This window comes from Lemur catta, chromosome 19 (genome assembly GCF_020740605.2).
Source record: "Lemur catta isolate mLemCat1 chromosome 19, mLemCat1.pri, whole genome shotgun sequence".
NCBI classification, from domain to species: Eukaryota; Metazoa; Chordata; class Mammalia; order Primates; family Lemuridae; genus Lemur; species Lemur catta.
In genome coordinates, this window is record NC_059146.1 from 33,101,509 (window position 1) to 33,223,404 (window position 121,896).

The 121,896-nt window shown below is 56.0% G+C and overlaps 1 protein-coding gene across 1 annotated transcript; it reads right to left on the minus strand.

Moving 5' to 3' along the window:
• Positions 1–17,779: 17,779 nt before the first annotated feature.
• Positions 17,780–121,392, minus strand: CHST8 (carbohydrate sulfotransferase 8). Its single transcript, XM_045531761.1, is given in 5 exon segments — positions 17,780–18,965; positions 18,967–19,338; positions 19,864–19,901; positions 76,000–76,215; positions 121,322–121,392. Coding segments are annotated over 4 exon segments (1,245 nt in total). The 5' UTR covers positions 76,130–76,215; positions 121,322–121,392; the 3' UTR covers positions 17,780–18,260.
• Between the last annotated feature and the right edge of the window lie 504 nt (positions 121,393–121,896).

Genomic DNA, 121,896 nt, shown 5'->3' on the forward strand with positions numbered 1-121,896 from the left:
GCCCCAAGCAGATTGCCCCCTGCTTGTCCTTGAAAAGAACCAGACAAAACCAGATAACAGTCACTGAGCTCTGCCCAGTCCGTGGCACCATACCTAGTGGGTGCTTACGATTTCCGGTGGGCAGGAAGGCAGGGGCTGCCTCCAGCTGTGCAGGCCACCCCTCCTTCCTACCTGCTGCCTGTCGCCCAGGCGTGCCACTCAGAACTAAGCCTGCTGTTGGGGTGACAACAATGACACAAGACCATGTCCTCCTGACTAGGAGTCTTAACATGGTGGTGGCCTGTGCTGGGCCTCTGGGGAGCCAGGAGCCCCCACATTGCTTAAAACTCTGCATTTCAGCCTTTTCCCCAGGGAAGTTTCAGTGTTTTCACCAAATTCTCAAAGGGTCTGTGTGAATTTGGGTGCAAGTGGCAAAGGCCACCTCAGAATAGCTTAAAGAGGAGGAAAATTGATTCAGTGGCTTGGCAGAGTATCCGAGGACCCAGGTCTCTCCACTTTCCTCTGCCATCCTTGGCACAGTGGGCTGTTCTCATGCTCCTCTTCTCTGGTCTCAAGACAAAGGAGCTCAAATCTTCATACCTTCCTGGACACTCATAGAGAACAAGGAGATTATCCTAGTGGCCCCCACAGCCCTCCCTGTCACATCCTGTTGGCCCAAACTGGGTCACGTGCCAACTTGCTAGCCAGTCACTGGCAAAGGGATCTGCATAGACCAATCAAGTTTACCCCTGGGCTAGATAGGGTTGGGGTTGGAAGGAGAGCGGATACTGGGCACAGCAGGCCCTCCTGGGGGAATGATGGGTTCTGCCTTTAGGGTTGTGCTCCCAGGATTCAGGAACTGTCACCAGAACCCTGAGCTGGCCTCACGCTGGGGAGAGGCCAGCTCCAGGGCCCGTAGCAAGGACTATGCAGCAACGCGCAAAAGCTTGCTGGAAAGATGAGGCTGTTGCAGTTGAGGGGGCCGGGGAGGCCGTCTCTGGGGTCCTCCGGTTTTCCCAGTCAATCTCACTTGAGCCCAGACTGGATCCCATGGCTTTAAAAACGAGTCCTGTTCTTGGCTGAGCCAAACCCAGGCAGGAGAGAGAGGGGTAGGGAAGGGGAGGGAAAAAGTCAAAAGGAACACTGAGTCCTGCCCCTAAGTGACTTTGTGTGGCTGCCACTCTGGCTTCAAGTGACCACCTGGGGGCCACAGGACAGGGCTCTGCAGGTGCAGTTGCAAGGATCCAAGGGAGTTTTTCCCATGAACAGAGTTTAGACAATGAGGAAAGTTGCCTTTGGTCAGTCAGAACCCCTGTCCTGGGACTCCTTCCCAGGATGAAAGCCGGCACGCTGAGCCTCTTCCTTGTCACAGGCAATTCCTGCTCCTTGGGCCTGTACTGTGGGAGACAGTCTGTGCAGCGCGGGAACTTGGGAGTCTGAGTCTGACGGGGTGACTTTCGGCTTCTCTGAGTCCTAGTGTCCTTGTGTGTATCGTGGGCTGCTGGGAGAATTAGCCGTGAGAACGTGGCAGAGAACTGGGCCCGGAGGGAGCGCCCTGCCAGTGTGAGCCGCGGGGAACGTGGTGATGGCCGGCTTCGCTGCCCCTGACCTTGCACAGAGCGCCAGCCAAGCCGTGGTCAGACCCCACCCCTACTCGGGCGCTTTGGTCTCAGAGCCCACCCACGGGAGGCAGACAGGAGCATGAGAAGGTACGATGGAGTCCCCTCGCGTCCCCTCGTGTCCCCTCACATGGGCCCTTGACTCCAAGGGTTGGACTTCAAACATTACCTCATGACTGTATTATTACTATTATTATTAATTATTATTATTATTTTTAGACAATCTCATTCTGTCACCTGGGCTAGAGAGCAGTGGTGTCATCATAGCTCACAGCAACCTCGAACTCCTGGGCTCAAGAGATCCTCCCGCCTCAGCGTCCCAGAGTGCTAGGATTGCAGGGCAAGCCACCACGCCCAGCTCATGATTTTATTATTAAGATAACTTGTACATATTAAAGGGAAGAATGTAAAATTTGCCTAACATTTAAAGATTTCAGAGAAATTTTGGCCCAATGCTTGCTTTGGGCCGAATCTCTGGGGTGGGCCCCGGAAGTGTCCGCAGGGCCCCTGGGGGTGGGCAGGGTGGAAGATCTGGCCCAGGAGACGAAGGGCCCCGAGGGAGGAGCCCTGGAGGGCACAGGGGTCTGCTGGGAAATTCTGGTTATTTTTCAAGCTGTGAAACTCTTTATTGTCTTTTTTAACGTATTTTAAAATATTAATAAAGCATACGTGATCATTGTAAATATAATAACAGCTCCCAGAAAAGGTACAAAAGGGAGACAAAAGGCCTCCATCTTCCCTTCCCAGGGGGAACTATGTCAATGATTTGGTGTGTGTCCATCCAGTTGTTTTCCTGTTTATGTCCACAGAGATGTGCAGGTGCACACAGACACACAATTGCACAGACTCACACAAATATGCACACTCAGAGACACACGGAAACACAACCACAGACATATCACACAGGCACACGGACACAGATACACATGCTAACAAACAGGCAGAGACAGACACAGACATAGCTGCACAGAGACGCACACATACCGTCAGTTACACAGGCATTCACACGCAAGCGACAGGCACATAGGGTACAGACACAGATACGGACAGGCACATGGAACCACAGGCACAAAGACACGTGCACACACACGTGCACACACAGCCATACACACATGCACACATACATGTGCTTTAAAAATGTGGCATAAAGCTATTTATACTAATCCACAGCCTGTCTTTGCCCCACCGTGTGTTTCAAAATACAGAAAATAATATAACACTCATTGACCCACAACCCAGGTGTAGCAAAGATTACCATTTTGAATATTTGCTTCAAATCCCTCTATAACAACAAAGTGAAATGATACAGCCCGTCAACCCCTCCCTTCCTCCCCAGCTTTCACTGCTCCCCAGAAGTTGTATCACTGCTGTGCACATTTTTATACTTTTTGCAACATAGGAATGTATTCATGAGCAAGGATAACATTTGCGTATGTTTTAAACTTGGCATAAATGGTATCTCACCCTTCCCCATCCGCCTCTTCTCTCCTCCCTCCTCCTCTTCCCCCTCCTCCCTCTCTTCCTCTGTTTCCTCCCTCTCCCCCTTCCCTCTGCCCCTCCTCCCTACTCCTCCTCCTCTCCCTAGCTCCATCCCCTCCACCTCTGGGCAATGCAAGCCTCTGGCTGAAAAGCTGGCAGGTCCCCCAAGGAAGTGCAAAAACCAAAAAGCATCTTGATATATTTCACAATATGCTCTTCCTCTGAATTTTTACAATTCTCTTTTTACGTCTAGGTCCCTCGTCCTTTTAGAATTAACTTCTGCTGATGGTTTGAGGTCTGGATCTAAAAAATAATTTATTTTTCCAAGTGGCAAGCCAGGCTTCCAGTAGATCCACTAGTAGAATTTTATATTGGGATTTTAACTGGAATTGGGGAGAATTGAAGGCTCCTTATTTTTGCTCTATTACAGAAAGAATATGAGAATACAGATACATTGTAAAAAATTAAAACATCTATTCATTTAGTAATTAGAACTAATTACAAATTAATCCCCCCACACCCTGGCAATCTCATTTTCCTCGTCCTAGGGAACCTCAATTCGGTATGTGTGATAGGTTAAATTATTGATTCCAGCTTTTCCCTGGCCCGTAGTACCTGGAGACATCTGCACCCTCTCCACGGCTTCATGGTTGGCAGAGACCCTCTCCACACCCGATACTGGACTTGACAGGAGTGAGGTTAGCAGACGGCTCCCGCGGAGGCTTGCGGTGGGCTGCTGCGCTGAGCTGGCCTTGGGAGCTGCTGCTGCGGCCACAGACCCTCCAGGCTGGGCCCCACAATGACACAGCTGCGTTGGGGCTGCACGAGCCACCGCTGATGCAGGAAAAATACATGCTTATGGCTGTTTGCCATTGACATTTTGTGCTTCTTTGTCACACGGCAATAGCTGACTAATGTGTAAACTATAACCTGTGTGTGTGTGTGTGTGTGTGTGTGTGTGTGTGTATACACACATGTACACAAATTAGACTGGGATAACATACATGTTATTCTGTAATTTATAATTTGATATAGATACTATAGACATTCTATAAAATCGTGTGTGTGTGTGTGTGTGTGTGTGTGTGTGTATTACATATCTGGGCTCATCCCCAGCGTTTTCAAAGCTCAGCACAAGGATACACGGAGGTGCACAGAGCAGCCGTCAGCCCCTGCCCACCAGTGCGTGCATGCTCTGACCTTAGGCCGCGTCCTTTCCCACCAGAGCGTGGCCAGAGTTTAAAGCTCCACCCACTGGCAGGCTTTGGCTTTACCACCATCCTTCAAGGCCACCCTGAGGGGAACTTGGTGCAGACACCATCTGCTTTTTTTTTTTTTTGAGACAGAGTCTCGCTCTGTTGCCCGGGCTAGAGTGAGTGCCGTGGCGTCAGCCTAGCTCACAGCAACCTCAAACTCCTGGGCTCAAGCAATCCTCCTGCCTCAGCCTCCCGAGTAGCTGGGACTACAGGCATGCGCCACCATGCCCGGCTAATTTTTTCTGTATATATTTTTAGTTGGCCAGATAATTTATTTCTATTTTTAGTAGAGACGGGGTCTCACTCAGGCTGGTCCCGAATTCCTGACCTCGAGTGATCCACCCGCCTCGGCCTCCCAGAGGGCTAGGATTACAGGCGTGAGCCACCGCGCCCGGCCGCCACCTGCTTTTTACCTGCTTCCCACACCCAGCCAGCACACCTGCAAACCGAGCTCTGGCTTTTTCTTCTGCCATTAGCCTGTCACCCCCACTGCGTGGCCACACAGGTGAGTCGAAGGAGAGACCTCGGTGCAGCAGTGGTGGGTAACAAGGGAGGCCAGGCTCCCTGCAGGGACATCCCACCTGTGGCCTCCCACACTGCTCCTGCTGGGTCCTCGGTGTGCCACTTCAGCCTTGGGATGGCTGCTGCTGGGACCACCTGACCTCCTCACTTGCTAGGTCTGACACGACCCAGCTCATGGTGGGCAGTTATGGCTGCATTTTTCTGGTGTCCCAGGGTCAGGCGCTCTGTCTGTGCACAGGCCCAGCGTGTGCAAGAAGCCGCTTTTCAAAAGGTTTATGATTTTCTGCATGGAAGGGCCTTGTGACAGAACTTTAAGGGTCTGCATTGTAATCCTCCCTTCGGGGCTTGCCCCAAACTCTACGCGGTGTCTTTTCCCAATATTGATGCCGCTAATACCATGGGGTCCTCTGAGTCTTACGGCCCAGGAATCAGCACCTCTTGCACGACAGTCCTGCTCCGGTTGACTCAGAGCTGGCAGCTGTTCCCGCGTCCTGGTCTGTGGTTTGGAGTGTTTCTGTGTGTGGGCAGTGCCTTTGGGGCTCCAAGAGCCAACACGTGCTGTGTTTCCTTATTTGAGGTGGGAGGTGCACTGTGCCGTTGTTTGCCCTGCAGTTTGGATGTCCTGGGATCTGCAGACCGCTGCAGCTCCTGCATTTGTAACTGATGTGACAGGCCCCTGAGACTTCACCAGGCTTGTGCCCCACCCTCTGGGGTGCACGGGTCTTACAACACCTGCAATGTACCAGCTACTCCCGGCTTGTCCATTCTGATTAGCGTGGGGTCATGGAGGTGGCAGATCGACAGGGTGTTCTACGGCACGTCCGGCCAACCAGGTTTTTTTTTTATTATAATTGGACAGAGGGCTGGAGAGTTAAAATAATTCTGGGCCAAGTGGATACTGTTATTCATTCCAACTGGGTGCAAACTGGTCTCGGACAGGCATGGAAAGTAATGCATCTGCCAGGTAGGGGGCCAAAGGTCCTGTACTGAGGTCATGAAAACCTGCACGAGCAAGGAGGCCACAGCACAGCAGCTGCACTTTTGGTGACTTAGCTGAGTTTGCAGCGCTGCACTGCCATTGCCCAGTTCTGCCTGGATTTTGCAGTGGAGCTATGACAAGGACCCTACGCTTATATACTTTAGGTCTCAAAAGGTAGCACCAATATCTGTCACCACCAACCCCAGACAGGAGGCAATACAGTTTTTTTTGTTTGTTTGTTTGTTTGTTTTGAGACAGAGTCTCGCTTTGTTGCCCGGGCTAGAGTGAGTGCCATGGCGTCAGTCTAGCTCACAGCAACCTCAAACTCCTGGGCTCAAGCAATCCTCCTGCCTCAGCCTCCCGAGTAGCTGGGACCACAGGCATGTGCCACCATGCCTGGCTAATTTTTTCTTTTATTTAGCCAGATAATTTCTTTCTATTTTTAGTAGAGATGGGGGTCTTGCTCTTGCTCAGGTTGGTCTTGAATTCCTGACCTCGAGTGATCCACCTGCCTCAGCCTCCCAGAGTGCTGGGATTACAGGTGTGAGCCGCTGCGCCTGGCCAATACTGGTTTTCATTTGCCATCTTGGAAGGGTCAGAGGGCAGTGTCAGAAGCTTCCTATTTGCCTGCTGGGGTACAGATCTCTTACCCGCCAGGCCAGGGAGTGGACGTGGCAGTCATGACAGCCACTAATATGTCCGTTCCGTTTATACTTCGGGACTGGGGAGATCTGTGGATCTGGAAGGCAGACCTGGGCCAGCACGTGCCCCTGCTCTACTGGAGGCCACCAGGACACATCAGACCTCACGGCCCTGCCCATCAGGACATCTCGGCTCCTTCCTCCATCACTCTGACCTCTGCTCCGGGTCGGACGTGTCAGCTCAGACCGGTCCAACAGTCCGGGATGCGCCTGGGTATTACCTTTTGGAGAAGGACGGGGGTTGATGACTACATACACTTGCTTCGGTGCGCAGAGGTCGTCCCAGGGGCCCGACCTCTCCTTCAGGCACTGGGTTCCTGGTCTGCAAACTGGCTGGAATCCAGAAAGTGGATCACGAGTGTTTTATGGAGGTGACTGCTATGTCTGATTTCTTCTGACTGCACACGTTGAGTCGCACGGTGTTGACCCCCCATCTGCTGCCTGGGTGGACTTTGTCCTGTGAACCGTCTCCACACCTCTCTGCAGGTCAGGACAGCCTGGCTGCCTCTCTGACCTTGCCGCTCACGGCAGTAATTGTATCTACCGCCGGACCTCTGCCGTTTTGCGGTTCTCCTGCCCTCCTTGCTATCTGTGATCCAAGTCCCGCGAAGGCCTCTCCGGCCGGCAGCCCTGGCCCACAGAGCTGAGCCTGCACTCAGCCCCTTGGTGATGCCTGTGTCCCTCTCACAAGCACGTTCCCCGTTGTGTGGTATGTACCGTGTCCTTGGGAGGTGACACATCCCCTGGGGAACACAGTCCCCTGCTGTTTCCTTCCTGGCCTGTGTCCTGTGCTTACTCTGGCGTGCCCACGTCTTTGAGCCCCTTAATCTCCTTTCTACCACGTGACAGTGCAACTCTGGCACTTCCACCCTGCTCAGTGTGGGCGACTACTCCTTCCATGCTTCTAGGGACCAGCCTAGTGGCATTTTTGCACCATACCCTGTGGTCCTCCCCAGATATTGGATCCTGTCCTCCCAGGGGACTGGTCCCCTATTGATAAACTCTCCAAGCTATTCCAGCCCTACGTGGCCCTCCCATGGACCAGGCACCTTCAGAATCCTGTCCCCACGTGCTCTCCTGGCTTAAGTCCTGGTGCTCCTCCGGGCATAGCTCCTTCCTCCCTTACCAAGCCCACCACTGTCCCCCTAATTATTGGCCTAGTGTCCAGAACAGGAGTTGGGGACAGACCCTGAAATGGGCACGTATTGTCTTGCAGGGCAGAGACCTCTGCATTTCCTCCAGGAAAGAGGGAACATTAGCCCTTAAGTGGGAAGAATAGGCCACTTCTGCAGGCTGAGAGGGGTCTAAGATTTGGGGGCACGTCAATGCAGATGCCCCGTCCTGGACACCTGGGTGCCCCTCCTTCCCAGCCGGAGCACGGCCTTCCACAGCAGACCTGCTTAGCCTGAGAGATTAGGCCTCCTTCTGCCTACCAAGGAGGCCCTCGGGCCTTCACACTCAGCTCTTAATTGCTCTCAGCACCTTGTTATCTTTTTACAAAGCACTGGTCAAATTTAGCAATAGCCGCCCAATTCCACTGATTTTGTTTTTCCTTGATGTTTTTCAAATGCCTGATACGTGCATTTCCTTCCAAGGGCAACATCCCAACCCCCCAGTGCGGAAAGGCTGAACAATGGCGCTGTTATCCTACAGCAGGGCTGTCCTCGCTAGGTGGTGACCAAGCTCCAAAATCCCACCCCAGCTTCTGCTTTCTCAGACTGTGGCAGGTTGGGGTCCCTGGGGGCAGGATGGGCTCCTGGGAGCAGAAGCTGATAGATAGTAGCATGCAGGGGGGTACTAAGGGGGCTCCCGGGTCACCGTCTGGGGGACCGAGAGGGGAAGGAAGCAGGATTAGGCCGAGGAAGAAGCTGGGCCCTGACTCGGTGTTATCGGAGTTTCCTGTTGCTGCTATAACAAATTAGCACAGATGTAGTGGCTGAAAACAGCACAGATTTATTATCTCACATTTCTGGAATTCAGAAGTCTGAGACGGGTCAGCAGAGCCCTGTTCCGTCTGTAGCCTCCAGGGGAGGCTGTTCCCTTCCCCGTTCCGGTTAGAGGCTTCCTGCGTTCCTTGGTTGGTGGCCCTTCCCTCCACCACTCTGACCCCTGCTCTGTGGTCCCATCTCTGGCTGTACCCTCTGCCCCCTTCTTACAGGACCCTCGTGACTACACGGCACTCACCTGGACACTGCAGAAAAGTCCCCTTCCCAAAGCCTCAATCACCTGAAAAGTCCCTCTTGCTATGTAAGGCAAGACGGTCACAGGTTCAGGGCATCAGGGTGTGGACATCTTTGGGGGCCACTGTTCGGTCTACGAAGACACAATCTCAACAAAGCCTTCCGCTGAATGCACACGGGGCCCTGAAGCTGGGGCGACTGTTCAGAATTGTTGGGGTGAGAACGCTGGGCCCTAATACCTCCCTGTCAGTTGGTCATGGGGTGTGGGTGTCACCGTGGGAGAGCAGCTGCCTTTAGCCTGGCAATCCCCTAAGAGGCCTGCCAGCACCACTCCTGTGCCTGGTGGGAGAAGTCCTTCCTTCCTGAGGGGATATGGGTGGCACATCGATGGCATCCACACAGCCCCTCTGCTCCGGCCCCACAACTGTCTCAGTCCCTCTCCTGGCCAAGCAGGCTTGCACCCCAGGGCATTTGCACGAGCTCCCCCCTGTCTCTCCCGCCCATCCTTCTTATCCAGCTCTATCACCACCTCCTCTGGGAAGCCTTCCCTGACTTCTCTGACAAGGTTGTCTCCATCATAGCCCCCGTGCCTGTCACGCTGCCACGCTTGCAGGTGTCACTCTCTCTGATTGTTAGAATCAGACTTCCCCTGTAGACTGAGTTCTGCAAGGCACAGGTGGGGTTTGTGTTTCCTTGGTATCCTGCGCCCTTCACCGCGGCCTCGCCTGATGGATTCTCAGAAAGTATTTGTTGAGCAAAGGAGTGAAAGAGGCTGCTGTCTTTTCAACTGGCTGCGTCGTATTTGGTGGCGTGGTACTTCGCCCTTCTCCCTGTCGATGGATATTTAGGCTGTTCCCAATGCTTTGACAGTTCCCAGAATGTCGCGACAAACATTTTCTGCACTGATTTCTGTCCCTCTGCCTAGAGTTTCTGTCGGACAGATTTCTGGAGCTGGAACTGCTGGGCTCGCTGGGACGGGGACTAGGGATGGCCGCGGGCCCCAGGGCGTGTCCCCGGCAGCGTTGCTGCCACGGCACAGGAAGGGCAGAGGAAGTGGACACACAATGGGCTGGAACAGCACGAAGCTGCCCACAGAGGTGGCACTGAAGGTCCCAGGCCTGGTTCCTGCTGTCCAGCGGGGGACGTCCCATCTTACTGGGCCCCTCAGTAAGGTCCTCCTTCGCCTGGGGTTGATGCCAACAGGTTTCTTATATTTCCTACCAAAGGGCACCAGCTGTAACAAGTTCCAGTTCTTGCCATTGTTGTCTGAAGATGTGGCCTTTATGTTCCCTTCTTGGGAATTCACTGAGGGGTGTGTGTATGTAAAATCTGTAATAAGCTTTTATATATATTCCAGGGGCCCCCGAGAAGGTGATGGATTCTCCGTGGGATGCTGAGCTGTATTTGTGCTAAGTATGCACGTGTCGGCTGGGCCCCACTGTGGTCCCGGCTGTGGGGCCGGCTGGGTCTCCGTGCCCGGCTTGGGGTCAGTTCGCGGCAGGGGCGGGCCGGGGGGTCCGCACATACTGCAGAGGTGAAGTGGGTGAGTCCCTCCAGTGGCTCAGTCCTGGGGGGGACCCTGTGAGGGTGGTGGACACTGCAGACGGGGACAGAGCCCGGCAGGGGTGGGACGAGACATGGCTGCACAGAGGCCCTGAGGTGAGGGGGGGCTTCAGAGCCTTGAAGCTTCGAGGGCTGTGGCAGAGGCCGGCAGGGACAGCGGGAAGCTCTAGTGACCGGGTGGCAGACGGCCTAGTGGGCAATGCCCGCGGCTCACTTTGGTCCCAGACGCTGGGACAGGGAGCACACGGGTGCACATGGGTGTCAGCAGAGCCGGGCACAGCACCTGCCACGTGTGGCCCCTCTAACCGTCAAAGGGGTATGTGCCTCTGTTGTGGACGGAATGCTCCTGTCCCCCTAAACATTGTGACGTGCGTTGACATCCTGGCCCACAAGATGCTGTTAGGGGGTGATTAGGTCATGAGGGTGGAGCCCTCATGAATGGGATTAATGTCCTTACAGAAAAGGCCCCCGGGCGCTCTCTTGCCCCTGCCACCGTGTGAGGACGCAGTGAGAAGACGACCCGCTAGGAACCCGGAAGGTGGTCCTCACCGGGCACCGGGGCTGCGGGGACCTCGCGCTCCGGAGCCAGGAGGAGTAGCTGCTCGCTGCTGAGCCTCGTGGGTGAGCAGCCGAGTGGACCCAGACAGGCGCCGGGCCTCGTTTTGGGTCCTTTTGGACATAGAAACTTGATCAAGGTACTCTCCTCCTCAAAGCCCGTCCGTGGCTCCCCATTTTTCAGCCCAAACCCAATCTCCTTTCTGTAGACCGCAGGCCCCGGCGCCTGCCCGCCCCCACGGGTGCTGCAGGCCTCTGTGCAGGGCCACGCGGGCTCGGCCGCGCCTCCTCGGGGCCAGTCCGAGTCCGGGGTGGGGGCCAGCGCTGTGCCTGCCCTGTCAGCCTTGGGGCATCCCTGCCCAGGCCAGGGCCCTTAGCCCCACCCTGCCCCCGCTCCTTGTCACCATCAAGCACCTCGGTTCACTCCTCGCCGACTGCATTAGCCCAGCAACCCCGGCTGCAGGTCCGTGGGGAGCCCAGCCCTGAAAAATGACGGCGAGCCCTCGTCCCTGTGCCATTAATTCTCCTGTGACCGAGGCCTTCCCCCAGGGTGGGCGCGGGGCCAGGGTGACTGATGGCACCTGCTCGGCCTCTCGAGGACTTTGGCCGGTGGGAGGCGTTGACAGCATTTCCCCAGTGAAATGCCGCGTGGAGATTAATGGTCCCCGAGCTGCGGGCTCTGGGTGCCAGGCCTCTGCCCCGGCCCCCTGCCCGGCCCCTGAGAGGGCAGAGCTGTGGGGTCCCTGCCCGTGCCCGGTGCCCGGGATCTCCCCGCAACGGGGCCTCAGCTCCACGCCTGAAACCTCCAACACAAATAATTTTCAATTTGCCTGCGAGTTTCAGTCGCACAATCCGATGTTAAATAATAGATTAGGTGCCTCAGGGAGAGAAACAGGATTTAAGAAGAAGAAATAACTAAAAGGAAAAGTAAAATTCAGCACAATGGTCTGGAGAGCGAGAAGGCAGCTTTCCCTCCCAGCCCAGACCCACCTGGCCCTGCTGGGCTCTGGTCTCACCTGAGGGGCTGGCCTCGTCCCGCACCCGGGGGCAGGCTCCAGGCTCCCGCACCCCTGCGCCCAGGCCCTGCACCCCAGGGCAGGCCTGACTTGTACCCGGGCAACCGCCACCCACCCAGGCAGGCAGGAGGGCCCAGGCACTCGACAGGCACAGACTCAGGTAGTCTCAGGCAGGCAGACACAGGCCGGCGGAGGTGACAGCAGGCAGGTGTGACCTGAGGGGGCTGGATGCAGACACCGGTGTGGGACAGGGGTGGGGAGATCTGGCTTGTCCACAGGCCGTGGAACAGAGGTCCTCTCCGTCTGCTGACCTTTCCCTCTGCCCATCCTGACCACCCCTCCCCTGGCCGCAGTCTGCCTGTCACACTCTCTCCAAGGTCACGGATCTCCCCAACTCCCCCGCCACGTGCTCCTCAGACCCCACCACCTTCTGTCTGCTCATCAGCCCTGCCGTCCTCATGGCCTTCCTTGTCCAGCCTGGCCCCCTTGGGCTCCCCTCTCCTCCCCTCCCTCCTCCTGTCACCATGCCTAGGAGGAGCACAGCTCTGACCTGCCCCAGGCTGGATACGAGCAGGACGGCTGCACGTTCATCGTAAAGAGCCACAAATGGGCAACCAGCAATGTCTGGAAATCTCCCCCGTTTTCCCGGACACTGTGCCTTCCCCTTGCCCCATGACAATTTAATTCCTTATCTGCGGCCGGGCGCGGTGGCTCACGCCTGTAATCCCAGCATTCTGGGAGGCCGAGGTGGGTGGATCGCTCGAGGTCAGGAGTTCGAGACCAGCCTGAGCGAGACCCCGTCTCTACTAAAAATAGAAAGAAATTATCTGGCCAACTAAAATATATACAGACAACATTAGCCGGGCCTGGTGGCGCATGCCTGTAGTCCCAGCTACTCGGGAGGCTGAGGCAGTAGGATCGCTTCAGCCCAGGAGTTTGAGGTTGCTGTGAGCTAGGCTGACGCCACAGCACTCACTCTAGCCCAGGCAACAGAGTGAGACTCTGTCTCAAAAAAAAAAAAAAAAGAAAAGAAAAAATTCAAAATTCCTTATCTGCTATCACAAAACCTCCCACCCCATTGGAGCACCAGAGAGACCGTAAGCACTGCATACTGACAGGTAAGACCATGGACACTGGGCCAGACTGCCAGGCTTTGAAAGCTGGCACATCCCTTTCAGAGCTGTGTGACCTTGGGCAAATTACTTACCCTCTCTGTGTCTCAATCCATCATCGGTAAAAAAATGGGGAGAATGATCACTGCGTCTGTCTTACAGGAGATTGAATAAACTAGCATGCTTGCAGCAGTACCTGGTCAATACCATAGGAAGCAAAGCAGGAGATGACTGTGGCTTGGCTTATGATGACAACACGGGGGCCAGAGAAAGTGCAGGGATTCAGGAGGCAGGAAGGCAGGGCTGGGCTGGGGAGCCTGGGGAGGGGAGGAGGTGTCGACAGGTGTGGGTGGGGCGCTGGCCACAGGTCTTCAGATCTGGGGGTCTGGCATCTGGGTGGGACCGAGCTCACGCGGGGAGTGTAGGTGGAGGAGCGTCTGTTGAATTCTGAATGTGCCGGGAAGAGGACAGACCGGCAGGTGCTGGAGGGGCCACGGGGCTGGGGCATCCCCAGTGTGTAAGGTGGGGCCGCTGCAGCCTGTTTTCTGCAGGTGGGGAAGCCCGACGAGCCCGAAGAGAGGACCCAGTGGGTGCGGGAGGTGTTTGATAAGTTCAGAGACTGGAATCCAGTGTGTGCGTGTGTGTGTGTGTGTGTGTGTGTGTGTGTGCGCTGTGGTTGAGGTCAGAGGCCTGACATCACCTTCATGGAGTGTGGGGGACAAACCCCCGAGGGTTGTTGATGGCGTCAGGTCCATTGAGGGATGAGAGGTGCTGGGGGTCTGGGGGCTTGGTACTAGGACAGGCGGGTCCCCTGGAACCGGTGGTTTGAGACCAACCTCCGGGGTCTCCCTGGAGACGACGGGAGAGGCAGGACCCCTGTGACCCCACGGCTGGGAGGGAGGGAGGACAGAGGAGCAGCCAGCAGGGGTGGGGGAAGGGGTGTCGTCTCCTGCGGGTCTGCGGAACGCGACGCCCACCTGGAGCCGCGCAGCCGGGGCGCTGCTGCCACCTCGTGGCCCAGCCAGGAATAACCAGGCCGCTGCTCAGGAGCGAGGACGTGGCCCCACCTGGTGGCGAGGCCAGTCTCTGCGCCTGTGGACTCCACCTCCTCCCTTCCTTCTCCTCCCCTTTCGCCTCCCCTCCCCTCCCCTCCCCCTCCCCCCTCCCCCTCCCCCCCTCCCCGGACCGCAGAGATGCCAGGGGGGCCAGGCAGCGGTGGGCACCAAGGTGAGGGGCCCAGCCAGACTGCTTGGGTGGAATCCCGGCTCCACCTCCACAGGTGTGCAGCTCTGGCCATGCTCACCTGGGCCTCAGTCTCCTCACCTGTCACATAGGGTGAGGCACACAGGACAGGGCTGCTGGGAGAGGCATGTGGTCCACCTGACGCAGGCTGGCACGCCCTGGCTAAGAATGACTCTCCTCTGCCCCCTGCCCCCTGCCCTAGCTTCAGGAGCTCCTGAGACCTCCAGCCCACTCTCTTCACTCCTCCTCCTGACGCTGTCTGGGGGTGGGGAGGGCAGGAGTGTTTGTTCCCTAGTGGCCCCAGTCCAGCCCAGCCCCTGGCCACCCGCTGCGGCCACCTCACAGCTGAGGCCCTTGTGCGCAGTGTCCCTCTGGGCAGTGTGAAGAGTCGGGGGCAGCACAGCCTCATGGGGGCCAGGACGGGGGAAGAACCGGTGCCCAGGGCTCGCCCACGCCCTCCCCGAGCCTGGGCCAGCGGGCCAGGAGCTGGCTCCCTCCAGCAGAGCAGCCAGGACCAACACTGTCGCCTCCCCACACCCAGGGCCCCAGGGCACCTGCTTATTCCTCACCCGGGAGTCATTGTGCCCATCAGCACAGGGCCCTGGAGATGGTGTCATTTGAGCCCAGACTACCCCCCCACCAGCGTCCACCCTTGCCCATTCCTGGGCCCCGCGGGTTGACACTTTGTGCCCTGTGCCCAGCTCTGGGTCACCTGCACTTGGGGAGGGGGGGAGGGGTGAGGGATGTCAGGAGGACATTGCCCTGATTGGCCATGGGTGCTCCTTGGAGAGGAGAGGGACGAGAGGAGAAGGGGACCGTGAGGCAAAGCCACCTCCGGGCCTCCATGGGCCCCATCCCCCACCGAGGGGCTCACCCAGAGGATCAGATTGGCAAATGGGCCCCGCCTGAGGGTGGGGAGAAGTGCTAGAGGACAGTCCCTCCGTCCACCGCCTGCCTGGCTCTGTCCTGGGCCCCTTGGACAGGCCCCTAAGGACCAGCGGGGAGGAGAGTTCAGCTGTGTCTCAGAGGCCAGAGCCCCCTGAGTCTCACACCTGGCCACCCGTCCACACCTGAATCCCTTCTCCCCAGGAGACACCCCAGGCTGCGGGACATCTGGCCTTTTCACCCCTCGGAGAGCAGGGCTGTCATCTGGGGAAGTGTCAGCCACTCAAAGGCAAAGGTCTGGCAGGGGCTTCCCCAGGGGCGGCACCAGAGGGGGACCAGGCTGCGGGAGGGCACTGGGGCTTAGGGGGCTATGCACCCGACTTGATGTGCCTACTGGACCCCTGGGAGCTGCCTGTGGCCCCTTCCTGCATCCCTGATCAGACGGTCCCCTCCAACTATACCCAGGGAGAGGTGAGCAGATGGCCAGGGTGGGGGACGGGAGGCAGGGGAGGGGGCAGCACAGGATGGTCCCAGAGAGTGGGGAGGATGCAGACTGTCCACTGTCCCACCCTCAACACGGACACAGGCTCGTGCACACGTGTGCACACCCCTCACCCTCCTCGCACACTCGTGCTCATGCCCACCCGCACCACAGCCACCCGCACCACAGCCGCACGCACGCGCACTTGCCCTCGCCGCCGGTCCCCTCTCCCTCGGCCCTGTGAGGCCTGGCTGGGGCTGGGGGCCGGAGCTGGGGGCAGCAGCAGCTTAGTGAATTCAGGGTGGGGTCCCGGGGGAGGGTCCTCTGGCCTTCAGTTGGAGGTCAGTCATGCTGCAGGCCATGTGGTGATCCTTGTCACCACCTGCGCCCTGTGTGTCCTGTCATCACCACCAGGAAAGAAAGCCTCCCCTTTGATGGCTGTATTGTGAGCGCACATCTGCCCAGCCCAGGCCTGGGTGTGTCTGAGCGATGACACAGTGAAGATGTCCTCTCTTCCCCCCAACACACACACACACACACACACACACACACGTGCTCACACTTGGGGCGGGGGCAGAGCAATCCTGATGGTCTCTAGGCAGCAGCAGCAGGGGTAAAGCCACCCTGCAGGCTGCCCAGCTGTATGTCCAGGTGTCCCCTTGCCGAGCAGATGACATGGTGACACTCTGCCTGAGTGTTACCATGCTTCCCCAAATGCATCCATGATCAGGGATACTTTTTTGCATTGGGCATTCAGTCTCACCTTCCGAGCACCAGAGCCCGGGGGCAACTATATCTGGGTCCTGATTAGCCCGACCCCTCCCTGCCTGCTCTCGCACCAACCCTAGCCCTGGCCCTGGCCAAAGCACAGGTCGGCCTCTCTGGCTTCCCCAGCCACTTGGCGTCCATCTTCCTGCCTTTTCTGAGTCCTAAGCGTCCCTCAGACCCTGACGGAAGCCTCCTCCCTGCCCTTCTGTCAAATGGTCCAGGCCACTTCCAATTGGAGCCCAAGGGGAGGCCTCACCTTGCGCAGGGGTCCCTGATGCCTATGGCCCCATGGAGGCGGGAGGCAGCCTCGGTGCCTTGCAGAGCCCAGGGTGGAGGCAGAAAGGGAGGAGGGGCAGCCCAGCAGCGCCTCCCCCGCAGATGGGAACAGACTGGAGCAATCTCTCGGGAGGGACTGTGGACAGATACCACAGGGCACGTGACACAGGCTGACGCAGGCTGACAGAGAGAGGGCAGAGACCCCAGAAACAGGCAGCTCTTCTCATCACAAACCAAACCCAAACACAGCCACACCCACACTCAAAGCTCCACAAACACTTCCTCCAAAACCTTTCCAGAATCACCCTGGTTTTTGACAATTCCAGAAGCATTTGCGGTGTGGAAAGGTGTGTTTTTGGAGGAGGTTTCCTCTATAGCTTCTCCTCCCCTTCCTCCAGAGCTGTTCCGTCCAGAGCCAGCAATCTTGGCAGCCCTGAGTGGCTCTGTCAGGGGAATGGGGCCAGTGATCAGGGTGACGGTCCAGCCAAAGCTCTGCTTAGCCCTGAGGTGCGGAAAGCCGGGGATGAAGGAAATGCAACAGGAAGAAGCAACAGCTGCTCCAGATGGGAAAGAGTCAGCGAAAGAACCCCGGAACTATGAAGAACCAAAGGCAAAGGACACCCCCAGATGGGAACACCAGCTCCCCAGCCATGGACACCAACCAAAATCAGAATGTCGAAATGACAGATGAAGGATTTCGAACATGGATCGTAAGGAAGCTCAACGGATCCCAGGATCAAATGGTGCAAAAGCAATTCATGAACCAAAGCGTTTGTACCCCTGTAATACTCTGAAATAAAAAAGAAAAAAGAAAGGAAAGAATAAAAAAAGAAAGGCAGGGATGGCACCACCGAGAGTCATACCCACTGAGACTCGTGCATGGTGCCAATACTCTGAGTATTCAGAGCTCTGCCCTGGCTCCGACCAGAAGGGACCTCAGTGGGCCTCCATGGGGACAGACTATCCTCTTGTTTCGGGAGGAAGTGCAGGTTCTGAGACAGGAGGCTCTGGCAGAGCGGGCCTTGGCCTCAGACACCTGAGGAGCCACTGCCGGCCCAAGTAGGGGCCCTGGGCCCTCTGCCCCCTCCCACATGGGTGCTCCTGCCCTGGGCTTCCCTGCAGCGCCGGATGCTGGTGCCTGGGTCAGGTTGTCCCAGGGAGGCAGGAAAAGTTCCAGAAAGGGTGGGGAGGGGTCCATGTGTCCCCCCCACCAGAGTAGACACTGCTGCTCTGGAAACCATGTGCTTTATTTGGAACCTCAGTCCAAGGGAACATCCCCCTGGGTCATACAAAAGCTGCAAACCACGTGGTTTGGTGCAAGGCAATGGCTAAGGGACCACAGGAAGTCCCTGGCCGCTGGGGCCTCGTCTTCAGGCCTCGGGCTTCCCTGGTCATCCTAACTCCGGGCTGAGCTCCTGGGGTGCCCCGCAGCATCTCCCTCAGCCAAGGACGGAGGAAATGGGTGCAAGGCAAGGGCCAGGGTCCCCATCCAAGGGCGGAGCCTCTGTCCCCACCTAGGGCCTGCTGCATCCCAAAGCCAAGGCTCCTCGCGTGCTCAGAGCCCTGTGGCTCCGGGAACATCTCAGCTCCCGGGCGAGGCACCCCGGAAGGCGGACGCCCCTGCGCACGGGAGGGCGGCCCCGCCCTTCAGTACAGGTCCGCAAAGGGCTTGGAGTAGTTGAACATCAGGTAGTCCATGTAGTAGAAGTCGTAGGTGCGCTGCCGCTGCAGGGCGGAGAGCTGGGCGAAGTACTGGCGGGTGATCCTCGCCGTGGTCCGCGCCTCCTGGGAGTGCCGGTCCTTGAAGCTGGGGAAGGTCAGGTTCCGCGGCGCGCGGATCAGGCTCAGGAAGAAGTTGGCATCGTCCTCCATGCTCTCGAACTTGCCCACGAAGTCGTAGTCGATGAGGCAGGGGCTGCAGAGGCGGCTGACGTGGTCCCAGTGGATGTCCATGCCCACCGGCCGGTGCACGTCCAGCAGGTACTGCACGAACTCGGGAAAGCGCACGCCGGCGCCCGTGCGCAGCGCCTCCCGCGAGGCGTTGGCTCGGTACCGGGCCAGGATGGCCTTGCCGAACACAGGGTGGTAGTAGCTGTTGGGGTGCTCGAACTTGTCGCGGAAGGCGGAGACCAGCCTCTCGAAGGGCTCGCGCACGAAGAGCATCTTGGTGTAGGTGCCGAGGCGGTGCAGGATGCCCTGGCGGTCGAAGGTGTCCAGGCGCCTGAGCGCGCCGCCGTAGTGCACCGTGTTGTGCTGGATGTCGGCGGCGGACGAGGCCAGCCCCGCCAGCACCATGAGCACCCGCTTCCAGTTGGAGCAGCCCGCCTTGGGCACCTCGCAGTACAGCACGCGGGTGGCGGTCCTCCACGAAGATGCGGGACACGTGGCGGGGCGTGACGGCCCGCCGGCTGCTGCTCGCCCGGTACTTGGCGCACGCCTCCTGCATGAGCCGCTTGCGCTCCCGCTGGCTCTGCTGCAGCCCGGCCCGACGGCCGTCCAGGGTCCCCGGCCCCGGCCCCACCGCGGTCCCGCCCGAGCCGTTGGCCGCGGCCGCCGCACCTGTCATCCTCTTGATGAGCAGCCGGCGGCGGCGCTGCCGGAGTCGCACACGGGCCCCCCTATTCGGCAGGTGGAGGCCCCCTGGGGCCCGGCTGGACAAGTCTTGGGTGCCCTTCTCTGTGGGTACCGTCGAGTCACCATCCTGAGAACTGCCTTGTGGGAGGGCCTGGGGCAAGAAGAGAAAGGGTTACCGGGGTGGACAGGGCACCAGGGCACTGAGGGTCACACGCCAGGCCGACTCTGCGGCTGGGGTTCCTGCCCCCTTTGTGGCCTGGGTCTTTTCCCGGGTCGGGGGGACAGGCTGGCCCTGCAGGTGTGACCCCTCTGAACCCTGGCCCAGCACCCAAAGGCCTCCCTGTGCTCCGCCAGCCACGTCCAGCCATGAGTGCAGGGCCTGAGTGCAAGTGTCACTTCGGCCACCAGATGGCGCGGTCCCCCCAGGAACCTGCACCTGGTGGCCTGAGGGCGGCGGCTGAGATTTACCGCGTCTATTAGCAGAGCCCAGAGCAGCCATCTAACGGGAGGGAAATTCATGGATCCAAAGCCCTGGCTTTGTCCCCAAGGCTCCCGGGAAAGTCCGGACACATTTTTCTTTCCAAGAATGGATTCAACGCGAGCTCCACATTTTCTTCCCTGCCCTCCCCAACTCCCCCAGGCTGCCCTCCGAGATTTATCTGACTCTCAGACTTACGTTGCCGGGCTGCTGAGGCCTGATGTTTAACTTTATTCCTGGAAAGCAAACAGACAAGAGGACAGTGTTAGCAGCAGAAAGACCACGTGGCTCCCAGGGACCTGCTTATGGGCTTTTGACTGGGGACGCCGAGGCTGCAGGGAGCCTGGTGTGGGCTCTGGGAACAGGTGGTTCTGGGGGCGGGGGGGGGCATGGCTTAGTGCCAGAGCTCCTCTGCCCCCCCCCACACAGGAAATGGGGGTGCAGCCCCGACACAGTCCCACTGGCTCCCAGCGGACACTCACTGCTCTCGTCACACCTCGCCATGTGACCTGGAAGGTCCGGAGAGGCACCCTGCCCAGGTGTGCCCACACCTGCCCAGAGGAGCAGCCAGGGGTCTCACAGGCCACCTCCCGCTTCCCCTCACTCAGTCACAGGGACAGGACCCTTCAGAAAGCTCTGTCCCTCTTCCGTCCACACCAGCCCAGCAGCCACGCCCTGACCTAGTCCATATTCTCTGCACTGGGACGGGACACATTCACACGCACAGCTCTGCGCACCCCAGGCCTGGGAGTGGAATACACTCGCTGCCCTCCCGCTCCCGGGCGCTCCCCACCTGGGCACTTGGTTTGTGGTTCTGACCTCCGCTGGCCCTGGGGCTCTGGGGTGAGCTGCCCACGACCGGCTCACCCTGGTGTCCAAAGGGCGGAGCAGAGCCCAGGGAGAGTGACTTACTGCCGACTCAGGGAAGATGGAGACCAGTGCGTCACTGGCCGTACTCCAGAATGCCCCCCTCTGCCCACCAAAGAGGCCCCTCGCCTGGGCTGAGCCGGGGTCCCCCAGGATAACAGGCTCAGCTGAGGTGAGCCTCTCTGGCCACAGGAAAGGATTCTGCTTTCCACTCTACGTGGTCTGTTTTGGGGGAAGGTCCCAGGAGGACAAGGACATTTCCCCCTGAGGGAATCTATTTAAAAGTGTGAGCCTCCTTCCCCACTGCCTGCCTGGCCATCGGGGTGTCAGGGGCCCTTTCTGTTCCTGTGCCAAGTGGGGGGACATTTTGCTCTGAGGCTTTGCCAAAAGCCAGTCGAGTCGTAACCAGAACCAGCCCCCTTTCACAAGCAGAACTAGACCTTCCAGCTGGCACACCAGGCACTGCGCCCGGCCCCGCCTGCCCAGACCCTGCTTCCTGGGGAAGGAGGGGAAGGAGTGGCCCAGCACTTCCCCTGTGCTGCCATCTCTGTGTACTCGGCAGAGGTCCTGTGGCTGGAAGCCTGGCTGACAAGGGGACATCCGGGTCTTCCCTCACCCAGAGACTGTGGATCTCTCCATGGGCTCCAGTTTTGCAGAGTCAGCCTGAGGCTGTGCCCACAAATCCCCTGCATTCATCAGTAAGCGGGGAGCGGGGGGCAAGGTCCCTCCTGGTCTGACAAGCCTCAACGCCCTGAATTTGCTGGAAACTTCCTCAAGTTTCAAGAGGGGCAGAAACGAAGGCAGAGCTTGGGCACACTTCCCCTTTCTTCTCCTCATTCCTTTGGGCTGGGAGCAAAGCTGTGCCCTTCCCTGGGCAAAGGGCAGCGTCCCCCCCTTCCTGGGCCTTCCCAAGCTATGTGTGCGTGCGTGCGTGTGCACACGTGAGGGGGCTCCGAAACAGGCCTTCCAGACTCATCCTCGGAGGCTGAGAGGAGGCTGCGTGTAGACTGTTGCAGCTCAGGGTACGGGGCGTGGGCGGTGGGCGCCTGGCTTGAGAGGCGCCTGTTAGAATCAAGCCCCTCACCAGGGTCCCCTCTCGCAGCCCAGAGCCTATTTCCCTCCTCGTCCTTGCCCGTCTACACCGCAGCCATCTCCTGCACGAGCCTCCCGCGCTCATTTCCCTCTGGGATGTGGGGGTTCTCTCCTGCAGCCAACGGTGACAGCTCCCCTCGCCAGAAGGGACCACCGTGCCACTCGGCTTCCCGCTCCATGGCCCGGTTTACTTAATTATTTTCTTCTGGTGACGGCAGCTGGCTCTGCTAAATCGCCTCTCCTCCTCAGAGTCTCAGATACGGGAATTTACTCTGCTTGTCACTCCTGTCAGCTCATCAAGGTGTGATGGCTCTTATTTATATTCCTTTGTGGAGCCGATGAGTCACGCCAGGTCTGGCCAGGAGTGGGGCTGAGGAGCCACTTCCAAAAGGCGTCCTGCCAGTGGCGGACGTCAGAAGAGCATGTGCTGCGGCCCCCAAGGCTGTGACCTCCCACCGGCACTGCCCCCACAGCCTGGGAGGGCGGTGGGCTGCGGGTCCTGTCCCGTTTCATCTGTGCTGACCGGACAAGAGGGGTCTGTCTCTCGGACCTCCAGACTTTGAGCCTTAAGGTAGTTCCCAAGGTTGGCCCCCTCTAAGGCCGGCCAGGCTAGAGCCCTTGGCGTGGCCTGGAGGCAAAGTTCCTGCTGGACAGAGCCCAGGGCCAGGTGAGTCTCCTGGCCTCTTGGCGACATGAGCCCAGAGAGGTGACGTGGCTGCAACTGCCCCCTTTGAAGGAAGAATTGTCTTACGGACAATGATGAATCCGATAACAGCAGTAACACATCTTACTTGGAGCCTGTGCGTTTGCCACAAGCAGTGTGTTCCTGACCCTTGGACTCGTGCAGCTAGTGGGCACAGATGAACCCTATCCCCACAAGGCCACTTCTGCATAAAGACAGAAAGGCAGTGAAGGAAACACAAAGGGGCCCGGTGTCCCCACTTTTTCCGTGGAGGCAGCTGCCCTTCCTTGCGCTGCTCAGATGAAGGCTGAAGCAAAGACCACCCCAGAGCTAAGCGAGGGAAAGCCAGGAGCCTTGGGAACCTGGGGCTGGGGTCTGCACATCCCCGGCCGGCTGTTCTTCAGGACCCTGGACAGCTGCTGGGAAGGGCAGCTAAGGGCCCAGGAGGATGAGGAAGTTTTGCCACCTGGAGTCCCTAGTACCTGTGCTGTGGGGGACTTACGGGGGTGGGGATTTGGCCTCAATATAACCACCACGAGCCCCTGCAAGGCCCCCAAATAAACAGATAATCTAGATAAAATCAGAGCAACACCAGCCTCAGCGCCCAGTCTCCTCTTCCATCCAAGGCTACCAAGGCTGCCAAGCACCCCCCAACCCCCACCTCCCCACCTCCATGACAGGGGACTCCAAGGCCAGCCACACACAGCTCGCTCTCAGAGCCTGCGTTCCCGTCCTCTCCTTATTGCTTAACATCTGCAAGACAGCTCCATCCCCCCACACGGTAAGAAATAAACAACCACTTTCTCTCTCTGGACAGATGACATTCGTAGAGAGGCTGAAACACATGCACTGCGATAAGAGCATGCATCGGTGAGAACAAACAAGCGTGAGTTATTGGGGCTGCCACATGTGTTCCGCGGTGTGGACTCCAAACGTGTGGATGGAAGGCTTCCTGGCTGCCAGCGAGGGCCGGGCATAGGCTGGCGAGAGACAGCGAGGCCAGCTTCTTAGTAACCAGGCCGTGCCGCCCGGGAGGAGCTGGGCTGGGGAGGGGGCTTTGCCAGGCTGTGGGCGGGTCACTCCCCTCCAGAGGCACAGGAGGGAGACCTGCTGGCTGCCACACTAAAGCCCCGACCCTGAGGCCCAGGACCCACTGGGGGTGGCAATTGGGGACCAGTCTTTTGGTCAGGCCCTGTAGACAGGCCATACCCACATGGGTGAGGACAGGACCCAAGTACCCAGGAAGGGCTGGGAGTGCCCCACAAGCCCCTGACCCCCTCAGGCCCATGTGGCCCACACCTAGGGAGGTGACAGCTGCCCTGGCTGCTCAAGTGCCAGCCCTGGCCATGATGGGCAGCGGTGAGAGGGTCTTGCCACTCTGAACACTGCAATGCCGGGGAGGCAGGGCTGTCCTTAAGGAGTCAAATGCAGAGGGACAGGCATGGCAGAGAACTAGAGGCTAGGAGAGGCCATGGGGGTGGGTGCCAGCCCCAAGTCCCTGCCTTGGGTGGAGTTTGACTCATGGTCCTTGGATGTTTCCTGATGGAGCTGTGGCCTTGGCCACTTTTGCACTTCCGGGCCTTCTAGTGGCTGAGGCTGCGTGGCAGGCCACCACCCGTCCATTTGCACTGTATGTTCACGTGTCCACTTATGTGGCCAAACTGGCTCGGGAGCTTCCGGGGCTTTGGCTGTTTCCCTTGGCTCAGCCCAGCGTGAGACAGGTGACACGAAGGGGAAGCCCGGACGGCATCTTTGTCCCCCACGTGTGCAGGACTCCAAGTCCGAGCTTTGGCCTCAGCCCAGACTCCCTACAGTGGCATCTGGTGGGACTGAGCCCTGCCGCCCTGGGCAGCACACGCTGTCGGCCCCTGTGCTTGGGGCAGGGCCAGTGTCTTGTCTGTCGGTGTCAGTCTGGCACCATGCCTGGCACACAGCAGGAGCCCAATAAATGCTTCACCCTATAGAATTCCAGCCCAGAACTCTGGCTGGAGCCTCCCAGCCTTGGACGGGCCTGCGTGTCTGGGAGGCAGGTACCAGCCACGTGGCCGGATGCAGACAGGGCAGCCCCAGCCCAGCCGGGCGGCCCTGAAGCCTGGCTCTGCTCCCACCCGCTGTGGCACCGGAGCTCCTCTGTCTCTCCCACCGGCTCAGGCTCTGCCCTTTGAGGCCTCTGCTGGCCCAGGTGAGGGACAAACTGCCCCCATGGCCTCCTCCGTCTGGGGTGGGTTGTGAATACGCAGATTAGCTGCAAAACGGACGTTTGGACACGCTGAGCGGTCAGAGGGCAGCCTGGACTCACGGCACAGGGTTCACAGGAAAGCCTCGAATTCTCACTTGTGTTCACAGGAGAATTCGCCTTACTGAATTCTCTTCTGGGTCTCCAGGGCGTAGCCTCAGTCACAGCCATGCCCACCCCTGCTGCCCTAGGGCCCAGGACGGGTAAATGGGGCTCCAGGTGGGGCTGCCCCAGACACAGCTGCCAACTGTCCCCGTGCCGTGAAGGTGGCTCTGTGGCCAAGCGTGGACCGAGGTGAGGCGCTGGGCAGACACTGTGCTGCGTACAGCCCCTGCGGTAACCTCCCCCCTCGCCCCTTGAGCTCCGCTGGGCTTCTCCCCATTTCCTCCTAGACAACCAGACTCAGTCACAGCCCCGCATGACCCCGACCTCTGGCTCAGAATGGGGCAGGGGCTTACGCTCCCTCACTGGGGGAGTCCACTGTGAGGCACAGCCTTCACTGAGGGTCAGTACGTCAGAAAAGAACAGGGGGTGTCCGCGTGCTGCTGCGTGGCCCCGGACAGATCCCCCGCCCTTGCGAGCTGCTTCACCTGTAAAATGAGCTACCTGTGCGCATCCCGCAAGTGCACAGACGCGCCCAGGAAACGAGCGGGGGCCGGGCGCGGCGAGGGCCGCTGCACGGGGGCTGTCAGTTCCTGGCGAGCCGGTCGCCGGTTTTCTCTGTGCCAGCTGAGGTCCCCGAAGCCCGGCCCCTGCCTCCAGTGCGGGACTCGGGCCGTCTGCGGGCGCCGGGAGTGGGAATCTTCCTGCCTTGGGCGGGTGAACACCTGACGGCTCCGACGGCTCCTTGCTCTGTTTAACGATCCCGTTCCCTCCCTCCGCGATTAGGATCCAGGATTCAGCCGGGTAGTTCCCTGTCAGCTCGGCCCGGCGGCGAATCCCCTTGGAGCTGCCAAGGAGTCGGCATCGGCGCCGCCTGTCAGTCAGCCAGTCAGCCGGTTAGCCCGGCTGCGAACCCAACAGCTGTCCCGCCCGCTCCGCGGCTGCCCCCGCGCCCATCACTCTGTGGGGGAGGGGAGTCCTGGGCTCCCTCCCATGTGCCCAGGGAGGGCTCCTCTGTCAGAGGCCGCAGTGACTCCCACGTGCTCAGTGGGTGCGTGTGGGCCCCGCCCCCACGTGCCAGCAACACCCCACACGGTGCATGTTGCACGGGCTGGACTTGACTGTCTGTGATCCGTCACACCATGCACACATCTGTGCCGCACAGGTGCATGCTTCCTGCCGTGTGTGGTGTGGCGTGCCCTGGGTGGGGAGTGTGTGTGTTCACGTCCCCGTGTGGTTTCTGGGAGTCCCTGGCACATGGCTTAGGGCAGGTCCTACCTTTTCTTTCCTTCATATGTTCTTCCAACCACATGGGCTGGAAAAACAAGCAGGAGCTGGTGGACGCTGCTGCAGATGAGCAAGAACAAACTCCGTGGCACCAGCCGGCAGCTCGTGCTGCCCCTGGGCACTCCCGCTCCTGCTTCCCAGGCAGGGTGCAGGCGGCACCGTCAACGAGCCGCCCCACCCGGCAGCCCACCACACGGGCACTCACGCCGCCCTGCACCAACGCTCACTGAGCTTCCGTATGGGCCAGGCAGTGTCTGAGGCACCGGTGACAGTGTCTTAGCCAGGAAGGGGACAGTCGTGGCCCCACCCTCATGGAGCTTCCAGTCTAGCCAGGAAACAAGGGCTGCACAGCAATTCCCCGTGCGATGGCAACAACGGCGGACGATGCAACGTGTGACCAGGCATCGGTGGCCCAGGGCCCAGGGCACCAGGTGACATCTCCCGAAGGTAGTGAGGACACTTCTGGCAGAGCTTGGTGGCCTCGCATCATGACAGCGAAGCTCATGGGATGACGGGATCGACCTGGAGACTGAGGGGTGTTGAGAAAAGGCAGGACCGTGGCGCTGGCAGGGCGGCAGGCAAGGGTCTCACTGCTCTGGAAAGACACCGGACCTTACGTCCTGAGCCCAGGGCGGCTTCCAAGGGCTGGACGCTGTGGAGTTACTTTAAATTTAAGGACCACTCAGGATGAACAGCCAAAGACAGAGCAGACAGGCTGGTCAGGGGATGTTGCCTTTGTCCAGGCAGGAGACATCTGAGGCCTGGCCCTGGGGCATGATGAGAGAAAGTGGCAGAAGATGTGAAGACTATTTCAGGAGTGACATGAGCACGGTGCTGTGCTGGGAACTGGCCAAGAACAGGCTCTCTGGGCAGTGGGGTGGGCGGGGCGGTGGGGGGAGCCTGATTTGCAGTGTTTGCCGATTTCCACGGTGTCATTGCTCTGCCACGGCACATTTCAAGCTCCTGATGTGACCGTGGAGGGGGGTCAGCTCGAGGCTGCATCAGCAGGACCCCTGGGGACTGGCTGGGTGTGGAGGGGGACTCTGGTTTCTGGCCCGAGCAGCAGGTGCACGCTGGGGTTATTTCCTGCAGAGGAGGGCGGGGCCTGTTCAGTCTGAGATGCCTGCAGGTCTCCCGGGTGCAGATGTCGGGAGGGGCCACTAGAGGAGGGGGACGAAGCGCGGCCGGTCACGGCAGTGGGGGATGCAGGAGCCTGTTCACCACCTGCGGCTCTCCTGGGCCGGTGAGGGTGTGGGACCAGCTCTTCCCAGAGGGAAAGCATGGCGGAGGTGCAGGGCCTGGGCCTGAGCCCTGCCCTCCTCCTGGGCCCCGGGGAGCCACGGCCTCACAGCACTGCTCCTGGGGGGTCCAACAGGATGGATGTCAACGACTCCCCTTGTATGGCTGACAGGGTGCCTGGTGACCATTCTCCAGTCAGCTCTGGAGGAAGGGGCCTAATTTGGTCTAAATGATAGTGAATTCTTGCTGGGGGGTTACAGGAAATAGTCAAGCTGGAGCCTGAGGCTGGGGCAGCTGCAGGGAGGGGCTGCCTGCGTGCAGAAGTGCCCGCGCCCCCCCCCCCGCCTGGCCCCGAGACAGACACCCCAGGGGCAGACACGGCAGCGCCTCTCGTCCCCTGGAACGGAGTCAGGCCATCGGCGGCAGCGAGTGGGGCGGCCTCATTACCAAGGTGGCCGGACTGCAAGATAATGAGCAGTACAGCTCCAGCCGGCACGCGCTGCTCCAGCTGCAGCGTCAATTACTGAGCCGGCCTGGGGCTGACGGACCCACACAGCTGCTGCCTGCCATACCCTGAAGAGCCACAAAAGTAAATCCATCCTCGCTGACGCCTCTTTGAAGTGCTCTGGCCACGGCTCTGGCCCGAGGGAGGCAGCCACACCCCCTGGGGAGAGCGGGGCTCCCGCAAACCAGGCCAAAAAGGGCTGTGCAGGGGCGCAGGGTGGGACGTGCGGGTCCCTGGAAGAGCCGCCCAGAGGGCCGTGCGCTGGTGGTCGGTGCCGTCCACTGATCCGGGTGATCTGATCAGATCAGAGGGGCCCCTGAATCTAGGTGGTGGCCCCGACTCGAGCACGGTGGGTGGGCAGCTGCAGCTCCAGACACCACCCACCCCCATCTCCAGGTCTTCTCCGGCATCAGGGAACACCAAGGCGCAGCTGCATTTGAGGGGTCATGCTGTGTGCCCCGGAACAGAACACAGCCTCCAGCAGCTCAAAGGCAAGGCCAGGGGCTGCCCGGAGAGCTCAGGGGGCCCTGGCAGCCGTCCAGCTGTTCTCTGCCGACGGTCTGGACGGCTGCAGTCCACACTGCAGAGCAGAGGTGAATCTCCCAGGGCCTCGAACTCAGACTCAGGTCCAGCCAAGGGCCAGGGCAAGAGCAGTGCAGGAGGCCTCTGGCCTGAGGATTAGGCCGGCTTTTCTGCAGGGTAAGACCCCTGAGAACAGACATCAATCCTGGGCTTGGCAGTGGCTGGCCGTGGGGACACCACCGTCCCTAGATACCTGGCCTGGAGCCCACTTCTGCTCTCCCTGAACGGCCAGCACTTGCTCTGCCCAGCCCAGCACCCCAAAGGTAGCAGGAGACCCCACAGAGCCATGTGGCTGACCAGGGTGGTCCCAGACCATCACGGCGGCACAGACAGCCTGTCCTCCTACTGCCCATCACAGCCATGCCACCTCACACACTCACATCTAGACCACAGGCCCTTTGCACCTCACTACCCACCCCAGCCTCTGCCCTGGGGCTCTGACTGCAGGGCCAAGGAAAGCGGCAGCGAGGGCTGCATGCTCAGAGGTCATTCTGGAGGCAGCCGGGGAACCTGGAGAAGACTGAGGCTCAAAGGAAGTGGGAAAATGCAGTAGGATTATCACATCGTGCTGCAGGTGAGGAGTGGTAAGGCCTGAACTTTGGCGGGGGCGTTGAGGCTGGGTGGTGGGAGGAGGGGAAGGTAGATTTTGCAGAGCAACCAAGCAGGAGGGCTGGAGGGTTTGGTGAGTCAGGGTGTCGGGGATGAGGAGGAGGAAAACATCTGGAGAGAGCCCCCACGAGACACCGCCAGGACCCTCACTGAGAGGGAGGTCGGGGGGACAGAGGAGCCAGTGGGGGGGAAGACATGACCCTGGATTGTCCTGAGTCAGAGACAGACTTGAGTACCACCTGCAGGGAGACGCTCTCAGCTGGAAACACAGTACGGAGCTTGGGTGAAATCAGCGGCCATTAGCCAGCTCTGGGCCACACACCTCGGTTCTGGAGGCAGCGTAGACACGGATCACACAACCCAGCCCTGCGACTTCCAGCAGCCTTGAAGTGTGCTCACATCACGGCACAATGCCACCCTCATTAGCTCTGAGCACTGGAAATACCAGGAATGTTCAAAATTGTCATGTGTACTCAGAATCTGCCAAAGTTTTCTAAGGCAAAGACACCTCCCCCGTTCTCCCCTCTCCAGCATTTTGGGGTGTCTCCTCACTCTGTGAGAGGCACCATTTGCGGGGACCGCGATGCCAGGGCTTGCCTGGGTGGGGGTGGAGGGCTGCCGAGTTCCCGGAAGACGCCATGCGGGGTCCAGGAATACTCCTTTCCCGTGGAGCAGGTCCCTGCAGCAAAGCCTGGAAATTAGGCACGGCGGGCTTTGCCAATGCAGCGTGCCCCCGTGTAACAGCTGTGTCGCTGGCTGGGGTCACCGTGAAGGGAGAGCTAACGAAGGTTCTCTAAGTGGTTTTTTGCTTCCTTTGAAGTCCGACCAGTGCGGCTGCTCTGAGGACGAAGAGCCCACTGCAGGCGCAGAGGGGCCCCCCGGCCGCCTGTGTTTCCAGTGGAATGAAGACTCCAGTCTGGATCACAGGGGGTGTGTTCTGGGCACCTCTTTGCAGGTGTGAAGTGTGCTATTCCGGGAAACAAAAGACAGCCCGGCTTGAGCCTTCAGCCTTTCGTGCCTGCGTGGGGTGAGGGTGAAGAGCTGCCCGCGCAGGTGTGCGCGGCGCCGTCTCCTCTGGAATGAATGATTTGCGAGCCGGGTGAGAGCCGCCTGGCCCAGCGCAGCATCTTCTTCGGGATTAAACGTCACTCCTTCTAATGACTTGATTTATGTCTGGAGGTTTACAGCTCCAAACAAAATATTGTGATGACGGCAATAAATCACGCCAGAGACGCTTACAACGGCGACTGGCGTGTTTTCTGTTTGTCTGGGAGCTGATTGCGAGCCAGGGCTGCTGTGTACCAGCGCGAGCGGGGCAGGGCGAGCCCGGCGCAGGTGGTGTCGGGCGCAGGGCAGCGGCCGCGGGGTGGCAGAAGCTTCGAATGCTTGAGGATTTTGTGAGAATCTGCAGTTGGAGCTGGCAGGGATTGCTGAAATCCAGAAATGCGCAGGAAGGCACCATCCTGAGCTCTGAGGGAGGCGTGTGGGTGGCTCATGTCCCTAGAATGTCATTTCTGGCTTTCAGCTTTCTGCCCTGCTGCGTCCACAAGAGGGTGGGCCAGGTAAGGATGGCTCTGTAGGGCTGAACTCCTCGGAAGAGTGATGATCAGGCCACAGACAGGTGTCCCCTGGGCTGGCATCTCTCACTCAGATGACCGGCAGAAAGTGATCACTCTCACCAAGACCATGGCCTGCAGAGCAAGATCTCAGAGGAATTGAATCAACCCCAAGGTTCGGTTCCATAGTCGATTCGCAGACCCCAGCCTGGGCTCAGGTAGAAACCAGCAGCCCTGCCTTCCCGGCTGTGTCCTTAGCTGGTCTTGTAAGAGACACTGTCATCCTTGTCCCAGACATCTGGGACCAGCTGTCCCCGTGAGCTAGGGCAGAGGTTGGAGTCAGCGTGCAGGGGGAGCAAACACTCGAGGGGCACACAGAGCTCCCTGCCCTGTTCCCACTAGCTCAGCTAAAGCTCCATTCTGGCTGCAAGACTGTGACCATAGGAGCCTGCTCAGTGGCAAAGTCGATCCTGTTCCTGGCACCAAAACACGGGAAAGGTGATGGGAGGAGGTGGGACTGGGGCTGAGTTTCAGGGTAAAGACTACCCATCCCAGCAGAACACAGCCACTCATGCTGCCTGGTGCGCTTCCTCTGGAGGCAGAGATGTGTCCTTGGAAGAGCCCCACAGCCTAGAATGCTGCAACAAAGACAGTCTACCCGTAAGAGGTCCTGCCCTAGGGTACTCGGGATGCTGGGTGATGGGGAAGCAAACCATTCCCAGGTACGAGGCCCCAGCTCTGGCTCCTGGCATATCTAACTGGGAGGTGTAGGCGGGGGACTGAGAGTGGGGAGCAGCTCATGTGCTGCACGAGGGCTGTCCTCCCAGTCAGATGTGATGAAGTACTGATGACGGGTAGATGCCTGTGGGTGGTATAGTGATGGCAGGTGGGTTGCTGGGCGGATGGTGCAGAGGATAGTGGGTGGGAGGATGGAAGGTTGGTGGGTGGATAATGGGTGGAAGGTGGGTGGGAGGGTGGAATGTTGGTGGGTGGAAGGTGGGTGAATAGTGGGTGGATGGTGGGTAGAAGGTGGGTGGATGGTGGGTAGAAGGTGGGTGGATAATGGGTGGATAGTGGGTAGAAGGTGGGTGGATAATGGGTGGATGGTGGGTGGAAGGTGGGTGGATAGTGGGTGAAAGGTGGGTGGATAATGGGTGGCAGGTGGGTGGATAGTGGGTGGAAGGTGGGTGCATGATGGGTGGAAAATGGGTGGAAGGTGGGTGGATGATGGGTGGGTAATGGGTGGAAGGTGAGTGGATAATGGGTGGATAATGGGTGGAAGGTGAGTGGGTAATGGGTGGAAGGTGAGTGGATAATGGGTGGATGGTGAGTGGATAATGGGTGGCAGGTGGGTGGATGGTGGGTGAATGGTGGGTGGATAGTGGGTGGAAGGTGAGTGGATAATGGGTGGAAGGTGAGTGGCTAAGGGGGTGGATGGTGGGTGGATAGTGGGTGGAAGGCGAGTGGAAGGTGAGTGGATAATGGGTGAAAGGTGGATGGGTAATGGGTGGAAGGTGAGTGGATAATGGGTGGCAGGTGGGTGGATAGTGGGTGGAAGGTGGGTGGATGATGGGTGGAAGGTGGGTGGATAATGGGTGGCAGGTGGGTGGATAGTGGGTGAATGGTGGGTGGAAGGTGGGTGGAAGGTGAGTGGATAATGGGTGGAAGGTGGGTGGATGATGGGTGGAAAAGGGGGGGCTGGAGGGTGGGTGGAAGATGGGTGGAAGGTGAGTGGGTGATTAGGGGTGGAAGGTGATGGAGAGCTAGGGGCGTCTGAGGTTCACAGGAACAGATTTGAGGCGAAGGCCTAGCAAAGGCTGGGGCTGGCCGTGTGGGTAGCTGGAGGGGAGACTGGCCAGGAGTGGAGCTGGAGAAGCTACACAGCCCCAGGCCGGCTCCAGTCCCGTCCAACTGGCTGAAGGTGCAGCCTCTGGTTGTGCCATCCCCATGGCAAGAGTGCTTCCCTGACACTCAGGTTGGCAGCACAGGTGACGGAGGTGGCAGCTCCAAATCAAAGGCAAGCAAGGCCCCACTGACCCCCTGGCCACTGGGAAGACGCTGCTTCTTCTGCCACCAAGCGCTGAAAGCAATCTCCAAGGTCAGGAGACAAAGCTCTTGTCCATCTTTGATTAACGGAAGGACAAAAAAAAAATGTTGTTTGTTTTATAAAGGCTGGCAAATTTTGATAATGAAACCTTTAGAACATAGAATTCTGAACCTTTTCTAATTCTAGGCAGATAAGGAATAGTAGTAACGTATTTCAACCTCAGAAGCAAAAATAACCTTTTATCACTTAATTTAACAATGTTACTGGGGAAATAGGAGAATGCAAAATGCTATTTAAATGATAAAATATGCTGTCTTGGATAGCAAGTTTAATTGCCACAATCATAGTCCAAACACTTCCATGCCAGCCCTGACAGACAACCCTAATGACAGGGTGTCCATAAGGAGCAGTGGTGGAAAGGGTCAGCCCCAGCTATGGAGTGTCCCCGGGGAACTGCCCAAAACCGACAGCTGTCTGGGCTCTGCCATGCTCATCAACAGCGCAGCCTCGTGCAGTAAGAATCGGTTCAGATATTAATATTAATCGGCCAACACATTAATATTAATCAGTTAATATATACTTCCCATGACAACAAGAGATAAAGGAATCTTATTATGTGGCGGATCAGGGAACACGGAATATCTAAGTGGATTTCCTCGGGACGCGTAAAGAGGCTAAGCCTCTTAGACATGTCATCTCAGCAGAGAATGCAGCCAGGGTCACGCGTGGGTAAAGCCACACGCAGGGAGAGCCCCGTGGGAGTGAGTTTCCCTGCATGGGCAGGGGCTGGCTTGGCGGCACCGTGGCTGGCGTGGGTGGCCCCACGTCCCTTCCTCTCAGGGCTCAGGTGGCCACTGCAGAACATCTCACCCCAAGTCCTGGGCAAGCAGGGTGCAGGCCCGGCGGGCACAGGACGGCCAGGCAGGGCCCCTCCCTACCCAGAAGGGGAGAACGTGACGACTCCGCCCCCAGAACCCCCCTGGCCCTGGTGCAGGGGACTCTGATTCTGCAATTGCTCACTGGGGACCCGGCTTTGCGCTGAGGGCACAGGGTGGATAAGGAAACGGTCCGCTGTCGTGGGGCTGCAGCTGGACAGGTTTCCCGCAGCGCAGACTCTCAGGGTGCTTAGGCGCCTCGCCTCCTCCACGCTGCCGCCCGGGTGCGTGGCAGGGCCAGCTGCAGGCCACCCCTGTCCGACTCTGGGCCCTCATTCTAACCGCTGGCTGACACTGCCTGTCAGGGCCTGGGGACGCTGGGCTGGGCAACCTGGGGGTGGGGGGGTCACAGCAGGTCTCACACAGTCAGGACGGGCACCGGGCTCTTGGCCTCGGGCTGCCCCCGCCGGGGCCCTGGGGAGGCGGCCCGCACGGGGCCGGCGTGGGTGGCGCGGGGACGGAGGATCAACTACGCGCATGCTCACTGCAGAGCGCCACAGGCAGAGGCGCATCTGAGCACAATTAACATTTTAAGCGCTAATTATTTTACTTGGGTGTCTAAGTCTGAGGATTCTTCAATTTCAGCTTAATTGGAGAAAAATGGTCATCAGTTACTGAGCAGCAGGAGGGCGGCTCTGGGCCTCCCCACGCCGAGCCTGGCTGTGAATCATCCCGACATATGGGTCCCCACGGCGGCAGCTGGGCAGCCAGGCCAGGCGGGGGTGCGGCGGGCAGGCCCTGGGCACCCTGCCCCGCCGTCCCTGACATCTGCTGGGAAGGCTTTTTGGCCAAGTTAATTACTTGCTTTTTTATCTTTCCCATTTTGTTCCGTTTTCTGCAACAGCATGTTGCAAGAAAACCGACTGCAAGAGGAAATGGGATTCATTATTAAAAGGGGAGCTTATACGGACCCCATCACACCCCCTTGTACTTGATGATAATCCGCGCTCATAATGAAATTCTCAGGCCCTCCCCGGCAGGCTGGAGCGTTGGGGGAGGGGGTGCACTAGAGTGCTGGGCGGGGCCACTGGTGCTGTCCCTGAGGGTAGACCCTGCTGGCAGCCTCCCTCTTCCCCTGGGGGCGGGCGGAGGGTGCTCGAGGCCTCCTGGGAGAACCATGGGCCTTGGTGTTCCATTTAGGAAAACTAAATGGAATGTTTTATTTTGCTTTGCCTATTTTTTTCCTTTGGTCCACTCTGGGCAACCAATTAAGAGAATCAATGGTTCCAGACCCCGGTGGGAAAGTGGGCAGCTGGGGCCGCTGGCAGATGAGCATGGGGCTCTTTCTTGGCAGCCTTCGGGGATGGCCGGGCCGGAGGCTTGGGGCTTGGGGGTGCAGAGGGGCTGGCCCAGGACACAGGGAGGTGCCAACTCTGGTGGCCTCCCCTCCAGGGTGGCCCTCAGGTCCAGGAGAAGAACGAGCAGGAAACTCTGAGGTATGTCCCAGCGCATGTCTTTGCTGGTGACCCCTGAGCCCCTGCTGAGGGCACCTGGCTTTGAGCAAGTGGAGCAATTGAACTCAGACCCTACCTGGACAAGTGACAGGCCCTTCCCAAGACACATCCTCCCACCCTCACTGACCCTGCTGGAGTAACCCTTCCCTGGTCACACCCTCAGTGAGGACAGGTGAGGGGCAGGTGTGGACAGGTGAAGGGCAGGTGAGGACAGGTGAAGGGCAGGTGCGGACAGGTGAAGGGCACCTGCCCATGGCGCTGCATGATGCGTGCAATGACCGGACCTTAGCATGAGCCAGGCACTCGGTGAGCACTCGGCCCCCCTCAGCAAAGGCTGTGTGTCCTCCCTTCCCTCGGAGCCTGACCCCGGGTCTCCTGGCTCGGCAGCCTGGGGTTGGGAGGTGTACCCACCATGGCACGCACAGTGCCCGGGGGGGGGGGGAGCCGGCAGGACCTGCCCGAGTTACTGACCCCAGGGACCACCAGGGACCAAGAGGCAGAGCCGCCTCCTGCCCTGTCCTTGCACTGACACCACTGTCCTCTTCGGCAATGGTGTGTATTGGGCACCTGCTGACTCCAGGTACCCACTAGCTGCCACAAGCCTCATCGCATCGGCCCCTCACAGGAGCCCACGAGGTCGGTGTTATGGTGACCCAACTCGACACTAAAGAGGCTGAGATGCACATGTTTAGCAGCCCAAGGTCACACAGCTGGTGAGTGGCTAAGCTGGAAATCGAGCCCAGTTGTTGCTGTCCCATCCACCCACTGCCTTCCCAGCAAGCTCGTCCCTGGCGGCATTCCTGGGTCCTTGGTGGGAGGGGGGCGCAGGACAGGGAGGTTCTGTCCACAGCCCCTCACTCACCCCTCCTCCTGCCTCTCCTGAGGGACACAGACATCCCCATCCGCAGGGCCACGGTCCTCCCCTGCCAGAACCCATTAGGAGTATGAACTCTGTAGTCACAGCCAGCCGGCAGGTGCAGGGGGACAAGTGGCCCGCCAGGCTGCTTCCTCGGCTCCCACGAAGCTCCACGCCTGCGTGTCACTAAAAAATCTCAAAAGGCTCCCTTAGAATTATTTTTGTCATAAAACATTTCATTCATGTAAAAGAAAATATACATAATACAGGTGCTATAAAGCATAATACAACAAACACCCAGGGTTCACCCCCGGTTTAAGAACCAGAACTGGCCGGGCGCGGTGGCTCACACCTGTAATCCTAGCACTCTGGGAGGCCGAGGCGGGTGGATCGCTCGAGGTCAGGAGTTTGAGACCAGCTTGAGCAAGAGCGAGACCCCGTCTCTACGAAAAATAGAAAGAAATTATTTGGCCAACTAAAAATACATATAGAAAAAATTAGCCAGGCATGGTGGTACATGCCTGTAGTCCCAGCTACTCGGGAGGCTGAGGCAGGAGGATCCCTTAAGCCCAGGAGTTTGAGGTTGCTGTGAGCTAGGCTGAAGCCACGGCACTCACTCTAGCTTGGGCAACAAAGCGAGACTCTGTCTCAAAAAAAAAAAAAAAAAAAAAAAGAACCAGAACTCTGTTAATATCACCAAGGCTCCCTCTCTGCCCCTCCTGGACACCTTTTTCCTCTTCCTGCCAGGGGTGACTGCTACACAGAATTCTGTGTTTGTCATTCCCTTCCCTTTTTGTGTTTCTGGGTTTTTATTTTTGTTTTTTGGCATATGTTTCTACCCCTAAGCAACTTATTATTTATTTTTACGTGGTAGCTTAGCATTGGACGCAGTGGGAATATTTACACCACAGAAATTGGCAAACGCTACAGATCAGGGCTTTGCCTTCTGCCCCCCAAGAGGAGAGGTTCACAGGCATGTGACAGGTTGCAGCCCACCTCCAGGGGAAGGTGTTCCTTCTGGGAGAAGAGGCTCCTGTGAGCTGAGGTCGAGTCTCTGATTAGGTGCAGTTGTGAGCCGTTAGCAGGCCACACGCCCAGCAGCTGCAGTGGGTCTGGGTGGGGCACCTACTGCTTCAACTACAACAAGACAAGGCAAGGTCCGGACTAGAAGTGACCCACAAATCTACCCTTTCATTTTTTATTCTATTGCTGCTAGTATTTACAGGCCGTTCCCTGGAGTCAAACACATGCTTACTAGAGCTCTTCCCAACCTGAAATTATTTATGACTTGGCATTCAGGGTGGAAAAGCAATTTTCTCAAAATGTCTGATGTCATGATATATAGTCCATTTGACAAGCACGTGCCCAAAACCTCCTGCTCTGCAGGTCTGCCCCACAATTACCATCACCCTGAATTAAAAAGGAGAACTCGTGTTGCTTGGCAGGATGCTAGCTCGGTAGCTTCCAAAGAAAATGCCTAGAGCATCTTATGGAAAAATAAATGCCCTGGAAGAAATAACAAAAAGTATCAGTTATTTGGCCAGATCAGTGTTTCCCAGGGGTCTTTTGTTAAGTGACGCTGGAGGAGAGTGAAGTCTGGGGCTCCTGGTTCACAAAGCCCACCTCCCACGACCTCCTGGCTGCACGGCTGGGTACGGGTCACATCTCCTGCCTGAACTTCGCTGAAGACAACGGTGCCTGTGTCAGCTAGGCTGTGACAGTAACCTCAAAGAACATGTCCATCAGCAGGTGAATGGGTAAATGAATCACGGTGTGTCCCTACACTGGAATACGACTCCTCCGTAAGAAGAAACAAACCACCAATATACGTGACAGTCAGTGCGGATCCGACAGATGTTACCCTGAGCAGAACCAGCCAGACATAAGAGAGTACACTCTGTAGGATCTCACTCATATAAAATTCTAGAACAGACAAAACGAATCCCTAGTGATGGGACAAGATCAGTGGCTGCCTGAGTGTCGGTGGGGAAGTGGAGCGAGTGTGGGCACGAGGGAGTGTTCTGGGGTGAGGGAAATGTTTTACATTTTTTTTTTTCTGAGACAGTCTCGCTCTGTCACCTGGACTAGAGTTCTGTGGTGTCAGCCTAGCTCACAGCAACCTCAAACTCCTGGGCTCCAGTGATGCTCCTGCCTCAGCCTCCCGAGTAGCTGGGACTACAGGCATGTGCCACCATGCCTGGCTAATTTTTCTTTTTTTTGTAGAGACAGGGTCTTGATCTTGCTCAGGCTGGGCTTGAACTCCTGGCCTCATTGATCCTCCCACCTCGGCATCCCAGAGTGCTAGGATTACAGTCATGAGCCACTGCACCTGGCTGGAAATGTTTTATATTTTGGCAGGGGTGATGGTATGTATTTATTTGTCAAAACTCATTTACAATGCACGTGTTTTCTTGTTTATAAATAACACCTCAATTAAGTTGATTAAAAATTATGTGAACATACATTGGAACTCTAAAGTGCCATGCTAAAAAAAAAATGCCATTTCAGTTTTGTAGAGATCTTGCCTGCGTAGCAGAAACCAAATGGCAACACTTGGAAAAAAAAAAAGGCTTTTATAAAACTGAAAAAGGAAGTGAATTGAAGAACACCAGATACAAGTAATCTTCAATGATCTTTGAATAAGCAAAGCCATTTGGAAAAACTATGCCCCCTACAGAGTAAGTCCCAGGCACTCCTTGTCCCGCTGTGGGATGCAGGGACCAGGTGAGCGGGGGCTGGGAGTTAGAGGCGAAGGCTGCAGGGAGGCTGGGGTCAGGGCAGCTCGTGCATGGCTGCATCTCCCTCTGGACAGAGCTCTCGGCTGTAGAAAGTCTCCTCCCCATGATCATACCTCCTTCCCCAGGGCTGCCTGCATCCAGCCAGGGCTGTGTGTGGGACTGGCTGACGAACTCACAGCCCGACTTCTCTCCGCACCCTCTCCTGCTTCCTTCCTTCCCCACGTGGATGCAGGGGCAGCCCCTCCTGCAGTACACTCCCTGCACTTCCTAGACTCTGCTTCCCTGGGACCTGACAGTGCCAGATGCAAACAGGAAATGTTAGGGGTGAATCACTTGCCACCCAGTCAGCAGGGGGGACCCCAGAACTGGTGGTGGCGGTAGGTGGAGCACGGACAGCCCCTGGCTAGAGGCCAGAGGCAGTAATGATGCTGTTAAAATGCATGTGTGTGGTGAACCAGGGTGGCCTACCAGTGGAAGGAAATGCCCTGGTGTGTACAAAAGTGCATCTGAAAGTTGAGAAATATGGGGCAAATAGTAATTTGGGGACAGTGAAATTGGCTGGCAACCATCTCTTTGGCAGGCTATAAAAAGACTCTCATCTTCCGCGGCAAGAGGATGGGTCCCAGGACTGATAAGAGCGGCAGAGCTTCAGAAGGTTAATTCTTAGCAATGGCTGGAGCCCAGAGGAGGTGGAATGGGACCCAGAAAAATGGGATGGGGACTTCTGGGCAGATGCATGCGGAAGTCATGAACTCTCAGATTTGCCTGAACCCTGTGGGCTGCAGAAGCATCCCAACCTCTTCAATATAGGCTGGTGGTCCTCCGTTAATTGGAGACATTGCAGAGGTCTCTGTCCTGCAAGATCCTCAAGATCTGCCTCCACCTCCTCCCCACTAGACCAATAACTGCAGTTAAACCACAACAGAACCCAGCTGGGGAAGCCCTGGAGTTGCTACAAGAAGAAAGGGACTGTACCCGGAGAGCAAAGAAGGACCCAGTAAACAGGTACTAGCAGGGGCCAGGAGAGTAGACATTGAACTTGACTCTGAGGGGCTACATAAATGAGCAGAACATGAGGTTGAATAGAGAGGAATCTGAAAGGGGCACATTCTCCTGGGATGCAGGATTTGACAGTGCAGTGAGGACCCCAGAGGCAATGTGGACATGATGCTAGGGTGGTTCTTAGAAACACGGAGGAAGCAATGACCCACGACAAATGGAGCAGCAATGCTAGAACTGCTGTGGCAGATAGTGTGGGAAGAGAGGCAGGTTCCCAAAGGTGATTGTGCTCTAGCGGACATCCCAGGAAAGGCTGGAAAACCCACCACTGCCTGTGCTTTGTAGTGGTGCCTCTCCTCTGCAGGACAGGGCTGAATGGAGGAGATGCCATCACAGACCTGGACTCCCCGAGAGCAACAGGACCTCAAAATAACAGAAGCCACATGGTGGTGCTTAGCCACTGTCACCACAGTGTGCACGCTTAACCTAATGAGCAGCAGCGCCAGTGTGGCAGCCAAGAGGGCTGACCCGCAGAGCACTGTGTGATGGCAACCAGAACACGGCATCCCCAGGGCAGGAAAGGTGGGCAGCAGATAAGCCAATACGTACAACAAAAAGAAATCGAGGCAGGATGATCAGGAGGCTGAGGGCAGCTGACCCAATAAAAAGGCACAATTCTTTGCCCAGTTTTCAGATCCAGAACTCAATGACCAAAGGAGAGGTAGGGTCCCAAGAGGAAGAACTCCATGACATCACAGCAAGGACACATAGTAATGTTTCCTGTTTTCCCCAAAGTGACCTATAGCATTGATTTGGATAGCTGTACACTCAGGGAAGGGGAACACACAAATATTTCTAGATTTTTGTTCCAGTTGACATTTACACTTGGCCCCTGGGAACCGGAAGTTCTCAGCACCCGTGGTATTACGAGAGCACGCAGGGTGCCAGGAGTGAGTGGCCTGGGTCTGGCTCATGCTGGGTTCACAGGGTCCTGGTGACCACTTCTCCCCAGGCCCTGGATGTATAATCACAATGGAAGTATGTGACATTTGACAAGACCTGGTGTCCCTGACCTGTGGGGCAAGGACTATGATAGTAGGGGATGCCTAGTAGGAGCCCTTGAAAGTGCCCCTCTCCCCTGAGATTAGATATTAAGTCAAAGGCAACATTATTTCCTGGGGTATGGCAGAGATTAGTGCCATTCTTTTTTTATCCATGGGACTCTGTTTGATAAGTGCCATTTTAACAGACCTAGAGGACACAGGGGCAGTCATCATCATCTCATCACCTTGGAATTCACCAGTCTAGTCCTATAAATGGCAAATAGGTCTTAGCAGAGCACTGCAGACTCTATTGCATTGTAACCCCAACTGCAACCACTTTGTCGGATGTGGTGCTTTGAGAGAGAAGATTTGCATGGTCTCAGGTACATGGTGTGGGACCAACAGTCTGACAAAGAGGTTCTTTTCCATCCCTGTCAAAACGGAGTATCAGAAACAGTTCACGTTGACTTGGAATGGACAGCAGACATTTATATTTTGCTCCAAAGTTGTTTTAACTCTTCTCTTCTATGTCGTAATATGGTCCCCAAAAGCTTTCTGCGCACGAATTTCTGCCCCTGAGTCTGCTTTCCCAGGGAACCCGACGTGCAACAGGCTGGGAAGAAATACAGGTTTGCAGTCAGAGGCCAACCTGGTTCAGGGGCTGGCAGGACTGAGGTTACAGGCAGAGCTGATGCAGGCAGGATCACTTAGGGACTCAGGGCACGATTAACAGCAAAAGGCCAGACTGCTTGGGTCTGAGCTGGACCGGTGACCAAAACCGGGCCGTGGCTTGGCACCACAGACATCTCTGACCTGCGGTGGCAGCCCAGCTAGCTGGAAAGAGGGAGGCTGTTTTCAGAACCATGGACAGCTCCCAACGTTATCCATGCCCCACCCGCCAACCCCTGCCAAGTCTGACCTCAGTCCTGTTTTTTCTCTCTCTTTTTTAAAGCCTACAGCACCTGGTATTCCCAGGTGGTCTCCCATCCAAGTACTAACCAGTCCTGACCCTGCTTAGCTTCCAAGATCAGACAAGATCGGGCGTGTTTCTTTTTGGTGTGGTATGGCGGCTAAGGTCCTGTTCTCTAGGACAGGAGAGCCCTGGAAATGCAGGGCGGGAAGTCTGTCACCGTCACGGATAACCCATGTGAGGTTCTGGCCATCTGCGTGACTAAATGAAGCAATCACACCTGAGTCTCTACACCACCAGCAGGTTCTCCTAACGCAGTCAGGAGCCAGGAATTGTGCCTGCACATGATGCCTGTTATGGGGGCTGATCCAAAAATAAATAACTTACCTCTAGAGAGGTTCACTCTCCAGTGGGGAAGATAGCTAGGTGGACACATAATGGCCTTTAAGGGTTTCTGAACCTCCTGAAATGAAAAGCCAAGTACATGTGTGTGCATGTGGGATGGGGGGCTGGAGAGAGAGACCCCCAAAGTGTAAGGATCTACTCCTCTGGACCTTGGGCTGAAACTCAGCGTGGTGGTTTAATCACGGGTCCAGCCTGGGTCTGTTTCAGAGTGGCTCTCCTCTCCCTAGGGAAGTCGTTTCCACGATTTCTCTGAAATGACCTAGTCTAGCATGGCATCTTTGTCCCAGACCCAACTTCTCAGGGCAGATGGCCACACAGCCTGCAAGAACACTGGGAGACTTGGAAGCTCTTCTCAGCCCAGCAGGGGCTCAGACTTTGAACTTAGGGTGGCAAGTGATTTGCACGGTGAAGTTGTGCAGACAGATACCCACAGCCTTGAGAGAGGTCCCTGGGGGTCATTGGAGAGATCCTCTCACCCTCAGGGTTTGGGAATTTCCACCAGGGAATCCCACACCCCACAGGCAAGGGACTCCTGCAGGGAGCTGCATGGGGTTTGCTTCTGAGAACCAGTTTGAGCTTCCCCACTCAGGGCTCCTACGGCTGGCTGGTTCCGGCATGGGCTCGTATTTCCATCTAATTCATGATGAGTTACAGGCATCTGCTATAAACTGACTTAGAAAATATTTTAAAGGACATACTTTCTTTTAAAAAGCAGTAAGGGAAGACTCACAGAGGGCGCCAGGGTCCCTGTCCGCACCCTGCTTCTGAGCGCTGCCCGCCTCTAACCACACCCGCCAGAAGCGTCCCAGCCTTTCGTGGGAGGCGCCACCTGCCAGGAAGGGGGCTTGTCTGGTTCCCCGGGGCACCCTTGGTTGTCAGCTGAGACCTCATCAGATTCTCTGACCGTCTCTTTTTGAGAGATGCCCACAGTTCGGATATCAGAGAAGAGAGATCTCATTCCCAACTCTTACCCAAGAATTCAGGGGACATTAGAAGGGATAAAAAGTGTTTTTGTAACATACCAGTTAAGTACATGTGAACTCTTGGAAATGATGTTTTAGGGCTGACAAAATCAGTCTTTTTTTTTTCCACCACATGTACTCTCTAGTGAGACAAAATGAGTCTCCAATGCACTCAGTGCACAAGCAGAGACATGGTCACACGCCCCTGCAGTCACAAACAGAAGTACTGCTTGGGCCCCACACCGTGATTGGATGCAAAGAGTAAATGAATGACTTGATTTCTATTTATTAACCAGCTCTGAGCACCCAGGATAACACAACAGTGTAATTTGGGATGAGCAACTTCAAACACCGTCTGGGGTATCTGGGGGTGATCAGATCCTCAGGGGGGGAAGACAACTGGCCACTTGGTCCTAATGGAAGGGGGGAGGGGGAGGGGTGCTCTCCTGCTCCCGAGACTCCCAGGGACGGGTGACGTGGAGTTGGGGGAGTGCGGCTAGCCTTTCTCTGCTGGTTGACACTCCACCTTTGGGGGTGCAGAGAAAAGTCAGCTCAGGCTGAGAGCGGGATGGGAAAGAGATTAGGTGGTTGGAACTAACAGTTAAAATGAGATTCTAAATCTCTGTGGACTCCAATTTTCCTTGCTCTCCCTTCCTCTCTCTGCAGATGGAAACGCAGCCAGGGCAGTCCAGGCAAACCCTGCAGCTTTCTGTGGTGAATGGGTTTCCGGGAGGGCAAGGTTGGGGCGGGAGAGCTTCGCTTGCACTCCGCGGACACAGCCCACGCCGGGAGCCCTTCTGGGAGGCAGGGTCCTCACAGCCTCAACCCTGGCAATCTCCTCCCTCCCCAGACAGAGAACAGGCGATGCACTTGCTACAGAACTTGTACTCCATCTCAAAAATGTCAAAAGAGAACTAATATTTACATCAGAATAACAGCACAGCAATCATACTGGCTTCCTGCTTCATTTAGAGTCAATTACTCTTTGCTTCTGAGAGGACTGGTGCTTTGACGTAATATGGTAACGTGTTTAATTATTCCCCTCTGCCCAGGGCCAACTGGTTTGTGGCATTTTGCCGAAAGCCCAGGGATGGGGAGCTCCAAGTGACTGCGGGTTCATTACAAAAGGACAAGGGTCCCCTGGCTTCGGCAGTTGGTCCATTTTCCCAGTTAATGACTCAGAGGAGGGCAGAGATCAAATGCTGCAAAAATTTCCGAGGCAAACATTTCCAGCGCCTTTTAGCTGGGCCAGCCCATGACCCTGTCCTCTCTCATAGGCTGACGGTGAACGGGGGTCACAGCATCCCCAGATCCACCCTGGGAGGTTTTGAGCAGAGAGGATGATATATTTATCTAGCAGAATGTTCTAGCTGCATGTCATATCCTCATCAAGGATGGGAAAAGGGTAATTGGATTTAAATGTCAAGATGTTCCAGCGTAGGGTGGAAGGCACATATCTATTTTCTCAGCTACAGTTTTTTCCCCCCCTGTCTTATGATAATGAAAACTGCAAAGACTTGTTGCTGAAGATGACAGGAGGACATTCTATAGGACTTGGAGATAAGTGCTGAGTCACAGCCTGGGGGCCAGGGGAGTGGCTATCAAACCCAGAGGCAAGTGACCAGCAGTCCGGGGAGGAATGACAAGCCCTGGGTGAGGCAGGGGGAGTTAGCTGCTTAGAAAAACACTGCAGAAGGCCCAGGGGGGGCACAAGGGAAGAGCTGGCTAGGACCCCCACCCTGGGAGGACAGCCACACTTTACAGGAGAGGGTGACAAGCCTTGGCCACCCCTGGGGACAACTCCCTCCTGGAAGTTCTGTCCTGGGATCTTCTGCTGGATTTGGAAAAGCTATCAGAACCTAATAGCATGGGGAGACGGATGGTCATCTCCACTTGTCTCAGCTCAAATTATGGCCACAAGACCCCTAATTCCTGGTTACCAGGGCAGCCAATCTCCACTGCTACGGTGGCTCCGAATGTGTGTCCCAGTGGCCCTGCCCCTGGGTGCACAGTCACAATAACACTCCACACACTCTTTCATGTATGTTGGGGACAGGGCTGTGGACTGCATCATACATAGCCACAGACCCCAACTTCTGCAGCATGGGGTAGGGAGGCAGGGGTGCGGCCAGGGTGTCCGCTGGTGCTAGAAAACCTCTTCAAGAACTGGAAGGGACATTCCTGCCTGTCCCAAAGACATGGGACCCCACTTGGTACCCACATCCCCAAAGCTGCTCGCACAAGGTCATCTGCCAGGTGAGTGGTCCCCCAGTTGGCCTGGCAGGCACTGGGCTACGCGTGCAGCCTGGGCCCCCGAGGCCTAGATGGCCTCGCAAGGGCCTGCAGGAAGTGAGGTCTCTGTTCTTTGGGGAGCGCAGTGTTAGTCTAACAAAATGGTGAGGTGCAAATCAGACAGACCCCAGCCTGCTGAACGCCCGCCCCTCCATTCTGATGAGGAGGGTCTGGGACAGCCCCGGTGACCCTGATGTGTGCCCAGGGGTAAGGGCCGCTGGTTAGACTGAGCACATAATTGCTGAGGGGCTGGAGGGGCTAGAGCAGGTGGGAAAGCCCAAGAGAGAGGGCTGGAATCCCAGTCACCCCCGTGCCTGTCTCTGTCACTACAAATTCTTGGCGTTTTTGGGCCAAGGCCACCCCCGGCCCCTCAGCAGGGAGTCCCCTGGGGAAGGACTTTGCTGGGTGGTGGGGTGGCGCCTTGGAAAACGCACATCCTTAATTAGAAACACACGGAGAGGCTGCAGTTCCACCTACAGCTCTGGCAGAAGGCAGAGGATGCGGGTTTGCTCGGCTGCCTGGAGAGTGAAGGGGGTGGGGCGCAGGCCCCCCGGCTGCCCTGGGGAGGGGAGCGAGGAGAAGGGCGGCTGGGCTGGAGGCAGACACTGTCCCCTCTCACACCCACGTCCTCCTGCTGCCAGGGCCTCCAGCTCAATTGCACACTCTGTCTGCAAGGTGTTTTCCAGCATTTTCTGTGTGTCCCTCAGTCCCTGCTGGGGAGCAAGGTGGGCCGCTGTGGGTGGGAGGCCGTGCGCCAGCGGGGAGGCGGCTGTAGCTGCCCCCATGTCCCTCTCCCCCCAGCCAGGCTGCTTCCAGGGATTGTCTGTCTCTGCCAATAGCTGGGATTTTCTGATCAAAAGCCAGGCCTGGCCCTGCTGCCTGCCAACAAACACATGTCTTTAGAGGATGCCACCTCCTCCTCTGGGCCAGGGACTTCCCTTGCCTGACATTTGCTGCAGCCTCTGGCCTTGCTCGGCTGCAGACGGGACCCTCAGACAGAGACCCTGCTGACCCTCTGCTCAGCTTCATGCCGGGGTCGGGGAGGGTGCAGGGACCAAGCTGGGGGGGAGACATGGTTGTCAGCTGGACCTCACCCCCAACCCACCCTGCAGGGTCTTCACCCACCCACTCCCCCGCCCACCTAGGGTGGTGTGCTGGGCACGGTGGGAGGGAGAAGCTCTGGGGGCAGGACGAGGGGGCCCCACTCTCCACAGACCCTGCTCCTGGTGCCCCTCCTGGCCCGGGCACTGAGCAAGTGCTGTCCCTCCTTGCTCTCCCCTCGCTGAGCTCCTGCAGCTGGGGTGACAATGGAAGAACATTCTCCTAGGAGCCAGAAGCCTGTGGTCTGGCCTGGCTAGCCACCACCCTGTCCCTCCATCTCCACCCCACCCGAGGGGCAGCACCCCTGCATCATGCCATGTGGGTCTCCACCGCTATCTGCTCACAGAACAACAAGATCAACGACGGAAGTTTACGAAGCTTCCCCCACAGCAGGCTGCGCGTGCGGCATGGGGGCCCCGAGAACGTGCTCCTGGATGTTACGTGTGACAAACACTCGAAGTTTCGGCTCTTACACTATGTGTTCTTTTGGAGCTGACGCTAGAACCGGCAATAGTTTATCTGTTATATATACTCCGTCTTGTGCAGAGAGGGTTCAGGATGGCGTACAAGAAGTGACAGAATAAATTAGAAGTGGGCCTGAAAGATGAAAGAAAAACAAGGAAGAAGATAATAAAATGGGTCCGGAAGTAAGTCTGAACGTCGATGGGCTGTGGTTCTGGTCTTGGTTGGTTCTGGACACTTCAAAGATCTTTGCGATTTCTGGAGGGATAGCAGGGTCTTGTTATGCTGATGAGATGGCTCCAGGCTGTCCCCTAGAGAGCTCCAGGCTGGGGACTGGTCACCAGAAAGACCCGAACTGGGGAAGCCGAGGGTGGCTGGAGAGTGAGTTCAATCGAGGTCATAATCAATGAAACCCCAGTACGTAATGCGATCCCAATAAACCTCTGGACGCCGAGGCTCAGAGGAGCTCCTGGCTAAACACGCTGATCTGCCAGGAGGGTGGCGTGCTCTGGGTTCACGGGGCAGAGCACGAACGCTCAGGGTGCAGGAGCCTCCCAGGCCTTGCCCGCGGGGACCCTTTCTAATGACACTGCGGCTGTAAGCGCAGCACTTTGCCGAGTTCTTTGAGTCTTTTATAATGAAGTCTCGAACCTGAGGGGGTCATAGGAATTCCTGACCTTGTAGCCAGTTGGTCAGCGGTGCAGGTGGCCTGGGGACCCCCCCTTGCGGCTGGCGTCTGAAGTAAGGTCAGTCGTGCGGAGCACTCTGTCCTTAACCGTGGCGTGTGATGCTCACTCCAGGTGGCGAGTGTCAGAGCCGCATTGTGGTGCGGCCCAGCTGGGGGTGGCACAGAACAAGGGCTCATACATTAGGCATGAGGCTGCCAGCAGCCGGCGCAGAACAATGATTCTTGGTACCGGGACTAGACAAGAGGATCTCCCGAGTGACAGGCAAATGTGCGTGACCTCATCCGTAAAGCAGGGGCAATCATGAGCCTCAGGGGGCTGTTTCTCAGAGGCTCTAAAGAAAGAGGCAGCTCTGTAGCAGGGCACGGCCCGCTCTCAGCTGCACGCACGGTGCCAAGCTCACACGGCGGTGGGCCTGGCTGGGTTCAAGTGGAGGCTCAGCCGTCCCAGCACGTGGGTTAAGGGACCCCCTCTGCTGTACCTCAACCTCTGCCCATTGAGACGAGCTCCCCGTTTCCCTGAGGCTGTGAGCTGCTTCTGCTGGACGCGGGGTTTCTGGCAGCCTGCAAGGACAGCAGAGCATCCTCGCGTCTCGTCTCCTCCCACTTCTCAGGGCTCGCCAGCGACCTGGCCACACGCTCCTGCACACGGCCCGGGCTCCGCATGGGGAACCTGAACCGGGTCTCCAGCATCGTTCCCACACACGAAGGCACACTGGGTGACCTGAGGTGGGCAGAGGGCACGCCGGACTCCGGGAGCTGTCACGGCACGTCTGAGCAAGTGCAGGGCCGAGCGTGGTTCCCACACTATCTCGTTTAATTCTCATGTGCCCCTGGACGTACGTCCTGTCATTAACCTCACGGCCGCCTCGCAGAGCGGGACTCATTTCAGCAACGTTTCTCCCAGAGGGTCCCCCTGCTTCATCCTTGCCCCCGGCTGTTTACCCACAGCACCCAGAGTGACGCTTTCCTGCGTGGATCAGAACATGCCCTGTCCCTGTGAAAGCGCCTCAGTCGTGTCCCACCCGTGGGAAGCAGCCCCCAGGATGACGCCGACGATCCCCACTGCCTGGCAACAGGCTCCTGCGATCCCCTCCCCACGACTAGCCTCCAACACAGAATACAGCCACAGGGGCGTCGTGTCACTTCTGAGGTCAAGTCACAAAGACAGGGTGACTTCTGTCTTGTTTCCTCTCTCCCTTGCTCACTCTGAAAGGAGTCGGCTCCCGTGCTGGGGACTGTGCTATGGAGAGGCCCACACGGCTAGGAACAGGGAGTTCTCTGGCCAACAGCCCCAGAGGGACAAGGTCCTGCCCGCAGCCACGCAGCTGAGCTGGGAGCCAGATCCTCCCTCCACGGTCGTGCCTTCAGATGAGACTGCAGCCTCCCTCCGTGCTTCCACTGGATTTCCCTCTCGGTCCCACTGGCCGCTGAGGCCTGGAGCTCTCGGGATTCCCACATTGCAGAGCATGGTGGCACACGGTGGGGGAGGGCCCCCCTCCCCTCTGTCCCACGCCTGCTGGATGGCAGCAGCTGCTGGGCTGGGGGTCTTCCTCAACACATGCTCACTGCTCTTCTTGTCTATTCCAAGTGGGGCCAGAGGCTGGACTAGAGCAGCCACACCCTGTGCAGTGCCAGCTCACCTGTGTCCCGAGACCAGTCTCCCTCCCCGGGCAGGCTCACCTGTGCTGCACTCTCCCCCCGGAGGGCCCGGCTCCTCTGGCTCTGGGCTCGCAGGTCTCCCAGGGAGCTAGAAGGGGGAGGTCTGCCTCCCTCCCTCTCTCCCCTGCTCTGGGCTCCCCCACACCTCTCCCTGCATGTATGGCCCACTTCCCAGCGGGCTGGGGGTCTGTGGAAGGCAGGTGTGTACCTGGGTGCCTGTGGCCAGTTCAGGGGCACTGATCAAATCAAACCTCAGTACTGGGACATTCCAGGAGTTCTTTCCTGGGACCGCAGGAGGCCCTTGGGGCATGGTGACATGAGGTTGGGCTGAATGTGCCCCTTCTTTGCCAGGCACAGCTGGCACCGTGTGTCCCCCACCCCTTCCTCTGATCTGGCAGCAGTTCCGAAAGTCGTTGATTGTGAGGGGTCTGACGCATGGTCCTAGCAGGGCCCGGGGGAGAAGCAGCTGCTCCCCAGAGGATGGGGCACCACCCAGCCACCGAAGCCACCCCAAGGGCAGCTTCTGTGAACAACCACAACAGGGACACAGATGCCACCCCTGGCCCAGGCCTGAGCCAGGAGAGGATTTTGAACCAGATGGGGCTGTGTGAATTATCCTGCATTTGTCCAAGAAATCACGGGTGGGACCAGATTTACGGGGAGCAGTAGCTAACTAAGTAGCCTGATGGGAGGCAGGCGGGGGTTCCAGGACTGAAAAAATTAGATGCACTCGGAAATAGAGAGGTCTGCCTGCTGCGCCGGAATTGGTGTGGACCGCCACGGGTGTGGCCATGAACGCCCCGTGGGGTGCAGGGGCTTGCTGGGCCCGCAGGCTCTGCCCGCCACAGTCCTGCCTGGTGCAGGGGCTGCCACGGCCTGCCTGGGCCCACGGAGCACGTGCAGGGGCCGGGCTGGCGGAGGTCACCCCCCGAGACGGTGCAGTGGGTGGGCTCGGGCCGCAGCAAGCACTGGGGCGCGGGCACGAGGACGGCCTGAGAGAAAGCACACAGGCCTGTGCAGACAGCCGCCCAGGCTGGCCTGAACACAGCCACCAGCCTGCTACCGCGAGAGGCTTCTCCAGGGAGCAGATTCGCTTGGCACCTGGTCACGGTAATTACTGCTGAACTTTAAAACCTAACGCAGCAAAACCGCAAATATTTAACATGTGCTCCTCCTCCCGGGGGGCCTGGAGCAAACGGCCAGATTCACAACACGAACTCCCAAGTCTGCTCACAAGACAGATTAATAAAGAAGCCAGTCGCCACCACGAGACGCACGGCCCCCCGCAAGCAGTGAGCCCCCGGCCCCGGCCCTGCCTGGCGGAAGCCCACTCTGGGACTCGGCGGCACACACGTGCACGGGCAGCTGTGTGGATATATGTGCGTGGTCATGGGCTTTCAGGGCCCTGGAGCACACACACCCCACATACACAGACACGGGCCCACGCCAGACCCCCGAGCCACAGCGCAGGGGCTCCTTGGCGGTGCTGGGAGCCAGCACGGGAGCCTGGTCCAGCCTCCCGGGTTGGCGCAAGTTGTGGCCCTGTCCTGCCTCTCTGTCCAAGCCCTACAGATGCGGGATTTCCGGAAGAGGCTGCCCAGGGTACCACGTTTTCCCCTGGTGGGAACTCAGGGTCAGCCTGGGAGCAGGGGGTAGGAGAGGATCCCGACTGTGGGACACACGGCCGGCTCCAGTGTGACTCTGGAGGACACGCACTTTTGGCACAGAAAGGGCCCGGGAGTGGGAGGAGGTAGCTCAGGACCAAGCAGGGAAGGTGGCACCCAAGGGCTGGGCTCTGGGAAGGGGGTGCGGTTGGCATACAGGAAGAGCAGGGGTGCAGGAGCCACCGCCAGGCGGGGGTGCCCTTGTGGGGGGACCATCAGGCTGAGGCTGAGCAGACGGTGGGACCTGGGGACCAGACTGCTGGCACACATCGTCCCCGCAGCCCCAGCCTGCTTCTAGCCCCTGGCCAGAGCCCTCCCTTCCTCACTGCGGTCAGGGGGAAGCGCCAAACCCAAACCCGCCTTTGCCAAGACTGGAGCTCAGCACCGCTGTCAGAGCGCGTATTTGGTTGGTGTTCTGTGCTCCGGTTTCTCACCCAGAAGGGAGCTCTCGGGCTGCGTCCTCACTCCCCTCCTCTGGGCTCACGCTCACATTTAAGCAGCTCGGTGCAGACCCCAGGGCGGCCTGGCCTGTAGGACCCAGTATGCAGCTGGCGGGCCCTGCCCCCTGCCCCCTGCCCCTAGCTGCACCCGTGCAAAGCACAGTCATGTCCAGAGGTCAGTGGCCCGAGCTGCCCTCTGCCCGTTCACAAAGTCCTCAGGACAGAACCGGCTCAATTTGGACCCCAGCTCTCCGGGCTGCTTCTCTGGGCCACAGGGGACAAGACCACCTCCAGGTGAGACCCCTGGGTGGCCCCATCCTCAGTGTCCCCAGTGGGCAAGTCCAGCCCAGCTCAGGATACCAACCACCTAGACCCATGGCCAGGCCCTGGCCCAGGCCACTCTCACCTGAGCCTCCGCAAACATCTACCACGACCAGACAAGGGGACGCAGGGGACGGCGCCACCCAAGGCCGAAAGCTCCAGCCTTGTTCTGGGGGCTCAGCCCCACTGCTCAGACACCTCTGTGCTGAGAGCCCTGGAGTCCCAGTCTGCTGAGGGCCCGGCGAGGCCCCTGGGGCAGGGAGAGTCCCGGGAGAGTCACGTCTCTCCCACCCGCACAGCACTGGAACCTGGGAGGTGGCGGCAGGAGAATCGCCCCTGGCAGGGGAGCTGGTGCTGCCACCTCTGAGGCCCCACACAGGGCCCCCCAGAGCCCTGGGCCGCTGCGGTGACCGAGAGGCTCTGGCCGTGGGGTTTTAACCTTCACCTTTCCCGAATTTCATTACGAGGAATTTCAGGTTTGAAAGATGAGGAATTCAGGCTTGGCTCTCAGGATGCGGGTCCGGGAGGAGCCCACAGCAGCAGGGACAGGCTGCCCCTGGGGTGCCCCTGGGGCTGCAGGGGCAGATGTCAGCCTGGAGCCGAAGGGAGATGTCCTCTCCAGCGGGACCTCTTAGCCTCATCTAGAGTTTGTGACACACAAAGCCACGGACACGGAGCCGCGGGTGTGTTCCACAATCACACGCAGCCACACAGCTCTCGAGCCACCACACACTGGTGGCCCTCACAACAGCCTCCCTCCCCAACACGCGCACACACACACACGCACACACATGTGCACACACACGTGCACACACACACACGTGCACACACACACATGTGCACACACACGTGCACACAACACACGTGCACACGTGTGCGTGCACACACATACGCACGCACACACACGCACATACGCGTGCACACACACGTGCGCATGCACACACGCACGTGCACACACAGCTGCGTGGTCTCCTGATGGCAGCCGCACTGCAGACGGCTCCCGGCAGCTCGGGGTGACCACCGCCTCCTGCCCCCTGCACCGTCTGCAGGGCCCCCCTCCAGGGATTTGCCTTCGAGCAGCTGCAGCCTGGCCCCTAGCTGGGGTGTACCCAGGGGTGGCCGCTCCCTCTGGGCCACAGCCCATCCCTGGAGCAGGCCCTGCCATGTCCAGGGAGAGGAGGGTCTGCTGGGGACCTCCCCAGGCCCACCACTGCCCCACCCAAACCAGGCCTCTCTGCGTCACGAGGCGGGAGCCGGGGCTGGATTTGCCACACCTGCCACCTGCGGCAGGCCCTGCCCTCCTGGCTGACCCCTCCTGCCCTGGGAGCTCTGAGGGTGGGGAGAAAAGGGGAGGCGGGGAAGGAGAGAGGGGCAGGGGTCTGGGCCATCCCCCCAGGTGGGGCCCATGGTCCGGGCTTGCTTCTGCACACGCTGGGGGAGGGGCATCCTCGAGGCTGAGACGCACATTTAAGGTGTCTTCAATTATTCATGGAGGCTTGCAAGAGCTGCCTGCCTGCCGGGAGCAGCCCCGCAGCCGCACTTTGCAGGAGGACTGCTTGGGTCTCCTCTGGCTGTGCCCAACAGAGTGTCCTCATGCAGGAAGGGGGACCACTGGGGAGGCGAGGCCCCTCCAGGCTGCACCTGACCCACGGTGGGGGCCTGACCTAGCACCTTGCCCTTTCTCTAAGAGCCTGCACAGGACCAGGACTGTGGAGGTGCCAGGCCCACACCCAGGGCACAGACACTGCCTGTGTGGCAGGGTCTTTCGGGAAGGCAGGTGGGCAACAGCGGAAGAGAGGGGCTGGGCTGGTCAAGAGGCACGTGGCCAGGGGCCAGAGCCATGCGGGGCTGGGGGCACTGAGGAGCCAGGCCCAGTGCCCTGCAGGCTGAGCCCGTTAGTGCCGGGGACAACAGACCTCACCGCAGGAGAAAAGCACCCGTTCTCTGTTCCTGCCCGCCCAGGCTCCCACTCCAGTCCACACTGGCACCTTTTTCCCCGGGCAGCCAGCCCTCCCCACTGTCAGCCCCTGCGGTTTAGACAGGGGACAACATACACCAGGAGGGGCATGTGATCCAGTTAGACCAACAAGCTTAGTCTGCCCCAGCCACAGGAATTGGCTCAAGGATGGTCAGGTGACAAGTCTGGGCTGGTAACGGAGGCCCGGAGATGCTCGGGCCACTCCCTGGGGAAAGGCTGCCTGGGACCAAAGCCCATAAGGGGCAGAGCAGAGGCAAAGAACAGAGAAGGTGAGTTCTGATGACACTGAGACAGCACCTGGGTACAGCCCTACCTGCTGCTGTCACTTGCAATTGAAATGTTCTTGCCAACCCAGGACGCTTCTCCCCAGAATGCCCTCTTCCCACGGGCACCTGCTTTCTCCAGCAGGAAGGGGAACAACAGGTGAGCACAGGGCTCCCATCACCGCTTCTCCCTTCCAGGCACCAGCCAAGAGGGGTGACAGTGAGATGGCCCAGGGCAGGGCAGGCTGCAGGGCGTCCCATCTCCTGGAGGGAGGACTCGGGGTAGCCAAGGGGGACGCAGTCACTGGCATGGACAGCAGCCCTGTGATGATGAGGACAGGCCCCCGCACATGCTTTCACTAGACACGCGTGCACACAGATGGACAGACACGTGCTCCTATGTGCCCGGGCATGCACACTCACATGGATAGTGACGTGTACACGGACATCCGCACACACACAGTCTCGCACATTCTCAAACACTCGTACATGATGCGCACACTCATGGGTGGGCTCACGGGCATGCGCATTCAGCCTCCAGGCGTGCGCACACACTCAGATCTGTTACACTCACGGGCATGCATGTGCTCATACACTCCCGCTGAGCCCATGTAGGGAGAGGAAATGTGAGCAAGGCTGGTGCCTCGGGGCTCAGCCGGGAGAGGGGCGCGGCAGCTTCCAACAAGCTGCTTCCTTGTCTCCAGGACAGCGCTCGTCTGGGGAAGGGTGAATGCCAGGTGAAAAATGATTAGCTGTCACTCAGCGCCTGATAGATGCAGACCCCCTCCTCCCCTCACTCTTAGCAAAGGACTGACATGTTATTGATCCACTTAGTGTATTCATATCGCAGCTGCAGAGGCTGAGCAAGGACAAGCTAAAGAATAGCAAAGCAGGGAAGGAAAGAGTCGCGTCGGGTGAGGGGGTTGGAGGCTGCTGCCAGCCTGTTCCAGCTCCCGTAGCCCTCGCAGGGCCACGGAAACAGCTGTTGCTCCCCAGAAACCTCATCTCCAGTCACATCCCCTCTGGGGTTGGTGTCACCAAATGCGAATGCCCAGGCCAGGGAAGAGGGGAAGGGGTGTGGCCAGGGAACAAGGAAGTGAGAAAAGCAGAGCCAGAGGGTGACCTCAGGACAAGACCACAGGAACACTGGGTGTGAGAGCTGCAAGAAAAATATCAGCTTCCAGAGATGCTGTTAAGTTTTCTCTCTGTTCCCTGAGAGAATGTAGACCACAGCAGGGGCTATGGCTTCAGTCTACCAATAAACCTTTGCTGAACCTCCCCACTTCCTTCCTTCCTTCTTATCCTATTAATACAATTACCTACCCATCCATCCACCTGCCCACTCATCTACCCATTCACTAATCCATCCATCCATCTACTCAAACATCCACCCACCCACCCACCCCTCCATCCATCCATCTGCCCACTGACCCATCTATCCATCCATCCTTACAACCATCCATCCACCCACCCATCCATCTATCTGCCCACTGACCCCTCCCTTCCTCCCTTCATCCATCTACCCACCCACCCATCCATCTATCTGCCCACTGACCCCTCCCTCCCTCCCTTCATCCATCCACCCATCCATCTATCTGTCCACTGACCCACCCACCCTCCCAGCCATCCATCTATCTGTCCACTGACCCACCCACCCATCCATCCATCCATCCACCCACCCATCCATCCATCTGCCCACTGACCCATCCATCCATCCATCCTTACAACCATCCATCCACCCACCCATCCATCTATCTGTCCACTGACCCACCTACCCACCCATCCATCTATCTGTCCACTGACCCACCTACCCACCCATCCATCTATCTGTCCACTGACCCACCCACCCATCCATCCATCCACCCACCCATCCATCTGACCACTGACCCATCCATCCTTACATTCATCCATCCATCCATCCATCCACTCACCCATTCACCCATCCATGTGTCCATCCACCCTTCCATCCACTCAATAGACATTTATTAAGCACCTAGCATGTGCCAGGCCCTGCACCCACTGTTGTGATGGGGGGTAGGATAGGGGGCAGGAAGGTGCTTACTGGTGGACAGAGACAGGAAGAGCCCTGAGCCTGGTCCTGTGGGATGCCCAATCTTAGAGGACCAAGAGGGACAGAGAAAACTGAGGACTACAAGGTCATGAGCTGGCTCAGGATGCCCTCTGCTGGTGTCAAGGTGAACACGCTGCTGGAGCCAGGGTTGCGTAGGGACCTTGAAACAGTGGAGCTCCCAGAGAGGGTCCCCAGAGAGCACCAGCCTTCCCTGCAGGTCTCTGTCACCTCGCACAAAGGGTTCCCTTGTGATTATGTGGACTTTGGGCTTCCTGTTTCCACAGACCAGGCAGATGTGGGACAAATGGCCTTGAACCTGGAGATGGCCACAGGTGCAGGCTGGGAACAGGCAGGGGGCGTCTCTGGTCAGACCACGGGCCAGGTCTGCACACCATGCCTCCTTGCGTGCAGGGCAGGTGAGTGCTGGTGGCCACTCTGCTCTCAGCAGTGACGGGCATGGCCCTCACGGATGGGGACGCGCCCCCTGGCCCCAGCTCCCAGGCTAGGCTGACCTCTGCCGGGGACAGGAGCTGAGAGGTGGGCTGGGATACGGGGGCAGGTCCTGCCCGGGCCCAACTGCACAGGATTCTTTGTGTTTTGTAACTAAAAGAAAACTGCTCAGGTCCCCATGCCACTGAGGTGACAGTCAGGCTCGCCCGTTTTTGGCTCTTCCCCTCTCTAGGGTCCTGGGAGGCTCCCCAGGCCCAGACAGTCTGGGTTGTGGGGTGCCCGCTGCCTTCCAACCGCCCCATCATTGTGGGCGAGTGGAAAGTCCAGCTGTGAGGCTGAGGTCCCCAGGTGTCCCCCCGTCCTGTCTCTCCAAGTCTGCCACCCGCTGGGCCTGTTGCCCAACTCGGACACAGGCAGGCCTAGGAAGGAGAAACGCCACCAGGAATAAGCACAACTTACTTACAAACGACACAAATCACACGGATCCTCAGCCCCTTGCTGCCGGTCCTGCAGACACAGGGCAGGAGGGACAGACCCAGCCCTCCGCGGCCTCCCCTCTGCCCCGGGGCGGAGCCGGAGCCGCAGCTGCTCTGATGCCGCCTCCCCGGCTCCGGCCTCCCCCACCCCACCCGCCCCCGGCTGACAGAAGGTATTTGCCTTATATCAAGGGAAGTGCAAATGTTTTAAAAAACATTTTAGCAGCTTCAGCAACAGTTTGGAAAACACGTTTTATTTTGGAGGTGGCAGACGCCCGCCTGGTCTCTGGCTGTAGAGTGTCACACCTATGACATCACTGGCCAGGGGCGGGGGAAAGCAGGCTGGGCGGTCCCCGGCCCTGGGGGCCCAAGCTGGGTGGAAGCCATGGAGTGAACAGACACCCCTCCAAGGTCCAGGGCCCGCATCCTGCAGAGCAAGACCTGGGAGCCTCCTTCCCTCCCTCTCTGTAGCGACAGGCACTCAGGATTCCAAAGGCAGAGGCACAGGCCCCACCTCAGACTCTGTCTCTCTCCCCGCTAAGCCCCGGGTGGCTGTGGCCTCTTCCCACTGTAACCCTGAGAGCTCTCGGCCAGCCTGGGCCGAGCTGCCTCGGTGGCCTCCTCTGCAGGCTGCAGCTTTGACCTCTCCTTGCGGAGAAGCCAGGAGGCCTCTGAGCAAACACAGTGGACTGAACGCACCCATTTATCTCATCTTCCTCCCAAGATCCCAATATAATGACAGCAAACGAATAAGACAGAGAGGCCCGTGGTGACAAAGAGAACAGGAAAGGACAGTGGCAGATGCCAGATTCCAACGTGTTTGGAAGATGGAAAGTGGGTGGCAGCGGTGGTAGATTCCCCGAGGTGAAGGGGACATGCTAGCCGGGGCTGCGGGGGCGGAATCCAGACTGACGTGGGACTTGGGGGTGCCGGGGCAGGCAGATGGCTGGGGGGAATGTGGGCTTGCAAATCTAGCGGCCGGGCAACCATCGTCTCCAACCCCTGCAGGAGATGGAAGTCCATCCTGTGATGGAACTGCGAAGGCCCGGGAGGGGCGCAGGACAGCACCGACATAAGAGGATGAATCCGGAGCCTTCAGATGGAGCAGGCAGAGCCCGGGGCTCCCTCCCCATCCTGCACACAGCGGGGTCTCTGCCAGGATGGACGAGGCAAGTCCGTGTGTCACGGGATGAGTGTGTCTCCTTCATGTGGAACCCTTCCCCTCAGTGCCTCTGAACGTGGCTGTAGACAGGGACTTTACAGACGTAATTAAGTTAAAATGGGGCCATTAGGGTAGACCCCAGTGACCAACATAACTGATGTCCATATAAGAAGAGGAAATTCTGAAGCAGAAAGGGACAGAGGGGAGACCAGGTGAAGGCACAGGGAGAAGGTGGCTGTCTGCAAGCAGAAGAGAGAGACCTCAGAAGAAACCAACCCCACCAACACCTTAATCTCGGACTTTTAGCCTCCAGGGCTCTGAGAAGGCAAATTTTGGTTGTTTAAGCCACGCTGTCCATGGCAGTTTGTCATGGCAGCCCTGGCAGGCTGACGCACTCTCCCTTGGGACTCGCCAGCAAGACGGACGGCTCCTCACCCCAATACCCCAAAGTAAGGCTTGTCCCCCGATTTTACATCAAACAACCGGTATCGCAACTACGACTGGGTCACTAAGGGTCACCAAGCACCTGAGGGCAGCCTCCAAAGCCAGAGAGATCAACAGAAGCAAACAGAAAAAGATGACCTCAGAGGAAACAGAAATCATTCATAAACAGCAAAGAAACCCCTGGAAATCTTGGTGCCGTGGCCCGCGCCTGTAGTCTCAGATACTCCGGAGCCTGAGGTGTGAGGATTGCTTGGGCCCAGGAGTTCAGTACAGCCTGGGCAACATAGCAAGACCCCATTCTTAAAAAAAAAAACAACTATAAACATCTTAAATAGAAATCAGGAAGGAGCTGGTTAAAGAAACCAACGGTGCATCTTTACCACGAAGCTGTGGACAGGAGTGAGAAAATCGCTTATGCATCGATCTGGAAGGAGGGCTACCTTATTGGCATTGGGTGAAAGAGAACACATCACAAGATGCAAAGTGTGACTATGTGTGTGCGAATGACGTGCATATGAGAAGGCTTTGGTGGAAGGTGGTTGACAGGCTCGAGATGTACGTGTATTGAGAATATCTTCTAAATGGGTCCACACATGTGCCGGGTGAAAAACCTCTATGGAATTCCTGACCTCCATGCTTGCTCAGGTGCCTCTGGACCCACAGGTCCTTCCTGTTTGACCCAGAGCACCAGGAACTCATGGACTCGCCGGAGAAACTGCAGGAAGCCAGGCTCGCAGCAGGTGCCCGTGACTGCGTACCTACCAGAAACACTGATGGTGGGTGGATGCAGGGAAGAAGGGGAGGGATGGCTGGTGGGGCATGATCTTGTGACCACGCAGGCAGCTAGAGGACAGCCAGGCCAGCCACCGGCAAGGGGAAAGTCATCCTGAGCTCTGAGCTGTCTGCCGCTGAAGATCTGCATACCTCCAGGGTCCTATCACCTCCTGCCTGAGAAGACACCATGCCCAGAAAAGAAGTTTAACCTGTTGAGTTGCCAAGGCAACTAGGAGCATGCTGGGCTGCAGAGCTGACAGTCCCAGGAAAGTCCCATCTTCCGCTTCCTCAATCACGGTCTGTCAGCTCTCCCTCAAGGCCCGACTGATCCTGCCTGTCTGGAGACCGGCCGTTTGTGTCGGAGCTTCCCCTCCTGGGCCCCAGCTTCCAGGAGAAACTGCCACAGCCCAGCCAGGAGTCCTGCATTGCCCACACAGGGGCCTGAGCTCCAGCAGGGCTGAGATCACACTGGGGACAGCAGGACTCGGCAGGTGATGCCGCAGCCGGAGAGGGATTGGGAGCTTCAGGCCGTTCACAACACATCCACGGCCCTGACCAAGCAGCAGCCCCGGGTGACAGGGAAGGGGAGGGCCGGCGCACAGGTAAGGAGGTGACTTGTTCAAGGGCAGGGCCAGAGCTCCTCACTGTCTGGAGAAGGGGTAAAGCTCGGAGGGCACTGGGCAAACACGACCTGAGCAGGGCCAGCACCTGGCGAGTCACCCAGACGGAAAGGGTGGTGGGAGAAGCCACAGCGGACTCGGTGCAGGGCCGGGGGCTGTGGCGGGAGGGGCTGACGTGTCAGGGCAGACTGCAGGGACCTGTGCTGGAGAGGTGCTGTGTGGTCAGGAGGCTGCGCCGCTCCACGCCTGAGCCTCAGAAGTGGGTGTGCGGAGCCTGCGCCCGCGGTCAGAGGACATGGGGTGGTGAGGGGGCAAGGCCTGGACTGCGGGGGCCCACACCAGGGTGGGATGGGGAAGGAGGGCCAAACCCAGCCAGGCCACCTCCCCGGAGAAGACCACCCGGCCAGAGGAGAGCGAGGGCAGGAAAGAGCTGTCACAGGCTGGAAGGACATAGCTAGGTTTTGGCATCCGACGACGACAAACAGATGTTCACCGTGAGCCTGGCCAGCCCCCAGAAAGCATCCTCCATCGCTCAGGCTTGCCGGGTCATTAAAGTCTCCTAAAACCAGCATTTCTCACACTTCAAAGAGCATTCGGACCACCAGGAAATCCCGATGAAATGCAGGTTCTGATTCAGCGGATCTGGGGATCGGGCTGAGAGCCTGCATCTGCAGGACGCTCCCCAGCTCCCATGTTGCTGATCCTGCTGGTCTACAGACCAGTCTCAGTAGGGTGATTCTGAACGTAAACGCTTCCTGTCGGAAACGCACCGTCTCGGGTCCCAGCTGGACCTGCTGATCAGAATCTGCGTTTTAACAGGCTGTCCAGGTGACCGGAGTTATGTCAAAGTGTGAGAAAGCCTATTCTGAGCCAATGGCTTTCACACTTGCTCGCACTGTGGGGTCACCCGGGGAGCTTTGAAGACGTCTGGTGCCTGGGTCCCTGTCCTAGAGGTTGGTCTGAGCAGAGCCTGGACACTGAGGTTTCTCACACCTCCGCAGGTGAACCCAGCAAGCAGCCAAGGCTGAGCACCGCTATTCTCATGGCGCCTGCCCTCCCGGTGCTGGCCGGGGAAGGAAGCCATCGCTCGGCCGCTCCAGCCCCCAGCTCCGCGCCAGGCTCCGTCGGGGACTTTGCAGCTTAAAGGAATGGCAGGTTCAAAACCCCAACGGCAGCCCCCCACCCCCCACCCCGGGGATCAGAGCTCAGAACGCTCAAGTCCTGCCGGGAGCTATGTGCTCCAGGGAGAAATGGAGACCCCACAGGAAGAGAAGGAGGTGGGCGGCTGCCTGGCCAACAACTTCCCAGCCGCAGTGGCGTTTGCGAGAATACATATAAAAAATGCCCAAGCAAGGCTGTCCTACCAGGGAGAGCCAGTCCTCAAGCCTCCGCTAGGAGATCGCAGACACTGGGAGACGTGGAGTCGCCACACATCCATGCGGGTTTTGGAGACGCAGCAAGCGGCAGTGCCAGCTCACCTGGACCCACGCGCCGAACCGCACTGACGGCAGCGGGCAAAAACTTTAATTTCTCACAAAGAAAAGTCCAGTCCCAGGTAGCTGCACTGGTGAATTCTACCAAACATTTAAAAAGAAATAAGGCCAATCCTTCCTAAACTATTCCAGCCAAACGGAGCAGGAGGAGGAGGAGGAGGAAGAAACACTTCCCAACTCATTCTAAGACCTATGTTAATCTGATACCAAAGCCAAAGACATCACAAGAAAAGAAAATTACAGACAAATATTTCTCAAAAAACCCACAACACAACCTTAGCAAACCGAATTCAGCAGCAGATAAAAAGGATTATACACCGTGACCAAGTGGGGTTTATCCCAATAATGTGAGGTTAACGTGTTAACGTAATACACGGTCTTAACAGAATAAAAGATGAAAATACTCAATCCTCTCAATAGATGTGGAACAAGCATCTGACAAAATCCAACACCTGTTTGTGGTTAAAAAAATTATTTGTGAATAAACTAGTAACAGAAGGAAACTTCCACAAACTCATCCAGGTCATCTACAAAAATCCTACAGTGACCATTGTGCTTCTTGCTAGAGGATTGAATAATTTCCCCCTAAGATCTGGAAAAAAGCAAGGAAGTCCACTGTCACAACTTCAATTTCATATTGTTCTAGAAGTTCTATTCAGTTCAATCAGGCAAGAAAAAGAAATAAAAGGCATTCAGATTGGAAATGAAGAAGTAAAGATCTCTTTATTTATAAACAACATGACCCTGTATTTAGAAAATCCTAAGGAAATCCTGTAAAGAACTACGAGAATTAATCAACAAGTTACATGGTACAAGATCAATACACAAAAATCAATTGTCTTTCTATAACTAGCAGTGAACAATCCAGACCTGAAATTACAGAAATAATTCCACTCCCTGTAGCATCAAAAAGAGCAAAATACTTAGGAATAAATTTAACAAAAGAAGGGTGAGACTTGGATACTGAAAGTCACAAAATACTGCTGAAAGGACTTACAGAAGGTGTAAATAAATGCAGAGACATCCCATGTTCATGGAGTGGAAGACTTGATATTGTTAAGAGGGCGTTTTATTGATCCTAGAATTTACATAGAAATGCAAAAGACTCAGAATTGGTAAAACAATTTTGAAAACGAACAAAAAAGCTGGAAGCTTTACACTTGCTGATTTCACAATTTATTATCAAGACAGTGTATTAATACTATTGACAAAGGATAGATATATAGACCAAGGGAATTGAATTGAGATTCCAGAATTAAACTCTCACATTTATGGTCAATTTATTTTCGACCAAGGTGCCAAGACAATTCAACAGGGAAAAGACAGTCTTCAGCAGGTGCTAGGTGCTGGGATAATTGCATATCCATGTGCAAAAAGATAACGTTAGACCATGACCTCACACTATACACAAAAAGTAACTCTAAATGGGCCACTGTTTAGATATTGAGAACTAAAACTATAAAACCTTTAGAAGAAAACACAAGAGAAAATCTTTATGATCATAGATTAGGCAAAGATTTCTTCACCAACAGCGCGATGCATTAAAGAAAAAAATTGATGGATTGCACTCCAAATTTAAAGCCTTTTACACTTCAAAAGACACCATTAAGAAAATGAAAAGACAAGCCACAGATGGGAGAAATTATGTACAAATCTAATTGTAGTTGTATCTAGAAAATAAAGAATTACAACTCAACAAAAAGACAAACAACTCAATTTTTTAAATGGGTGAAATATCTGAATAGATAATTCTATTCAGATATTTCACTAAAGAAGATATTTCGATGGCAAATAGACACATGAAAATATGCTCAATATTGTTAGTCCTTAGAGAAATGCAAATCAAAACTGCAATGAGATGCCACTTCCTACCCCCACCAGAATGGCTATAATTAAAAAGATTGATAATAACAAGTGTTGACAAGAATGTGGAGCAATTGGAGCCCTCATACACTACTGGTGGGGACATAAAATGGAGCAGCCATTTCAGCCAACAGTTTGACAGTATCTTCTAAATTTATCGCAAAGCTGAGGACAGTCCCCAGCTACATGGGAGGCTGAGGTGGGAGGATCACTTGAGCCCAGAAGTTCAAGGCCAAGCTGGGCAACATGGCAAAACCCTTTCTCTTAAAAAAAAAAAAAAAGAATAAATAAAAAAAAAATTTAACACAAATTTACTATACAACCTAGCAATTCTACTCCTAAGTGTCTACCCAAGAGAAATGAAAATATATATTCACATGATGGCTTGCATGTGAATGTCCATAGCAGCACTAGTCATTATAGCCAAAAGGCATAAACAATCCAAATATCCATAAACCAGTGAACAGATAACCCCAAACTCCATGACTAGAACCCTACTTGGCAAGAAAGAGAAACAAACCACAGCTGACTATTGAATTGTGCAGGTTCACTTACGTGCAGATTTCTTCCGCCCCTGCCACCCCTGAGACCGCAAAACCAACCCCTCTTCTTCCTCCTCCTCCCCAAGGATGAAGACCTTTATGATGATACATTTCCATTTAATGAGTGGTAAATACATTTTCTCTTCCTTATGATTTTCTTAATAACATTATCTTTTCTCTAGCTTACTTTAAGAATGCAGTAGATAACATACACAACATACAAAATATGTGTTGATCAACTACGTATGTTATTGATAAGTCTTCCGATCAAAGTAGGCTATTAGTACTTAAGTTTTGGGGGAGTCAAAAAGTTATACTGCACAGGGGGTTAGTGTCCCTAACCCACGTGTTGTTCAAGGATCAACTATACCCATATAGAAACAGGTTGGTGGAGGGAGGTCCTGGCCTGGCTGTGACGCCCCAACCGGACCCCCCCGTTAACACGCTGGGCCTGCCTCCCCACCCCCTCTCTGTAGACAGAACCGCTCAGATGGTGCCAAGCCATGTCCCTGGCCCTCCCCTTCTTGTCCTCTGACTTGTGGGAAGTCCTAGCACAGTCTTGGACGAAAAGTGGGTGCCAGACAACGCCCCGCCCCGAGGCCACCACTGAACACGTCCCATTTCAGCCGCTGTGGAAAGGGAGGTGGCTGTTCGGCGTGGACACTGAAAGCCCCTTGGAACAGGGACCTTTCAATAAATAGCTCTACAACCAATGAGTGGAAGTGGAAAAGTTCCCCCATCGGGAAGAGCCCACCCGCTCCTTGCCCGGGGTCTTCTGTTCTTGCCGGCTGCCCCTCCCATTCCCCAGAGAAGGGGCGAGGCGCACAGATTTTGCAAACCCTGCATGTTGCACATGCCTGATGAGCAGACAGACTTGATTTAAGCCCAGAAAATCCTTTAATTACGGCCGCTACTTCTGGCTGGGTTCTGGGAAGGAACTAATTCAAGCAGTGATCACTCAACCTGAACTATTATGGATGTAATTTCATTATTCGGTCTGTCTGGGTCACAGGCAAGGGGCTACAATAACTGGTTTTGCCGAGTGCCTCTTGGAGTGCCAAGTCCTCATTCACTGCTGTGGCTGACAACTACAGACAGCTCACCCAGTAGTGCCTGTCACCCGCCCCTGGGCAGGTGAAAATGTCAGGGTACGCCCCGAGCAGCCGGCCCCAGACTTCACGTGAAGTGTCTCCCACGCGAGCCGTGTGCCTGAGGCACGCACCCCTCGCGGCTGTGCAGTGGTACCGAGGTGAGCACACACACGCCCGTACATACCCAGGATCGCGGATGAGGGCCAGGTTTGTCCAGAAATGATGCTTCCTTTATTCCAGCAACAGAAGCTTGCGGGTGGGTGCAAGTATTTGCATTTGAGTAACTGTGTGTAAAGGGAAGTTCCAGCCACGTGCCCTCCCCAGAACCCCACTTCCTGGCCCTCGCCTCCCCAACATCTCTGCTGACCAGTCACCTTCCGGATCCCCAGGTCCCTGCCTGACCCAAACGGTGACCAGAGGCCTGGCAGGGCTCCTGGCCCCTGACCGGGACAGGGCCACAGCCGGACTCTGAGACCACCGTTGGTCAGCTCTGCTCACGGCCCCCTTGGGGGTCTGGCCTGATGGGAGCCCTGCAGGGCTGGAAAGAGTAAACAGAGTCCCCTTCCCACCAAGGAGACCCAGCACCTCCCTGTCCTCCCAGGCGGCACAGGCAGAGCAGGCGAGCTGTCAGACACGGCCGGACGGAGTTTGGGATGTTGGACAGACCCTCTCCTTCCAGCCTGTCCAGCCGAGGGGGACACGTTCTAAACGAGAGCTGCCTCTTAACATCAGGGGACTCCACATAAATATGTGTTACAGATTGCTAGTTTTTTTGAAAGAACAAGAACAAAAAGAAGACCTGGCCACTTGGGCCACATTCTTGCACAGAACTCTGCCCCTGGGGCCGTCTGTCCTCTTCCCCCCACCCCATCCCCCGTGTCCTGTGCTGCCCTGCTCAGATCCATCTTCTGATGGGTTCTGGTGACCCCACCCAGGTCTTACTGACATCCCCTCATTCCTTTCTCTTCCCCATCTCCCTCCCCGGGGCAGGCCCAGATACTGAGGGCAAAGGTCAAGTTCACCCCCAGATGGCTGTAGCCTTGGGGGAGGTGTGATGGGGGTCACAGGACTCCATCTGCGATCAGAGAGGGCCAGGGCAGCCTGCCCAGGGCTAAGCACATTCCCAACCAAAACACGGTGAGGGGTCCACAGACCATCCCCCTCAGTCCAGCCCAGGGGGAGAACCACTGACCAGGGAAATGCCTTGACCGGGCCTCAGTGCAAGAAGAGAGGCAGCCCCCGCCCTCCCTCTAGGACCCCAGACTGTGAACATGAGCCCCCCAGGTGCCCACCCTCCACCGGGAGCGGCCTCTCCGCAGGGGCTCCTGGGCAGCAGCTGCCAGGGGCAACCGAACCAATTTGAGCTCAGCTATTTCCCCCACACAAATAAAATTTTAAAAGGAGAGAATCTTCCACTGACTTTCACTATGATTCAAGTTAAAACTGCAGAGTCACAAATCCTGGAAAATCAGCGTCACAGTGAAACCATCGGCAGGTACGGAACGGTGAGCTTTGGGCTTAAACGGGATCTGCCGGGCAGCTCCCAGCTTCCTGCGAATGCTGTGAGGAAGAAGACCACGACCCTAAAGGCACACAGTGGTGCCAGCCTAAATGGAAGAGCCGGCAGCGTACCCCCAGGGCGGGCAGCCGGGGCCAGCGAGGGCACACGGGTCTCGGCCCACACCCAGGCCACCCGCGACGGGCCCAGCCCACCCTGGAGACCTGCACCTGCCTCCAGACCCGGCTCTCCAGTGATTCTGTTGTCATAACTACCACCATGACCTTTCAGGGTTCTAAGAAACCAAGAACCGCCCAGTGGCCACGGAGAAGGACAACAACCGTGGCTACAGCCCCGTCCCTGGAGCCTGTGCTGACTCAGAGCCTTTCTCTGCTGCTGGCAGCAGGAACAGGGGCTCTAGCAGGGCAGGAAGGTTAGCACGTGTGAGCACCCGCCGGCACCCTCCCCACGCTGGCCGTGGGGCCTGCTCCAACTCACTGTGTCCCAAGGCCCTCCTCCCCGCAACCCAGAGGCTCCAGGCCCAGTGGGGGTGAGGGCCGGGAGGGGGCCAGGCGGAAGGGGCCTGGCCGTGGGGACTGGGGTTTCACCTGCCCTCCACCACTCCCTGGCAGATCCCCCGGGCTGAGTGCGAGGCTTGGCTCTGATGCCAAGTGACTCACTGAAGGTGCCTGGTCAGTGAATGGGGACGTAGGTGGAGGAGGCGTGGGGCACAGGCGGAGGGAAAGGAAGCTCAGCCCGTGGGGAATCCCTCCCCAGCCCCCAGTCTCAAGCCGAGCTCTGGACCAGACGTCATTCGTGGGCATTGTCTGCCCACACGCACCGTGACCCCACCTCCTCCTCCCCTGTCCCCCAGCCCCCCAGCGCATCTGGGCAGGGCAGAGTGGGAAAGGGGTCACCCCACACCTGAGATCCACTCTGGGCCTTCTGAGCTGTGACTCATGTCGCAGGTGAACAGAGCCCGATTCACCCCCTCGAGGTCCCTCAGGGAACAACTGTGGAGACAGAACCCGAATCCGGGGTTACCTGAGGACGGGGCAGGCATTGGAGCCACCAGCCCTGCCGGGCCCCGCCCAGCCCCCCACACAATGGGAGACCCAGTTTTCCAGCCGACTGTAATTTCAGAAGCTGACTTTGTTGTGGGCTTTATTAACCAAAAAAGCCTTGGGGAGGAGCCTTGGGGCCTGGGTTCAGGGCGTTGGCTTTTACCAAAATCTGCTGGGTGTTGGCACAAAATGTCCTTTGAGGAAATGGCAGAATAACATCAGAAAATAAAAGAAACGTAGACTGTGACACTAACTAGTAGCAACAGGAGAGGACAGAGAGGGCTGAGCCCTGGCTTTGGAATCAGACAGATCTGGGTTCAAATCCTGGTGGGGCCACTCTGGCTGCAGGACTTGGGGTTACTGACATAACCCGCCTGAGTCTGAGCTGAGGACGACGAGGACGCCTGCCACCTGCTGCAGCCAGCAAAGGAAGATGGAAGGAAAGTTCTCGGACCGTGCCAGGCACCCGATAAACAGTAACCACGACTATGGTTCATGCACACGGAAGCTTAGTTACATTGTCTCATTTTACAAATTACCATCATACATGTATCAAGCTGTGCTTTCCAAAGCCATCTTTGCCCATGACGTCATTAGATCCACACAAGGATCCTGTCTTCTATTTTTAGCATTTTACTACAGTTCCTTTAAAATGTAAGTCTCACTCTTACTGGACATGACAGTCCCAATTTTCTGTTCTGCTCTCCTTTGTAATTTCCCCACCCCTAGGAACCTTTAGTGTAACAATTCCGGGATCATTTTCTATTAATATCAATTTTCAGATTATAGCAATATGATGTCTGTTTCCTAATTTAATTAGGTGATTCCTGTTATTAGTTCCTACATGCTCATTATTTTTCATTTAGCATATTTTAATGCACCGAAAGAAAGTGAGGCTCAGGCTAGAGCCCCCCGGGGTGTCTTCTGCAGGAGGGGAGTATCTGCTCCACCTGAGGGCGGGGGGACCCCGGAGGTCAGGACCACGTAGAAGACGGGCGGGGGACACAGGTAGGGACAGCTGCAGGGACTGGCCCAGGCTCAGGTGAGAGAGGGCAGGGCTGGTAATCTCCCACTGCAGACACGGGGCCCGCAGCAGGCACCCCAAATTGGGGCCTCCCAGGGAGTGCAGCAGGGAGGGTCCTTTGTTGCACCCTTTCCAAACAGCAGAAGCCAACAATGACTCCAGAGCTGGCACCATCGGGACCCAAACCCACTGCGCTCAGTGTGTCCAGACATGGCTGCATGTTTTGCCCCTGCCTCCTTCTGGCACTTGTTGGGCCATCGCCATGTGGGGGCTCCGTGGCCACCCCCCATCAATACTGGCCCTTGTACCACTCCCAGGGGCACCCGTGCCAATGCAGCCTACGTAAACACCACCCCGGAATTAGCCAGAACACGGCCCGGGTGGTGCCCTGTCTGGTGCAAAGCGGCAGCTGGGGCTTGGCCATCTGTGCCCCTGGGCTCTGGCCACCCCCTGTCCCCTCCCCACCTCCAGTTGTACATTCTGAGCCCACCAGTGTCCTTCCCTCTGCCAGCACAGCAATGGCTGCACTGGCCCAGAAAGAACCCCCACAAAGACATTCTGGACTTTACCAGAAAAAGGAGGGCAGGAATCCCAGGGCCGTGCTTGGAAGGGGAGCACTCTTACGAGCACGCCACCCACAGCTGTGACCTGGAGAGCCTGGTGCATGCGGTGACAAGGAGGGGACCCTCAGTGGGTGGCTTTCCCAGAGTGAAACTGTCTCTGCTGTGGCCCAAGAAAGGTGAGCCCTGGCGGGCAAGCAGCCCTTGCCGGCGTGCAGTGAGAGAGTTTGAAGACACTGCAGGTGCGTTGTTTAGAAACACTGGATCCTGAGAGTCCCAGCCCTGCTGATTCTGAGATGATATATTGCCAGCTACTTAACAGGATGGATCACTGCAATTACATGTCACTTCTGATATTCACAGTCACAACAAGGATGTGTCAGCCTCGCAAGGTTTGTAGGAAATATATATGATGTTCTGCAATGCCATTAAGGAGACGGTTTCAGGAAACAGCCTCGAGAGGATTCCAATAAAACCCACCTGCTCTGGAAAAGCAGGCGGCTCCATGGAAACCACAGGGGCTGCTGCCCAGCCCGGGATGGAGCAGGGGCCGACACAGCCACAGGAGGACCGGACTGGCTTCCCAGAGGTCCAGCAGGCCTTCCCACCCTGAGGCCCACCTGGCCCAGCTGCCCAGAGAAGGTAGATGGGGGTGGCCACTGCACCTCGTTTACTCTGTCGCCCCACCTGGGTGCATTGTTGAGAGCCTCTTAGCAGTTACCCCTGTGGCTCTGGCCCACCCAGGGCTTTTGTCCTGGTGATATGGTCTGAGAGCTCCAAGGAGTCACTCTAGGGGCCAGACAAACCTGTCATTGCAGTGTGGCCCTCACACTGGCGCAGGCAGGCTGTGTGTCCTTGGCAACTGTGGGACCCAGAGCGAGCGCCACACTTTCTTCCATCAACACAGCCCCACCTCCAGGAAACCCAAACAAGAGCTGGGGTGTCTGGGCTGCTGGCTTTGCCAATTTCTAGCCAGGAGTCGTCGGGCATGACGTTCTGCAGCGTGTGCTCCAGAGAGACCCCAGCTCCAATAGTGTCACCTAGCCCCATGTCACTGCTGCCACTGGAGGGCAACACCTCTCACGCACAAGTGAGGACAAAATAGTGGCCCACAGCTCCCCTCCTCCAGGGAGCCTTCCTGACTCCTCTGGCTCTCATCTCTGGAGCCAGGATGCACAGCCTGCCTTGTCCTCTGAGTGTCCCCTGGGTCAGTTCTGGCTCTTCCCCCCGACCCCCTGAGGCAAGGCCGAGTCCCCCCTCCACTGCCCCAGCCTGGAACCCTCTAGGGAAGGGCCTGGGGGACCTCCTTCCTGCACCCACAGATCGGAGGCTTCTGAGAGTGCGGACTGAGCTTCTTCCTCCCACTCCAGCCCCTCCTCTGCACCCCTCCCCCACCCCGGCACAGCTGGGTGGTGGGGCTCACAGTGGCCTTGCTCAGATGGGCACACACAGGTCTCCTCCCCTGCTGGCGAGCCCAGGGCCCAGGCGTGGAGTCCCCATCGCAGGACAAGGTGAGCAGCTCTGGGCAGAAGCCTGGTTTTCAGCCCTGGCACCCAGCCCGCAGGGAGTATGGACAGCTTCCAGCGCAGGCTCTGGCTCCCCGGCCTGGAGACGTGGAGCAGACACGAGTCTACAGAGACGCCAGCCCCTCCAGCAGGGCGAGGTTCTCCAGCACCCCCTTCCAGCCCGCGTGGCCCAGCACCCGGCCTGGGGTGCGTGAGGGCGACGGTGGGAGTGTGTGGACCTGTGAACTGAGATGTGGGTGCAGAGGGGCTGGGCAGGTGGGGCTCCCTGACTCTGGCCTGATCTGTGGGCTGGAGCCCCTGGGTGGAGGAGTTCCAGGGCAATGGCACACGCCCTGCCAAGCATCTCAGATGCCGTAAGCCCCAAACAGAACACACAGTCCCCTGCCCCCTCCCCGAGACCTCTCCCCATCTGGCACAGCTGCCTTGGGGAATGGCACCCCTGACCACCCTCTGCCAGAGCCAGAAACCCCAGAGTCCTCCTGAACCAGACCCTTACCCTCCTCACCCTTCCACCCACAAGGTCACCAGGTCTGCACCCAATGCCTTTGGTGGCCTCGAATCCACCCCTCGCCCAGCCCTGTCTGCCCTAGGCCTGGCTGTCTCTCTGCTTCACTCGACACCCTCCCAGCAGGTCTCCTGGCATTTGTCGCGTCTCCCCCTCTGCTCCCTCCCACAGCCACACAACATGCAGCCACCAGAACGGACTTTCTGAGGCACCGCTCCCCGCCCCAGACACCCCAGAGCTCCCATCACGCCCGGCAAAGACCGGCTCCTCTGCTGCGCTCCAACGGCTTGCTGGGCCTGGGGTTGTGTCTTCTGCCACAGGTCACGTTCCAGCCCTAACCCACCTGGAGTTGTCCACCTGCTACGGTCTCTCATGCCTCCAAACCTTTATCCACACTGTCCTCTCTGCTCCGGGCAACAGTGGTGCCACAGTGCTGGGGATGCAGTTTGGTGCAGTGGTGGACAGGCAGCTGCCCCAGGACACATCCCAGCTCTGAGCCCACAGCTGAGTGGCCTTGGGCACAGTTCTTAACCTCTCTCACCTCAGTAGTCTCATCTGTCAAATGGGGAAATAGCAATTAACTCATGGGGGTTTTAAAGTATCAGATGAGTATTAAATACACACAAGGTGCTTGTGATAGTGCGTGGCACAACGTGAGGCCTGGGAGCGCTGGCGAGTGTCAGTGTTGTGGTTGCTTCTGTGTCCGCCCCGCCCTCGACACTCTGTCGTAAATAGGGCTCATTTATTGTAAGAATTAAATGCATTAAAACACGTCAAGTGCTGAGCACAAGACCTGGCACACGGTAAACACTCCATGTTCGTTATTACTGTTACCCTTGAATGCCCCTGTGCCCGCAGGGAGTGCCTCGGGGCAGGTTACAGCCTGAGAGGTCCCCAGGGACTGCCCAGGCCTTGGTCTGTGCTGGGGGTCCCGGGGTGGGGGTGCGGACTGCTGCTGTCCACCGCGGCTGCCTCCCCTCCTCGCCACCCCAGAACCGCCGCCCACAACCTCTTAACTCCCAGCAAAAGCAAAGTGCTCTGAAACACGGGGTAGCCCTACTTTAAGAAAACTCACTCTGCAAAAGCCAAATATTAGGCAAAAAAACCCAACTATGTATAGTGTGCTAGCAACAGAATCTGTATCATAGGTCATTTTTTTATGTATCAGAGTAAACCAATCAATCCACCGTGCACTTTCGCTTCATGGGTCACTAACAGTGACGCTCCTTGCCCCATTAAAACAAAATCCATTCCACTTAAAAGAATGAAGGAACGATAAAATCAGAACATTGCCACTGTGTAACCCTAATGAACGGATAGATCTGGGCACGATAATCGGTGGCCAGTGACATCGCAAGAGAGCCGGGTGGACTCGAGCTTCCAGACAGACGAACCCAGGACGCCAGGAATTCGTGCCAAGAAGAGCCTCCCAAAAGGAAAATACAACCCAAACCTATATCTGATCAAGCTCCAAGATTTACCTAATTTATTAGGACTACGAAGAACAGAAAACAATGTTAAACTACACCAAACAGGCCCAATGAACAAAATCCCAACTGAGGGACATTCTGTAGGACCCATGACTGGTTTCCCCAAATAAACAGCAAGAGAAAAATAAAGAGGGACAGGGAAATTTAGGATTAAAAGAGACTTAAAATACTCAGCAAAACTGCAATGTGTGGGCCTTATCTGGACACTGGATGGAACAAACTAGACATAAAGTTATTTATATTTGCGGGACAACTAGGAATTTGGATGCTAACTGGGCAATATTTTGACCATATTAAGGAATTGTTAAATTTGATAATACTAAGGAGCAGGTTTAGTGGTAATGTTTAAAAAAAAGAGTTCTTAACTTTTAAATTGGGAAATATATTGAAATATTTATGAACAAACCGATAGGATGTGTGGTCCAGGCTTCAAAACCAGACACAAGGAAAGAGGTTGATGTTGGCAAGGTCAGGGCCGGCCTCGCCATGCTGGGGGTCTGGGGTCCACAGGTGCATGGGGCTCATGTACTCACCTAATCTTCGGTGTGTATTCAAATCCTCCATGATAAAAAGCTCAAAAAGAAAGGCAGCTCATAAGATTCAGTTTGCCCGACCGAATGAGAAGTCTTTCTCCTGCAGCCCCCAGAGCCAGCGAGTTAGGGGTGTCATTCCTAGTTCTGGCCTCGTCTCTGAGTCTTTCTCTTGGAGAAGGGGTGAGTCTTGTCTCCTGGGTCAAGAATTAAGTTTCCTGCGAGCAGATGCCCTGGCCTCAGGGCCTGGCAATACTGGAAACTGGAAAATAATTGCACCTGGATAGGTGACTTCTCTGATACGCAAGAAACTATAATCTTAGAACGCAGGGAGTTTAACAGGTAGCTATTTCTCTTTCGAAAGATTTGCTTTAAAACACAGCAAAGTTTTTAAACATATGGTTTGATTTACAAAACTTAGCAACCACACAGGAGTCCATCGAATGCATGAGGCAGGTGAAGTTGGCAGGCTGGGCCAGGAGAAGTTCAGGTGCTGTTGGCACCTGGTAGCTCCGTGGGGGACACTCAACGATGCCAGACCCCAAGGGACCACAGCAACCGAGAACTCCGATGCTTTCTCCAGCTCCTTCCTGGAACTTCACGGGCTCCTCCTCCCCTCCCACCTTTGCAGTGCTGCACACGGCTGATCCCAGAGAATTCTGTCCTCAGCAAGGTTTGTGCCCCGGTGTGGAATTTCCTCCGTAGATTTCCCCAACCCCCTGGCCATGGCCTTGCCCAATCTGGACGGCAGGGCACCCTCCAGAGCCTGCACCTCCCGTGGACAGAAATCCGCGGAAAGACTCATCAGGGCCCTTGGGGCCACCCAGCCATGCAACTGGACGCACACACGTTGTACGCCCCGGTCTCCAACAGATACATGTAATCAAGGTTTATATGCTCAGAGAAGCCAACAGGATGGGATTGTTTCACTTGAAAGATCAGAAGAAAATTGTAACTAATGTTGTGGAAAATTACTTTGATATTGCTTTCTTGGTACGGAATCACAATTAGGCCGCCGCGCGAAGTACAGGGAAGAATAAATGAATAGCAACAAATCAACACAAACAGCCTGTGTCGGGAGCGCGTGGCTCAGGGAAAGTCACGTGGGCGTTACTTAAAGTTTTATGACCGTGTTTGGCGTGGTTTGCGTAGACCGTCGAGGCTGCCCGTCACCTGGCATGTGGGGATGGTGGTCCCGCCGCGCTGACCCTCAGAAGCCCCACGAGTGCCCCTCACCTGCTCTGCTGGCTGCAGGGGACGCTCGCCGCAGCTCATGCCATCTCCGAGCTCCTCCCCGAGGGTGTCACTCTACCCCAGAGACCCCAGCCGCATGGCCGTGCAGGAGTCGTGGCCACCAAACCAGCATCCCACCAGGAGTGTCCGGCCTGGCCCTGCAGCAGCACACACGGGCCCAGGCCCCCTGTCCCTGGCAAACATCATGGGCACACTCATGCCTCCCCTCCCAGGGCCCTCCCACAGGACACAGACTCTGGACACTCGGACCCTCTGCTCACATGTGTCCCCAGCCACATACACACCAAGACACGCACCAAGGACACGCATGCCCTTTACCCCGAGCAGTGTGCGAGTGCCCTTCCTCCCCAGTTTGCTTTGCACACAGCGCACAACCACGGGACCAGCTCTCAGTGCGCCCGGTGGCGCTGTCCCGGGGGCCCTGTTCTGCTGACGCACCGTTGCCGGCTATTCCGGGGCTCGTGTGAGGCTGCAAAGTCCCCACAGAGGAGCCAGCGCAGTCACGTGCACGTGCTTCTTCAGACGCCTGGGAGCAGCCAGACTCACTCCACACAGCCCCCACCTGCGGGCGGCCCAGGGTGAGTCAGCACCGATGACTCCCGCTGTCTCCAGGGGGCCATGGCCTGGGCTGCCTCCCTCTGACTGTTGGTGACGAAACGTCAGCTCATCGCCTCCCCACCTGGGGTCTCTGGCGGCAGCTCTGGCCTCCTCGTGCTCCTTCCGCCTTCCCTCCGGGTGCCCAGGGGTCTTCAACCCGCCATGACTCCCGCACGTCATGGGCGTCTGCCCGCGTTCGCAGAAGCAAAACAAGGGCGGGGGCGGCTTGCAGAGGACGACAGTGTGAGCCCTCGAGAGCTGGGTGTGGGGCCGGGGAGAGGCTGCAGCTTGGGTGCCCTTCGCCTGCCCGAGGGCAGGTGCCCGAGGCTGCACTCCCCCCTCCTGTGCTCTGGGGACGCCTCCGTCTAAGCTCAGCCTCCACTGCCCTTTTGTCCTGTCTCTGGTCCACGGCACTGAGTGCACATGGGGGGCGGGGGTGGGGGGAGAGAGAGAGAGTATGTGTGTGTGTGTGTGTGTGTGTGTGTGTGCACGTGCCCAACTGCCCCCAGGGAGATGGGGTACCTCTGGGGGTGCACAAGCTGGACTGTGAGGGGTTATCTTAACGGACTCACCCCAACAGGGGCCACTGCAGGGACACCTCGTTCTTCTCGCTCCGAGGCAGAGTGCTCCTGGCTTTGGCCTTGTCCTGGTGACCCCCAGCCCTGCAGCGTCTCTGGCGAAGGGGAGCTGGGCCTCAGCAGCAGGGACCTCGCCTGAGCTCCCCTCTCCACATTCCACCTGCCCTGAGATGCCAGAACCACCTTCCTGCTCCCCCCTCTCTGCCATCCACCGTCCCCAGCAGATCCCTGCCACCCAGGGAGGGTGCACCCCTCCAGTGCATCACCGGGCACAGGGGGAACAGGAAGCAGCGGGTGAGGGCAAGTGGGATCGGGTATTGCCCTCTCAAAGCCAGGGGGTCCCCTGACCCCCTTTGTCCAGGCCAGGGGGGCTAAATTTAAGGGTTCCCCAGGACTGGGCAGGGAAACCGAGTCTCCCTCGGGAGGCATCGGCTTAGGCAGAAGTTGTCCACCCTCTGATGTCCCAGACAATGCAAAAGAGACCTGAGAGGTGGCAGATTCCTGTTTATATCTGAGTTTCACCAAAGGCGACACTGGCTGGACAGACAGTGGCCTCGCCATCATCGCCAAGAGGCCACCCCGCTGCTGTGCGCTGACCGGAGGTCCGACAGCAGACACACACTCCCTCGCTGAGACCAGTGACTGCCCGGGAGCGAGGACCCCTCTGCTTGCCGGACAGACTCCGCCCCCAGGTCCCGCACATCAGGGCGGCCGTGGAGACCCGGGCCTCAGGCGGGGGCAGGCTCACCTGGCACCTGCTGGGGGGCGAGCTCCGTGGGGTCCTGCAGGCTGATGAAGAGGAGGAGGCCTGCAGCTCCAAACAGCAGGATGGACGAGAACATGCAGGCCAGCCGCATTGTTCCGGGTTGCAGGGTCATCCGGGGCTCGCTCCGGGGTCACCTCGCGGGTGTGGGAGGCACGTTCTTCCCTCATCGTCCACACCAGGCATCCATCAGGCCGAGGTCTGCAGGGCAGAGGGGAGACGGTCATCACCGAGTTGCAGGGCATCTGGGTAGGGGAGGCCCTGTCACCGCAGTGACCCCAGCACAATCCCTGGAGCCTCCGCCCTCTGCAGGTTACTCAGGTGTGTCCCTTCCACCTTTTCAAGCCCAGGGAAGCTGAGGGACACGCAACTGGCACCGTGGCTGGGACACCAGCTTCCTGCCAGGGTCTTCTGGATCTGCACCCCGGTAAAAACCACGGCATAAGACACTTCCTGTCCTTGCCTGGGGGAACCCAAGGGGACCCCCGAGACCCACAGGCGGTGACCAGGGCCACTCCCCTGCAGTGTCCAGGCTCTCTGAGCCTCCAAGCAAATGCATGTGCTTCCCATACGGGGGTCTCAGTATGGGTGGGGAGCTGGGTGCTCATCCCCAACAACTGGCCCAGGGGACAGAGAAGCTCCGGATCTGCCTCCACCCTGGGTCCTCACTACAGGAGTCTGGGGACGAGGGTCTCCACGGAGCAGGAGGTGTTGAGAAGGAGCCTCCCAGGCCTGGAGGATATTCGTGCCCAGACTGACCCCCCCCACACCAGCCAGGGCTATTGTCACTGGCAGAGGATGGATGAGCCAGCAGGATCGAGGTCCCACTGGACAGTCACACCAGTGAGACTCAAAGCTCTGGCCGGATCACAGTCGTCCCCACTCTCGAGGCCTCGGCCTGGGACTAACATCCCTCGTGATGCTGCAGGCAGACACCTGCTGCTCCAGCCGCCGCAGACCCAGAGCGTGCCCACGTGACCTGCCCCACCCTGGTCCCTCCTAAAGGACAGAGGAAGAATTCCTGACACCCCAGATACCAGCCAGTGAGGCCAACAGGGCAGGCTGTGGATTGCGACGGGGACACCCCAAGGCCATTTGCCCAAAGGCAGGACGTAAGCACCTGCCATAGGGCGGGGCGTGGGTGGCGTGTGGATGGCGTGTGCCGGCAGCAGGTATCCCGGGACCTCCCCTTCGAAGCAGGGTCGCTCTGTCTCCTGCACCCACTCTACCGGCCTAGGCCCAGGGAAACACCCTCTTTCCACCCAGGGAGCCCCGACACAGGGCTGTACCCCAGGGAGGTGAGGCCACGGGGCAGCTCCCAGCAGCCTCAGGGCCCAGAGCAGATGTGCTGCCCGGTGCAAGGACGTTTCCCTGCCGGGTGCAGCACCTCAGTCGGGGCACTGACCCTCACCTGCACCTGGCCCTGGCGCAGGACGCCCCACTGCCATCTCTTGGCGTCCAGCCTGCGGGGCACGAGGCAGAAAGCGAGGAAAAGAGCCCTGCCCCTCCCCTGCCCAGAAACCGCCCCCCCCCCAAGGACTAGATTGTTTCTGAGAAAAGCTCGGGGGCTGAGGAGTGTAAATCGCAGGGTTGGGTTTCTCCCCTCTGCAGTCTCTTTAATTATTTTTTCACTCAGTTAACTTTAATTAACCTGCCCCATGCCTCTCAGCGCCAGAACGCGCCTGGCGCCGGGCTCTCCGGGCTGTGCCGAGCAGGTGGTTCCCACGACCTCCGGCTTCCCCGTCCGGGAGGCGGCCCTGAGCTGGGTCTCTGAAGCTGGCTCCGGGCTCCAGGCCCCCCGACCTCACTGCGACAGCCCCTGCCCCAGAGAAAGACTGCTGCTTCCTTCGTCAATGGGGCCACCCCTGCCCTGTTTGCAGAGGGTGGAAATGGGCAGCCACGTGTCCACAAAGGTTCAGACCTAAAGCCCCTCATGTGCCTGCCCTGAACTGGGGGGTCCTGGGGGGTCTGGCTCACTGTCCTGCAAAGACACGGATGCAGCAGCACGGGCTCCAGGCCTCACGGAAGGACCAAGTCTGCTGCCCACAGCGGCCTGATGTCGAGGTCCCCAGCCCTTCCCTCAGCGAGGACAGAGCTGCACCGCGCAGGTCCTGGGCAGAGGGAGCGGCTGATGGGGCGGCAGAGCCGTTCTCTCCGCACCTCACCATGCGATGCCCAGGGAGTCGGGGGGAGGAAGAGGAAGAGTGGAAAAGACATCACATGCCAGCACGGGGGACAAGGCTCTCAGAGGGGGACCCAGGGGGCGGTTCAAGGCCTCTCAGAGCAGCCGCTGCCACATGGACACGCTCACACATGCACCTTGCCTATGGATGTGAGCCAGTGCGTGTGCACCGACACGTATACACACACATGCCCGGGTGCATGCTGGTGGGCATCTGTGCACACTCACCATCCGTGGTCCCAGCCAAGGCCCCTGCGGTAAAGAAACTGCCAGGAGCCCCTGAGTGTGCTGGCCGTGGCGTGGGCACACTCCTGGCAGCCACATCTGCCTGAGTCCGAGGCCAGTTTGAACCCGAGTGGGCTCCGACATCAGGACATTTTGTGAGGAGGGGTGGACAGAGGAAGGAGGGAAGAAAGGACGAGTTCATGGCTAGCACATAGCTGCCTGGTAAATGGCTAATAAACTGTCACCCAGTGTCGGCCCAAAGACTCCACGTCTTTGGACACAGGGGCTCAGGGCACGTGTGGTCACAGTCCGGCTTGTTCAGCAGCTGGGGCTGCAGAAGCGGCTACAGCAGAGCTGGTCTCCCCACGTCTCCCCAGTCTGTTAGGCTGCTGCCACTGCGGACTAAACGGGACCCGCCTGCGCAAGAGCCCGACCCCGGCTCTACCAAACACAGAAAAATTAGCCGAGGGCATCATGGCCCACGCCTGTAGTCCCATCTACTTGGGAGGCCGAGGCAGGAGGATCGTTTGAGCCCAGAATCGCTTGAGGTTGCAGTGAGCTAGGCTGACACCACTGCATTCTCTACTACCCGGGGTGACAGAGTGAGAACTTGTCTCAAAAAAAAAAAAAAGGACCAAACAGGTCCTGTAGCCACAACCTGTCCTCACTGAGTCAAGGACAACATCCTCACCCCCAAATCTGGGGGACGGGAGGACACAGCCCCAGGACCCCCATGGTGGTGGCGCATCAGCTGTTCTCACTTCTCCTTTCAAAGACCCTCCCCTTTGTTGGCTCTGAGAGGACACAAGCACCCTCTCCACCCCCAGGAACCTGCTGTTCAAGCTGCGTGTGGCTTCTTCTATCCAGCCCCCAAGCCCCGGACTCCAGCCTCTCCCTCTGGGACCCTCCTGCCCATGCTTGCTCTCACCGGGGACCATCTGACCAGCTAACTCCCTGCTCCATGCAAACGGGAATCAAAGGTTGGCACGCCTCCCCTCCCGCGTAACTGCCCCAGGACGGGGCCGACATCCTGGACCCTGTGGGAGCCTCCTTTCCCCAAAGGTGGGGACAGAGGAGAGGTCACCGACAGACCACCAGGCGTCCCAGAGAGTGCGTACAGCTGATCCTCTATTGTTTTCCCGAGGGTCCTATTCAAAGTCACATGTTATTGTCAAGGCAATAGGGAGAGGCTGGTCCAAAGGCTGTTTGTCTCCCTCTCCCGGGAGTCGAGTGCTGCCTGGAGAGTGGACGCCACCATCTGTCACAGGCCCGGCTGCCCGGGTGGGGGTGGGGTGGACACAGCCACAGGCCTTGGCTCCCAACTGGGACTGTCCCGTCCCCACCACAGACCGCAGCACACTCAGCTCCGATGACAAGGGCAAAACCTCCCTCACCTCCCTGCATCCCTTCCCAGACCAACAGACACTACGAAAATTCCAATTGCTGGGGCAGAGCAGGGGGAGGGTTATGCCAAGAATAATAAACAGCCCCCCTGAGTTTCCAGCAGCCCCTGCCGGCCCCAATTCCACGATTCCTAATCCTCCCAATCCTCCCGGCAGCTTTGCTCTGGAGGCCTGAATGGCGTCACCGATTTTTACTTTAAGGGAGAGGAAAAAAAAAAAAAGATCCAATTAATCTTGAAAACACCTCCTGGGACACACAGGCCAGGGCCAAGGATTCCTCGCATTTCCTTATTTATTTGATTTAAAAATTTGTCTCTTCGGAGAAACTCACTCCAGGGTACACGCAAGGGCTTGGGATTCAGCCCAAACACACGCACCTCCAGTGGCGACGGGCGGACGGACGCACGGACGGCTCCAAGGACACGCGCGGCGGCGGCGGCTGCCAGGCCTGGACGCTGGCCCCGAGGACGGCCCCTGGCTGCGGGGACCGGCCCCTCGCCCGCCGCAGGCAGCATGGGTGCACCCGCGTGGCCAGCAGACCCCGGCCCCGGAAAAGTTCTCTGTCCGGTCAGTCTCCTCTCGTGGGCAGAGCGAACAATGACGTCCCTGCCGGCTGAGGGCTCCGGGAGAAGCTGCTCGTTGGGAGACAGGCTGCTATGGCAACTTGAGGATGCAGCCAGGCACTGCCGTCACCTTGAATCCGGCACCGTGCCTTCTGCCGCGGCGGCGACAGAGGGGACCGCGCCGGGCTCTGCCGCCTCCGCACGGGCACTGGCGCCTGACCCCGGCTCCCCTCCTCGGCCTCCCGGCCCGGGAGCTCATCTGCTCCTCACCGGGCGGAGCGCACAGCCCCGTCCCCCGGGAGCGCCACCTCCATCTGTTTGTCAGACTAGTTCTTCCGCGTGCGCGGCGCCTGCTTACTTCTGAGACGGGGCTCTTCTCCTTTTCAGCTCATTAAAATCCTGCAGCTAATTAAAACTGCTCTAATGGCAGCAGCGGCGGCGGCAGCAAACTCTGGGACGAGTCCCTCCAGTTTTTATGCGTAGGCATAAAGTTGCAAGGCTCTGCACGGATGACGGATGGCCGCGAGTGCCGGGCTCTGAGGCGGGGCTGCGGACTCAGAGCTGCTTACGCCCGCGGCAGCGCGGCCTGCGGAGCGCTGGCCTGGGTCCTGAAGTCCCCAGGACCCAGTCTGGGCACACGCAGGTCCTCGTGGCCGCACCCCACTCCTGGGGGAGGCAATTCTGCCATCCCCTCCCCTGTGACCATGCGGAGTTCTCTGTGGCCCCCATGCTGTCTGCAGGGGAGACAAAGGGCATCCAATCAGGCTCAAATGGCCCCAAACCCCTGTCACCTCCGCCCCACTGGGCCCACCGCAGCCCCGCCCGCCACCACTGCATACCCAGAGAGAGGCTACGAGCGCAAGAGATGCCTGCAAACACACAGCTGCAGCGAGGGGGTCCTGAGAACCTCCTCTAGCAGCCGCAGACCACCACCTCCCCGACTGCTGCTGGGGGGGAACCCACTGTGGACACCATCTCCGCCCAGGACTTATCACATGTTGAGGGCATTTTACGCACGGGGCAGGGCAGTGGGCGGTAATTCTGCAGGTAGAGAAACTGAGTCCCTTTTCACCCCCACCCTGCAGAGTCTGGAATGCTGACTCAGCACCCCGAGTCCTGCGACCGTGTGAACCCCACTGTGTGGGCAGCGTTCACTGCCTGACGCAGACTGGGTGCCGGGGAGCAGCGGCGGGTCCCTCCTCTGTGTATTCCCGGCACCTGGCACAGCACCTGGCACAGGGAGGGTGATCATTCCTCTGCCGCACGTTGAATGAGCAGGAGCTCATAGATGGAAGCGTTTGGGGCATCTGGAGCGAGGCTCTCCGTGAACCTAGAATTTTAAAAAGGTCATTTATGTTTCAGGGAGCTGTGGGTTTGTTCTGATCAGGTCTGGGTTGCAATCGGGTACAAAGAGTAGCCCAATCCTGTGAGGGCAGAAGAGGCAAGACAGTGAGGCTCTCCCGGGGAAGGCAGCAGAGCCTCTCAGCTGGAAAATACACAACGCACACTCCCCACCAGGACACCCCTCTGGACCCTCATGTTGGTATGACAGATTTCAGATCACAGGGCCTGAAGACTAATATACTCTTAAAAAGGTAATCGCTGACTCTGCCTCTGTATATACATATATGCTACATGTGTAATACATCCACAAATGTACAAGTCATTTAGGTGCCATAAAACTGATCATACCTGAACCTTTAACATATTGCATGATGCTAGGAAACCCCCAAACAGAATTCCAGCTTGCACGTGTTGATCTAAGTCAATGCAAGCAACACATGCTACAACATGGGCAACCCTTGAGGACATTATGTTAAGTGAAACGAGCCAGTCACAGGAGGACAGATAAGTGTGACTGCACTCGTATGAACAGAGCATAGTCAGATTCACAGAGACAGAAAGTAGAACGGAGGTCACCGGGGCTGGAAGGAGGAACCTGGAGCTATTATTTAATGAATACAGGGTCTCAGTTTGGGGCAGTTTAGGATGATGAAAACATTCTGGAGATGGATAGTGGTGACTGCTGCACAGTAACGTGGATGTATTTAATGTCGCTACACTGTACACTTAGAAATGGTTAAAGTGGTAAATTTTATGTCATGTATATTTTACTACAGTAAAAAAAAGCAATGAAAACAGCTTGAGCAAAGCAGCTGGATGTCACAGGATAGATACCAGGCTCAGAGTGGCAGCCTCGGTTCTGCCCCTCTACTCGGGGTCTCATCCTCAGGACTTGATTTTCCCCGTGGCAGAATCAGTGCTCATCCCAAACACCCACCGCAGGTGAGTTCCTGAGTTCCCTGCAGCTCTGGTATGAGACAAATGTCTTGGAAAACAGAAAGGCACCTTGTGAGTTTTATTTGCATGAGGCAACTTTCAAGCAGAGCAGGTGGCCCTCTGGCAAGGGTGTCCTTCACCCGTACTCACCACGGATCAGGGTCACTGCCAGGCTGTGGCCTCAGGAAGGCTGCCAGGGGCTGCCCCAGAGCCCTACACCCTGGGAAGTGCTGTTCCAGGGATAGCCGGGCCCTGTGGACCACATGAACCCTGCCAAGCTGTTCCTCTTCATGACAACTCTGTCCTTGTTTGGGGGATCAAAGACCTCGCTGCAAGTGTCACGCTGGAAGCTGTGTTCTCAATTCTTTCTGATCGGGGAAGCCCTGTTCCCCTGGGGCCTGCCTGGCCGAGGTGAGTCCCAGCTGAGGCTACTCCCTGCCGGGGACCATTCCTCTGCATGTGAGCTCCCATACCGAGCCTAGCTGGGACCATGTCCCCTTAAAGGACAGAAAAGGCAGAAATCTAATAGAGCTCATGATCAGGATCCCACAGTATCTATAGTCATCGTTCCCATCCAAAAAAATCTTTCAGTGCAAAAGAAATTAAGAGAGCAACACAGGGATCTTTGTGGGGACGGAAATGTCCTCTTCAACTGTATCAACGTCAAAATCCTAGTTCTAACACTATACTACAGTTTTGCCCAATGTTGCTATTGGGGGACTAGTGTAAAAGGGTACACGCATCACTTCTGACAACCGTATGTGAATACATAATTATCTCAAAATAAAAAGTGTAACTAAAAAAAAAATCAAGAACTTAAAAATAAAGTTACTGGCCTTTCAGCTCATGCATAATGGAGGCAAATTCTAATGTCGTGCACGTAAATAATAGATAACCATTTCCATGGAGCAGCGCCAGCCCTTGTTGTATAAAAAACATTTTAAAGTTAAGGGACTATGCCTTTAATAGGAAAATTTGATGTGTTAGCAACTACTGGTTGATCTTTGTGCATTTTTCAATTGCAAATTGCACTTTAAAAATGCAAACAATTATTAATATTGATTTGGACTAAAACAATATTGAATTTCAATATATTTCCAAGCTCTTTTATGAATTACCCTGTGGATACATGGTGATTATGATAAAAGAGTATTTGCATGCTCAATTTCTTTTCAGTGAGGAACCTTGAAGAGGGCTGACGTGATCCATGGATAATGAACTTCACAGGGACAAGACCGGCTCCAGAGTCGTCAGCCAGGCTCTCCCATTCAGCCGCAGCACAGACGTTCAGGGCCACCTTCCTCGCCGCGCTTTCTCCAAATCGATATACAGAGCACAGGTTATGAACACCTGCTCGAGGCCTGGAATAGAATTTTGAGTCACTGTTTTTAGGGGAAGGAAAGGAAAGGAACAGATATTTATCATGCTTTGTTAACGCTCCAGGCACGACTCCGGATACTACACAAACATCCTATTTCACTTTCACACAATAACCCTTTGAAGTCAAAAATCATTATCTTTGTCACTGGTTCGGTTCTCTGCAAGGAGATGCAGAAGTAGGGGGTGCGAGGTGCTTAGGAAGGACCAGCACCTGTGAAGGGAGAAAGGAGGATGCTGAAGTGGGGAGGACGGGGGAGCGCGAGTGGACGTCGCCTGTCGGAGTGTCCTGCAGTGGGCAGGAGTGGCCGGACCTTTATGCCTCCACCGTGCGGGGGTGGGACGCCCAGTGAAGGGCGAGATCTCGGAGGAGGCGGTTTGCTGCAGCTGAGGCAGACCCTGTTGGAGCTGACGGCCAGAGAGTAACTGCTGACCACACGGCCCCTGGGTGGTCAGCAGATCCGTCCTGGAGGGAGGACCTGGGCAGCGTATATTCAAGCCCACCACTGTTTTACAAAGGATGAAATTAAGACCCAGAGAGGCTAAATTTGGCCTAAGGGCCGTCCCAGATCTGTCTGACTCAAATCCTGCCACTCTCCACCCCAGCCACGCTTTTCCCGAAGAAAAGCTTAGATCAGACGGTCCTGACCTTCAGTTACGGAGACACGAAGGTTTGAAAGTCTCCCGAGAAGCACACGGGAAGTTTGGCTGTGTAAGCAAATAACACTCACCTCACCTCCTGCACCATACATGCACGCCCATGTGTGCACATGCGTGGCGCACACGCGGACACATGCTTCTTGGCCATTACCTCCTTGCTAATGGAAGGTGGGATATGGATTATTTGCGTTAAGGGCTCCCTTGACGGCGCAGCCTGGAGAGCATCTCCCGCAGCAGAGCCGCTGGGCCTTGCCAAGAGGGGCCGAGGGGGTGTGATGCCGCGGGGCCAGCCTCCTTTCACTTGCAGAAAGCACTGAGCTGTTCACATTTTCCAGCTGCTCTGACATCCACAGCCACAGCAGGGAAAATTACAGGGAGGAAAAAATTGCATATTTACTTCTCAAAATTGAAAGTTGGGGTATAATGTGGACAGCAAGGAGCGTGTGAGTAAACCCGGGTGCCCTGGCCCCCGGCGGGGAGCGGCTGTCTGCAAGCTGCAAGCGGCAACCCACAGACAGAGGAGGAGAGCGTGGCAAGCGGGGCTGGCTCCCTTCCAGGGAATCCCTCTCCCTGCGGCTGGCACAAAGAGGCCCGGAGGACTCGCCTCTGTGTTCCCAGCTGCCAACAGCATGTGGCGCAGAGTGGGTGCTCGAGCACTGTGTGGTGGGCAAAGAGGAGTTAGTAGGAGGAGTGATGGGGAAAGAAGGCTGTGTCCTCCCCGCTGGGGTGACACGGAGTCCAGTAGGCGGGCTCCATGGGTCTGCGTGGCACACGTGCATGGCCACCCCCTTTGGAAGCAGGCTGGCCTCTCTAAGCTGGCTCCAAGGTGACCCCCACATTCTCGACCCCCCCAGTCCAGCACAGTTTTCCCTGGAGATCACCTCAGAACAGCCTGGTCCCTTCCCCACTGAGGGCTCCAAGGCTAAGAACATGGCAGAACAGTCCCGGCTCTCGGCCCTATCCTGGTTGCCCTGTGGAAAAACAGGTCTGTCTCAGGCCACCAGGGCGCGGCTGGGGCTCTGAGTCACCTGGAAGCTCTGATGGGTGGCTGTGCGTGAGACAGGAGCCTGTGCCCTTCGTCAGCCTCTGCCCCAGGTCTCCTTCCAGCTGACATCCCATGTTCCAAGTCTCCCTCACCCCGCTGACCCCAGATGCTCCCCTCTTTCCCCAGAGCGTGTTGGGAAGCCAGAAGTGTGGGCCCCCCTAACCCTCCCTCCCCTCCCCCACGCCCCAGTGCTGACTCAGCCTTCTGAACACGTGTCCGTCTGTCTTTTGCAGTGCCTCGGTGCACCTCTGCATCAGCAGGTGCGGAGAGATCCTGCACTAGCTCATGATCACTCCTCCGTTCAAAACTTACCAAAGCCTGCCCCCCGCCCCCGTGGCACCCAGTGGCCCAGGTTCAAATGTCTCGGCATGACCCACGAGGTCCCTAAGGATCTTGTCTCTGCCGACCTTCCACTGCCAGTGTCACCTCCCACCATTTCCTGATGGTCCCTAATAACCAGGTGAGGCGACCCCTGGGTGCTTCGAGTCCCTGGGCTTTCCTCCCACACAGGCATCTGTGAGAGGGTGGGTAGGGAAGAGAGTGCTCAGCATTAAGTGTTCTCCGGGGAGACCCCGGGCATCGTCATTCACATTTCTGAACTTCAGTTTTCCCAACCAGTAAGTAGGTCCTTGGTGGGCGGACACACAGGACCATGGGGAGAGTCCTGCTGTGGTAGGACGTTGTCCTGGGGTGGAGGGAGGAGGCTCAGGGCAGGGGGGGTGGCTGCTGGGTCCCAGCCCTCTCTCTGCAGGGTGCACGCTCTTCCACAGTGGGTCTTGCCTTCTTCCCAGGTGGCTTTGGTGACTTCTTTGCTTACCCAGAACAACACCTGAGGGGGTCTGTTTTCCACCCCAGGCCCCCTCCACCCAAGCCTGCAGCCTCTTTTCTACCATCCTGAGTCCTGGATGGTCTCATCACTCAGCCTCAAGGACACAGGCAGAAAAGCTGTAAACCTGCACAGTCCCTGCGCATGGCACTCCCTGGCATCTGTTTGCCAGGCCGGGGCAGGTGGGCCAAGGACATAGGCAGCACTCAGTTAACTGGAAGCATCTCAAAGCAAAATAGCACCCACACAGGCTCCACACTTGTGCCCTGGGCCACGCCATCGACTGACCATGTGAGGGATCTCTTGAGCCCTGACTTCTTACGTGGTTGCTGAAAAGAGGGAGGAAGACGTGCATTTTTCTAACGGGACCCGAAGTGCTGGCCGCTGGTCTTCAGTGAGCACCTGTTGGAAGCAGCTCATTTCCTGTAATAACCATATGACATTTTTACCACAAAAATTTTTTAAATGACACTTCCAGTGACCCCTAGTAGCAGATCCAGACCTTTAGATCTTTCAATTTAGAAATCTGGATTTTTACCCTGAAATTTCCTGATTCTCAAATTGGCAAGTAATGCATGTTTTAAAAACCTACTTGAGCCAATCAAAAGTCACGTCTAAGCTGGATTTGGTCTGGGGTCCACCCGTTGCCACCTTTGCCGTGAAAGTGTAGCCTAGATTTGGGAAAGGCATGTGACTCTTGGATATAAACAATGCTTAGGGGTTTGAGAAGTTTTGTGCGAAATCAGCTGAGGGGAGACCGAGTCGGCTGGTGTGAACAGAGGCTGCAGCAGCCTTGCTGGGCGGGAGCTGATTCCTACAGCTCAGCGACCAGACGGCACTTACACGTGGCTGTTTGAGCCACCCGGTCTGTGGTGCTTCGTTACGGCAGCCCCAGCTGACTAACACAGCCCTGACCCACAGGGCAGCCTCCTCAGTGGGACGGGAAGGAAGCTGGGGTGTTGCCAGGAAACCAGCTCTTGCCCAGTTCAATAGCTGGCATCAACTGTGTGCAACAGTGTCAGACCATGCATGCTTTTGACACAAGCTCTGTCAGCCAGGACGTGTTTGGAGGCAAGTAACAGAACCCACTCAGTGGGAATGCCAAGGCTCGACTGTGTCACTGGGACCCAGGTCCTTCCTGTGGCTCTGCTCCTCTGTCCTCGGGACAGGTTTTATCCTGGGGTGGTGGCCATCTGTGTGTCCCCTCCCTAATGTCTCTTACTCACTGAGCTGGAGAGGAGCTGACCGCACCCCCAGCTCCCAGGAGGACAGTCCCGTCCCCCTGGTTCCAGTACCCTTCCCTCCATGGTCCAATGGCTACAGCCACAGTCCAAGCTATAGGCATCCTCGTATGTCCAGCAGGAGAGGGAGTCCCGTCCCCAACTGTGGGACAAAACTCCTGGACCCTGAGCCAACAGAATCTCCTAAGCCAGTGTCTGGGGCGGAGGGGGTGGCCCGTGCTGGTGGCTGCAGGCCTGGGTACTGGAACCGGTGAGATGGGACCTGCCTGCCCAGGAGCTCAGTGAGTAGGAGACACCAGGGAGGGGACACAGAGACGGCCACTAAAACCACTACACGTTCTGTCCTTTCCTTCTGGGTGGGCACATGTGCACATGCGTGTGAGTGTGCAGACGTGTCTCTGCAGCACTGTCCTGTGTATCTGTGTGCCTGGGGACGTGTGTGCACACACACGTGTGTTTCCGAACCTCCATTCCTCTGCCCCTGGCCACCAGCTGGGAGCAGTCCAGCCATAGCCAGGACACAGCCAGCCCCTGGCCACCGAGAGAGTGACCCTGGGCAGCCCTCAGCCCAGCTCCGCGGTGCTTCCTCCCGTGGCTGCTCCTTCCCGCAGAGGAGAACGAGGCTCCCTCTTCCACCCTGGAGGGAAGGCCGTGGGAGGGTGGCCTGGGGGCGGGACGCTCGGGAGGGGCAGCCCAGCAGGGCCATCTGCCATCTGTGCCTCCCGCTCCGCTCCCCCATCCCCTCTCCGCCTCAGGGTGCATCACTCTGGCAACCCCTGGGAATTGGAAGCTAATTTTCCACGATCATTAGTGATGGAAAGACCTCAGGTTCTGCCTTTAATTAAAGTCAAACGTGGGGCTGAGGAGAAACGCTGCATGCAGTCGTCCTCTTCTCGCTTGTAAAAGCCATGTGCAAATAATTAGGCAAGGTACGGAAGCCGTGATTAAAAATTTCACAGACCCCTCATTAGCTGAGCAGTCTGCACAGAGAGGCGAACTGAGTCCTTCCCCCGTGCCAGTGGCAGCTCCTGCAGATGGTTAAGTGGGGCTGCGGGGAGGGTGGGCCAGGCCTAGGTGACAGTGCACCTGGCAATAAGCCGGCCCGGTTCCTGCCTCTCCAGGCAGCCGCAGGGGCCAGGGCTCCCAGGGTGAGGTGGGAGAATCCTCCCATCCTTCCACCCCGGAGCCCAAATCTCACAGCCTGCCCCAGCCCAGCCCTGATTTGTGCACAGGTGGGACACACTGACAAGAGCGGGGAAGAGTCTCAGCTAGAGGCCGGGGACCCCCCAGCTGCACACTGGGGCAGTGTGCCCAGGAGGGGGGTGGGCTCACCAGACCCCTTCTCTCTCCTGGCAACTGCACATCCCAGGGTCCCTGAACCCCTTCCACACACACGGATGTCCCCAGGCCTGGTGGCCACTATGCAGGGAGTGACCCACCTGAAGACAAAGGCCCCAGACAGGACACCCACGCTCACTCACCCCATAAACATGCTCTCAGCCCCAGCTTGTCAGCACCTCCAGAACAGGGTGGGGGGCAGGGATGGCAGGGAAACGTGTCTGACCTCGCGGTTCCAGAATCCTCTGGCCCCCGCCCCGCCCAGGGTCCCCGGCTCCAGCCCTCGGTCCCAGCAGACATCTGGTGTACCTCATGTCTGCATCGATCCTGCCAGGCCAGTCACCACAGGCACAATCTCCACTTGCTTATTGACATTTGCAAATGAATATTCACTCGTCCCAATCGCAGTCACTAGTTTTCCGTCTGCCCTGATCAATGATTCTGCTCAGAGAGAGTCATGCTCACCAGCGGCATTGATCGATGTCCGGGAAGCCGCCAGGTGTGCGGGGACCAGATGCGTCCTGCCGGCCACGAGGCCCAGCCACTGGCCAGGTCACCTCGCCACAGACCCCAGCCCAGGGCAGTCCCAGTCCCGGATGACCCTCCATCTCGTTTCTCACCTTTCCCCATCACGCCCCGCTTTGACAGGCAGCTCTCTCCGTCAGCTGGGGGGGGGGGCGGCCCCCCTGCGGGTCAGAGGCCCCGCCCTGCCTTCCCCTCCTGCCCCTCCGCCTCCTCCCTGCTGTACACACCTGCCCAACCACCTGCCACTGGCACGGACAGGACCCCAAGATGAAGCAGTGCTTTCAAATGGGCAAGGGGATTATTCCACTTCCATAAACCACACGTGAGTTTTACTTTTTGACCCTGTTTGATTTTTAAAAACCCATTATAAAACATTTCAGATACTATATATATATATATAAAATATAAAATATAACCAGTGCATTCACAACTCAGCTTAAAGAATAAAACAATCACCAATATTTGGAGACCCCTTTGCACCCCTTCCTACTGCTTCCCCCTCCTCCTCACCAGAGGTAAACCACACGTGCAGTAAATATTTAGTGAGCACCTACTACATGCCTGGCACGATTCCAGGCAATTGGGATCCATCAATGAACAAAACAAAGATCCTGCCCTCATAGAATTATACTCCAACCAGCAGAGAGACAGACAACACAATAAACATAACAAATTAGTAAATGACATATAACATTAGAGAGTGATACATACTAAGGAGAAAAGAAAAACAGCAGCACGAGAGAGGTCGGGAGAGTTTGAGGCTAGAGGCAGGTCTGAGGACCTGAGCATGTGGGAAGAGGCCTCACTGAGAAGGTAACGTTAGATCCATGAGGACACATAAGGAAGAGCTTGTGCAAAGGCCCTGGGGTCGCGGGGTATTCCTGATACCTGGTGTGACTGAAGAGAACTGAACATAGGGGATAGGACCAAAGAGGTCACAGGGGGCCAGTTATATGGGCCGAAGTCCTTGCAATGACTCTGAGTGAGACAGGAGCAGGGGAACGATATCCTCTGACCTCGATTTCAGCAGGACCCCTCTGGCCACGCAGGTAGGGTAGGGCAGAAACAGGAAGAGCAGGGAAGAGGACCCGTGAGAAATCTTAGCTGCGACGTGGAAATCTGTGTATACACTTCTCATGTGAAAATTGGTGCTTTTAGAAGAAGGCTTTATTTTGATGTTGAAAATTACATGTTTTTTACTTTGATGCTGTGATATCAGTGTGTCTCGGGTCTACTTGCCGGCCATGAGCTTTTCTGGCGTGGATGTTCTGGATCCTAAAAAAACATAAATCATTCTTCTCCTCGAGCCTGGCCCTCTCTGCTTATTTTCATATCTGGAAGCTCCGGAAACCTAGCTGCTCAGTATGTGAGTGAAGTAGAAGTGGAATGACTGGGAGGAGGACCCTGGAGCTGCCAGGATGCCTGGGTCCAAACTCAGGCTCCACCACTGACCAGCTGTGCCACTCTGGGCAAGTTACTTAACCTCTCTGTGCCTCAGTTTTCTTATCTGCAAAATGGGAGCAATTATCTCTTGTGGCTACCTCTCAAGGTTGTTATAAGGACTGGACGGGCAAGGAGGGTGACGGTCTTGGAGCTGCGCCTGGCACACAGGGAGCGTCGATCGTGTTAGCAGCCGCTCTGGGGAAGAGGAACAGAGCTTCCCGACGTGCTCCCCTCTCAGGCAATCCCATCAACCTGGAGTTGGCAAAGGCTGAATGCCTGCAAGAAATGGGAGCTGTGGAAGCTTCCAACAGAGGTTTCCAGGAAATGTCTCATGAGCTCAGGCTGCAGGCAGACCCACAGAAAAATGTGACACTCCTGGAAAGGGCTTGCAGGAAACTGGCCCTTAAGCACTTCATCGAGAAAGGAAAACGAGCGGCCGTCCTTGGCCCGGTGCCTCTGCAGCCAGCGCGGGCCCGGGTTGCACTGCTGGCCTGTGCCATGACAAGCAAAGGGGTTGGTGTTTATTTTTAAGTTCTGCATTTGCAAAACTATTTCAATCACGTCTGCAGAGGATGCCAAGCACCATTCAGAACGATCAATTTTGAAAGCCGGGTGCAGTCGGTTTTTTCCCTGATAAGTAAAAATATGGTAACCTTCAGCCATAAACTCACCAAGAACCTCTGACCCTTTCAGTTCAGATCAGAAGAACCCAGTGTGTGATTTTAATGCACTGGTCTTCAACTGCACAGAATCAGAAAAACACCACAGTGTTCAAGGCATTGGGGTTCTGTTTTTTTGTGGGTTTTTGTTGTTTGGGGTTTTTTTTCCTTTTCTTTCTCTTTACATAATTAATTACTTTGCTAGCAAGGTTGAAGTCTTCTTTTAAAAACTGGCAAAATGCTAGAAGCTGACGCTTGGCAAGGAAAGATGGAATATACTCTGAAAATATTTGTAAGGTTTCTCATTGTATTCACACACAGAGACACAGAAACACACACAGTCCTTGTCTTGGATTCATCATTGCTGGAACACCCATAATGGAAGCCTAATATTATTTTTCAATTCAGTTCATTTACTTCGAATAAATTTGACTCTAGCTCCGAGACAATTTTATTGGTTAGTCTCCAAGGCTTAAGAAAACAGCATTTTCTCAATGACAGCATCTCAACCATGCCTTTCACACGCATCTAGGTACTCATGCCTGGATTCCTTCATCATCCGTTCACCACAACTAACAGCCAGACAATAGAGTTGACCTTTTGCGAAACGCGAAGCCTGCCCACCCTGCCTGAGCCGCTGCTTTGGCACGTCGAAGAAGCCCTCCAGGCCGCCTTCTCGGCTTCTTCCCCCAGCCAAGCTCTGTCTGCCCTCACCGCAGGTTTCGCGGAGTTCTCCAAGAAGGTGAGGCTATGTCTCCGATAGGACTGCGAGGGTTTTGCACAGATGGGTGGCAGGCGTTTTGGAGCCTGATGAGGTGTTTCATTCCTAATTTCTCTCATGTGAAGCAAAGAATGGAGCTTTGCAGGAAGAAATAAAAACCACAGGTTTTAGAATAAACTTCACAAGATCTCGGGCCAATGTTATTTGAGGCATGAGGGTGGCTTGGCATCGCTGCTCGCGATTTGCCGACACCTCGAGGAAAGTGTGCTCCATCTTTGCAGTAGACACAAGTCCACCCTTGACACCAGCCTCGGCATCATGTTTGGCCACCCCAAAAGGACAAATAAAACAAAAACAAGAGTCCTGATGCTCCATTTTGGTCTGCAGATGGCAATGTCACCCCTGTGGCCAGCAGAGAGGGATGTGGTAGGTCAGGCATCCATTCGACACACGTGTCCGGGCTCCAAGAAGCAGAAACGTGTCTGTGTGTCTTTGGGTTTGTTTAGCATAAAAAGCCATGAGCATGGCATACCGGTGCCTGTGGCTGATGGAAATGACCCTACTTTGCAGACCCTTCGATTTCTAGCTTGTCGCATTACGATCAAACTTCAACTCTTGGAAAGGATAAAACTGAAGACGTAACACAAATAAGTTTCCTGAGGCTCACAGTCCCAGTTTTGTGCTACCCTGTTGTAAATACAAAAATCAAACTTGTCCTCAAAGCAGATCCTCACCTTCACACAGAGAACACGTGTGTTTACGATCTGCGGACGGCAACATACATGCACAATGACGGTCCCCTGACGTGCCTGGGTGTCACAGAGCAAAATCTCAAAATCCCCAAATCTCTTTCATTGGAAATTCTGCAGAGCCCTACCCACCAGGAAAATGCTGAAAAGCCTTAACTTCTATAGTTTGATTACAAAAATATAATTTCAGATTTTGAAGCCCCCATAAAACCCTCTCCAATTATTAAATATTCTTTTTCAAGCCTTGAAAATCCTCCTCTCCGTCCCCAGAGACACTGACACACCTGCCTCACGGTCCCCTGATCTGTTCCTCCCCCCACTGTCTCCCTAGAGAGCCGCTGCTCTCCACGGCCCCCTCTGGGGAAGGTGGGAAGACAATTCCACTTGTTTTCCAAACTGTAATAGCTCACAGGTGATCCTTCCCTCCTCACAAAGCCACAGCACCCCTGCCCATTTCAGACATCTGTGGGCCAAGCCCCAGCATCCAGCATGGTGGAGGCTGTGCGTTCTCCCAGCCCAGTAATGACGAGGCCAGGGAAGGCTCTAGAAAGAAAAGCAGGGCTTTAGGCAGTGTGCACGGCATGGAACACCCAGGATCCCCGAGCTACAAGCCTTCATGCCCCGGCAACAACCGCTCAGATGCAATGCAGCTAATTCCCTTCCATGCGTCTCAACACCGTGGCAGCCTTCCGGAACACAACAGCAGAAGGGGCAGTCCTGGGCCTGAGGGGACCTTGGGAGCATCTTTTCTTGAGCAGAGACAATAGGAAACCAAGTGTCAGATCTGCACTCTGACACATCTGGGGTCAGGCCCACTCTCCTGCCTTCCCTCAGGCCCTGTTGTTTTAGGATGATAGGAAGTGACTCTAAAAATGACCCGTATTTTCCCCCAGCACAAGGGCATAAATCACTGTGTCTTCGGCGCTTTCTCCGTGGTATTGATTCTTCTGAGGACGAAGGCAGATGGTTCCGATATGGCATCATCTAATATTCCCCCAGCTTGATTTATAGATTTCTTTGTGCATTACCTGAACGTAAACGAGTCTCGCATTATTTCTTGCACACTTGTCAAATTAAGGTAAGATATTCTTGTTGACCTTTAAACCTAAAAAAATAAATAAATGAATGAATGTGTCTGAGACATTTTCCAGCAAGCATTAAAATGAGCTGGGCCCTCAGATGCCAATTAAGAGGATGTAATTATGAAGGGGACCGTCGTCTGTGCTGCGGGTAATGATTTAATTTTAGTTTTAATGCATTCACTCAATGGAGGAAAAGAAAATAAGCTGGTTACGAATCATCTTGCAAAACAGACAAGAACAATTTGGCACCATTTGTTCCTTAATTTACCAAAATCGGAAGGAGCTGGGGGAGCTTGCCGCCCCAGCCTTCCAGAAGGAAGGAACACTTCTCGGAAGGTGCAGAAAGAAGCAGCATGGCAAGAACGAAAATAGAGGAAAGGTGGCCGTTTGCTGCGATGTTACCAAACAGAGCCAGCACCAGCCGTTGGGCTGCGCGAGGGTGTGAATTGGATCTGACTCCAGGCAGGGGAGGAAATTCCGTCTGGGGGCTGCGCTCAGCCTTTCTCCTGCGTTGCTTCTCCCACAGCCGGCCCGAGACCCAGGGAAAGGGGCTCCGGGTGGCATTCACTTGTGGCTGAGCCCTGTCTGCCAGGACACAGACGAGGGAGAGGCGTCCTTCACCCGACATCGGCCAACCCTGCTCTTCAAGGCGAGACGATGCTGGCTGCACCCACCTGGGCCTCAGTATGTCCAAACCTAGGTGCATGCGTGTGCACTTGTGCATGCACACACACGCACTTGTGCACACACACATGCACACACGCCTGTGACCACACAGGGCCTGGCCCGCCAGGCTGGCTTTGGCATTCCCAGGGTCCCTTCCGGAAAAAACACCACTTAGCAGCCAACCTCTAAGTAAGGCTACCTCCAAATCTCACTAAGATAACCGAAGGGCTTCCACTGGTCGTGCCAACTCCCTGCTTGGAGCCCTCCGTCTCCACCTCTGTCAAGATGCCACCAGCGTCCCTCTGCCCCCTCCCTCCAGACTCTCCCAGTCCCTCTTCCCTCCCCCCAGCCCCTCCCACCTTCCAGTCCCTTCTTTTCTGTGCCTTGGTAACTCTGCCCTTCTCCACCTAAACTTGTCCCCTCTTCCCTCCCGGACCAGTGGGATTTGCCATCTTTCTTCTGACCACCCCACTCTGGAAACACCAGGCAGACGGAATTCTCATGGTGCCGGGAGGAGGAGATGCTACTGTCCTCACCTGTTAGTGACTGTTTGCCTGCCACGCCCATTTGCAGGGTCTACGCACGTGTGTACACACACGCACACAGACATGCACACCCACTCCACCTGGAGGGCTCATGGGTGCGGGAGGGAGGAGATGCATCCTTCCCAGGGTAACCCCGACTTCCCAGTAGCGCAAGGACGCAAGGCAAGCGGTGCTCAGTCCCGGACACTAGTGCGCCATCCCCAGCCATGGGACCAATTAACTCAGCCTACACAGCCAGCTGCTGATTGGCCCTCCCTGTCCTGCAGCCCACGGTGCTTCTCCCTCGCCCCAATCCACCTGCACAGAGGTGACCCACGAGAAAGCTGGGCGAGGCGCAGCAGTTCCCGACTCCCTGTCCAGGAGGCCACATCCGGCCGCGGGGACGCCACATGTCTGTTCTCAACCAAGGATGTCGTTGTTCTGCCCCAGTCTGACCTGGGCACCACCTCTCCAAGCCCGGGCAGGCCGCCCGGAGCCCTGCTCACTTCACCAGATGCCTGCTGAGCGCCAGCCTTGCGCAAGCTCACGCTTCCAGAAGGCCACGCTTCCAGAAAGCCACGGCAGAAGCCGTCCTGGCAGGGCCTTGCCCCCGGGCTCTGCAGCCCACACCTCACCCTGGGCAGCTGGAAGGGGCTGCAGGACAGTGAGCAAGAAAAGCGATTTTTTGTCTCAGTTGCGCAGATTTTCAAACAATCCCTCCAACACGATACTTCTGATTAAATACCTAATACATTTCCATTTGCCATTTTTCTCTATTTTCATACCCATCTGTGTCTTAAGATCAACTGAATCAGGACTCAGCAAACTGCGGGCCAAACCTGCCAGCCCCGTTTCTGTAAATGAACCTTGATGGAATGCAGCCACGCCCGCTCACTCCGGTTTGGCTGTGGATGCTTTCAAGTCGACGGCAAAGGTGAGTAGCTTCAGCAGGGACCTTTTGGCCCACAAAGCCTAATATATTTACTGTCTGGCCCTTTAAAAAAAAGTTTGCTGACCTCTGACCTAAACTACAAATATAATTTATTTATAAATCGTCTGTCAAATAACTTTTTGGGATGTCCAATAAACTCTGGGTGCAACATTCAACACAGGGTCACTCAAAGAAATAAAAATTAAAATCCCAGAAGCCCAGGGTAGACCATATAGATTCCCAATTCTAAATCTATATGACTCTAAATTTCACAAGTACGCAGGAATACATTCTCACGGAGAACACTTCCAGCAATACGGCTAAAGTGAAGATTCCTTTGGAAGTCATCCCAATCCAGTCCACTCCGCTTGGCGATCATTGGTGTCATTCCTTCCAGACGTCTTTCTGGATGTGTGCTTACAAATACATAAATTAGAGGATACATAGGTGTGGCTTTTTGTATGGATTTTTTTAGCCAAAATGGTATATATGTGCATATTGTTCTACAGTTTGCTTTTTTGCACTCATCAACGCCTTTTAGACAACTTTCCTAGGCAATACATAAAGACCTAGTATATGCTCTTTAACTGTCCAGAATATTCCAAGGTGTGGGTGTTGCAACATCTAATCTCAATGCACATAAACACCTGGAGCAGCTGCTGAATTTAGCATAACCAGCTCTCCTTCCCGGGGAGGGGATCTGTTGTCCACAGACCACTTAGTAAAGCAAACTTTCAGTGGATGGACTGCAGGATCCGGCCACACGTCCCATCTATGTGAAGATATCCCCACCCCAGGAGTCCCCAGGTCTTTGTCCACAACACAGATGCTATCAAGAAGTCTCTGCATGACCCTCAGCTCTCCTGGCAGAAGTTCCTAAGATCCATGACTCCAAACACTCCATTCAAAGAAGTTTTTGAAAGGAGAATCACTGTGAATATAAATGACTTTCTCAGAAGCTTGACTTTTAAAAAAGGAATATGGATCCGGCCCTTGCAAATAAAAAACAGATTGAGAAGCTGAGCTTCGTGGAGTGACTTAAACAGGCATTCAGAGTTGGCACCCGCTGGGAACAGCGCGGTGTTCGGAACAGGCAGAGCCCGCAGCTTGGCTCCAGAGCAGCCCTCCCCTGTCATCCTCCTCTGCCCCGCCTGCTTCCACGTCCTCCCTCCCTCCCCGCCCTCCAGCTGCACCTCGTGCTCCCTTCCACAAGCCCTCGCTGAGCACCTACTATGTGCCAGCTGGTGTGCAGTGCTGGGACCCCAGACCCTCCCTCGCAGAGTTCCCAGGGATGCAAAGGCAGTCCTGTGCGACAGAGGCCCCTGCACTAGTGAGCAGGGTGAGACCTGGTGGGGGCAGGGAAGGGAAGGGGGAGGGAAGGGGGAGGGCACTCCAGGCACAGGCCTGGCCGGAAGGATGTACCAGGAGAGTGATGAATGCAACTGCCCTTTTAAAAAGACAACTTTGGGTGCTGGTGGGGGACAGATTTGGGAGAGGCAGCTCCTCTGCCCGTCCACTTTGCCCACACACAGGCGGCCCAAGCAGCAAGGCTCCCCCGCGGCTATGCCAGCTGCAGGGCAGAGGGGGTGGCCAGTGGGCGTCACCTCTCTCCTGATGGCCCGGCGGTGGGCGGCCAGACCATCCCTTGTGCAAAGGCCTCCACGGACCCTCCCTTGGGGAAAGGCAGAGGGGCTCCCGGGGGAGGCTGAGCTTTGCTCACGGAACTGCTCTCCAAGGAGGTGAGCTCCATGAGGGGGCTGGGAACACAGGACTGGGGTGAACATGCCACTGGGCTGCTGACCAGCTAGCTGACTACACACGGGACAGGCTCGGTCCCTCCTCATTGGCCACTCTCCAGGGTTTGTTGTGAGAACTTAACGAGACAACCTAAGTGGCGCACCCAGTCCAGTGCTGCGCGGGTTGGAAGTGCTCAGCGGACACCTGCTGCTGGCCACGCAGTAGCATCCAGCTAGCGGAAGGACAAGTCCCGCTGCTTGCTGACGAGAGGAGGGTACAGGAAGCCTTCCTCCCCCAGCATCCAAGCCCCTGGCCTAGGCCCCCAAATGCACAGGCCAGGCTGAGAGCACCCCGAAGCTCTGTGTGCCCGTGCAGGGCTCAGGGGGGCTGGAAACATCCCTTCCTGCCATGAACTCGTGTACGCATGGACGATGTTCACCTTGAGCAAGTGGGAGGCGGGAGCTAAGGAAGGTGGTTACGTCGGGTAAGTGGGCAGAGAACTTTCGCGCTTGAAGAAGCAGCCGCAGAGAGCAAAGGGGCTTCTGTGTTAAGAATGGCAACAAGCACCTTTCGTTTACTTCCTTCCCTCCCAAATTCCCATCGATAGGCGCAAATAAGTGTAAACACGGGGGTGAGGGCTGGGGCCTGTGTCCACGGAGGGAAGAAGGTCAGGATGCGGTCCCGGTTGACCCAGCGAGGACCTGCCATAAGCCACGGGGTGCATGGAGGGCCGGACGCAGCCCCGGGGCCGACTCTCAGGGCCATGACGCCATCCTGGGGGCACCAGGGGCCAGCCCCGTGGAGTGACCTGCCATGGACAGGCACCCACACACCTCACAACGCGGCTTCTGAGTCTACAAAGCAAACCATTAGGGCGAAAAGAGCCTTGGCAGATGCCCGGCGTCAAGGTTCTAACAAGTTTTAAACGAACAGTTACACGAGCAAAATTAAGTGAGACTATTAAGTATTTGACTGATAAAATCCGGCGCTCCCTCTCGCACCTTTGTGCACAGCAAACAGAACATGATTTTCTCAAACACCCACAGACTAGTTAGGAAAATGGGCTTATGCTAAACTACAGGAATAAAAAATCCCAATAGAAGTCAATACCTAACCAGGGTGCAATAAAAATAGAAACTAACAAAAAAAAGAGAGAATGAAAATGTTGGCTACAGCACTGTTTTTAATAGAAAAAAGTAGAAAAATATAAATGTCCATTAGTAGAATGTTTAAATTATTAAATAAATGTTTAAATGTAAATAAATCCAAACTCTGGAATCCTAAGTAATTGTTAAAAAGAATCACGCTATTCATCTGATATGGAGTTCTAGAAGACAGTGGGGTATTGGTAGAAAAACCAATAAACTGAGTGGATCATGGATAAGAATGTTCCAGTATTGAAGATATACATGATTCCTTATATTGAAAATGTACACAAAGTGCTAAATAGGGTGCAAATAAATAAATTCACCCTTCTTAGTAAAACTCCAAAAACAGAGAGAAAGACCTTAAAGTTTACAGGAAGACAAGACAGACAGATGCCACCAACAGTTAGACCAACAGCAACCATTTTAGCATCTAGAGATGCCCAGGAGACAAAGGAGTAATATGATATTTTTAAAGTGCTACAGGAAAGTATAGGTCATCCTATTCAATTATTAAAGAATGAGGCAAAATAGAGCCATTTTCAGACATCCCAAACTAAGAGCGTTTGCCATTTAAATGGAAACACTTACTAAAGGATACATTTTGGCAAGAAGAAAAATGTATCCAGAAATAAAGAGATGTAAAAATAACATGAACATCGGTATAATTTATTAGTAAATTTAATGAACTATTGACTATAAATATTATTAATCCTTTTTGTTTTGTATTAAGGTGGAAAAAATTCTCAACGATAACACTAAGGAAGGCAGGAGAGAATGTGCAGTGTGTAGTTGTGGTGTGTGAAGGTCCTTGCTTGTTTTGGAGGATGACAGAGATAATAACTTTAGACTTGCTAAAAAATTTATAGTTAAATATGTATGTTAACATTTTATGGGTGCCAAAAATAACGGTAGAAAAAAAATCTAGAGTTTTCAAATCAGCAGAGAAAAAAGAAATAAAATTGGACCAAGCACAAGAAAGGAGAGTATTAAAGAGAAGTCACAAATAAGGTAACAGAAGTAAACCCAAAATATGATAATAAATATCAGGAGATTAAATCCATCTGACACTTCCTGATTGCTTGATATATGCCAAGCTGTGATCTAAGCATTTTGCATGCATTGGCTCATTTAATCCTCAAAACAAGCCCATGAGCTAGGTACTATTGTCACATTTTACAGATGGGGAAACTGAGGTCCCAAGAGGTTAAGGAATGTGTGCCAGGATTGAGCCCTGGCATCCTGGCTCCCCAGCCCCACCCTTGCTTATTTTTTCTGCTGCCGTCAGAAGCAGGCGCTTATACACATGGAGCTGGCGTACGGCTCGCCATGCACCAGGAGACGAAGACCGTCAGTCGGGTGGAAAATCCTTACAAGAGCAACACAGAAAGGCTGTAGAAGTGGAGGACAGTGGAATGGCCAGGAAGCACTAACCACAGGGAAGCGGACATTGCAGTATTATCATCAGATAAAATTGAATTCAAGGCAAAAAAGCATTAATGGGATAAGGAGGGGTGCAACACAGTAAGAAAAAGAACAATCTCAAAAAAGTTGTAACAGTTAGGAACTTGTAGGTATCTAACAACAGAGCTTCAAAATATATAAAGCAAAAAGTGGCCATCACAAGGAAAATGAACAAATCTGCCATCAGAGTAGATTTTAACAGTTCTCACTCCGAAATGGAAAGATTAAGCAATAAAAAAATTATCAAGCATATAGAAGATTTGAAAAGCACGATTTCAACACTGATTTTATATATGCCCATGTGATATATGTATACATAATGTATAGAATGTACAGAAATGTATATGTATTCCTAGAACCAGAACATAGAGAAGATACATTGTAAAAGGTAAATAATGATACATTATAAATAGATAAATGTTTTTCAAGCGCTTATAATATTTATAAAAACTGACCACATACCACATACCAGGTTATTATATAAGGTATTAGGAAGAACTAATACACTACAGATCACATTCCTTGACCACAATGCACTTAAATTTATGGACAAATAAAACTCCATATTTCATATATTCTAAGATATACTTTATTTTTTTACATCATCTTCAAAACCAGGATGTTTCTTATAATTGATGGGATGTTACAATTTAGCAACATTTTTTTCTTTCTTAGTAGTATAAAAATTAATGGTGTGTATTACAATCAGCAACATTTTAAATGTCATGAAAAGATAGTAGTTTTTTAAAAATGTATGGGATACATTACTACCTAACTAGAAATTATTAATAACAAAAGAAAAAATGAAAAGCTTTAAAGTACCCTCCTGAATACTTCTCTTGTATCAAAGAGGAAATAAAAATAGCAATTGTAGACGATGAAAAGTTATGATAATGACCATTTATGCATACCAAAACGTATGGAATGTGGCCAGAACTGTACTCAGAAGGAACTTTATTAGTTTAAGTGTTTTATTCTTAAAGAGAAAAGATAATAAATGACCTGGACATTCAACTTTAAAAAATTAGAAGAAGAGCAAGATAATAAACCTTAACAAGGTATTAAAGATACAGGAGGAAACACTGATTTTTAAAAGAGTTCAACAGTAGGATGAATAAATAAATTCAACAGTTGTTTCTCAGAAAAGGACAAGAAAATAAGCAAATCTCTGGTAAAGTCTAAGCAATAAAAGAGAGAGAAAAACAACATTAATGAGAAAGAGATATAAGTAGAGATGCAAAAACATTATTAAAACATAAGTATAGTGCATAGAACTCTATGCTAATAAATTTTAAAATCTTGATTAAATGTATAATAGTCTAGGGAAGCAAAAGTGATACAAACTGATTTAAGAAGTTGAAAAGCCGAATAGAAAATAAGTGTGGAAAACAATCATCCCCACCCCAAAGGCTGTATCCGCAGACAGTTTCAAACCTCCAAGGAACGGAAATTTTCTCTGCTATTTAAAAACGTTCCAGAGGATAAGGAAAGGGGGAAAAAAAACTTCCTAATTAATTTTATGAATAACACATAACCCTTGTACCAAAACCTGCTAAAGATGAAACGAAAACAAAATCACAGACCAAATCTTGCTTGTCGCTATAGATGCAAAAATCCTAAATGAAAGATCATGGCAGACAGGCCCAGTCCCCACCATCACCATGCCCAGCTCCAAATGCACAGAAATGCCGGATAGAATATGGTATAAAAGAATTAAATGTATAGTTAAGCTTGAAGGAAAGAAAAGGAAGTTCTCAGGTGCAAAAAATGAAGAGATGCAAGACCTGGCAGCTGGTGCCCGGAAGCCCGGACAGCAAACGGCGGCCCGCGGGCCAGGGCCTGGGGCCTCGGAAGACGAGGGACTGGAGCTGCGCTCTGGCGCGAAGCCCGGGCTCTACGAGGCTCCACCTCAGTGAAACAGAAGCCTAGAAAACTCAGCCCGTCTGGGGGAAAATACAAAAGCTCCCAGGGAAGGGGAAAGACCTCCATAAAGAAAGGAAATTCCAAGCCTGCGCCACAGCTGTGGAGCCCAAATTTACGCCACCTACGCGGCGCGGCTAGAAAACCCACGTATGGGCCGGGCGCGGTGGCTCACGCCTGTAATCCCAGCACTCTGGGAGGCCCAGGTGGATCGCTTGAGGTCAGGAGATGGAGACCAGCCTGAGCAAGAGCAAGACCCCGTCTCTACCAAAAATAGAAAGAAATGATTTGGACAGCTAAAAATCTATATAGAAAAAATTAGCCGGGCATGGTGGCGCATCCCTGTAGTCCCAGCTACTGGGGAGGCTGAGGCAGGAGGATCGCTTGAGCCCAGGAGTCTGAGGTTGCTGTGAGCTAGGCTGACACCACGGCACTCTAGCCAGGGTGACAGAGCGAGACTCTGTCTCAAAAAAGAAAAGAAAAGAAAAGAAAACCCACGTATGGAAGTAATGGGAAAAATAGGTCCCAAACTGATGTATTCACGGGAGCCCCCAGCAGAAACAATTTTTGAAATGCTCTGAAGCAACACTTTTCCAATCAGGAAACACAGGACTACCATTAAAAAAAAAATCACCAATCTTATATTAGTTTGGATGATTTCTGCTTCCCCAGAATATTATATAGAAATTATAATCCACCAAAGGAAATGATTGACCAGGAGGAAAAACCAGTGGATAAACAAGCAGAAAGACTAGAGCCTGAGGTGATGGGAAAACCTGATGTATGTTCATTTATTTATTATTTGTTAAGATTTGTATTTTAAATTAAGTGAGCAAAAGAAAGAATAAAAGCAATAATGAAAAAACAGGAAACTACACAAATAAGCATGCAGACTTGAAAGATCTCCATAACATTTCTAGAAATGCAAAATATAGTGATTGAAATTAAAAACGGTATACGAGCAGATTAATGACCCAGGAGATGTAGTGCTCCAGATGATTCTGACATGATCACCCGGAATGCACACAGGGAAAACACAAGACTGAGGTTACAAGGAAGAGAATAGAATGAGAAAATGCAAAATCAAGCAAATAATGGAGACTCTGGCAGAAATGCATCCCCAGGGACGAAATGCAGTGAGGCACCTTCCATAACTTCCAGTAATGACCTTTAGGCAAACATGCTGGTGTCAGTGCAGGGTCTCTGAAGCATTCCAGGGAATACTAATTACTGAGGTTATAGAGCTGACCATGTGCCAAGAGTTCTTTTAAGCACCTTACATATATTAGCTCATTTAATTCTCAGACTAACCTAAGAGTTTGGTGATATTATTATCCCCCATATAGTTGAGTAAACTGAGGAACAGAGTTTAAGTAATTTTCCCCAGCTATTAAGTGTTGGAGTAGAAGTCAAATCCAAGCAGCCGTCTCCTGAGTCCATGTTCTTAACCACCATGCTATATTGTCCTTCATACATGTGACTGGCATTTCAAAGGCTCATGCCGAGAACCGGGGAAAAGAACTATTTCAAGAGATGATGACTGAAAAAATTTGCAGAGCTTAAGAAACCCATGAGTCCTAAGATTGAATAAGTGACTCAACTTCCAAGTAGGAAAAATAAAACTATATAGCTCGATACATTTCAGTGAAGCTGAGGAATATCCAAACTAAGAAAAATCACAAAAACAACCAGAGAGAAAGACGTTATCCACAGAGGACTGACAGACTAACTCCTGTCCTCTCTGAGGAGCAGTGGGGACGAGAAAACAATGGAACAGGTCTGCAAAGGGCTAAAAGAGAAGACCCATCATCCCAGAGTTCTATACCCAGCTCAACTATCAAGAGCAAAATCATAAATGAACAAGGGCCAAGAGAGTTGACACAGACCTTCCCTAATAGAACTTCTAAAGGGTATGTGAGGCAGTTGGAAATGAAATTCAGAAAGAAAGAGGAGGATACAACCACCAAGGGTGAACAGAGAAACTGCGAAACGGCTATAAATTGAAATAATCAACGGTAATAATGATTTTTTAAAATTGGGGAGTGTATCAACAACATGGCACTGAAATTAGACAACAAAAGATATGAGATGGGAATATGGTCAGAATAAAGTGTTCTAAGATCATTTGTTCTAAGATCACTGCCCCCACCCCACACTTCAATCCCTCTTACCCCACCTGGCTTTTCAAAGCAGCTACCGTGTTCTAACACTACATGGTTTAATTGGAGCATATCGAGCTTATCAGCGCTCACTGTCTGCTCACCTTGCTAGACTGTTGGCTCCAAAGAGGCCGGGATCTTCTTCTACTGTTTCCCGACGTATCCCCCAATGCCTACAACAGTACCGGACACATGCTTGGTTCTCAATAAATATTTTTTGAGCAAATGACTCAGGTCAGAAGACTACATATAATAAATACAGTAAAGAAGTCAATTTACTTGTCAATTTATCCTAAATTTATCTCTAAATGAAAATCTATCCCAATACAAATCGCTATTGGATATTATCTGAACCCGACTCTACTTCCAAAGGGCACCTAAAAGAATAAAAATGTGATATCACACAAGGATGGTAACGAGAGGGCACTTGCCCACAAAGATATTAAAAACATGTGGGTTCTGGTCCTAGAATAGACAGACTAGGACAGAAGAGTCCAGAGTAAATACAAGAATTAAGCAAATGATAAAGTTGGCATTGAAAAACCAGCAAGCAAAGAGTGAAATTTCGATAAACGATGCTGGTGCAACCGGCTGGCCGTTTCCTCCTCAGTGCACACTGTTGTGCAGACACATAGAGGTGGTGCTGTGATGCTCGCTGGGGAAACAGCTTGGAGAGTCACAGGTAGCGTCTCCGGGACCAGGCCCAAGACAGGTGGGGAGGGGGGGGAGCAGAGGCCGGCTGCCTTTGTCATAAGCCTTTTATTATTTATGTCTTTTGCAATTACATATATATTACTTTGATACAAAATAAAATTTATGTTAAAAAAAGCAATAATCATGCCCCTCTCTAACCTATCAAATGGACAAGGATTTTTAAAAAACTGAAGATTCCCAGTGCTGGTGTGATTATCAGAAAAAATAGACATGTTCATGCACCAATAGGTCTTTCTGGAAGGTGATTTGTCGGGAAGTATTAAAAGTCTTAAAACCGTGCATACCCTCTGAGGCAACAATTCCACTTCTAGGAATTGATACTGAAATGACACAAAGGTATACAGCAAGAACGTTCACTTCAATGTTCTTTAAAATTGGAAAAACAAAAACGAATACCACCAAAGTGTCCAACAGGGAACTGGTTCCGTAAATTATGATAAATTCATGCGAAGGAATGCCTCGCAGGTGTCAAAAGCAGGGTAGAAACAGATGCATCACCATAGAAAGGCGTTCATGATATATAAAGTGATTAAACAGGTTGTGTGCAGGAGGCATAAAGATTATTGCATTTTTATAAAATGAATATGACTTACAAGGTTATGCAGATAAAGTGATATAAACATCAGATGCCCCATCTCGGGGACAGTGTATGGGAACGCGAGATCTGGAGGGATGCACTGGGTGGTAAGATTTGCATTTTCTTCTTTTTCCTCATGGGAAGGCATTTCTGCAGGGCACCTTTAGCGCTTGTGAAGGTAAAAGCAGGAATGGTGGGGAGAGGTCCCTCAGAAGCAGAGCAGGGGTCTTTGGCAGGCCCCTCTGCCACCCACTCACTCACAGAGCTCTGGGGGGAGTAGTGTAGCCAGCAGGGTCCAGCCACTAGTCCACAAGCCCGCAGTCCCAGGGGCAAGGACTTTGACCCCCTTCCTGGAGATGGGGACATCCCAGGACAGAGGCCATAGTCGGTCAGTGCCGAGCCCAAAAGCTCTGCAGCCGTGGCCGGTGGTCTTGGAGGCTACTGTCCCTTTCTGGGGCTCTGGCCAGACACTAGGCACCAGGCCCCCTCCAGGCAAGAATTATTCACCTTGACAATGAAGTTCTGGGCTCCAAATTCTTCAAGCCCAGAAACCAAATGCAATCCGCAGATATATTATTTTGTCGGTGTGGGACTTTGATTTTAAATTCTGAATTAGTCTCCAGACTTTAGAAGGGAAGAGACTTCATAGAAAAATCTACCTGTTCTTGAATATTTGAATACCTGGCCACCCTGGAGCCCCATCCCTTCCTGCAGTGACAGCTGGTGTCCTGCTGTCCTCTTCCAGAGGAGCAGGTGTCCCCTGGCAACCCAGGCCACACCACTCCCTTGCCCTGAAGCCTGGCACCACCCTGAGCCATGCCAGTCCCCCAGTTTCTGGGCCCCCTGATGCTCCTTCTCCCCACTATGCCAGGCCCCCTCTTCCCTTCCACCCTCAGCAGTGGGAACCAGTGCCAACACCCCGCCCCGCCACCCCCCCCCCCAGCCCCTGCTCTGCCTTGGCCCTTTGAGACATGGAGGCTTTCTTTGCAGAAAATCCCTCTGAGTCTGCCCCTGACCTGGAGCCAGGGAGCCTGGCCCACTGCAGGCTGAGATGTGGCAGCCCAGATCTAGGGGGCCTCCTTTGGCCCTGCTACTGCTCGAACCCTGCCCAGGGGTACCTGGGCTGGGGCTAAGCACGTGCATCACCCCAGCCCTGGGCTCAAGAAGGGGACACAGAGCAGAAAGAATTCTGGTCCTCGGGCACTCCGATCCCAGCAGGAGAGGACGCCCCTGGCAGACCGTAAGAGCCAGGATCTTGGGGTGACAGTCCCTGGAGGCTCTGAGGTAGCGGTTGCAGCCAGGTTTATTGGGGAGGGCTCTCAGGACAGTCCCCTCTGAGGGACTGCAGCAGAGGGCAGGAGGGGGCCAAGGGAGACGCTGACCACAATGCCACGGGCACTCTGGCGCTGAGAGGGACCTTCAGAGATGTCCCAGACGGAGGCGAGGGAGCCAGGCCTCTGTGCCCTGACATCAGCCCGCCTGGACGAGGGCTGGGATGTGACCGCAGGCAAGGAGCGCCCAGAGGCCCAGGGCAGTTCTTGCTGGGGGAAGCTCTGGGAGCATCCAGCAGTGGATATTCCCAGCAGCCCCCTCGGGGCCTCGGCCACAGAGGGTCTGGGCAGAGCAGCCCTGCGTCCGCCACCTGGGGTCAGCAGGGAGGTGTCCTAGAGGCGTGGTGCGGGCTGGAGTGCCACAGGGCCACCAGAGGGCCACCAGAAGGAGGAGGGACAGCCCCTTTTTAAGCAAGGCCACGTGGGAAGGGCTGGAGAGGCGAGAGGAGAATGTGCCGAAAACTCAGTCACATCCCTGGCATTTATTTGAAACAGAACATTAATTCTGACTGTCATTAGAGTCCATTTCAATTTCGTAATAACATAAAAAGTTAAGAGTCTAATTTATTCATACAAATCTTGTTAGCATCCAATTTCCACATAATGTAACATATTCCTTAAAAAGCTGACAAAGCAGGAGAAATTAAAAACATTTTAAAAAGACATCCACGGGCTCTCATTGCCACAGAGCCAAAGGTGAGGGGGTGGGGGGAGACCTGGGCAGCTCCAGAAAGGGCTGGAAGCTTAGAGTGACGGCGGGCAGAGCTGGGGAGGCAGGCTGGGCCTGGCTCCCCCAGGAGCAGAGGAGCATGGCTCCCGCTGCATCCCAGACAGTTCCTGCTCACCGCCCCACGGTCCCAGGGCATCCCAGTGGCTTGTCCCTGCCCCTGGGCTCCAGACAGCTCCAGCACTCCCCTTGGCAAATTCACCCTGGAGAGCCTTAACTCCTCTTAATTACACGTCTGCAGTGTTTGCATTAGATAGCTGTCACCCTGTAATTTACCCGTACATGGGTTTTAATTGTACATTAATCTTTCCTACATGCCACTCCCCTGCTAGAATCTGTAACGGCAGCAGTTTGGACCATTTTGTTTATTCCTCAACCAAAAATAGCTGATGAATGTAATTGCACGTCCTTCCTCCCCCTCCTTTTCCAGGATTACCTGCTGGGTGCTGTGGCTGGAGAGGAAGGCTCCTGTCACCTGCTTTAAATACAATATTTGACTATTTCCTGGCTGACAGCAATTTTAGAGGAAAGGTCAGCAGCAACAAGCAATCTTCCCATCACCTGCCACGTGCTCTGGGGCGCACCTGCTCACATCCTCGCTCTCCAGCTCCCGCCTGGTGGGTCTGGGAGCGCTCACCTGGGGAGCGATCGCACCAGAGGACCGAGGGCAGCTCAGAACCTAAGAAATCCGCCAGCTTGGAGGTTCCAAGGTCACTTGGAGAACTAGGAAGGAGAGCTATAAATTACAAAGCCCTGGCTGGCTGCCAGGGCCCCAGGAAGCTACATTTAGCATATCATTCTCCCAGCAGAAGGATAAAGCCTTAACTCCCTTTCCAATGGAATTTGAATGGAATTTGTTACAGGAACATTGTGATTGAAATATCACCAATTGGCTTTTCATGACAACTCAGCAATAGACTGCAATTGCTAAGGGGGTGGGTGGGGGCGGCGGGGGTGGCTGCTGTGTTCCCAGGCCGGCCAAGGTGGCAGCCAGGAAGCCCCATACAATATTTATGAAATCCAGATGAAGCCCTACACTGGCAATGAGCTGATATCATAACACAGATTTCAAAAACGCCTTGACATTTGCCCGAGCTCAAATTTCCCCTGGCGAAAACCCACGGGGCTTCGTGCTGACGGAGGTCTGCATGCTTCGCCCCCACCCTCAGCCTTCTTCATTTAAGCCCCGGTAATTAACACCGGGCTGGGAGGGGGCCGGGGGCTGGAGTCCTGGAGGGAGGGGAAGAACACCAGGCAAGTCCACTTCTCCTTGGAGGAAAACATCAGCAGTGGATTCCGGTGGTGAAAGACAGCAGTTTTGATAATTTTTATTGTTAAACACTTTCCAACATGCAAAACAGAGCTTGGTGATCTCCTTAAACGGATGAGGCTCTGACAGCATATTTGGATGGGGAGAGGTATGCAGTGACAATCCATCACACAGTAGCCCAGGAAACACAAATGAAAGCAAGAAATGCAGTTCCTCAGGGCCAAAGATCTCACTGAGGTGCAGCCTTTGATTTCTTTCAGGGCAGCCTTGGAGACAGAGAAGGGGACAGGAAGGGGACGGGATGGGGATGGGAAGGGGATGGGAAGGGCATGGGAAGGGGATGCGAAGGGGATGGGAAGGGCATGGGAAGGGGATGGATAGGGGACGGGTAGGGGATGGGAAGGGGACGGGACGGGGATGGGAAGGGGACGGGAAGGGGACGGGAAGGGGATGGATAGGGGACGGGTAGGGGATGGGAAGGGGATGGGACGGGGATGGGAAGGGGACGGGAAGGGCATGGGAAGGGGATGGATAGGGGACGGGTAGGGGATGGATAGGGGACGGGTAGGGGATGGGAAGGGGATGGGACGGGGATGGGAAGGGGACGGGAAGGGCATGGGAAGGGGATGGGATGGGGACGGGAAGGGGATGGGAAGGGGACGAGAAGGGGATGGGAAGGGGACGAGAAGGGGATGGGAAGGGGACGGGAAGGGGATGGGTAGGGGACGGGTAGGGGATGGGAAGGGGACGGGTAGGGGACGGGAAGGGGACGGGAAGGGGACGGGAAGGGGACGGGAAGGGGATGGGACGGGGATGGGAAGGGGACGGGAAGGGGACGGGAAGGGGACGGGAAGGGCATGGGAAGGGGATGGATAGGGGACGGGTAGGGGATGGGAAGGGGATGGGACGGGGATGGGAAGGGGACGGGAAGGGGACGGGAAGGGGATGGATAGGGGACGGGTAGGGGATGGGAAGGGGATGGGACGGGGATGGGAAGGGGACGGGAAGGGGATGGGAAGGGGATGGATAGGGGACGGGTAGGGGATGGGAAGGGGATGGGACGGGGATGGGAAGGGGACGGGAAGGGGATGGGAAGGGGATGGATAGGGGACGGGAAGGGGATGGGAAGGGGACGGGACGGGGATGGGAAGGGGACGGGAAGGGGACGGGAAGGGGATGGATAGGGGACGGGTAGGGGATGGGAAGGGGATGGGACGGGGATGGGAAGGGGACGGGAAGGGCATGGGAAGGGGATGGATAGGGGACGGGTAGGGGATGGGAAGGGGATGGGACGGGGATGGGAAGGGGACGGGAAGGGCATGGGAAGGGGATGGGATGGGGACGGGAAGGGGATGGGAAGGGGACGAGAAGGGGATGGGAAGGGGACGAGAAGGGGATGGGAAGGGGACGGGAAGGGGATGGGTAGGGGACGGGTAGGGGATGGGAAGGGGACGGGTAGGGGACGGGAAGGGGACGGGAAGGGGACGGGAAGGGGACGGGAAGGGGACGGGAAGGGGATGGGACGGGGATGGGAAGGGGACGGGAAGGGGACGGGAAGGGGACGGGAAGGGGACGGGACGGGGACGGGACGGGGACGGGAAGGGGACGGGAAGGGGACGGGAAGGGGACGGGAAGGGGACGGGAAGGGCATGGGAAGGGGACGGGAAGGGGACGGGAAGGGGATGGGAAGGGGACGGGAAGGGGATGGGAAGGGCATGGGAAGGGGACGGGATGGGGATGGGAAGGGGACGGGAAGGGGATGGGAAGGGCATGGGAAGGGGACGGGAAGGGGACGGGAAGGGGACGGGAAGCGGACGGGAAGGGGACGGGAAGGGGACGGGAAGGGGACGGGAAGGGGACGGGAAGGGCACGGGAAGGGGACGGGAAGGGCATGGGAAGGGGACGGGAAGGGCATGGGAAGGGGACGGGAAGGGGACGGGAAGGGGACGGGAAGGGCATGGGAAGGGGACGGGAAGGGCACGGGAAGGGGACGGGAAGGGCATGGGAAGGGGACGGGAAGGGGACGGGAAGGGGACGGGAAGGGCATGGGAAGGGGACGGGAAGGGCATGGGAAGGGGACGGGAAGGGGACGGGAAGGGCATGGGAAGGGGACGGGAAGGGCATGGGAAGGGGACGGGAAGGGGATGGGAAGGGCATGGGAAGGGGACGGGAAGGGGACGGGAAGGGCATGGGAAGGGGACGGGAAGGGCACGGGAAGGGGACGGGAAGGGGATGGGAAGGGCATGGGAAGGGGATGGGAAGGGGACGGGAAGGGGACGGGAAGGGGACGGGAAGGGCATGGGAAGGGCATGGGAAGGGGACGGGAAGCGCATGGGAAGGGGATGGGAAGGGCATGGGAAGGGGATGGGAAGGGGACGGGAAGGGGATGGAAGGGGATGGGAAGGGGACGGGAAGGGGATGGAAGGGGATGGGAGGGGATGGGAGGGGAAGGGGATGGGAAGGGGATGGGACAGGGATGTTCAGACCCTCCTGGACGAGGGGCCGTGCTGCAGGTCCTGGCTTCCCCATGCCTGGGCTACAGGTGATTCAGCAGGTAAAGGACAGCAACCTTTCCAAAGTGGACCTCTGGGGCACCTCACACCCACAGGACTCCTTCTCCCTCCTACTGTGGCTTTTGGAGAGAAAGACTCCCCTCGCAGACACCAGTTCCCAGAGTGGCGAGACGTGAAATATCGCATGGGGTCCAGGCCTGAAGTCCCTGGATTGTTTACGAGTCAAAGGCAAGGGCGATTTAGGTGGTTTTTGATAAACACTTCATATTCCACATCCTAAGAGAAGCAGAATACTTGTCAAGCATGCATCTTTATGAGCTGTCTGCCTATAAACCTTGCACGGAAGGTCCGCGCTTAATGTTGGCTTGGCAGTAAATTGGCGCGACGCGCGGGGCTGCAGCATCAAATTAGCATCGACCCGTAAAACGTTACTGAATGATTCCTCAAATCTGCCAAGTCTTCAAATCAATTCCGGAGAAAGCGTCAAGGGTTTTCTTTTAAACTTTGATAAACCTTTCATATTAGTTATCACAGAAGAGCATAAACCTCTCTAATCTGTCTTCCCACAAAAAAAAAAAGGTGTTGTTTTTCCCAAACTGCTTTTAGCTCTTCCATCTTTGTGCACCCGCCTCCGAATCGTATAAACAATGTGTGTATCATGGATTCATTTGCTGCCCTATTTTAAAGTGACTGGTATTTCGCTCACACTGTCCATGCCCCGTGGTCCCAAAGTGTGGAGAGAATTCCTATCACACCAGTATAAAGTTCTCACCCCTGGCCTTTGCGACATGCAGTCCCAAGCTAGCCTCCTCCAGGAAGCCTTCCATAGCTCTCCAATGGGAAGCCCTCCATCCTTGCAGGCCTTCATTGTGTGGGTGTTTATGGGGCCCCACTTTGTGCAGGACTGTTCTGGGCACCGGGACACAGCAGTGAATTCAAGCCCCAGTGCTCATGGAATTTGCAAAGGGGAAGAAAGACGAGCCCAGGAGACTGATGCATCAAGGGTTCTCTGACGATTCCAAGGCAGGGCCCAGCATCTGCCTCTCTGACCAGCAACCCAGGTGTTTCCGGGGCAGGTGGCCAGTTCCCCAAACCCACCCAGAGAAACGCCTGTCTACTGCATCCATCAGCAGGGCAGATTCAAATGCACACACCCAGCAGAAGAAATCACAAGCACCCCCAGACATTAAAGAACTCTACAATTTGGGGATAGAAGTGAATTTTCAAATTTGTTAAATAGCGTTTTCAGGTTCAGAATATCCTTGGCAAAAAAAAAATAAACCGTATTAGTCATCTGAGAAATAAAATTAAAACCACAGTGCAATACCTCTACGTACTCACAGAATGGCTAAAACGAGAAAGACTAACAACGCAAAGCTCTGAACAGGACGTGGAGCAACTGCGACTCTCACGCGTAACCGGTGGGGCGGGGGAATCAGCACAAGCACGTCAGGAAACTGGCAGCACCTGCAAAAGAGCCAGGTACTGGGACCCAGCGATTCTCCTCTAAGCACACACGCCCAACAGACAGACGCAAGAACGTCCACAGCGGTACCGTTCCTAGTAGCCAAAAACTCCAAACAACCCAAACGTCAATCAACAAGGGAACGGAGAAATAAGGTAGATCCATGCAATGGGATCCTACAGAGTAACAGGAATGAACACACTACAGTGACTCACAATGTGAATGAATCTCACAAACGTGACACTGACACAATCCCAGAGCACCAGGCCATGTGATTCCATTTCTATTAAGTTTAAAAACAAGGAAAACCACCCACACCGTTAAAGGTAAAGAGAGCACCTATGGGTGGTGGAGGGAAGTGACTGCAAGAGGTCTGGGGGTGCTGGGGCGCCAGTCACGTTCTGGTCCCTGCGCTGGAGCCAGGGACACAGGTGTGCTGGGTTTGTGGATATTGCACTGGACACCTGTGATCTATTCGCTTTTCTGTATGCACGCCATGCTCGGAATGGAAGGTCTAAAAGTGTGCTGTAGTGAATCCAGAACAGGGAAAAGGCGTCTTTGGGAACCTGCTTAGAAAAAGCAGGATTTGGGGGACACTGGCCAGTGGGGCCACACGCCCCCTAAGCCTCTGTCACACTACCAGGCAAGGCCCTTGACCAACACGATTCCTGGCAGGCAAGCAGGAAAGGGCCGTGTGCACCTGGGGTGATGATAATGACAGGAGCAGCTGCCATGAATTGTCGGCTGGCCACCAGTCAGGCACAATGGCTCTAAGACGCGGGTTCTACTGTCATCCCATTTTACAGATGAGGAAACCGAGTCTCTGGTCCACACAGTAAACACGTGGTACAGCTGGGATTTGAACCCAGGCGGTGTGACTCCAGGCGCTGGCTTCAGTCACAACCCAGGGGCGGCTGCATGAGTGGAGGGCTGTAGGTGGTTGCCATGGCTGTCCATTGACACGTTAATCCACGGAAGAGGGAATTGAGAAGAGTTAAATAATAGGCATAGATTGTGCTTTCACAGGGATGAATGGTCATGAAATTAAATTTGCAGATGAGGCCAAATCTCATGAGGTCCCAAATCTAAGCGGGAAACGGCAAGATGGACCCAACCAGGAGAGAAGCAATTTACCATGCACACCGAGGCGGTAATCCTCGCTAAATGATTTTTGTGAGAAAAAGGCCCACGTGTGGCTGCCGTGGGGGATGGCGAGGCGGTGATGACCACCGACGGCAGGTGGCCCCTGCACGGGCAGCAGGCTCAGCCCCAAGCACAACAATGGGACAGGGGACGGCCAGGCGAGATCAATCCCAGCCCTGAACCAGCCTCTGCCAAAGGGATTAGAATAGACATGGGAAAGCTCCTCGGAAGTAGGAATCAAACTGGACCGAGACATGCATGGGGAGGGGTAGGAAAGAGTGTTCCCAAAACACAGAACCACATACAAAAAGGGGACGGTGTCGGAAGGAACCCAGAACACTGGCCTCAGCGAGCCAGACGCTGGCTGCATCACTCACCGGCTCAACTCGTGCAGGTGGACTGCCTGAATCACAAGATAAGCCCCGCCAGTGTAGACAGAGTACCTGTTTGAACACTGGCTCAACCGGTTTAGACAGAATGGCTTGCATAATGCACTGGCTTGACCAGTGTAGACAGACTGTGTAGATAGGTGCTGAGCTCAACCAATGTTAACAGATGGCGTGCATCATGAACTGGGGGCTCAACCAGTATTGGACAGACTGCCTGCACCACACACGGGCTCCGCCAGTGTAGACAGACCGCGTGCACCACTCATTGGCTCCACCAGCATAAATAGACCACCTGCACCATGCACTGGCTCTACCAGTGTAGACGGACTGCACAGTTTAGCTCACCCAGCAAGCAGTCACTGAGTGCCTTCTCCATGCCGAGCCCCTCGTGGCCAACACAGCTGGAGAGAGCGGCATGTGCACCAGCACAGTAGCCTGCTGTGTTCACCCGGCTTCTCGGAGCAGGTAAGAGGCTGCTCAGGAAGGACCAGGTCAGCTGGGGGCCTGGGTGCTCCCCTCAGGCACGGCCTTCCTATGGCACGGGAAACAGAGTCCCTCATCCCAAGGCTGGAGGAGGGTCCCCGTGCTCACAAGGCTGGGCAGATGAGACTTGTCCAGAGAGATGACTCAGCCCCCAAAAGAGGCAGCCCTGAAGGTGGGACGACTCATCTGCCAAGCGTGAGTCAAGGGACGGCTGGCAGAGGGGCTCGCCTGAGTCACCTGCCCACTGATGAGCATCTGGGCACTTCGGGGGTCCGTGGTGGTGAAGGCAGCAGTCAGAAGAGGAGAGTGGCCAGGCCAGCCCAGGAGGGCCAGTCTGGAGCTGCCACCCTCTGAGCAAAGAGTCTGGGGGGCTGAGGAGAGGCCTAGGGGGCTGGGGAGGGGATCTGTCGCTCCTGCACCCTCCGCTTGGCTCCCGTCTCTCCCGTCCCTGAGTCTGGCCCAGCGAGGGAGGAGCTGGCTCAGGCCCACACAGTGAGGACAAGGTGACAGCGACCTGGGCTGTTGCCTGCAGCTCGGCAGCCACTTGGCTCAGGGCCTGCAGCCAGCAACGTGGGCACAACGGGAAACGGGGTGACTCACAGCCCTGCTCCCCCACCCCCAGCTCCGGAGCACAGAGCCTGGTGGACCCGGCGGTGTCTGCAGGGAAGCCGGGGCCTGGGCTGAGCTGCAGACATGAGAGCGGGTGGGCAGAGCCCCTCACAGAGGGTGCGAGCAGACACAGACCGGCTCCCTCGGGGAGGAGGAGGAGGAGGGCTGAGAGCGAGGGACAGCTGCAAGAGAGGGCTTCTTGCTGGGGCAGGCGCCGGCCGGCTGCCGGCTTACATCAAGTGGGTGGCAGCTGAAGAACCTCCTGGGGGAGCAGGATGTTAAGTGGACGAAACACAGGCCCAGGCCACTGCTGGCCGCAGGCCCACAGCCAATCGACTCCAGAGGAAGGTGGGCGTCGGGCTGCAGCGAGCATCGGCGCACGGGAGCGCCAAGCCCAGAGCGGCTGGCATCAGCCCCGCTGCCTTCCCCCAGGGACCCAGCCCTGAACGAGCATGGCCCAGCTGGGACCAGAAGCCAAAGGTGGAGCAGGACCATGGTCTGGGCCTCAGGCAGCTTGTCCTCACCGTGGAGCCCTGGACACGGGGCTGTCACTTACTGAGCGTGCTGAATGGTGAGCACACAGGAGCAGTGCGAGACCCACGGGCTTGGAGGACAGCAGGAAGGAGGTGGGCGGGGGCAGGGCACAAAGCCAGGGCCACACAACCAGCTGCCCGGCCATTCCGTCCTGGGAGGCCACACCAGCAAGAGAGGACGGGCACTTAGGACCCCAGGGGCGGCCCTGCCTTGGGGAACGCACGGCTCCTGACAGCGCCACGAGTCCCGGCCCAGACCACCCTCACACCTGCCCTCCCACACCTGACCCAGCCCGAGTTCCTGTAGGATTCACACCCACCCACGGGTTAGGACCACGGTCACCTTTCTCTAGGATTACTGCTGCTCCCTCCTCGCCGGTCTCCCTACCCTGCAGCAGTTCCTGGGACGAAGTTGCAAATCCCTCCCGGGACTTGAAGGCCCTGCACAGGCAGGTCTCCAGCCCCCTTCCTCACTCTGCTGGCCACACGGGCCTTCCCACAGCCCCTGCACGGGGCCCCATGTCCCCGTCACACACTCCCTCCACCGGGGACCTCTGTGCACACTGTCGCCTGCCCGGTGCCCTCTCTCCATCCTCTCCTCCCACCCACCCCCTGCTTAGTCCCGGCTCCTCCTTCACACCTCAGCTGAAGGGCCACCTTGGAGGAAGAGTCCCCAGAACCCCGCCGCCTAGGTCGTCGGATTACTCTCTCGTAGGTCTCACAACGACACCGTGTGCCCTTGATATTGTTATCACAGACTCCAATCACACATGTGTTATTATTTTTATTAATGTCTTTGTCTGGCAGAGAATGAATGAGTGAGGAATGAATGATGGGGAGTCTCTGTCCCAGCAACCACAAACCCCACAAGGGCAGGGACCACCCTTAGTTTTGCCCAGCTTGTGTCCCCAGGGCCTGGCACAGCAACATACACCTGACACGTGCTCAATAAACGTTCATGGAGGGCGGAGTGAAGGACAATGACGGCGGGCCTGGTACCAAGAGTGTGGGACCGGGAGTGACTGGCTCCAGGTTTCAAAGTTGACAGTTCCAATTTAGTTCAAATAAATGTCACTCACCGGGGCCAGCTCTGACCATGGCTTGGCAGGGAAAGGGCACTTTGCCCGCAGTCGCCAGCACCCAGAAGCACTGATTTCCCAGAAATTCATGGCCTTCCAGGTGGGGAATGGGGACGGGAGACACAGGCCACCAGCCCGGGAGGACGGCTGTGTCTGCTGCCCCCAGCCCAGGCCTGACGCAGACACTCCGACTGCCCGAAAGGTGGCTTTGCACACAGGGCCAGGCCTGCGTCGCGGTGTCAGCCCACGTGGATGCAGGTGTCCCTGCCTCTCAGTGGCCCGGGCCGCATTTCTGAATGTCTAACTGCCCAGGAACAAGGCCAGCAGGTGCAGGCCAGAGCACCACATCACAAACGACAGGCAGTTTTGTGCAGGATGAAAGTCACAACTTTTTTCCACGACCAATTTGTAAGTCTCATCTTCTGCCCATAGCGATGTACTGGCCACAGGGTCACACATCCTTCAGCTGATGAGAAATGAGATGGCATTGCCTGCGTCCTCTACCCCCTGAGCTAACGCAGCTCGGTCCCCGGGCTGAGCCTGTGGGTGTCCACTGCCTTTGGTCAGTCTTTTCCCAGGAGGGAGGGAACACAGAGGCTCTGGAGTCAGACCAATCCTGGCTGTGACTCCAGAGACAGCACCAAGGATCTACTGTCACCACGCTGTCACCATGGAGGCTGCCCACCCCCAGCAAAGTTCCTGAGGCTCCAGGACACTGACGGCACATAGACATCCAGACGTCATCCTTGATTGTTTAATGTTTTTGCTGTCCCATGGCAGGGCCACAGTGATACCCTCGGGCCAGCATGATATAAATCTGTGTATAACTCACTACCTTCTGATTAGCGGAAAGGCTGGCCACTGGATTCACACAGTGTTGACCGACTCTAATTGCTCATTAAGAAGCTGCCATAATCTTCTGTCCACTTTCCTGCCCATGGGTTACCCGTTTGCCCACATTTCTCCAGTGTGACTGCCACGCACAGGCAAACCAGGGAGGTGACATTTTCCAAGCTGGATGCAGCAGGGGCAACTAAGACAAGGGTCTCATACTCCAGGCCAGGCAGCGGGCAGGAGACGGGGAAGTCAGCAGTCAGCAGGGACCTCGGCTCGGGCCACACCTTCCCCGCCAGCCCCCACACGCACTGCTGTGCCCACCACAGGTTCCTCCAACCAGACGCATCAGCAACCCACGAGCAAAGCTCTCAGCGCCCATCATTTCTTCCATCAGCAAAACCACAAAAAGCCTACCAGGCTGCTGCCGGCATGAACTCAGAGCTCAGAGCGGGGCGGCAGCCTGCACGACGTCTCCAATCAGGAAAATCTGACTCTCTTTTCTTTTATGTGAATTGAAGGCAAATTCTGAGATGAGCCCGCCAGGCACACTTTCCCAACAACCATACGGCAAAAAAAGTAGTTACTGAACTTTCCCAGACTTATTAGCTTACATAAACAGAGATTTGAATAAATGTTTAAAAAATGAAATTCCCTTGATACTCTGTAATCAGTAAATGTTCATTACGGAAACACAGCAAATATGCATGAAATTTCCCAAGTGATATTCTGGCTACAAGATTAAAAAGGCATCTCAAACAGCAGGCTGAGTTACAAAGCCTCCTCCGCCGGTCACAGTCTGGGAATGCTTTGCCAAGCCCAGGTCAGACCGGCCTGCTCTCCTGTCCCAGCCAGAGCCAAGGAAAGTCAGAAGATGTTCATTTTGCCCACTCAGGCAATTTAGCAATGAGCCCCCTCACTGCCTGATTGATGTCTATAAATAATTAATCCTTGACCTTGCTTTTAAGAAAGCCTTGACTTTTTAATTTGGGGTCTTTTAAAAAAATCAATACCTGGGAAACGTAATTCACTCTTGTGGAATCTGATTCCAGGTAAATAAATAACTACGTTGTGCCATTTGTGTGTCCCAGGAGGAACTGTGCCTGGTGACAGGATGGAGTCAGGCTTTGAGGTTTTGTGTGTTCAAATGCTGCTGGATTATTGATCGCCCACCCTATTGAGGCCCGGTCTCTTACAGGTCTAAATCTTATCCCTCCTGTGGGTCACTTCACAGAGGAAGGTCTGCTGAAGGCTCATGAATATGCTTCCACGGCCCCCAAGAGGTCCCCAGACCCCGTCCTGCCTTATGTGCTGGGCTGTCTTCATTAAAAGAGGATCTCCTACTGGCGCCAGCGTCACTCCTTCCTGGGCCTGTCTGCCTTGCCTTTGGGCCAGGGGCAGCAGGTGGGCAGCAGAGCCCAAGGCAGTTGGGACATTTTAAAGAGGGCTCTGGCACTCCTGCTGCTTAGGCTGCTCTGCCTTCCTTCCCCACCCACGCGCAAGGGTCAAAGTGAACTCAGAAGCGAGAAGTTACCCCCAAAAAGTGAGCTTGGTAGTGTCGCTCGTGAGCATGGCAGCGGGGTATGAGAAAGGAACTAATCTGCCCCTTACTCTTCTGTCCCCCCACCCGCACCCCTGCACTCGGCCGCCTCTCCCACGTGCTCTGCAGCCAGCCGGATCCTCGCCGAGGAGCTGCAGAGGGCCCGGGACGCGTGTTCTCCCAACAGAGCCAACCACTGCTCAGGGCCCAGTTGGGGGGCGGCCGGGGACGTGGGGTCCACTAGGATACCGGAGGCGGCTGCGGGGCAGAGAGCCCCAGGATCGGCCTCTACTTCCCGGTTAGAACCGAGCGCCGGGCGGTGAGCTCCCACAGCCCAGGGCGCAGCGGCCGCGCCAGCTCTGGGTCGGGGTCGCAGGGCCTGGAGGCAGGATGTGCGGGGAAAGTTAGGGCCGCGGGAGTCCCGTGCCAGGCAAGGCAGGGGGTCACCTCTGCCCCACGCGCCGGCGCTGGCTCTGCCAATCCCGCGAACGCGCCTCCGGGAGGCCAGAGCTGGCGGGCAGAAGCAGCAGCCCGCGGCCGGAGGGCTCGGCTCGGTCCCGCGGCGAAGCGGTCCTTTCCCCGCCCACCGGAGCCGCCGGGGCTCGGACTCCCGCACTCCCGGACACACGCACGCACACACCTTCACACAGTCGCTGACGCACACGCACTCGCCCCCGGCACAGAACAGGCCGGTGCCCTGGAGAGTCGCGAGGTGGGGATACGCGCAAGTGGAGCGCGGGGGCACCTTCCGCCGCTCAGTGGGAAGCCGAGGCCACCTCTAACTTCCCCCCTCGTCCCTGCCGGCCACCGCCCGCCCTGTCCCGGCTCCGAGCGCGCGGGAAAGCGCCGGCGCCCTGGGAGCTCCGGCCCGGCCCTCTCGGCGCCCGACGCCGCCTCCCCACGCCCAGCGCCCAGGGCCGGGAGGAGGAGCGGGGGTCCGCAGGGACCAAGTGAGCCCGAGGGGCGGCAGTTGACAGACGCGCGGCGGCGAGTGAGATCCAAGGAGAGAAAGTCTAATTAAAGTTCCCGCTACTAGGGCCGGTCCCCAAAGTGCGGCCAGATCCGAGCCCCGCGCGCCCCACCTTCGCCCGCGGCTGCGGACTCCTGTCCGCGTCAGGTCTCGGGGTTGGCGCGCAGCGCTGTCCGGGGCCCGCGTCGGACCCCCGGGGGCGTCCCCGCAGGCCCGGAGGCGGCGCGGGGCAGCAGCAGGGGTGGGGCAGGACGTGGCCACTTACCTGGTGCGGCCGACGCTCTCGAGGCCGCAGGCGCCTCCAGTCGGGCGCGGCCCCCCGCCGCGGGCCCTGCGCTCGGGGCGCCAAGGCGGCAGAGAGGACCTCCGCCCCAGCCAGGCCCGGTGCCTCCTCCCGCTCCGAGCGGAACCGAGCGGAACCCGGAGCGGTCGGTGGCGAGCGGCGGGGCCGGCGGCCGCAGCGCGCGGGAGAGGGAGAGGGTGTGGTGGCGCGCTCCTCCTCGGCCCTGGCCCGGTGGGTCCCCCACCTCCGGCCGCCGCCGCCGCCGCCGCCGCCTCGTCCTCTCTCCTCCCCGCAACGCTGCCGGATACGGCTCGCACGCCGGGAAGTCTCCCAGCGAAGTGCTAGCGAAGCCTCCGGCGAGGCTGGAAATAGCGCCGCGCCCGCCCGGCGCCCCGCCCCCGGCCCGTGCCCCGCCCCGCGGTGGTGGCGGCGACGGCGGTGGCCGGGCAGGGAGGGGGTCACTCTTGCCATCCGCTTGGCCCTTCTGGGGGGCACGGGCGCCGCGCCCACGCGCGCTCTGCGACTCCCGGGCCCCGCCGGCCGCGCGCTCCGCAAGA